This window comes from Capra hircus, chromosome 25 (genome assembly GCF_001704415.2).
Source record: "Capra hircus breed San Clemente chromosome 25, ASM170441v1, whole genome shotgun sequence".
NCBI lineage: Eukaryota > Metazoa > Chordata > Mammalia > Artiodactyla > Bovidae > Capra > Capra hircus.
The window spans coordinates 35,316,382-35,438,132 of NC_030832.1; the positions used below are offsets into that span (position 1 = coordinate 35,316,382).

General features: G+C 53.6%; 5 protein-coding genes and 1 non-coding gene across 9 annotated transcripts; 5 read left to right on the forward strand and 1 right to left on the reverse strand.

The window, feature by feature from the left end:
• Window positions 2,701-2,773, forward strand: TRNAG-CCC. The gene has a single exon. It is a non-coding gene; the product is annotated as a tRNA-Gly (tRNA).
• SSC4D (scavenger receptor cysteine rich family member with 4 domains) lies at window positions 17,221-31,168 on the reverse strand. Its single transcript, XM_018041041.1, has 11 exons — window positions 30,848-31,168; window positions 28,608-28,805; window positions 26,984-27,019; window positions 26,426-26,731; window positions 25,424-25,501; window positions 24,240-24,554; window positions 20,912-20,989; window positions 20,270-20,341; window positions 19,843-20,154; window positions 18,863-18,931; window positions 17,221-18,237 (listed from the first exon to the last, which is right to left on the reverse strand). Exons 2-11 carry the CDS (start codon window positions 28,771-28,773, stop codon window positions 17,921-17,923), a joined length of 1,749 nt encoding a protein of 582 aa, XP_017896530.1. The 5' UTR covers window positions 28,774-28,805; window positions 30,848-31,168; the 3' UTR covers window positions 17,221-17,920.
• ZP3 (zona pellucida glycoprotein 3) lies at window positions 45,369-53,132 on the forward strand. The gene is made up of 8 exons (XM_018041042.1): window positions 45,369-45,700; window positions 47,641-47,759; window positions 48,600-48,703; window positions 48,782-48,959; window positions 49,052-49,169; window positions 51,822-51,913; window positions 52,044-52,174; window positions 52,901-53,132. The coding sequence occupies exons 1-8, from the start codon at window positions 45,392-45,394 to the stop codon at window positions 53,116-53,118; spliced, it is 1,269 nt and encodes a 422-aa protein (XP_017896531.1). The 5' UTR covers window positions 45,369-45,391; the 3' UTR covers window positions 53,119-53,132.
• Window positions 63,708-98,231, forward strand: DTX2 (deltex E3 ubiquitin ligase 2). Of its 4 annotated transcripts, none has more exons than XM_018040689.1 (11): window positions 63,708-63,889; window positions 65,042-65,206; window positions 75,320-75,674; window positions 78,210-78,846; window positions 84,729-84,829; window positions 90,035-90,175; window positions 92,723-92,796; window positions 94,015-94,173; window positions 95,134-95,295; window positions 96,511-96,600; window positions 97,680-98,231. In XM_018040689.1, exons 3-11 carry the CDS (start codon window positions 75,407-75,409, stop codon window positions 97,905-97,907), a joined length of 1,860 nt encoding a protein of 619 aa, XP_017896178.1. In that variant the 5' UTR covers window positions 63,708-63,889; window positions 65,042-65,206; window positions 75,320-75,406; the 3' UTR covers window positions 97,908-98,231. The 4 variants fall into 4 exon arrangements, with proteins under 4 accessions (XP_017896178.1, XP_017896176.1, XP_017896177.1 ...); XM_018040688.1 differs by having other exon boundaries at window positions 63,732-63,889; window positions 65,120-65,206; XM_018040687.1 differs by lacking the exon at window positions 65,042-65,206 and having other exon boundaries at window positions 63,713-63,889.
• Window positions 100,741-106,250, forward strand: LOC102183754 (uroplakin-3b). The gene is made up of 6 exons (XM_018040691.1): window positions 100,741-101,352; window positions 101,513-101,662; window positions 101,919-102,156; window positions 103,327-103,406; window positions 104,190-104,319; window positions 104,780-106,250. Exons 1-6 carry the CDS (start codon window positions 100,788-100,790, stop codon window positions 104,937-104,939), a joined length of 1,323 nt encoding a protein of 440 aa, XP_017896180.1. The 5' UTR covers window positions 100,741-100,787; the 3' UTR covers window positions 104,940-106,250.
• LOC102175082 (uroplakin-3b-like protein) lies at window positions 116,127-120,841 on the forward strand. The gene is made up of 6 exons (XM_005697803.3): window positions 116,127-116,593; window positions 118,215-118,367; window positions 118,485-118,704; window positions 119,236-119,312; window positions 119,560-119,680; window positions 120,560-120,841. Exons 1-6 carry the CDS (start codon window positions 116,314-116,316, stop codon window positions 120,666-120,668), a joined length of 960 nt encoding a protein of 319 aa, XP_005697860.3. The 5' UTR covers window positions 116,127-116,313; the 3' UTR covers window positions 120,669-120,841.

Here is a 121,751-nt window from a genome sequence, read left to right on the forward strand (position 1 = left end):
TACATGTTGAACTGACCACTCCCCTAGGAGCTCCCTCCAGCTCCCAGCACTGGCTCTAGACCTTGTCACTGCACTTGTAGGTATGGGACTTTGTCTTCCCCTGTGGTCTTACAAGTGGATTTCTCAGAGACTGATCCATCTGAGTCTGGCATGGAGCAGATGCTCGGGGAAGCTTTGTTCAATGAAAAAGGCTCTGCTTCAAGAATGAATCACCTGGCGATGGTCTTATCTCTTGAAGAGGACTTAAAAGGTTTTGCCTCCAAACAAATGGCCATGATCAAATTGTGGCCAAAACTCAGGAAGGCAGAACTGTAGACAAATCCAGGAGCAGATAGGGCCACAGCCAGACAGGATGGACTTGAAGAAGATCCAGACAGAGGATTTCAAAGACAGCCTGTTGACATGGGGCTGACAACCACAGAAATTCTCTGTTCCATGTGTCTGACCACTGCTCACCAAACCAGCTTCCCTAAATCTAAGGTCTCTCAGATCCCCTAAAACTGACTGGGCTGAAAGGAGGGAGAGATTGAAAAGTCTGATACATCTTTCCATTTTAAGTTTTGCATTCCCCTAAAGAGGCCCACTTCAAAGTTTACCACACCAAGGGAATGTTCATCTCCATTAAAAAAAAAAAAAAATAGGCCTTTGTTGGATTTCCCTGGTAGCCCAGTGGTTAAGATTTCATGCTTCCACTGCAAGGGGCACGAGCTGGATCCCTAGTCGGGGAAGTTCCTGTGCTGTGTGGTCTGTCTCCATTCACAAGAGATGGATTTTCCAGGGCAGAGGAGCCTAGGCTAGAATCTTCTCCTCAAACTCATCTGTGTGAACTTAGGCCAAGTTCTTCTCCAATATAGACCTCCCACTACACCCCCCAAATCTCAAAGGGAACTCTCCATCATGCCCTCTGAATGTATTCTTGACTCTGAATGTGTTCATGCCCTCTGAATGAGTAGAGGGGTCTGAAGTCAAGGTCTTGATGCTTGACTCCAACAAAGAGCAAATGACTCAGCAGGGAGCCACAGTGATGGGGCTGGTGGCAACCTACCTACCACAGGGAATGAGGCAGGGGCTTTCTTTTTTAGAAGATGCCAAGCTTCCCTGGTGGCTCAGACAGTAAAGAATCTGCCTACAATACAGGAGACCCGGGTTTGATCCCTGGGTGGGGAAGACCCCTGGAGAAGGAAATGGACACCCACTCCAGTATTCTTGTCTGGGAAACCCCATGGACGGAGGAGCCTGGCTGGCTACAGTCCATGGGGTTGCGAAGCGTCAGACATGACTGAATGACTAACAAGCTGAAGAGAGCCCATCAGTTTCGGTTCATTTCCAGGAGGCAATTTCTCCACCAGCTGGAGCTGTCCAGTGATGGCCTGGGCTGAGTCTGGGCAGGGTGGGACTGGAATCAGGGGTGAGGGGCCAGTAGAGAAGCAAGGCCAGAAGACTGGCCACTCAGAAGCAATGCCCAGCAGTGGTTCTCAACTTGGCTGTGCATCGCAGTACCCCAACATTCAAGGGAGGAGAAATAAAAACAGTTCTGAGAAAGCCCTGAGGCTGGGAATCTCAGAACGGATCAGCTTCTGCCCTTTGGATTCTCCAGCCAGAGCAGATGTCAAGCAAGGGAGAGATGGGGTACAACTTGCATTTCAGAATGGCTGCTCTGCCAATACCTAGACAAGGGAAACTTGTCTAGAATCCAGAGTCCCAGGTCCAATAGAGTGGATCAAAATCTCCAACCGTGGGGTCTGGGAACCTGTAGCTCTCTGGGGGATTCTGCCACCATCAGTGGTCTGCCAGAGTGACCTCGAAAAACCCTGGGAACCCTGATGAAGGCCAGGCTAGGCTGCTCAAAGAGGAAGTGGCGTGGCCATGAGGCCTCAGAGAGCTGGCTGAAGAGGTACGGAACTGGCATTTTCTTGCATTGGCCACTCTGCCGAGTCAGCCCAGCACTAATGCTTCCAGACTGCAAACCCCACTTGATCATGTAATAGGAAAGCGGGTGCTGACGCAGCGGGCAGACTGGAGCCCAGGCTGCTCCAGGGGACGGGAGGTAGGCACAGACACTCAGCACCAACTCCATGCTCTGAGCCTGGGGACAGACAGGAGCAAAAGGCACTCCCTCCGCAGCAAGCCTGAAGCGAATTGAGATGACTCAGGAGCATGGGGCTTGCCCTGTCTTCTAGGTTTCAGAACCAACCAGGTTTCCTCCCTGACTTCCCAGACAGATTGGTAAACCAGAAGGGACAGCAGGAGGACCTTGGTTCATCCAATAGAGAAATCCCTTATATAGCACCCCACTTGCTGTGTGTCAGCCCTTGCGAGCACACCTCTGGCCACAGGCAGTTTACCGTTTCCTGAAGCCCCTCTTCCTCTGTGGGACAACACTCAGTTTCCTAGATCCTTTTCCCCATTGATCCTTATTCTACCTTCGGATGTCATAAGAAAAAGGAGAGCCCTTCTTCTCCCCCAAAGCCTTTTACATTTAAGGCCAGAACAGGTAAAGCCCTTTTGTCTCCACACTGAACAAATTTCTCCAGGAACAAAGAGTAGATTTTAGCACGTTCCTTCCCCCCCGCCCCATCTATAATGCCTGGTGCATGACGGGAATGGAGAGATGGCCAAAGAGATGGATAACCAAGATATATGGTACTGAGCTCCTGACCTCCCTCCTCGTCCAAGTCAAGAAACCTGTGCCCAGGGACTTCCCTGGTGGTCCAGTGGTTAAGACTCTGCACTCCCAATGCAGGGGGCCCAGGTTTGATCCCTGGCCGGGGAGCTAGATCCCATATATTGCAACTAGAAAAAAAAAAGAGAGTGAGAGAGAAGAAAGAAATGTGTGCCCAGAGGGTTATATAAGGCCTGAGAGCACTTTATGACAAGTGGAGATTGGGCCTCCAAACCCAGGCAGGGCAGACACACCAACTTGGGGTGAGCCAGGTGCCTGTATCAGAGGCTGCCTCAAAGTCTATAATCTCTCCCCCTAAGTCTTCATCTTGTTTCTAACACTCAGATGGCAAGGAAAGGCCACTAAGTGAGAAAACACAGGAGCGCACATGCATTTACCCCCATTCTTCCACACTATAGATGAGGGGTCCACGGCACAGAGAGGTTAAGTAACCTGTCTAGGTCACACAGCTAGTAAATGGAAGGGCTGAGTCATGAAGGAAGTTCACATATCTCCTGTTCTTCACTGGCGGGGTGAAGGCAGGCCCGACTCCCTGCACACAGCTGGGTTTAATTCTAACCACTCCCATGGGAGGAGGCAGATAAAGCTGGGTAGGAGGAGGAGCCTGACAGAGGACGTGAATGACCTGCTCTCTCATGAGAGTGGGAAGGAGTGTATTCCCCAGGAGGATGAGTCAAAGCCAAGGCCCTCCTGGAGAAGCTGGAGGGACAGCAGTTTCCAGGCATCCTGCCCAAGGCAGTGGCTGTCCATGCTGGATTCAGGGACCTGGGGCTGCAAACAGAACACTGGAGACCGGCCAAACCAATGATGGGCTAAATAACCTTAAACAAATCACTCATCTTCTCTGGATCTCTGTTAATTCTGGAACGCAGAACTAATGATCCATCAGCACAGAAAAAGCCACTTGGGTTAAAAACTAAAACTTTGACACTTTCTGCTCTTTGTTGAAATGATCTGAACTCTAGTCACCCGGTGCAAATCAGAAGGCTTCAAAGAAAACTTTGGGGATTTCCTGGGTTTGGGGGTGTCAGGGAGGGGAGGATAAATAAAACCAGTCCCGAGAAAGTCCTGAGGTTGGGAATCTGAGACTGGATTGGATCAGATTGGACCAGATTCTGCCCTTTGGATTTTTCAGCCAGGGGAGATTTCATGCAAGGGAGAGGAGGAATCAGGTTTGCATTTTAGAATGGTCACTCTGGAAGCTGGAGTAGAGGGTAGACTGGATGGGGAGACCAGAGGAAGGGAGACCACTGGGGTAGGGGTGTTCCTATAACAGCCACTGTGAGAGGTATGGGAGTGAGGGTAGGGCAGCAGTGGTGAGCAGAGGAGATGCCCAGCGTGACTCCTAGACAAGTGGGTGGACAGGGAGAGTCCCATTCTCCTCGACAGAGCAGGGTTAAGGGAAAGATGACAAGTTCAGTTTGGGAGGTGAGATGCCCAGATTGGGTCCCGACATAGAAATTTGAGTTTGCAGTGGGTGGTGGACCCAAGGGCCTTTAAAGAATAAAAATGGGGGACTTCCCTGGTGGTCCAGTGGCTAAGACTCTGCACTCCCAATGTAAGGGAGCCTGGGTTCAATCCCTGGTCAGGGAACTAGATCCAGTATGCTGCCACTAAAGATCCCAAGGGCCGCAACTAAGACTTGGAGCAGCCAAATAAATAAATTAAATATATATTTTTTAATGAAGAGTATAAATGAGCAGGGAGTGAGGTATGGGATTGAGGCAGAAGGCAGATGGGCCCTGCCCACCCCCTCCTCCCAGAGTAAAGCTATCGGAGATTCATTCCCTATGGACTGAAACTCCAAGAATAGCAGGACAACTAAGGGAGGAGGCTGGGCCCTGCCCAGACCACATATTTCATTTCTCAAAGTCAGGAGACCTCCCTAACCACACGTGTGCAGAAAAGGTTCCTTGGAGGTCAAGGGGGAGTCATGTCAAGGGATGTTTCTTACCCAGACGCCTTTTCAGTAAAATCCATCTTGGCTAAGAGACGTGTGCGCACACATGGGAGGATCCTGAGATGGACCAAATATAGACTGAGAACCGGGCAAGTCAAAATGATTGGCCAAAGGAAACCCAGAACAAATGCCCCACAAAAGTAATTCTAACTGCCACGAGGGCGCGATTCAAGAACTCTCCCTCTGAGTCTGTCCATGTGCATATCTATCCACATGTACTGCACCGTTTCCTCTTAATAAATGCTTTCCTTGCTTCACTGCTTTCCGTTTTTATGGGAATTCTTTTCTGCAAAGCTGAAGGGCCAGGGCCCTTGTCACTGGTCGTGGGTCTAGTAGCTCGGGTCTGATGCTTTCTCCGTCGTGACGCAGCTTCAGTCTCTAGCTGGGAACCCAAGCCTCGCTCCAAGCCAGTGCAGGCCGAGGCCACCCGAGATCAGGGTGGGTCAGTGAACACGAGCTCAGGAGACCTGGAGGGATCACCAGGAAGCACGAGATGTGACCTCACAGTGTCCAGAAAACTGGAAGGACACAGAAGCAGGCCTTTGCTGAGCTATGGCATCTTTGTCAACCTCGGCAAGTGCAATTTTAGTGGAGTTGAGCTGTAGTGGCTCAGAATGGCAGGGGTTAGCAAGGTGGTGAATCAGAATTTGGAAATGACTGTTGTCTCTCTCTTTTTTCAATTTAATTTTAATTTTATTCTAGAGTACAGTTGACTTGCAATACTGTGTCACAGAAATGACTATCTTCATCAGTTATTTAACAGTCAGATGAAGGAGGGAGAAGCTGATATTGCTGGTGGCTCAGGACCGAGGGAGGGTTTTCTTTGTCTGCAAAAGGCTGGGGGTTGTTTAAAAGCCTGGGGAGAGTCTGGAGAGAGAGAGGCTGGAAGGATGGGGGTGAGGTGGGAGGAGCAGGTAGATGAATTGATGTGGGAGAAGTATGGAGCCCTGGAGGAGGGGTCAGCGGGGAAGGAAGGCAGGTGGAGACTTTCAAGTGGAGAGCAGGGAGGTTCCTGGGAAACTTCTTCTCCAAGAAGAAGCTGAAGTCATCTGCTGAGTCATGGGAGGAGGAGGGGAAGAGGCTGGTGAACAGGCTGAAGGTTTGAGGGAGCCTCTGGGGAGGGTGGGGGAGTGAGCTGGGAGAAGAACCAGCTGGGCCTGGAGGCCGCGTGCACCGGGCCCCCATCTGCTAGGCCCTGTGGTTTTCTTTAGCAGTTCTCACTCAGCACTGCGGGTCAGGAGCTGTGAAGGTGGAGGTCAGATCACCCAGAGCAGGCAGTGGTCGGCTGTGGCCAAGAGACTGGGGGTCAAGAGGGCTCAATATATCAAAGGAGTGGGTGCTAGGACTGGCCAAGGACATGGACGGGGCAAGGTGGGGAAATCAAGGCAGGAGGAGGTCAGAGGCTGGAGGGCTCAGGAACAGGGAAGAGCAGGCAGAGGGAGCAGTGAAGTGGAGGACCCAGGAGAGTGGGAAGCCCCTCAAGAGCAGCAGAAAACTCGGGGGTGGACAGGCGCTACGGCAAAGACTCCCTTGAGAGGCTCCGGTTGAAGACACTATGTCCTGTGGATGCTGGAAGTTCCCAGGATGAGGCAGGGCCTGGGGAAGGAGGAAAATGACCACTAGGGGTCAAAGGCTCAGGAAGGCCACCCAGGACCAGGCTTTGAGGGCACAGGGATAGTTCACAGAGCTACAAGCTTTGGCCCCAAGGAAGGGGGTCTGCCCAGGGGGTTTGGAAGAAGCAGTGTGGCACATGGGGCAGCTAGTGGCTTGAACCTTCATGTCTTTCCATTCTGCCAGGCACAGGGCCCTGCCACCCTTGTATCTTGCTCCTGTAACTCTGATCTCTGGGCCAGCACTTCTACCTCGGGAGGAAGACGGGATGATTTGGGCCTCCTGAGCTTCACAACCAGAGAAGAGGAAGCCAAGGGCTTGAGCAAAGGGGAGTGTGGCCACGGTATTCCCCTGCTGTGTGCTTGCTTTGTCCACTGGGTCGTGCAGGTGGCTGAGGACAGGCAGCAGGCAGAGTAGGGGCTGCCGTAATTCCCCAGGTGCTGAATGTCCTGGGGCAGGGAAAGATCAAGGAGGAGGCTGCTAGGCAGGCAATAAACAAAAAAAAAAAAAAAGAGAGAGAAAAGAGAAATAAACAGAGACAGAGGGACAAGGATCCGACAGGACAGAGAGACAGACAGGAAAGCAGGATGGCTAAGACAGAATCGTGGAGAGAAGGTGCTGAGCTCACTGGCTACGTGCCCATGGCTCATTCCGGAAGCCACTGGGATGGACCCAATCAGTGCAAGACGGATGGCTGTTCTGGGAAGGCAGAGGCCGCCAGGCCAGGCAGCCACAGCATCCCTTCCATCTGCACCACCTGCTGCAGGAAGCCCAGTCAGGTGACTCTTGCTAAAGACTGAAGAGTGCCCCCAGGGTTTCCTCAAGGGCAGCAGGAAGTGGGAGAAGAAGGGGTCTGCTTTGGACACAGCACTCCCCGCCCCCCAACCCCAGTCTGCCTCTCACTAACTGTGAGGTCTGGCAGCCATTAACCTCCCTGCAGTCTTCATCGCCATCAGTAAGATGGAAACGGCCACCCAATGCTCAGAGGTTGTGACATGTCTTCACCTGCCCCACCGGAGACCTGAGTAACCTGGGCGTCAAGGCTGTCCTTCAGGTCTCACAAGAACTTGGAGGCAACTGATGTCTCTGTTCCTGGCATCGTTTGAGGAGAGTTCCAAAAATCTGGCCAAGCCGTTTGGGGCAGAGGTAGGGAGTCAGAAGATTAGGTTGTGACCCCAGTTCCCAGAGCTGCACCACTGCTAAAAGTCAAAGTCGCTCAGTCGTGCCTGGCTCTTTGCGACCCCATGGACTATACAGTCCATGGAATTCTCCAGGCCAGAATATTGGAGTGGGTAGCCTTTACCTTCTCCAGGGGATCTTCCCAATCCATATCCAGGTCTCCCATATTGCAGGCAGATTCTTTACCAACTGAGCCACAGGGGAAGCTGAACAATACTGGAGTGGGTAGCCTATCTCTTCTCCAGTAGATCTTCCCAACCCAGGAAATCACTGATATAGATCTCACCAATTAAAACCTCCTACCCACCTCCCTAGGCTTTCCAGGTGGCTCAGTGGTAAAGAATCCGCCTGCCAATAAGGAGACTTGGGTTCTATCCCTGGGTTGGAAAGATCCCCAGGAGAAGGAAATGGCAACCCACTCCAGTATTCTGGCCTGGAGAATCCCATGGACAGAGAAGCCTGGCGGACTACATCTATAGTGTTGCAAAAGAGTCAGACACAACTGGAAGACTAAACAACAACCCACTTCCCCTCACTCCCAAACCCCAGCACTTATGCTGGCTGCCAAGCCCCAACGACACAGGGATGAAAGGACACGTATCATCGCTCTGTCCCACCCACCTAAGAGCTCTTCCCCAGATGGCAGCCCTCCACAACTGGGCCGGAGGAGACCCTCCTGATCATCAGTGTTGCCTCCACACTGGCCTCATTCTGCCTCTCCACCATTTACTTGTCCCTCCCTTGATTCAAATGTTGGGTACTTATTAGGTGCATCATATGTGGCGGGTGAGACAAATAAAGACACATGATGAGAAGACGAGCCCAGGATGCTGGGAAGGGACATCAAGGGGACCCTAGTTTCATCTATTCAAGTCCTTGGCCTCCAACTCCAGCTTAAGTGCTTCCTCTTCCAGAAGGCTTCCCAGAACTTCTAGAAGTGACTTCTTTAAAAAAAAAAAAATTATTTATTTAATTTGGCTGCGCCAGGTCTTAGTTGCAGTATGAGGGCTCTTCGATCTTCCTTGCGCCACGGCAGCATGCAAACTCTTAGTTGCGGCATGTGGAACCCAGTTCCCTGACTAGGCATCGAACCCAGGCCCCCTGTATTGGGAATACAGAACTGGCCCCTGAACCACCAGGGAAATCCCTAGGAGTGACTCCTTCTGCTTCTGAGCCCACATTTCTCCAAAGCTGCATACACCAGGGTCTTACTCAAGGGCCAGGAATGCATATGCACAGTATCCTTGCAGATTGTCTCCTCTTTGGGGTCAGAGTCCAGATCCTATTCACCTTTGCATTCTATGGAACCCAGCACAGTTGCAGGGGATCAGAGGTCAATGGATACAAATGTTTTTGAACCTCAGTGGAGTTCATCAGATGCATAATAGTTTCTGTCTTTAAGCCTTAGCCTCTTCACTTGTTAAGTGGGGATAATAATTTTCACTTCCTGGCGAGGCCAGATGGATCAAATGAGATATTGCATGTGAAGTCCCTTGGCAAGCTGGAGGCTGCACAGCTCTGCGTAGTCGTGGGTTGTTGCTAATAATACTGCAATCTCGGGGCCGGAGTTGGACGCAGAGAGGCAGGGAGCAGGCGCCCCTCTGTCTGCAGCTTCTCCTGTCTGACAGTGGTGGAGAGGCTCTCGGAGCCTAAAACAACCCAAATGTGGGCAGCCAGACTGCGGTGGTAAGAGAAGCCAGTGGAAGCCTGGATACTCAGGTTCCAAGTCTGCCTCTAGCTCAGGGTGGTGACCTTGGACAGGTCAGTCCCTTCTCTGAGCATCAATTTCTTCATCAGCCAAGTAGGAATTGAATTCACTGGCTGGCTGGCAGCATAGATGAGGTGAGGCTCTGGTAGGAGCTGGAATGCAGAGGAACACCACACCAATGTCCTAGTATGTGGGGTCCCAGTGAGGTCTGCACCAACCCATCTGTAGACATTACCCCTTCCCTTCCAGCCCAACTGGGTCAGATGGCAGCTTCTCTCCCTGGGAAACCAGGCATAATTTCTGGCCAGAGTGGTGCTCAAATATTTGTTGAATGGAAGAATAAATGAATGAATAAAGGGGACCCCACAGAGGAAGTGCCACTGTTAGGTTCCCAGAGCGTTACAGCCCCTCTTGGACAGGTTAGCAGTTCATCCCTCTGCTCACGGTCTGCTTCTACCCGAGTTTGAACCATCATCACGGCTCCCCTGCATTAATGCAGCTGGTTTTCCTGTTTCCATCTTCTTCCCCGACTATCTACCCCTTCTCCACAGGATGCTTACAGTGATCTTTTTAAAACTCAAATCCTATTATGTCTCTCTTCTGCTTAAAATCCTCTGGTTAGCTTCCTAGTGCCATCAGGATAATCTTCCTAACCATTAATGAGCCTACAAAGGCTCTCCTTCCGTCTCAATCCACCATCTCCCTTGAGCCTCTGTTTCAGCTTCTTTTCCATTCCTCCAAGAAGTCCAGGCTCCCTTTCATCTGGTTAAAAGCTTTTTTCTTTCAAAAGCTTTCCCTGGTCCCTCCTTCTAGACTCAGTTGTTTTTGTTCAGTTGCTAAGTATCTTTCGACTCTTTACGACCCCATGGACTGCAGCATGCCACGATCCTCTGTCCTCTACAATCTCTCAGAGTTTGCTCAAATTCATGTCCATTGAGTCAGTAATGCTATCTAACCATCTCATCCTCTGCAGCCCCCTTCTCCTTTTGCCTTCAATCTTTCCCAGCATCAGGGTCTTTTCCAATGAGTCAGCTCTTCGCATCTGATAGCCAAGGTATTGGAGCTTCAACTTCAGTCCTTCCAGTGGATATTCATGGTCCGTTTTCTTTAGGATTTACTGGTTTGATCTCCCGGCTGTCCAAGGGGCTCTCAAGTCTCCACGGAGTACTCATCTAGTTTTAGTGTTACACTGCTCGGTCATGTCTGACTCTTTGTGACCCCATGGACTGTATAGCCTGCCAGGCTCCTCTGTCCATGGAATTATCCAGGCAAGAATGCCCTGAAAACTGCCCCAGACTTAGCACTCTATTCTTCTCCCATCCAACTCTCGCCAGTATTTCATGCAATCACTGGTCTATCTCCTGCCTAGATTGTAAACTCTACAGGAGCAGAGACCTGGTTGGATGCACTGTGTTCATTTGACACAAGGAAGGGATCAACTATTAATATTTGCTGAGTAGCTGAGTGAGGCTGAAAGAAAGGCTGCTAGCAGTCTTTGAGAGTAAGATAAGCTTAAGCAGACAAAGACCAAGGGCAGAGGCCAGAGAGGTGCAGAGCGGTGAAGGGGAGGGGGCAGGGTGGGAATAGGGAGAGACAGGGCCTAGACTATGAGTTTGATGAACAAACTGCTGAGATCCAGAGACCACCCTTCCTGCCCCTTGTCTACATCTCAAAGAACCTGAGGGCCAACCTTGCACGCCCAGGCCTTTGTCGGGGGCCCCCCTAAGCGGCTGGTCGTGAAACTCTCAGCCTAGTACGCATGTCTGCAGGTACCTGGGCCCGCCCCTTCCAAATGCCAGTTTTCATGAAAACTGGCCTTATAATTTTAATAGTCCTCTGCAGGGTAATCCTTCCCTAAAACAACAATAAAGACCCCAGCCTGGCCCGATTGGGGCCGGGTGGAGTGTCAAATGCTCTTTGTAAACTGAGAATGGCCCCACAGACTAGAAAAACTCGCCTTCACCCCAGGTTCTTAGGCGCTCTTCCCGACCCCGCATAGGTGGCACCAGGCTTCCACCCCAGTACTAGGCACACCCGCCTCTACAGTAGCGGAGCCCAGCAGGCTCCCCAACGCTCCGAGGGGCGCGCCCGGAAAGGGCAGATTTTCAGATAGGAAGGGAGGTGGTGCCTTTGCCTTTGGCTCCGCCCCACTCGCACGCCGCAGCTTTCTGTGATTGGCTATGTCAGTCCATGGCTCTCCAATCAGGAGGCTACCCCGGAGCCAGAGGTGGGGCTTCGGGTCTTACGCAGGGCGGCTCCTGTTCTCTCTCCTCTTGGGCCGTCCACCCCGCCCTGCCCGTCCGCCGTGACTCAGCAGGAAGGCGCGACCCAACTGGGCCGGAAGGGCCGAGCCAAGTCACCCCCTCCAGGTCCACGCCACTGAGCGTGTGGGACTGGGAGGAGGATTTGGGGGCAGAGGTGAGAATCCCTAGACCTGATCCCTGATCTTTGTGACCCAGAAAAACGGATCCTTCTCTGACCCTGCGTTTCGCTTTTGTACAGTAGCGATAAACACGTCCAGGAGAAGTCAGGAGACACGGTCCTACTAGTTAGTAGGAAAAGCATGGGGCTTTTCTGGAGTTTTGACAGTTCAGGGAGCGAATCTCACCCTCTTAATTATCTACCTGTGTGATCCTAGCCTGTCCCTAAATCCTCCTGTGTAAAATCATAGAAAGATTTTTATTTCCATCACTTAGGTTGAGACAGTGAAATGAGACAATGAATAAAATGTATATGAAACCACTTAGTTTCATAGGTGGCTGCAGAATTAAATTAGAACCAGCTCTGATTAGCGAAACAAAAGGGACAGTTTTGGAAAGCTGGTCCTGGAGGCTAGGCAGTAGACAAAATAAACAGTTCTGCCTAAGAAATGGGCAAGAACCCAAGCGAAAAATGGGCAAAGGACTTGATAGACATTTCTCCAAAGATACACAAATTGTCAATAAGAACAACAACAACAAAAGACACTTGACATAATTAGTCTTTAGGGAAATACAAACCCAAACCAGGAGATAACACTTCACAGTCACTCGGATGGCTAGAATTTTTTTAAGGGGATGGGGATAACAAGAGTTAACAAAAATGTGGAGAATTGGAACCCCTGTGCAGTGCACATGGGAATGTAAAATGGCCCATCCACGGTGCAAAACAATTTAGTAATCCCTAAAAATGTTAAACATTGAATTATCATTTTTGCTATTGTTTAGTTGCTAAGTCGTGTCTGACTGTGCAATCCTATGGATTGTAGCCCACCAGGCTCCTCTGTCCATTGGATTTCCCAGGCAAGAATACTGGAGTGGGTTGCCATTTCCTTCTGCAGGGATCTTCCCAACCCAGGGATCAAACCTGGGCCTCCCATATTGCCTGATTGTATGTCTACAAAATGTCTAGAAGCAATCGGGACAGAAAGTGAGGCTGCCAGAGGCCCCAGGGGTGGGGAAATGGCGAGTGACTGCTAATGGGTATGAAGTTTTTTTGGTGGGGTGATGAAATGTACTGGAATTAGATAGTGGTGATGGTTGCACAACCTTGCAAATAGCTAACGGACCACTGAATTATACACTTTAAAAGGGTGAATGTTATGATATGTGAATTATATCTCAGTAATGCTGTTGTTTAAGAAAAGGCAAAAATGTAGGAGTCAGAGGGCTTGCAAACGTTGGGGTAGGAGACAGGGAGGGTCTCATTAGGGGTAGGCTGTTAGGGCTAGAGTAGAGAAAATCAAAATAAAAATGATGTGGGAATGTGCCTGTGTGTGCAGTGGTGGTGATGGTGGCCCTGTGTGTTCATGTACAAAAGGGCTCTTTAAAAACAGGATATATAGGGACTTCTTGGTGTTCCAGTGGTTAGGACTCTGAGCTTCCACAGCAGGGAACCTGGGTTCCATCCCTGGTTAGAGAATTTGTATCCCACAGGCTGTGTAGCATGGCCAAAATAATAATAATGGACATGAGTTAAAAAAAAAACAACAGGGTATCTAATTTTTAATTTTCAGTTGTTTGGTTCTTTAATGTTGTTCTTTATATTTATTTATTTGGCTGTGCTGGGTCTTAGTTTCGGCACACGGGGATCTTCGATCTTTGTTGTGGCATGCTGGATCTTTATTTTTTAACATTTATTTATCTATCTATGGCTGTGTCAGGTCTTAGTTGTGGCATGTGGGATCTTCCGTTGCTGTACGCGGACTTCTCTAGAGTTGTGTCACTGCATGGGTTCCAGAGCCCACGGGCATGAGGGCTTAGTTCCCCCAAGGTGTGTGGGATCTTAGTTCCCAACTACAGATCAATTCTGAGTCCCTTGCATTGGAAGGTGGAGTCTTAAGCGCTGGACCACCAGGGCAGTCCCTCAGCTGCTTGTTGAATGCTTGCTCCAGTCAGTGGCCGGGCGTGCACCATGCGCAGCCTGGAATCGGGGCAACTTTGGGGGTGAAGGGCTTAGTCAGTGGACAGGTAAAGGGGGAGTCACAAAGGAGGTAAAAGCAGATGCTGCTGCTGCTGCTGCTAAGTTGCTTCGTGTCCGACTGTGCGACCCCATAGACGGCAGCCCACCAGGCTCCCCCGTCCCTGGAATTTTCCAGGCAAGAACACTGGGGTAGGTTGCCGTTTCCTTCTCCAACGCATGAAAGGGAAAAGGGAAAGTGAAGTTGCTCAGTCGTGTCCGACTCTTAGCGACCCCATGGACTGCAGCCCACCAGGATCCCCTGTCCATGGGATTTTCCAGGCAAGAGTACTGGAGTGGGTCACCAGTGCCTTCTCCAAAAGCAGATGGGAGATTCAGAAAACAGTAAAAGTCAGGGGGACTTAGCAGGACCTAACCTCCATAAGGGGCTTCCCTCATAGCTCATTTGGTAAAGAATCTGCCTGCAATGCAGAAGACCCCGGTTCAATTCCTGGGTTGGGAAGATCTGCTGGAGAAAGAATAGGCTACCCACTCCAGTATTCTTGGGCTTCCTTTGTGGCTCAGCTGGTGAAAGAATCTGCCTGCAGTGCAAAAGACTTGGGTTCAATACCCGGATTGGGAAGATCCCCTGGAAAAGGGAAAGGCTACCCACTCCAGTATTCTGGCCTGGAGAATTCCATGGGCTGTGTAGTCTATGGGGTCGCAAAATGTTGGACACGACTGAGCGACTTTCACTCACTTCGCTAACCTCCATAAGAATTCCTGAGATTTTTGGTAGGGATCCTTGGTATCCTATTTTAATGGGCCCTTTTAATTAATCTTAAGAGGCAAGGTGCAGTCAGGAAGTTGAAAGAAGCAGGAGATGGCCAAGAGGCTCATTACCCTTACAGTAAAACTCCTTCCTGTGGCCCAGAAAGCCTTGAGTGGTCTGACCCTTACCAGCTTTTACCTGACTTGTCTCTTGGCACTTTGCTCCAGTCACATTGCCCTTCTTGCTGGTGCTTCTGCAGGCCAGGCTAAATCCCTAGTGAAGGACCTGGAATGGTCTACCCTAAACCTTTTCATGGTCAACAAAAGGCTCATGGCTGGTTCCCACCCAGGCCCAGCTCGTCTCACCTCCTCAGAGGCTTTCCCTCACCATCCATTCCCTCCTAAAACACCCTGCTTCATGTTCTTTCTAGCACGAATCACCGCTCCAAATCTCTTGGCTGTTGATTTGTTCAGTGGCTTATCACGGGACTTGCCTTGAAGGTAACCTCTAGGCCCTGCAAACAGAAACGGGTCTAGATCTTTCTGGGGCTCTGCAGCCCCAGAGTCCAGCCCAGTGCGCAGACTAGCACACGGGTACTCCAGAAATATTTGCTCAGGTCCTCTGTTCACTGGCCAACTATTATTTGAGCACCTGCCCTGTATGAGGTCTTGCACACAAAGTTGAACACAACAGCCCCAGCCCCAGGAGGACACAGCCAAGTCAGAGCAGTCTGCTGAGATGCGGGGGTTGGTGCTGTCCCTGGGCAAGTACACGGTGAGATGGGGGCTCCTAGTCCTGACTGGATGCGGTGGTGGGGGGTACCCATGAAGGCCTTCTGGAGAAAAGGAAAGCTGAGCCATGAGGCTAAATAAGAGTTGACTAAGGGGGAAGGAGGGGAGAGGGTGACGTGTATTCCAGGCAGAGAGAACAGCATGTGCAGAGGCCCGGTGGGAAGAAAGCCCAGACATTAGAGGAACTGAAAGTAGTTCAGCCTGGCGAGATCCTGGCACCAAGTGGTGATGGATGATGTCAAAAACACAAGCAGGGCCAGTCTGTGCAGGAGACTTTGTAGACTGAACTAAGGAGTTGAGCAAATGGCCTTTCCTGGAGGTCCAGTGCTAAGACTCCATACTCCCAATGCAGGGGGCATGGGTTCGATCCCTGGTCAGGGAATTAAGATCCTGCATGCCATGTGGTGCAGCCAAGAAAAAAAAGAATCTTAACTTCCAGTCCTACATCTCTCTCCAAACCTGGATAAATCATTTCCCATCTTTGAGCCTCAGTTTTCCCTGTTTGTAAAAAGGGATGCTAATACTTCCCTTGAGTTGAGCACCGATGAAAGCACTTTGTTAGATGGGGAAGGGGTGTCCAGGGGTGGGAAGCTGTGATACACCTCAAGATACTGAATGTGGGTGTACCTCCAGTCAGTCAGTCAGTTCAGTTGCTCAGTCGTGTCCGACTCTTTGCAACCTCATGGACTGCGACACGCCAGGCTTCCAACTCCCGGAGCTTGCTCAAACTCGTGTCTTATCGAGTCGGTGATATACCTGGAGAGGTAATAACCATGGGCTGTGCAAAATGATAGCGTGCTAGACTCAGGTCTGAGGCTCTGGGTGGCTAGAACATCCCTGTTTCTCTGCCTGACTCCCTCCGTTCTTTGGTGCTCTCACAGGAGATGAGCCCATGTCCTTCTCCACCATCCAGAACCAGAAGCCCTGAATTCTTCCTGAATTCTTCAGCATTGTCATTCCTTTCCCTCCTCCAGCCCTCATCCCTCCAATGACACAGTGGGTTGCAGGGCGCTCCCTGACAAATGGAGACAAAACCAGTACTGCCAAGAGCTGATGGAGTTTGGAGCTTAAGTGTCTGCCTTCCTGTTCGGCTGGTAGCCAGGACTTGGGTTTGGAGCCTGTGGGAAGAAGAATAATGCCTTCCCCCCAAAGATGTCCATGTCCTAATCCCTGGAGCTGGTGAAAATGTGACTTTACATGGTTAAAAAGATTGTGCAGATGTGGTTAAATTAAGGACCTTGAGATGGGGAGATTATCTTGGATTATCCAGGTGGGCCTGATATAATCATAAAAGACCTTTAAGGATGGAAGAGAGAGGCGGGAGAGTCAGAAAAAGAGATGAGATGATGGAAGCTGGTGTCGGAGTGATGCAATTGCTGACTGGAAGGAGGTCTTGAGCAGGCATGGGATGCAGGCAGCCTCTAAAAGCTGCTAAAGGTGAGGAAATGGATTCTCCTCTGGATCTTCTAGAAAGAATATCGCCCTGCCAACACTTGAATTTAGACCAGGGAAACCCATTTCCAACTCGTGACCTCAGGAACTGTAAGATGATAAATTTATGTTGTTTAAAGTTACTAAATTTGTGATAATTTGTTACAGCAATGAGAGAAAACTCATACAGAGCCTGCAGGCTAATGTGGAAGGCAGGATTTTTTTGGTCAGACAGTTGCTATTAGCAAGTCATGCACCCTGGGGCTGAGAGAGGCTCTGGCAGGATCCCCCACTTCTCTGTGGCCCTGGGGCTCCAGGTGAGGTACCCCAAGAGCAGCCCTTGGGGAAGCCCCAGTGCTGCGTCCTTTTCCCCATCATTCTTTCTGCCTCCTGTCAATTTTTTTTCTCTTTTAGTCACTCCACTGCCGTGACCGCCGTGTTTCGTGACCTTGAGTAGACCCCGTTGAGGACCCAGATTTCTGGGAACGTGAGGATGGCCCAGGGGACCTTCTAGGGGCCTTCCTGGCGGCCTGACACTGTGAGTCAGCGTCTCCAGGATGCGATGGGCCTGCGGAAAGCTCTCTGATGATGCTTTTGACCCGCCCTCCATCCCCCAGCAGGTTTCCTCCAGAGTCCTAACCAGAGTCTTTCCTGCTGCCACAAACAGTGCACTTACGCCCCAACATTGACCTTGGTTAAAAGACGAGGGGCGGGGAAACAATGCTTTATTGACTTGGCACCTATGAACGGGTGGCTACAGCCCCCAGGGTTCTTTGCATCTGCAAAATGGAGGCTGTGTCATGGGGGCAGCAGAAATCAGAGTTGCTGGTTCCAGCTGCAGGTTGGGGCCACTGTCATTGCTTTGGCCCCTTCCAGTCCCCTTGTCCAGCCAAGCACCATCTGGCCCTCTTTAGCAGGCCAGAGCAATGACCCCAGTTCTTCTGCAGCCCTTGGCAGTCTAAGGTCACAACTGTAGGCCTCTCCTGCCTTCCCTCTTCTTGAGGATTCCAAGATGAGTAGAGGCGGGAGGGAAGGGATATACCCCATTTACAGCTGAACCTTCTGGAGCACAGACCAGGAAGGCTGGGTCAGGGTTCCCGTAACGGGACCCCTGCCAAAGAGGACAGTTAGGAGTTATTCACTTCCCACCACTTTCTGTTTGAGCTGAGCAGACAGTGGGAGCTTTCATTGAACTGGGCCCACCATAGGTGATGACAGTGAGGTCACATACTAAGTTGATGGGCTATGCTCCCCTAGGCAGGACCACACCATTTGGGCAGGCTCGCTCCCAGGCAAGGGGAGGGCAGGGCAGAGTGAACCGCTGCTGTCACAGGAGGAGGACTTCCTGGAGGAAGAGGGGCAGGCCGCAGTAGGCTCCCAGAAGAGGTGGTCTGCAGAGCAAGCTGGGTCACGCCGGCTGGCACAGGACACTGGCATCCTCGCTGTGGTCACAGTTGTGGGCATCCCAGCGGATGTGAGAGCACAGCAGCAGGGCACTCTCGTCCCCACGGCACTTGACATTGTCCAGGAGAATAGGGCCTCGGCCTGGGCCAAAGCGGGCCTCACCAGGGGCTGCCAGGGCCTGGCCACAGCCCAGCTGGCGACACAAGACGCCAGCTGCCCGCAGGTCCCAAGCATCATCACAGACAGTGCCCCACTGCTGCCCTAGGAAGAGCTCCACACGCCCCTCACATCGGTGGGCTCCGTTGGCCAGACGTAGGTGTCCTGTGGGGGGACAAGGCCTGGGGCTGGAAGGGGCCGGCCCAGGCCAGACCACGCCACTCCCAAGCTACGCCAGGGGAGGGGTAGTTAAGGGGAGACAAAGGGTGGTGGTTTGGGACACCTCACTGCCCTGGGAGCCACTGGATGAGGGCAGACAAATGAGATAAAATAAGATGGGCATCAGGAGAGTGTGTACAAGCCCTTGTGGGGCGCTCTGTGCATGCTGTGAGCTCCATGTCTGCTCTCTCCTTAGTTGTTTACAATCCCAATACCTCAGCCCTATGGCTGTTGTCAAGTGAGATTGTGTCCCCGAAGGTCACCATTTCCCCTCCCCTCTGGACTCCCCAAATTAAAGCCTGAATTCTTTTCATTGATCTCCTCAGGACAGGAACCCCGTCCCTTTATGGTCTTAATTCTAGAAATCTCTCAATTGCTCTAGCTTAAAACCCCCCTCTCTCTTTCCAGACATCATATCTCTATTGATGAGGCCTGAGACTAATAGGAAAGGACAAGAGTTCTAGGACCTGGTGCAAACCTGCTGTGTAACCTGGGGCTGTGACTTCCCTCCAGATCTGGTCCCTCCTACTCTGATGTCTCCACCTCACTCTTAGGGACTGTGAACACCTACCGTCCCTGGGCCGAGGAGTGGGCACCCGGGTGGTCTCAGCACCCTCCTGCTGGACTAGCTCCTCTGGACCTGGCTCAGCAAGGACAGAGAAAGAGGTGGCTGTGATACTAGGGAACCAGTCCCTTGAGACCAGGTCACCTCTTACTCTCCAAGGGAAGCCTGATCTAGGATCAGAAAGGGCTTCATAAGCCCCCACTCCTTGGAACAGAAACGGGGGTTGTGTTTCTCACTCGGCCCAAAGCAGAGCCCTCTGTGGCCAAAGCTACCTACCACCAGGGCACCAAACAAGGGCGAAAATATCAATTCCCACATCCGTCAATAAAGAGACGCATTTTTAAATGTGTCGGACTCTGCAACTATCCCTTTTCCAGTGACTTCCCAAGGGACAAACGTATGCGCCCCGAAAGCTGATCAACTCTCACTGCTAACTAGAGCCTTTCGGATCCTTGACGCAGCACAGCAAAAGCTCCCCGACCACGCCCTTAACTGACTCTCCCACACTGTGCTCCGGGACTTCGAACTCAGCTCGGGCCCCGCCCCGCACTGCCGCAGAGGGCGCTCTCTTCCCGGCCCCGCCCATGCCGCGCAGCCGCAGAGCGAGTGGGCTCCACCCGATGGTGGGCTCCACCTCTTACTGCGGAGCGTGAGCACTCTCCCGCCGCGCTCACGCTGCAGTGCCGAGGTGAGCGCTCACGCGCGACCCCGCCCATTTCCCAACGAACCCCGCCCTGCCCTCGCCGCAGAGCGTGCCTCCGCGAGGCCCCGCCCATCCCCAGAGCCTGCCTCCGCGAGGCCCCGCCCGTTCCTCAGCCTGTTCGTCCCGCCGGCACCACGGTACGCGCCCGCGCGCGGCCCCGCCTACTTCACAGCAGGCACCGCCGATGCCTAAGTAAGCGCCTGCGCGCGGCCCCGCCCTCTTCTCAGACGGCGCTCCGCGTCGCCTTTGCTGCAGTGCACATGTGGTCCTGCTGCGGCCTCACCTGAGCAGAGCGCGCCCGCATCCTCATGGTGGCCGCAGTTGTGCTGGCCCCAGCCCAGGTGGAAGCAGTCGCTGAGGCGGGCCTCCGTACCGGCGCAGCCCACGTTGTCCAGCAGCACGGGGCCGCGGCCGTAGCCGAAGTGGCCGAGGCCCGTGGCCCCCAGCGCCGGCCCGCAGCCCGCCTCGCGGCAGGCCACGCGCGCGTCCGCGAAGTCCCAGTCATCGTCGCACACGGTCCCCCAGCCCCCGGCGTACAGCACCTCCACGCGGCCGCGGCACGGGCCTGGGCCACCCACCAGCCGCAGCCGCCCGCCTGCAGGGCGCACAGGCCCGCGGCCAGAGGGGCTGGGCTGGGGCCGCCGGCTCCCTGGCAGAGCCCCGGCCCCACCCTCTCCCACCCGCAACGGAACCCTTGCCCTGCCACTTACTTTTCCCTGCCGCCCAGGCAGCAGTGGTGAGCCGTGCGGGCTCCCTGGAAGGTAGGGCACCGACTCCTGTAGCTGCAGAGACAAGGCATCTAGAGCGTTTGAATGGGACAAAGGGGACTTCTGGCCTGCAGCAGGGCACAGGGCGCGCCTACGGAAATGTATGACCTCTACCACGCTTTCACCCTACTCAGCCTCAATTCTAGAGTTACCATGTTGTCTGCTGTGGTGGGGTCCTCAGGAAGCTTGAAGCGAATGAATCAAATCCTACTTACAGATTTCAGTGCCAATGATAGTTCCAGCCCTCATTCCAAAAGTACTTCTATCCTTCATTCAGCTTGTATCTCAATTTTCACAAGTCTCCTCGATTTCCAACCTCAGCACCCCACTCCACCCAGCCCCTGCCAAATTTTATTTCAGAGCTTCGAAGAAGTGCCTCCTCCCACCCTGCTGAACTTTTCAGAGCTCTGGATTTCATCCTTGCTCCATCTGCTCATCCGTTCTCTCACCCACCTCTTTACCATCTGGTCAAAAGCCCTGGCCTGCTAGCCCAGGCCCCCTCCCCATGGATCCAGACAGTCTTTCCAATTCCCAGTCCTACCCACCTCACCCCTATTATTCCGGCTGGAGGGCAGGGCTCCTTACCCTCTGGCTCTGTGTGCCAGGCCCAGTCCACTCTTGTGGCCAACGGTGGCAGTGCTGTGAGAGTCGGGTGGCCCAGGACTAGAGTAGGAGAGAAGGGAGTGGGGTCAGAGGCCAAGGTTCTGGTTCCTGGAGAGGATGAGAGGGTTTCCCTGGAGAAAACAAACAGATTTTACTTCCAGAGCTGGAGGCTCAGCCTCAGCTGGGGTCCAAGGAAGTCTGCCCCGCTTTGCCAATTCTGGTCAAATATTTATTTGTGCTACCTAGGCGTACACTCTACAGTTTATACAACACATTCACAGGCGTGTTTTCATTTCTTTCCAGGGTTCTCAGAAGCCCAATGTGTGTCCAAGTCGGGGAGATAAAGAAGGCCTTGCCCACCAGGGAGGGCCATGTACAGTCCTGAGGGGCTTGCAGAACAAAACTCACTATCCCCATCTTACAGATAAATAAGATTAGAAGGGGCAAGGGGCATGCTCAAGATTAGGCAGCAAGGTTAGCTGAGGCTTTGCCAGGACTCACTCTGCCTCACTGGGCCTCAGCTTTCCCATCTGTAAATTGGGATTGATGGCTCCTGGTTTGCCGTGAGGCATGGGCAAGCACTCTATATCTGGCAGAGTGGAGTCCATCTGTAAAGTGCCATTAACAGCCCTATTATTTCTATTTGTTCAGAACACCTTTCACTGCGGAAGAAAGACCAGATGAGGGGAAATACTATCATAAGAGAATCAGGATTGAAAGAGATAGGGAATTCTGGGGACACTGGCGTCGCAAAGAGTCGGACACGACTGAGTGACTGAACTGAAGTGAACTGAACCTGAGTTTCAGTGAAAGAATTCTAGAGTATCTCTAGAGCTATCTTAAAGTACTATTACTTTACTCTGAAGTATTTCACAAAGAGTGCTTTGTAATCAACAAGTGTAATCAACAAGAACCTACTGTATAGCACTCAACATACTGTAATAACATATATGGGAAAAGAAGAAAATCCATGTATATACATGTATATACTTATAAGTATAGTCTAAGGGTTCAAAGAGTCAGACGTGACTGAGCACGCACATACATGTATAACTAAATCAGCGTGCTGTACACTGAAAAGAATTACAACATTGTGAATAGACTATATTCCAATATAAAATAAAAATTAAACTTAAAAAGAAAATACCAACAATTTAAAAAAAAAAGACTACTTAGAGCTAGAAACTCAGCAGTGGCCACAGGACTGGAAAAGGTCAGTTTTCATTCCAATTCCAAAGAAAGGCAATGCCAAAGAATGCTCAAACTACCACACAGTTGCACTCATCTCACATGCTAGTAGAGTAATGCTCAAAATTCTCCAAGTCAGGCTTTAATAGTATGTGAATCGTGAACTTCCAGATGTTCAAGCTAGTTTTAGAAAAGGCAGAGGAACCAGAGATCACATTGCCAGCATCCATTGGATTATCGAAAAAGCAAGAGAGTTCCATAAAAACATCTGCTTTCTTGACTATGCCAAAGCCTTTGACTGTGTGGATCACAATAAACTGGAAAATTCTGAAAGAGATGGGAACACCAGACCACCTGACCTGCCTCTTGAGAAATCTGTATGCATGTCAGGAAGCAACAGTTAGAAATGGACATGGAACAACAGACTGGTTCCAAATAGGAAAAGGAGGATGTCAAGGCTGTATATTGTCACTGTGCTTATTTAACTCACATGCAGAGTACATCATGAGAAACACTGGGCTGGATGAAGTACAATCTGGAATCAAGATTGCCAGGAGAAATATCAATAACCTCAGATACGCAGATGACACCACACTTATGGCAGAAAGCGAAAGAGAACTAAAGAGCCTCTTGATGAAAGTGAAAGAGGAGAGTGAAAAAGTTGGCTTAAAATTCAACATTCAGAAAACTAAGATCATGGCATCTGGTCCCATCACTTCATGGCAAATAGATGGGGAAACAGTGGAAACAGTGACTGACTTTATTTTCTTGGGCTCCCAAATAATTGCAGATGGTGATTGCAGCCATGAAATTAAAAGACGCTTGCTCCTTGGAAGAAAAGTTATGACCAACCTAGACAGCATATTGGAGAAGGTAATGGCACCCCACTCTAGTACTCTTGCCTGGAAAATCTCATGGATGGAGAAGCCTGGTAGGCTGCAGTGCATGCGGTCGCTAAGAATCAGACATGACTGAGCGACTTCACTTTCCCTTTTCACTTTCATGCATTGGAGAAGGAAATGGCAACCCACTCCAATGTTCGTGCATGGAGAATCCCAGGGACGGGGGAGCCTGGTGGGCTGCCATCTGTGAGGTCGCACAGAGTCGGACACGACCGAAGCGACTTAGTAGCAGCAGCAGCAGACAGCATATTAAAAAGCAGAGACGTTACTTTGCCAACAAAGGTCCATCTAGTCAAAGCTATGGTTTTTCCAGTAGTCATGTATGGATGTGAGAGTTGGACTGTAAAGAAAGCTGAGTGTTGAAGAATTGATGCTTATGAACTGTGGTATTGGAGAAGACTTGAGAGTCCTTTGGACAGCAAGGAGATCAAACTAATCAATCCTAAAGGAAATCAACTCAGAATATTGATTGGAAGGACTGATGCTGAAGCTCTAATACTTTGGCCACCTGATGCAAAGAGCCAACTCGTTTGAAAAGGCCCTGATCCTGGGAAAACTTGAAGGCAGAAGAAGGGGATGACAGGATGAGATGGCTGGATGGCATCACCGACTCGATGGACATGAGTTTGAGTCAACTCTGGGAGTTGGTGAAGGACAGGGAAGCCTGGTGTGCTGCACTCCATGGGGTCGCAAAGAGTCGGACACGACTGAGTGAACTGAACTGAGTGCCATAAAACTCTGGAGACATATTTGGAGTACTGTTAGACAACTCTGGAGCATTGGTGGGGTGAAGTCACTCAGTCGTGATCGACTCTTTGCGACCCCATGGACTGTAGCCCACCAGGCTCCTCCATCCATGGAGTTTTCTAGGCAAGAGTACTGGAGTGGGTTGCCATTTTCTTCTCTAGGGGATCTTCCCAACCCAGGGATCGAGCCCGGGTCTCCCGCATGGCTGGCAGACACTTTACCGTCTGAGCCACCAGGGAATCTCAACTGGTGGGGTAATACTGCAGTATTACATAGTCGTGGAGTCTACTAGAATTTTATGAGGCACTTCTAAAGCCGTACTGAAAAATAAAAAATTAACTTGGGGGCCTTTTTGAAAGAGCTCAGGGAAACATCAAGCCACTCAACATCCCGCTCCAGTCCAAGGCCCCGCTTCCGGTCTCCTGCTTCAGAATACGGCCCCGCCCCGCCCCGCCCCGCCCCCAAGCCCGCACCTGCGCAGAGCGCGCCGGCGTCCTCGTGGTGGCCGCAGTTGTGCACGCCCCAGCCCAGACTCAGGCAGGCTGCTAGACGGGGCTCGCCGCCTTCACAGTGCACGTTGTCCAGCAGGATGTGCCCCGTGCCGTAGCCGAAGAAGGCGTTGGTAGTGGCTGCCAGGGCCGCCCCGCAGCCCAGCTGGCGGCACACCACGGCCGCGTCTGGCAGCCCCCAGTCGTCGTCACACACGGTGCCCCACAGGCCACCGTGCAGGATCTCCACTCGGCCTTGGCACGGGCCTGCGCCCCCCACCAGGCGCACGCTGCCCTCACCTGGTGATGAGGGCGGGAACCAGGAGCATCTCCTGCAGGGCTTTGCTGCCCATCCCAATCCAGTGGTCTTTCTGTTGCCCCAGGCCCTCTGCATACCCACAATACATGGTGTCCCAGGACCTAACACCCAGGAAGACCTGCTCACCCGCTTACCCCCAAAGCACTGCCTCTTCACAGTCTAGATTAGGGGCGATTTGGGGATCTGAGGATAGAATCCTATGACTCTGTCACTTTCTGCCTACCCTTGTCCACGCTCTCCTAAACCGTATAGAATGTGCTGATTCCTTACTTCACAAACAACTCTGCCTCCAGGAAGCCCTCCCTAATCTCTGATGAATGGGATCCTCTTCCTCCTCTGGATTGCCTTGCCTTTTTATCTGTCCTTTAAGAGAATTTTTCATTTTTCATTTTCTTGCTCTAAGATCATTCATTATCAGCATTTCTATATATAGTATATCTGACTCTCCCATTGGATTAGGCTTCAGCCCCCACCTCTTTTGGAGAAGGAAATGATAATCCACTCCAGTATTCTTGCCTAGAGAATTCCATGAACAGAGGAGGCTCGAAGGCTACAGTCCATGGGGCCACAAAGTGTTGGACACAACTGAATGACTAACACTAGCCCACCTCTTTTATTTTCTCCAACCTTGTGCTATTTTTATCATGTCACTAGAATGAATCCTCTTTCCCTACCCAGATAGTGAGCAGCCTGTGGGGTGGGGGTGCAGGGGGCAGAGCAGGGGTGAAGGAGTGACCAAACTCACCCATCAGTAATCCCTCTCTTCCCACTGCCTAGGGTAGGATTTGGGAGATTCCTCCTGGATCCCTCTCCTAAGACCCAGGTGGTCCCCCACATTGCTTTTACTTACCTTTTCCATTCTGGGGCGTTGTAGGGGGTGCCCTGCTGGTTAACACTCTCCTTGTTAGGGTCTGCGTGGGCAAGAATTCTGGAAAAGAAGCAGGGTGGCAGAGAGGAAGATGTGGATATTTCTGTTCTCCATCCTCACACACACAGATATGTGAGGGGCAGGGTATGGACCCCTAAGTTTCCTGATCTCTGGGCTTCTGGCCACACAAAGGGTCAAAGCTGGGGACTCTGGGTAAGCGAGGAGAAAGGGCCGCCTGAGTCCTGAAAGCAGTAGCTTTAGAAGAATTTACTTTAGAGGATTTCTTTCAGTTCTTGGTTTCCTTAGTTTTTAAAGCAGCATCACATCACCTGAGAATTTGTTAGAAATGCAACATGCAAATTCTCAGGCTCCATCCCAAATCTGCAGAATCAGAAATTCTGGGATGGGGCTAACATCATTGTGTGTGTGTGTGTGTGTGTGTGTGTGTTTCCTGTGTCCTGCAACATGCAGGGATCTTAGTTCCCTGACCAGGGGCTGAGCCTGTGCCTCCTGCAATTGGAGTGCAGAGTCTTAACCACTGGACCGCCCGGGAAGTCCCACCATCTGGGTTTTATATTGAGCCCTCCAGCTGATTTTCTTAAAAACCAGAACTACTGCTTTCGAGGTCAAAGCCTCCCAGAGATTTGTGGCAGGTCTATGGCAAATGGGCCTTAAACCACCAGACCCCAGCGGTCTGGATATAAAACTGGGAAGGGGGCTCTCTGCTGGGACGACTGAAGCCCTCTGTGGAAGCAGTGTTGCTGGTTTTCAGCAGAGGTCATACCATAAGCCGGAGTATGGCAGGGCCCAGGCTCCTGCCTGCCAGGCTGGGGGTCTTCCCCAGGACTATGTACACACTGCAGCTGCTGGCTTGGTCTTCACTGGAACATTCTTACCTCTGGGAAGTCCCTTCACGTGTCTAGCCCACAGCCCTGCTGCCCGGCAGTTTGTCTGCCCTTCTAGGTCACAGGCTGTCCTGCTCACCATCACACAAGACCGCCACGTCCTCATAGTGGAAGCAGTTGTGCACGCCCCAGCCTCGACTGCCGCACTCACTCAGGGCGGCTTCCTGCCCGCGGCACTCCACGTTGTCCAGCAGGATGGGGCCTCGGCCCTGGCCGAAGGCGAGGGGCCGGGGCACAGGCAGCGCCAGGCCGCAGCCCAGCTGACGACACACCACATTGGCGTCCACCACGTCCCAGTCGTCGTCGCAGACGCTGCCCCAGGAGCCCCCGTGTAGGACCTCCAGGCGGCCCCGGCAGCGGCTCGGGCCCCCCACCAGCCTGAGTTCTGTGGAGAGAGTTGATCTGGCACGGGGTGGTGGTGGGGGTCACTTGGGCCCTACCTAGAGGATGCCCACCTTGCCAAAAGCCGTGGGGACCTTGGGCTCAGTCCCTCCTGGGTCTTATTTTGCCCTTTCTGTAAAATGGGGACACTGGAGCTGTTCCTTTGCATCTTGAGTAACAGAGGTCTTCTGAGCACCTGAGTGCTTTGGGAGTGAGAGTTAGGGGGAAGGGTGGGGGGAGAGGCAGGGGCACCTACCTGGAAAGGGCAGTGAGGTGGGCTGTAGGGCACCAGCTGGAACAGAGTGAGGAAGAGCATTGGCCCCTCAGCCCCCTCCCTTGGCCCCAGGAACACAGCCTCCCCTCCAACCGTCCCCTCCAGTCCTCAGCATCACCCCCTTCCTCATCACTATCCCTGCTTTGCCAAAGCCCCTGACTGCCCCAGTTGGCCTCCTAGCTTCATCCCTCTCCCACTGGTCCATGGGCCGCCCCAGAGAGATCTGCCTGAGACCCAGACAGGCTGATCACATTCCACTGCTGAATTCCTCAAAGCTTCCCCTTTTCCTGCAGAAGTCCTGGACCGTAAACTTTCTCTGCAAAGCCTTCTAGAATCTTCTGAGCAGCCTCACCTTCCTTCTTAATCTTGCATCAGTCTCGTCCCCAGGTCTGTAATCTTGCCGTCTCCTCTGCTCACCCTGCTCATTACAGCCCTGCAGATGGAGCCCCCTCCTACGGTAAGCCTTCCTGGAGCTCTCAGCTAAAAGGGCTTTCTTTTTCCACTGAATCTCTGGGTGTTGTATATATACCCCTTTCCAGGCCTTCTGCCCAGTGATGTGGCCAGGTCTATGTCATCTTGGTTTTCCCCAGAGCTCCCTGCCCAGAATCTATTACTCCCCAGATATTTAGTAGCTTTGCCTTAAGGGTGTAAATTAACTTTGGGTTTCATTCTGATTTCCCACTAAAGAGTTTACCTATGTAAGTCTTTCTGTTTCCTTTGGGTTTCTTTTTTTTTTTTTGGTTCTGGTTTTTTGGTCATGCTTTGTGGCATGTGGGGTCTTAGTTCCCTGACCAGGGATAGAACCCACACCACCTGCATTGGAGGCACAGAGTCTTAACCACCGGACCACCGGGGAAGTCCCTATCAGTCCTTCTGCTTCAGCTCTCACATATGTATATGTCAGCACTGTGCTCATTGCTTTATGTGGCCTGGCTCACTTATCATTAGGACAACTTATGGGGCAGCTTAGATTTTGCAGAAGGGAAGACTTCAGGTTTAGTGAGGTCAGGCCACTTGCTCAAGGCCAATAGCAAATAAAGGGTGGAGGAGGGATTCTAACCCAGATAGCCACACTCCTCTTCACCAGACAATTCTGAGCACATGGCCTAAGAAGGAAACTGGCCTGGCATGAGAAGTTAATACCCCATAGTAGCCCTTCATTTGTGCATAGGCTTGTCAGACATGGCCACATACCTTACCTTACAACCTCTGAGGCATGTACTAGTGTACCCATTTTACAGAGGAAGAAACTGAGAGTCAGTTTCTTTTTTCCTAAGTTAGGTTAGTCCCGAGGTTGTTTGATTCCATCTGTTCTACCAGCTGGTTTTCCAACAGCGGTTGGTGAGCCTATGCCCTTTCCCTCCTTCCCTATTTCTAGTATCCTCACTGCCTAGACTCTGTGCATCGAGCTCTCGCCTTTAACACTGAGCCTTCACTCTCCAAACTCAGACCTTAGCTTTCATCAACCTGGGGCAAATGTCAGAGCTGGAAAGAATGTTGGAAAACACCTTGTTTACAGGCCATGTCCCACCGTAATTTCACAACTGGGAAAGCTGAGAGTCAGAAAAGGGAAGGGGAAGGGTCAGGGGAGTTGGGGGGCACTCACCCAGTGGCAATAGGAGGATGAAGGACAGGGCTGGGGGGAGAGGGGAAGGGGCAGCGCTCCTGTCTCTGGAACCCCATCCCCTGCTCCTCTCATCAGGCTGGGGACCAGTGTGCATCTCTGCTTCCTTGTGTGTCCAGCCAATGGGTGGTCCTTCCAATGGTCCCATCAAGATGCGGTGAGAAGTCACAGCTGGAACATCTGGAATTAAAGGTTCCAGGTCTCTTCTTCCAGCTGGAAGGGCCCAGGGAGAGCTTTGTGTGTGTGTGGTGGGGGAGTTGGGGGGGAGATAGATGGACATTTACTGTTGCGTTAATTTTTTCCTTTTGCAGTGCATTCTGTTTATGACAAAGGATCCTGGCTTTCCATTGATCTGGAACAATATCAGGTTTCCCTTGAAAGTTCATTAAATTTTAAAATAATTATTTATTTATTTTTTGCTGCTTCGTGGCTTGTGAGATCTTAGTTCCCCAACCAGGGATTGAACCCGGGTCCCAGCAGTGAATGCGTCAAGTCCTAACTGCTGGACTGCCAGGGAATTCCCTACAGTTAATTTAAATCAGAAAAAAAAAAAAAAAAAAAGAGTCAATGTAAAGAAAAAAACATCAAAGAGACATGGTTCCTATGAGTCACAAATATGCAAAAATGGCGTAGGACTGGAAGTTTAAATGCCATTTGGGATGCTCTGCCCTTTCGAGGTAGGAAGCCCTGGGAGATTATTTTGTTTAATTTTGGATTGAAGTTTACAAGCCAAGAGGAGCATAAATCCTAAGTGTAGAGCTCAGTGAACATTCACACCATGTCACCAGCATCCCAGTGTGTGGATAATGATTGGATGGTTGTGGTGGGGGCGGTGAGGGATGGCTGGTTTAGAAGATGGTTCTGTTTGAGGGACTTTCCTGGTGGTCCAGTGGCTAAGACTCCATTCTCCTGATGCTGGGGGCCCAAGTTTGATCCCTGGTCAAGGAACTAGTTAGATCCCACATGCTGCAGCTAAGACCCAGGGCAAATAAAATTTTTTTTTTTTTTTAGAGAGAAGATGATTCTGTTTGGGATACACAGAGACTGCGGTGCCCAGGGACGTGGATGCCCCTCTCAGCAGGAACACCGCCCCCGGCCCCATCTTTCCTTGGCTCTGCCTCCATCCTGGCGGACAAACAGGCTGGTTGGGAAGAGGATGAAAATCTATCTGGATGTGGACACAGGGTTTTCAATACTCCATTCATGGGGCCCAGTACAGCCCCCAGTGGAATAATCAGCTTTTGTCCTTCTGGGGACAGATGGGAGATGGGAGTTGAGAACTGTGAGGAGGGGAAAACTGTGGTCCAGGCTTTGCTGAGGGGAATCCACAGTGACCTGGGCCTGCCCCTGCCTCCCAGGCCTGGGGGCCACCCACCTCTTAGGCTGCTGAGACACTAGCCCCCAGGTCAAGGAAGCCCCCGCTCTGTAAGTGTGGGGACAGACAGCTCCCAGGGAAGCTGGAGGGGAATCCTGAAGTCCTCCTGCTCTACCCGCCGTCACCCCAGCCCCCGGAATGAGAGAGGGGGACCCCTGATCTGGACCATCACTGACCTCAAGTCCCAGATGACCCAAGAGCTCTCAGTGGGCCTCATGGAGGCTGCCTCATCTCCAGCTCTGAGCTTGGTCCTGCCTTACACTCTGGAGACCTTGGTCAAAATGAGGCTTCACCATTGCCAGCCCCCCAGATCATGGCTCCCTCCCTACGCTGGAGTGGTGCTCCTGTTGCCTGAATTGTCTCTTTACGGTGCAGGCAGGCTGCATCCACGGTGGTTCCAAGCATTGGTTCCACAATCTACCAGCTGTGTGACCTCATCTCACTGAGCCTCACTGGTCTCACCTGTAAAATGGGGCTAGGAATACACTTAACCTCTTCCAGTTTTTGCTAGGATACATGAGCTAAAGTTGATACAAAGTTTAGCCCAGTGCCTGACCCGCTGTAAGTGTGGTTGCTGTTACAAAAGAAAACAATTACTGTTTCCCCATCCAGACTGGGGACCGTTGAGGGCAGGGATCAGGGCTTATCTAGTGGCAGCACCTGCCACAGGATGGGTACTAAGGAAACGTTGAACAACTGAATGAAAGTTAGGGCTGCAGAATCACAGCACCAAAGCGATCAGAAAGGGCCTGGGAGATCATTACGGACAACTTCATCTCTGACCAATGGAAAACCTGTCACACACACTCATACTCACACATGCCAGCTAAAGTGAAGAAATTCATACCTGTGGGAAGGTTCTAGGCTCTCTCTGTTCCTTTCTTTATAGTCAATCCGAGGTCAAGTCCCTTTTTCCTGCCTCCAGAAGTTTAGGACGGGGAAGGATCTCCCAGATGCAAAGCAACGCAGACCTTTCTTCTTTTCTTTCCAAAGCTGGGAGGTGAGCAGAGGTGAAGTCCCCCGTCCATGGAGCTGGCTGGTGGCCCCAGCCTGTCCCCACTCGAACTTGTGGGGAGAGGGAGGCAAAGAGAGAGCGGAGGTGGCCTGCAGGGTCTGGAGCAGCCCCCAGAAGGGGGACCGGGCCGAGGAGGAGCTCTGGGGTGGAGGGGGTCAGACGTGGACTCTCAGGGCCGGGCAGCCCCTCCTCCCCCCTCCCCCACCCCAGGGTTCAGGTTTCTGAAAGGCCTGGCTAGGTCTCCACCCCTTTGTAGAGATGCCAAAAGCATGCCTGTCTCCAGTTCCTGGGACTGCCCTTGACCACGTCCCACCAGGGGGGGTTGGAAACATCGATCGATCCTAGGAGCCTGAGTGGGCTTCCCACCCAGGCAGAACCTCTGATTTTGCTTCCAGGCTTTTTGCCTTGTTATGGTTCTTTTGAGTCTGGTACCTTTGGGACTTTGTGTTAGTCACTCAGTTGTGTCCAGCTCTTTGCGACTCCATGGACTGTAGCTCACCAGGTCCCTCTGTCCATGGAATTCTCCAGTCCAGAGTACTGGAGTGGGTAGCCATTCACTTCTCCAGGGGATCTTCCCAGCCCAGGGATTGAACCTGTGTTTCCTGCATTGCAGGCAGATTCTTTACTGTCTGAACCACCAGAGAAGCCCTTTGGGGCTTTTTAAATTCCTGGTAACAGACAGTGGCATGTGGCTTACTCTGTAGCTCATAGCTTCAGTCAAATGCTGTGCCAGAATTCTGCACCATCCTGGGGATGGGGTGGGACTACAAACTCTCAGAGCTGGAGGGGTCCTGAGAAGCCCAGTAGGGTGGTTCCCAGACCTGGATGTGCCTTCACATCATCCCCGGCCATACTTTAAATATATATACAGGGACTTCCCTGTGGTCCAGTGGCTAAGACTCTCTGCTCCCAAGGCAGGGGGCCGGGTTGGATCCCTGGTCAGGGAACTAGATCACATGAGCCACGCCTAAGAGTTCACAAAGCCACAACTAAAGATCTGTGTGCTGCAATGAAGACCCAGTGTAGCTAAATAAATAGGTAATAAATATTTTAAAAAGTACGTGTATATACATATATACACGCACACACAGATTCTTGCCCTTACCACTTTTACCCCAGAGATTCTGATCCAGCAGCTGAGGGTGGGGGGTCCCCCAAAAGTGTATTTTTGAAGTTCCATCGAGGCTTAAACAGGTTGGGGGAGCAGGGTTCTAACCCAAGCTGTTTATTGTGCAGGTGGTAAAACAGATACCAAGAAAAGAATACAGAAGCACGTGGCTTTGGAGCCTGGCCTTGCTTCCCGCTTCTCAGGAGAAGAAATTTCTCTGGCAGGAGGTCTGCCATCACCCTGTTCCCAAACCTGTACCCCCTCACATGTCCACCCTCGGTCCTCCCGTCCTCCTGCCTCCTTCCTCCTCCCCGGGCCTGAGGACCTGTTCCCCCACAGTCCAGACTCCATCTTCTGCTTTCCCAGGGACCTCTCTCTCTCCATCTGTGCGTCTTCTCTCGTCCGTGTTCGGCTGCTCTTTCCCAACTAGACTCTAAGCAAACTCTGGGACTTCTAAGCAAACTCTGGTCTCTGTCATTTAAAACGAACAACAGAAAACCCTTTCCATCTATGTTGGTTGGGTCCTCAGGGTAGCAGTGGCCCGGCCCGGTATCCCCACCCTGCTTTGTCACTGGTGGGGGACGCCCAGGAAGAGTGTATCCCCGGCTCCAAGGTGCTACAGATGGAGGCTGTCGGCTGATTGCACTCCATGGGGCTCATCAGCTCCTCTCTTGCAGGGAGATCCGAGCAGAGCCTTGGCATGGCTGCCCCCAGCCTCCACGTCCCCTCCAGCTGCTGCCCCTCCCTCTGCTCCCCATCACAGCCAAATCTCCCCCCAAAGCCATCTGCTTACCCACCTTCATTTTTTTTTTTTTTTAACCTCTCACTCAGTTGGCTTCAGTCTGCTTTTGGTCCTTAGCACGCCAAGCACCAAATCCTTCCTTAGGTTAACAATGAAGGCATGCTTCTCCCCTTAAGGGGCACGACCGTGTCCCTTCTGCTCTCTCAGGACTGGAACATCTTCTCATGGCCCTAGCCCAGCTAAGAATTCTATTACTGTGTAACGGGGCCAGGGGGCGTGGTGGGGGGGCAGTGCCAATGATCGTTTCTGCTCTAGTCATTGTGTTACCTGATACTGCAGAAGTGTTTTTTGGTTTTCATTTTAATTGAAGCATGGTTGCTTTACAATGCTGTGTTAGTTTCGGGTGTAGAGCAAGGTGACTCAGGTATATATGTTCTTTTGTTTTTGGCTGCACTGGGTTTTCATTGCAGTGAGAGCTTTTCTCTAGTTTGCAGAGAGCAGGGGCCACTCTCTAGCTGTGGTGTGTGGGCTCCTCATTGCGGTGGTTTCTCTTGATGCGCACGCTCCAGTCGTTGCAGCTCCCGGGCTCCGGGGCACAGGCTCAATTGTTGCGGCCCGTGGGCTTGGTTTCCCCATGGCATAGGCAATCTTCCCAGACCAGGAATTGAACCTGTGCCCCCTGCAGGTGGGACGGGTGGATTCTTGATCACTGGCCCACTTGGGAAGTCCTATATATATAAGATTCTTTTCTTCTACAGGTTATTACAAACTATTGAGTACGTTTCCTCAGAGGTGTCTGACACTGTATTGGTTAGATTGTTTTGGCTGTAATGGAAGATGCAAATCAAAGTTACTCAAAAAGAGGAGGTTTTTTTGTGTCACTTAGGAAGAAAGTGAAAGTGTTAGTCACTCAATCGTGTCCCCCTCTTTTCGACCCCAGAGACTCTAACCCGCCAGGCTCCTTGCCATTTCCTCCTCCAGGGGATCTTCCCGACCCAGGGATCAAACTGAGGTCTCCTGCACTGCAGGCAGATTCTTTACTGTCTGAGCCACCAGGGAAGAGGGAAGGCCATTTCAGGACTGGCTAATTCAGTGGACGGACATCATCAGGGACCCAGGTCTATTCTGCCGTCTTCAGCGAGTTGCTCCTCCCTTTGGCTGGTTTCCCTTAAGACTCAAGATGGTGGCCTCGGTTCTGAGTAGCTCATGCATATGACAATGTTCAAAGCCAGAAAAGAGGAAACATCCCCACCTCGTGTCCTATCTTAAAAGCTTAGAAGACTTTCCCAGAAAACCCAGAAGAGAAATCCCCTCACGTCTCACTGGCCAGATCCAGTAACTTGCCCGTCGCAAAGCAGGATTGGCAAGTAGATGGGAGCCCTCGGCTCGGTGCTAGCCTTTTCCTCCATTCATACTCCTTGTCTAGGAAACTTTGAACAAGCTCTGGGTGTGCAATTTATTGGTTTTGAGTATATTCAGAGAGTTGTACAATATCACTATTATCCAATTACAGAACATATTCACTACCCCCAACGAAACCCTGTGCGCATTGTCAGTCAATCCCTTCTCACCCTCCTCCAGCCCTTGGCAGCTGCTCATCTATATTCTATCCCTACAGATTTGCCCATTCAGGGACATTTCCGGGAAGTGAAGTCCTCTAATATGGGGTCTTCTGTGTTCTGCTCCTTTCACCTAGTATAGTCTTCAAAAGTCATTCGTGTCATAGCATGTATCTGTATTTTATCCCTTTTTATGGCTCAGTAATATTCCACTGTATGGGTATACCACCTAAATGAATAGAGATATTCCTATCTAAAATATGCAAGGAACTCTCAGAACTCAACATTAAACAAACTGAACACACACACAAACCCAATAATCCAATTAGATGATGGGCAAACCACAAAGAGACATTTCACCAAAGGAAGTATATGGGTGGCAAGGAGCACATGAAAGGTGTTTAACATCACCAGCCATTAGGGAGATGCAAATTAAGCCTGGGATAAGCCATCACCACACACGTTTCAGAGCTGCTAAAATAAATAGTGACAGTACCAAATGCTAACAAGGACGTGGAGAAATTGGATCCTTCATACATTGCTGGTGGGTACATAAAATGGTCCAGCCCTCTGCAAAATAGTTTAGCAGTTGCTTTAAAAACTGAACATACACTTAACGTACAGCTTAGGTAAGAAGAAAGTGAAAGTGTTAATCGCTCAGTCATGTCCAACTCTTTGCAGCCCCATGGACTGTAGCCCACCAGGCTGCTCTGTCCATGGGATTTCTTCAGGCAAGAATACTGGAGTGGGTTGCCATGCCCTCCTCCAGGGGATCTTTCCAACCCAGGGATCGAACCCAGGTCTCCCACATTGCAGGCGGATTCCTTACCGTCTGTGCCACTAGGGAAGCCCAAGAATACTGTAATGGGTAGCCTGTCCCTTCTCCAGGGAATCTTCCCGACCCAGGAATCCAACCGGGGTCTCCTGCACTGCAGGTGGATTCTTCACCATCTGAGCTACCAGGGAAGCCAGGAGGGTTTCATGGGGCTTCCCTGTACATTTCTATTCTTTTTCAAAAAATTTATTTATCTGGGTCTTAGTTGTGGTATGTGGGGTCTAGTTCCCTTGCCAGGGATTGAACCTGTGTCCCCTGCCCTGGGAACACAAAGTCTTAGCTGTTGGATTACCAGTCCTTCCCTATACATTTCTTTGTAATTTCCTGTGAATCTATAATTAGTATTTCAACATAAGACATTTTTTAAAAAGTCTTAGGTGACTTACAAAAACAATACAGATTACCCTTGCAAAATAAAAAAGTTTTTAGCACTTCTCAAAATGTGTGTGAAAATGGATTCTGACAAGGGGTATTCCCTGGTGTGAGAAACGCCAGGTGCCCAGGGGGTTGATTCACCGATTTACCTTCTCAAAGATCCTATGGAGGAGACTTACCTGACCGTCCAGTGGTTAGGAACTCCGAGCTTCCAATGCAGGGGGCACGGGTTTGATCCCTAGTTGGGAAACTAAGATCCTGCATGCCAAAAAAAAAAAAAAAAAAAAGAAAAGAAAAGATCCTTTGGAAGCAGCCGGGCTTGGCTGAATAGTAGGAAAACCTGGTGTAAGATGTGTGAGTAGATCTCCACGAGGGCCCCAAATTCTGGACTGCCTTTCCCGAGTGGAGCAGCTCTTCTGCCCCCTGGGAGGGTGGTGGCATCCCAAAACTTTGATGACTCCGTTTAGGATAGTCATGACAAGAACTCCTAATTCGTTTCTTCTCTGTTTTTGGCTTGAGTGGCCTGTGGACCTTAGTTCCCAGACCGGGGATCAAACTCAGGCCCATGGCGTTGAAAGGGCGCAGACCCTGAACGAACCACTGGCTGTTGCTGCTTGGTCGCTCTATGAGACCCTGTTGACTGTAGCCCACCAGGCTCCTCCGTCCTTGGGATTCTCCAGGCAAGAACACTGGAGTGGGTTGCCCTTTCGTCCTCCAGGGACTCTTCCCAACCCAGGGATTGAACTCACATCGCCTGCACTGGCAGTCAGATTCTTTATCACTGAGCCACCTGGGAAGTCCCTTGACTACTAGACCACCAAGGAATTCCCCTGAGCACCTCCAACAGCCCCGCCTATTCGGAGGAAACCTGCCGCGTTAAATCATCCAATGGTCTACATCACCCTTCCTTCTTGGTGTGTTTTTCTAGGCTGAAGTGGGAGTCCGTTGCAACACGTTGTTGGGAAATGAAAGTCCCACTGTGAGATACGTTTGCCCAGTGACAAAATGCAGTTTCCACAGAATACCCAAAAGTGAAATCAGAGAATAGAAGAGATATGCCCTGTATCGCCCCCTTGAGTCACTGAAAGTTCATTCTTTGATCTTTCCGTGGACTTCGGCCGGGAGTGTGTTTGGGGCAGCACTGGTGCTGATGGAGAGTTTGGAATGACCAGAAGTGGAGGCCATTATGTTTATCCAGCCCTTTGTTTCAGAAGCAGCCTAAGGATTGCCACGGCAAAAAGATCCCGAGGGATGTGCCTTGTGTTGGGCAACCAATGGTGCAGAGGAAACTTCTGGCAGCAGCTGCCGCATTCTGAGAATCAAGCAGGCCCTCTTGGCTAGAACCTGGATTTTTTTTTTAATGAAATATTTTAAAACTATTTTATTTTATTTTTAAGCAGAAAAATATATTTAACAAAAAACTTACCATCTTAACTAGGTTTTTTTTTTTTTTTTTTCCTGGCTGTACCATGTGTGGTGCAGGATGTGGGAATCCAATCTTGGTTGCCCAACCAGGGCTCGAACTCATGTCCCCTGCAGTGGAGGTGCACAGTCTTAACCACTGGACCACCAGGGAAGTCCCATCATATATACCTTTTGACCCAAAAATCCACTTCTCAGAGTTGATCCTAAAGAAATATCTAAGCAGATATGGAAAGATAGATGGACAAGGAAGTTCTAGTGTAACAGCAGAAAAAGTTACAACCATCCACATGTTCAGCATGAGGACATTGGTGGATAAATTGTGGTTACCTCTGTACAGTGCTGTTCTAGACAGCCATCAAAAAGAATGGAGTGATTTTCAGCATGAAAAATGTCCTCCACATCTTATAAGAAAAAGCGGATTGTGGAACAGTGTAGAATATAATCCCCATTTAAAGTGCATGTTTAAAATAATCTTTTAGAATAATTTTAGGTTTACAGAGAAATTGCCAAAATAGTACACAGATTCCTATAAATTCTTCACCTAGTTTCCCATAATGTTAAGAATCTTACACAACCACAACAGATTTGTCAAAACCAAGAAATTAACATCGGTGCGTTAATATTAACCAGTCTTTATTTGAATATACCACGTTTCCCACTAATGTCTTTTTTTTTCTGTTCCAGGATCCAATCTAGGACACAACATTGCATATAGTAAGTGTATTTTTAAGTGATTTTTATACGCATAGAAAAATTGTCTGGAAGGATTCATTACAAACTGGTAACAATAGTTGGGGGTGGGAGAGGTATTTCATTTTCCCTTTAGACACGTTTTTTTTCCACACCAAGAGGCTTGTGGGATCTTAGTTCTATGACCAGTCCTTAGCAGTTAGAGTCCTAACCACTAGACCACCAAGGAATTTCCAACACTATTTTTAAAGGTAATTTTTAACACTGTAATTGAAAGCCAAAACATTGTACAAAAATCCATTTTTCTTAGCTGTGATCAAGGTGACACACTCAGGGACTTCCCTGGTGGTCCGATGGCTAGGATTCCACGCTCCTGATGCAAGAGGCCCAGGTTCGAACCCTGGTCAGGGGTCTAGATTCCATATTCTGCAACTAAGAGTTCATATGCTGCAACTAAAGATCCTGCATCCCTCATGCCACTGAAGAATAAATAAAGATCCTGCATGCCCCGACAAAGACTGACGATCCCACATGCCGCAATTAAGACGCAGTACAGCCAAATATATATGTGTGTGCGTACACACACACTACAAAGGTCACTCACTCAGTCAACTGGGCTGTAAATGTTGTACACAATTTGACATTTAATAACGAAATAGTGAAAAGTTTTCCCGATCGGCTTGCTCTTTATACCCCTAAATCTCTCTCCACTTCTCCCAATGCACAAAAAAATGTGCCAAATCTCAGCCCGTCAGGGTCTCTCCAGCTTAAGTCTGGCTACAGAGTTCATGCAATGGCAGTAGTATCAGTGTTGCATGTGTGTGTGTGTGTGTGTGTGTGTGTGTGTGGCAAATTTCAGCTGCCCCACAGTTCTCACTATTCTCAATCACACATCGGTTAGCTTGTCTTCCCAGGGTGACAGGTAGAAAGTCCTATATTTTAAAGCACCTATTGAGTATCTACTATGAATAGTTGGGGGAGACAGGCACATATCCATAAATCCCAACCCTTGTTTGTATTGGAGTTATTTATCTGGGCATGTCTACCTCCAGCCCATAACACAATTGTGTGGTATTGACTGAACTGACTTTATTGTAAAGTGTCAGAGAGACAGTAAAGGTTAGAGATAGAAGAACAGGAACTGGAGTCCGATTAATCTACAATCAAATCTTTGGCTGTTCCCTGGCTGTGTGACCTTGGGTACCACTTGTCTGAGTCTTAGTTTGCACATCTGTGAAACGGGGCCAATGACGCTTCCCTAGATGGGTATAAGGATTAGGGTACTCAGCCTAGTCCCCGTGTATTATGAATACATGGTGAGTGGTAATTATTTTTATTATAGATATTTTATTATTATTTATGAAAGTGCCCTAAAAATGTCACCTTTCTCTTACAATTTGTGCTTTTTTGTGGAGGGAGGGCATGGGGTCATATTTAGGAAATACCCTTTACCTCACTCTGCCCTGTGAGGTTGTATTTCCTTCTAAATGTCTTAATTTTTGTTCTTTCACATTCGGCTTTTTAATTTCTCTAGGATTCATTTTTATGTATGAGATAGAAATCCAATTTTCCCCCCATATGGATAATACTTGCCACAGCTCCTATCACTGAGCGGCCCATCTGTTCCCCTTGTCGTGCATCATATTTCCACATATGCAAGTGGCTGTTTGGGGCTCTCTTGTCTATTCCACTGTACTCTTTTTTTGTCCTAGCAGCACCCTGCCTTCGTTACCACGGCTCTATAATACGTCTTTGAATCTGTTAGGGTGTGTCTCTCACATTGTTCTTTTTCTTCAAAAGTCTTGCTTTACGGCCAAGTAAAGGGCCAACTCAGCCTTTCTATGTAAATTTTAGATTAGTTTTGTTAAGTCACACACACACACTCATGCACACACATGCACTCACACACACAACCTGTTGGGATTTTGATAGAGCTTACAAATTAATTTTGGGAGAACTGATATCTTTGAGATTGCATTTCCCATCCATGAATATGGAATCTCTAATTAGATTATATTCTTTGATGATTTTCATAAATTATTCCTCAAAAATCTTACACATCTTTTTGTTGTCTTCATATTTTGTTTCAGGCATTGCTTTTGGAAACTGGTTAACAGCCTTCTTCTGAAAACAGATCCCGATTGTCCTCTCTTTCACTTGAATCTGACCTAGAAAGGGTTTATTTTTAATCTTATTTTGAAATCCTCTTTACCCTTTACCCATATAGAGCAAATATGAACATTTTGCTATATACGCTTTCTTTCTGTATATATGTAATATGTGTATATATGTAATTTGCTATATATTACATATTTATCCATATACATGCACACGTATGTGTACATGTACATGTGTTTTCACATACACACATATCTATTTACACATACATAACCTTTTCCTAAACACTGGGCATCAGGACTTCCCTGGCAGTCCAGTCAGTGGTTAAGACTCCATGCTTCCAACGCAGGGGGCTTGGGTTTGATTCCTTGTCTTGGAAATAAGATCACACATGACTTGGGGCAAAAGAAAAGAAAAAAAACCCACTGGGCATCATCTCTTCTCATGAGGAGGCACATGATGTCCTTTTATCCCACTAAATATAGTGTTCATTCGACTAATGGTTAACTCTGACAACGTGGCTACAGTGCTATTTGCCAGATGTATCCACTGTAAAGGGGCTTCCCAGGTGGCTAAGTGATAAAGGATCTGCCTGCCCATGCAGGAGACCCTGGTTTGATTCCAGGATCGGGAAGATCCCCTGGAGAAGGGAAAGGCTACCCACTCCAATATTCTGGCCTGGAGAATTCCATGGACTGAGTAGTCCACGGGGTCACAAAGAGTCGGGCACGACGGAGCGACTTTCACTGAATGTTTTAGAAGAATTAACTTTGGCCTCCCCATGGGGCATGTGGGATCCTAGTTCCCTGACCAGGGATTAAACCCCAGCCCTCAGCAGTGAGAGGCTGAGTCCTAACCACTAAGCTACCAGTGAATCTGTCTCATAGGATATTTTTAAAGTATTATTTATTTAGCTCTGTCAGGTGTTAGTTGTGGGGCACATGCTCAGTAGTTGCAGCACATGGGCTTAGCTTCCCTGAGACATGTGGGATCTTAGTTCCTTGACCAGGGATCGAACCCATGTCCTTTGCTTTGCAGGGCAGAGTCTTAATCACTGGACCACCAGGCAAGTGCCCTATCGCAGGATACTGAATGCAGCTCCCTGTGCTTACAATAGGGCCTTGTTGCTTCCCATTTCTTTGTTTGTGTTTGTCGATCCATGTGGCCTGCGGGATCTTAGTTCTCTGACTGGAGACTGAACAGTGGGCCCACAGTAATGAAAGTGCCAAGTCCTAACCCCTGGACTGCCAGGGAATTCCCTGTTTCCCATTCTGTATGTCATCATTTGCATCTGCTAATCCCAAGCTCCTAATCCATCCCTTCCCCACCCACCATCAGCTGATTGTTAACCTGCACTAATACTTCTTGCCTGCATCTGTTACTACTGTGATGATTGCAAATGGTTATTTTCTGAATCTGTTTCTCCTTCTACAATCATTAGTCTGCATTGTACTATAAGGAAGTCTCCCTTTTTATGGAAAAAGCTTACTCATTTATGTGTTTTTAGCTTCTGCACGGACACTCATGAATTCTTATTTTTTTCAATGTGCTGTCTTATTGTCTTCATTCATTCTGGTGGACAGTTGTCCCCAGGTGGGCCAGTTCCCACAGCCCTACCCCATTCATTTGGCTCCTATGTTCTTCTGACACATCCTTATCATTTTGTGAGGGTTTTGTTTTTGTTTTTGTTTTTTTTTGCATAACAAGATGTTCCAGATTCACCCTGTACTTTCCCGGCCCCAGTCCTGGAATCAGCCATTTCTCCAAGGAGACTTGAGTCCTGCATTTAAAGAGGAATAGTATTTTAGAAACCACTATGGGCTTTGGGCTTCCCAGGTGGCTCAGCAGTAAAGAATCCAGCTGCAATGCAGGAGACGTGGGTTCCATCCATGGATCGAGACGATCCCCTGAGCAACCGACTCTAGTATTCTTGCCTGCTAAAGCCCATGGACAGAGGAGCCTGGCAGGCTACAGCCCATGAGGGTCCCAAAAGAATCAGACACGACTTAGCGACTAAAGCAACATTACGACATCCGGGCTTTAAAAAGTTTTAAGTAAGGGAAAATGCTCTGAGCTGGTGGCGCCGCTTTGGTGCATTCTGGCCGCCAGGGGGCAGCACTTCTCAGAAAAAATATAAAAGGTCCAGAATCTGGTCTGGTTGGTATGGTGGGGCTGGACTGGCCATGCTCCCAGGGGTGCTGTCTCTGGTCCTTGTTCTGAAAAACAAGAATACACATGCTCACCACCACCCGTCTGCATATAGTCTCTCACCCAGACTCCCCCTACGCTCACCAATTCTTATCTATTTTTCCCCTGAAGCCCTCCATGCTATGATATGCTTAGTTGCTCAGTCACGTCCGACTCTGCGACCCCATGGACTGTAGCCCTCCAAGCTCCTCTGTCCATGGGGATTCTCCAGGCAAGAATACTGGAGTGGGTTGCCATGCCCTCCTCCAGGGGATCTTCCAGACCCAGGCATCGAATCCAGGTCTCCCGCATTGCAGAAGGATTCTTTACCATCTGAGCCACCAAGGAAGCCCTCTAAGAGGGGTTAACTCCAAGGTGGAGAGGGGCTGATGGCTTCAGGGATGCCCTCCCTGGTCGCTCATCCCGTCAACTCCACCCTACTCCCAGCACAGTCTGAGAACACAGCTGTAGGACTGAGGGGTCCCTTTCCCAGCAGAGGACACAGTCTCTCCGGCTAGCTGTCCCTCGGGGGCCTCAGGCCACAGCTGGCTCTCTGCCTGTGGGCCTGCTAGGCAGGAAACCCAGGTGGTTTCTGCTGTGGTGGGCAGGCCGCCCAGGCAAGCTTGGAGCTTGAACTCTCATCTGCTTCTCTACCACCACAGCCCCACCTGTGTTGATCAAGTCAGAGGAAGTGGTGGGGGTAATCTCTCCCCTTCATTTATTTTCCCACAAGTTTATTAACAAAAACACACACGTTTATTAACAAAATAACAAGTTTATTAACACAAAAACAAAAAACACCTAGGAAGTATATACTTAAGCAACTTACAAGTATGGTTCAATCCCTTCAGTTAGTGTTAGTTGCTTGGTCCGACTTTTTGCAGCCCTGTGGACTGTAGCTCAGATTCTTTACTATCTGAGCCACTAGGGAATTAGAAGCAAGCATTTACAAGAGCACACACTTCCGGTGGTAGAGAAACCACCTGCCAATGCAGAGACATGAGACTGTGGCTGGTTGCATCCCTGGGTCGGGAAGATCCCCTGAAGGAGGGCACAGCAACCCACTCCAGTATTCTCACCTGGAGAATCCCCTGGACAGAGGAGCCTTGCGGGCTACAGCCCATGGGGTTGCAAAGAGTCGGACTGAAGCAACTTAGCAAGCACGCCTGTACTTCTGGTGCCAAAAGCTCAGCTTCTCTCTACACCAGTGCTGGATCAGATCGCAGAGACAGAGTTCTGGGTGAGGGAGAACAGGATAACTTTGTTACTTTTCCAGACAAAGGGGGACACAGTGGGCTAATACCCTCAAAACCGTGTGTCCCCCCTCTTGGAGAAGACAGTGAAAAGTTCTATAGTAATTGTTCAGAGCAGGCATGATCAGCTCGTGGACATTCTTCTTGGGTTGGTGAGGCACGTAGGAGTCAGCATCATCAACCTTCAGGTCCAAATGGTCTGGGGTCTATGTGCTTGAGGGCAGCACACCGTTGGTAATCGTTAACTTCTCCCACCTGGAGGGGCTTTCAGTATCTGCAAAATAGCTCAAAGATACTGTTGTGTGTACCCATTCATGGGGAAAGGGCACCTTGCCCCAAGGCTGCTCTTGACTGTTTCTCCCTGGTCTCAAATCCCCTCCCTTCCCTAATTAACAAGTGCTTGAATCTGCCCATTGGAACCCAGGGAAGGGCATGGGGGCTGAATGAAGTCCGTCTCCTGAAATCAAAGAAATGGGGGATACAGAAAGCCTTTTTGTCCAGGAGCCCCACAGCGCCCTGCTTGGTATCACTTCTGCCCCTAGGAATTTAACGCCGTGACTATTTTGAGTTCTTTCTCTCCTCTTGAAGGAATCTCACCCACACCCGGCAAGGAGTGGGCCGTGAGGAAGGGCTCACCCTGTCTGTCAGCCCTTCTCCACCTCCCCGACCAGGACCGGCGCAGTAGCCCCCCTGACTCTTGTCTTCAGACCTACCCTTCCCCAACTAGAGCTGGCCAGCTCACTCGTCTTCCCCACCCTACCTCTCTCACCAAGAATAAAGTCCAGCATCTCAGCCTAGCACCTTTAGGATCCTGCCCCAATTTACTTCCCCAGCCCCCTAAACTGTCACTCTGGCCCCTAGGGACCTGAGGCTCCAGCAGCTCTGAGTTCCTGAGGTTTTCCCTCGTCTACCCAGTGCCCTGTCTACACCTCTGTTCACACAGATCCCTCGGCCTGAACTGCCCTTCCCCGCTACCTCCTATGCGGTTGAGCAGCAAGGGCTTCCCTGGTGGTCCAGCGGCTAAGACGCCATGCTCCCAATACAGGGGGCCCAGGTTCGATCCCTGGTCAGGGAACTAGATCCTGTATGCCACAACTAAAGATCCCACGTGCCACAACCAAGACCTGGTGCAGCCAAATAAATAAATTTTGAAAAATGCAATCTTATAAAAAAAAAATAAAGTTGAGCAGCAGCCCACAACATTCCCTGGCCTCCTAATGATACCATGGTTTCTCTGCTTGGAAAGAGCTCCCATCTCTGATAAAATTCTCCTCATCCTTAATCAATCCTTAGTCAAGGGCTTTCTCCTGGTCTCCCCCAATAATCCAGGCTTCCCAGGTGGCACAGTGGGAAAGAATACGCATCCAATGCAGGAGACGTGAGAGACGTGGGTTCGATCCCTGAGTCGAGACGATCCCCTGGAGAAGGAAATGGCAACCCACTCCAGTCTTCTTGCCTGGAGAATCCCACGGACAGAGGAGCCTGGTGGGCTACAGTCCATGGGGTTGAAAAGAGTCAGACATGACTGAGCAACCAACACACCCCCTTCTAAGGATCCAGGGTAGCTCTTAGCTCCCTCTCTAGGTGATGAGGGAAAGGCCAGCAAAGGGTGGAAGGAGGGAAGGGGTGAGAAGCTATGCCTGACCAGGCTACCAGCTGATGCTTCTCAAAGCTTAATATGAATACAGATCACCTGGGGACGGAGAGGGAGACCGGTCCTGATTTAGGCGGCCTGGGCTGTGTCAGAGAGTCTGCGCTTCTCTCTTTCTTTGGCCTGCCCGCGGTGCCTGAGGGATCTTAGCTCCCCTATCTGGGGTTGAAGCCATCCCCCCTCAGTGAAAGCATGCCTTCCTGACCACTGGCCACCAGAGAAGTCCCAGAGTCTGCCTTTGAACAAGCTCCCAGGTGAGGCCGGTGCTGCGGGCCCGGGGGCCACTTTGAGCATCAGGGGCTTGGCCCACTTGATTGGCTGGGGAAGAGGGGCAGTTGGGAGCCCAGGTGTGAGTGGCCATCATCAGGGGTATAAGACGGTGGGTGGCGCCTGCCCAGGAGTCGCAGTAGGTGGGAGTGGCTTCGTGGGCACCATGGGGCCGCGCTCTAGGCTGTTCCTCTGCTTTCTGTTCTGGGGAAGCACGGAGCTCTGCAGCCCCCAGCCCTTCTGGGATGATGAAACTGAGCGCTTCAGGCCATCGAAGCCGCCCACCGTGATGGTGGAGTGTCAGGAGGCCCAGCTGGTGGTCACGGTCGACAAAGACCTTTTCGGCACCGGGAAGCTCATCCGGCCTGCGGACCTCACCCTGGGCCCCGACAACTGTGAGCCGCTGGCATTCGCGGACACGGATGGTGTGGTTAGGTTTGTGGTCGGGCTGCACGAGTGTGGCAACATCTTGCAGGTGAGGCTTGGCACCCCCTCGGCAGCCCCGGCTTTGGTGGGATGACACGGGAGGGGGCCGGTGATGTAGAGTGTGGGTGCAAGGTGGGGCTGGGGTGGATCCCTTTCATGCGGGGGAGCTGGGTGGGTGGAGCCGCTGAGACCTGAAGCGGGGCCTTGGTGGCACTGGGGTGGGGGAGTTCTGCCTCTAGGTGCCAAAATTGGGGAGGTGGGTGGAGACCAGGGGTGGCAGTGCATTTTGCGCCAGACCAGGCACCCCCCACTCTGATTCCTGATGACTTCTAACCCCTAGGGGGCAACCAGAAGACATATAGTCAATATGGGTGCGGGGGCGTGCGTGATGGGATACTCTGCAGGTAACCCAGTGCTTTCATGGGGCCCTAGAAAGTTGTATGGAAGAGGTGAATTTTGAAACCTCAGAAAAGCCCAGAAGTCATCACAGGGGAAAAAAAAACCTATTTTGGTGTCCCTTATTCATGTTAATGGCTTTGAAGCCTTGTGTTGAAAGTTGTTTGAGGGCAGGGTCAAAGGGCATTGTGGTTGAAGAGGTTCAAAGTGTGTGTCCCGTGGGGGCAGTCTCAAATGGGGGTGTGTGTGTGCAGGGGGAAAGCTGAGTAATTCAGGCCAGACAGCCCCCCCAAGGAGAGGGGGAGGGGCAGACCCTGGGTAGGAGGGCCCTCCTAGCATGGGCCGGGTGCACTGGCCAGCGGGTGCACAATTCCTGGATCAGCTTCCTGCTGCCCCTCGGAGGGTCTGTCCTGCCCTCCCTTACGCCCCTGACCCAGCTGGCCCTTGGACTCTGGTCTCAGTTTGGCTAGGGGCAGGGCAAGTTCAGCCCCCGGGGTCCTCCTCGGGAGCTCTGGTCTCAGGGTGGTCCCCAGGGCTGGACGTGAAGCCACCTGGACCTCATTTTCCTGGGGAGAGCTTAGGCAAGCCTGAGCTGCTCAGAGTTAAGGAATTATCCTAACCTAGTAGCTCCCAGTCTTAGGGCATCAGAGTCACCTGGGGAGTGGTTAGAACTCCTGGTTCCCATATTCCATCTGAAATTGGGATGGAAGTGGGGGCAGATGTCAGTATCTGTAAGATTCCCCCATGCCTCCACCGTGGAGCACAGCTGGGCAGCTTGCCCGGTCTCCCAGATGAGAATCACGTGGGAAAAATCACGTGGGGTTCCAGGGGCTTGCGGGGAACACCCCCTGTGCTGACGCTGGGGACCCTGCTTGCTTTAATGCTGCTCCACTGTCCTGACTTCTTTCCTGTTGGACAAGGAGCCCCACATTTTCCCTTTGCACAGAGTCCCACAAATATGCAGCTTCTCCACCTGGGGACTTGCTAATGGACAGCTAGGACTCACCCTTGAAGTTTGAGCGGTGAGGGCGGGCTGGGCAGCTGCTTATTGGGAGGGGGTTGTTGGGAGAGGATGCAAATTGCCCAGCAGCACCTGCTGGTGCTCTTCCGGCCTCGGGCAGCCACCAAACCAGCTTCCCCCTCTGCAAGATGAGCGTGAGAATAAGTCAGAAGAAGGAGGGTGAGTTAGGTGGTAACCTCTGTGGCAGTGAGTTGAAATTCCTGGAACTTTCTAGCCTCTTCCTGGGGGTCTTCTTGGGCCCCTGGCATTCCCTGGAAAAGGAAATGGTGTATGTGTCTTGGGGTGGGGGGCAGCAGCTTGAGACGGGTGCCCACACCCAAGGCCTCTGGTCACAGGGTGCTGCTTGCTGGTGACAGGAGCTGGTCCAGACCCCCAGGGAAGTGTCACTGTTTTGCGGTGAAACGAGGTGCAAAGCGGGGTGCTTGTGCAGGCCCTCCCACGGGTCAGCGAAGTGGGCTCTGAGCCCAGGGCCTGTGTTCTCTCCACCTCCAGCAGCCCTGGCCCCCCAACCCCTTGCCGGGCACATGGGGGGCAGGTGATGCTGGTAGAGTTAACCCCTTCCTTTCCCTCAGGTGACCGACGATGCGCTGGTGTACAGTACCTTCCTGCTCCACAGCCCCCGCCCTGCAGGAAACCTGTCCATCCTGAGGACTAACCGCGTGGAGGTCCCAATTGAGTGCCACTACCCCAGGTCTGTGTGGCCGCCCCTGGCCCAGAGGCTCCTTGGCAAGCATGTCAGCCTCCTGGCAGCACCGGGCAGCGAGGCTGTGAGGACGGGGGAGGGGCTGAGGCTGGGGCTGTGGTCGCCGCCCTCAGTCCTGGTAGGGGTGGCCTTGCGGCCTCTGCTCGGAGCCCCTGAAACTGGCCGGGGCCACAGCTGCCTCCTGGGGGAAGCTGCAGGGCTGCCCTGCCCCCTCAGTTCAGAAAGGGTCGCTTGGTAGAACAGAGGTGGGTTCCAAGCTCTGACCTTGACCATCACAACCTGCACTCTGTAGCTGAGTGAGGGTCGAGGAGGCCCCAGCATGAAGCACGTGCCTGTGACCTTGGAGCATTAGGCTTGGGGACCAGGTGACTGGCTTATAACTACAAGGCCTGGCCCTGTGTGCTGGGTTGAGTGCAGAGTAAGTAAAAGTCGCTCAGTTGTGTCCAACTCTATGCGACGCCATGAACTGTAGCCTGCCAGGCTCCTCTGTCCATGGAGTTCTCCAGGCGAGACTACTGGAGTGGGTTGCCATTTCCTTCAAGAGATCTTCCCAACCCAGTGATCAAACCCAGGTCTCCCACATTGCAGGCAGATTCTTTGAGCCACCAGGGACACCTAGAAAGGCTTTGAACTTGACTGTGATCTGGGAGGGAAGTGGAGTTGATTCAGTGAAGGCACAAGGAACAAGGCATGTGTGGAAGGGCCTCCCCGGACAAGATCCGGGGGGGCGGTGCTCAGGCAGGTGGGCAGACACACCCCAGAGGAGAGTGTCTCTAGTAGGGCCCAGAGCCGCATGCCAGGTGTGGGCAGCTGCTCGTTTCTTCCTAGGCACGGCAATGTGAGTAGCTGGGCCATCCAGCCCACCTGGGTGCCATTCAGGACCACGGTGTTCTCGGAGGAGAAGCTGGTTTTCTCTCTGCGCCTGATGGAGGGTGAGCAAAGTGGGCTGGGAGGGGGCAACTGTTGGGATGGGGTGCTCCGGCAGGCTCTCACCCCGGCGTGCCTTGCAGAGAACTGGAGCGCCGAGAAGATGACACCCACCTTCCAGCTGGGAGATAGAGCCCACCTCCAGGCCCAAGTCCACACCGGCAGCCACGTGCCCCTGCGACTGTTCGTGGACCACTGCGTGGCCACACTGACGCCGGACTGGAGCACCTCGCCTTACCACACCATCGTGGACTTCCACGGGTGAGGCTGGCCTGCCTCTCCGGGGACCCTTCTGGGATGTGACTTGTGTCACCTTCTCCGTCTCTAACTGGGTTCACTTGCTCTCTTCAAAGCTGTCTCGTCGATGGTCTCACTGATGCCTCGTCTGCTTTCAAAGCACCTAGACCCAGACCAGAGATCCTCCAGTTCACAGTGGATGTGTTCCATTTTGCTAATGACTCCAGAAACATGGTAATGGCTTAATAGCCTGGAATAAGCCTGAATTCTTAGGGTTGGGCTGACCAGGCTTCCTAAGCTGATGCTGTCACTCATGAGCTGTTCCCTTAAGCAGTGATCTGATAGTTCTGACCTAGCCTAGTAACTTAGCAAATAGATAAAGCCATGATCTCCAGTGAGATCTTTGGGAAAGCATAGGCCTTAAGAGACTGGTAGAAAATCCATGTGGGATGGAGTGAGAAAATCCACGAAGGATGGAATGAGTCAGGGATCCTGGAAACAGAACAAGGTAGAGGGGACCCAGGGGACTCAGCTGACAGGTCACATCAGATGACACTGCATCAGCAATGCAGTATCTGGTGACCAGGTCACTGACATCATCCCCACCAAGGTCAGCAGGACTGGAACCCAGATGGGCTGAGTAAAGGAGTTCATCAGAGCAGGTGCCAGCTTTTCTGGAGGATTTCTAGAAGGGGCAAGGGAAGCAGGTGTGAACTTCTCATACTAGTTAGCTTCTCAAACTCGAATGTAGGCTAGATCAGTGACTTCTTGAACCCTGAGTTCATCAGCATCACCTGGAGGGTTTGAACTAGACCGCTGAGCCCATACCCTCCAGGGTTTGGTTCAATAGACTTGGAGTGGAGCCTGGCACCTGCATTCCTAACAAGTCTTCAGGTGCCATTGATGAACCACTAAGCTAGGAAGCTCAGCTTGACACTAAGGCGGGAGTGAGCTAGAATTCGGACCACATGTGATGACTGTGACAGGAAGAATAGGTAGGACTGGCAGCTAGCCAGAAAGTGCTGGTAGAATCTTACAAACCAAGATGCTTTCATTTTTCGAATATTCACTTTTGGCTGTGCTGGGTCTTCGTGTGGGCTCGTGGGCTCTAGAGTAGGGGGCACGGTAGTTGCGGCACACTGGCTTAGTTGCCCCGCAGCGTGTGGGACCTTCCCCGACCAGGGATCAGACCTGTGTCCCCTGCATTAGCAGGCAGATTCTTAACCGCTGCACCACCAGGGAAGCCCTCAAGTAGCTCTTAAGTGCGTTTTCCTGAGATAGGAGCGGAAGGATGGGAATTCGGGATAGCTGGTCAAGAAGGAACAGTGATTAAAGCAAGGATTTCCAGCTCTATCTCTTGTACTAACCACCTGGAAAGATCATCAAAATACTGATATTTAATCATCCCATATATTTTCACTTAACTGGGGTGGGGTCTGACATGAACTTTCCCATTCCATTAAAATCTAAAAAATGTGAAGGAGAAAGGATTTCAAAGCGAAGAGCTATGTACCTACCATCTAGGTTCTGTTAGTGTTTTATGCCATGCCTAGTCGCTAGCGTCTATTTACAAATGCATCAAAAGCCATTTAAGTTCTCTAACAAGCAGCTAGGTTTACAGAGCACTGAGCCAGAGGCTCACGTGGCTGGGTGGCATTGAGAGGCGAGCAGTGGGAAATTTGTAGATGAGCACACAGGTGCTACTTCCTCACCTGAGAACAGAAGTTGTTTGCTACAGACAGTGATGAAAGATGCAACTGAAGCTACTGGGCGTTGTCCTGAAGCTTTGTAATGGCAGGTCATGTGTTTGAATGGGGCTGGGGAGAAAGACGAGACGAGGGAAGGGTCCTGGTCCCCAGATCGATGACCTTGTGGGTCTTAGGGCAGAAGATCCTGGTTGGGGTAGGGTGTTGACCTCACAGGTGGTCCAGGGGAAGGAGGAGATGAGGCTTCACACAGGCGCTAGCCATCACAGCCGACACCTGAGCCAGCATCTGCATATCTGAAGATGGGGTGGTATCTAAGACCACAGGAGGATCTTGATCAAGGGAAGGCAGCCTGACCTCTGGGAAGGCTCTCCCTCAAAGGTGGGCAGGTGGCTGGGCCAACTGTGGCTAGAGTACAGGGGAGATGGACTCTTACTCAACCAGCTAATGAGGAACCACTCAGGGGGATCTGCGGCCCCAGTTAACATCATCTGGGAAGAAGCTGAGGCTCAAGGCAATTCCTTTCCTGGAATAGGGATGCTAAAGGACCAGGAAGTGCTGCTCTGGGTTGTGAGAAGCGGAGTCAGATAGACAATCGGGAGTGCAGCCTGGCTGATTCAAGTTTCTGAAATAGTTTCCCTGCTGGTGCATTCAGCCACTAGGTGGTGACCACAGCTTGTGGTTCTGTATGTTGAAGGCTTCAGGATAGGTAGGTGGCGTTCAAGTGCCTTGGCAGGGTGTGTGCGTGGGGGGTGTGGGACCCCTAGAGTATGAGGGGGACCTCTGGTTGTGGATGCCTCTACCAAGAGGCCCTGGGCTGACCTGAGCTCTGGTCTTGTCAAAATTCCTCCCATTCCAGCAGCCAAGTTGGATTCTGTTCCCACTGGGCTTGATTCCCTGTTCCTAAGGTTTTGATTTAATGAGGCCCTGGGAGTGAGACATGGCTGAGAGATTGGAGAAGTGTGAAAGAGACTAGGAATAAAGCTGATGGGTTGGGTTCTGATTCAGAATCCAATGTGCAACTTGCTCTGGACTTGTAGGCAAGTTGGTCTTTGAAGCTGCCTCCTTCTGTCTCTAAAGCGGGCTTCCGTCCTCAAAGGCTAAGGGTTATTGAAGAACTGGCTTACCAGTCACTGAGCTGCCTAGAACTTTGCCTGGTAATAGCTGCTCTTATTTCCAGATATATATCACCTGTCACCTGAAGGTCACTCCGGTTGACCGAGTCCCGGACCAACTAAACAAAGCATGTTCCTTCAGCAAGTCCTCCAACCGGTAAAGACACCAGACTGGGGTGGAAGACCAGCCACCCTTGCTCATGTTGATTTCTCCCAGTGTGCCCACTGTTAGACAGCTGTGCCGCCTGCAGGAAGCAGTTTGCTAACTTCCTGTATTTCACTCTTAGGTGGTCCCCGGTTGAAGGCCCCACTGACATCTGTCGATGCTGTAGCAAGGGGCGCTGCGGCATTTCAGGCCGTTCCATGAGGCTGTCCCACCGGGAGGGCCAGCCTGTTCCCCGAAGAAGTCGCAGGCAAGGTAGGTCTCGGGAGGCCCCTCCTCTCAGAGGCACCAGCTGTTGCCTTAGGGTGACAGTCCTTTTCTTGTTCCCCATTTAAAGCTGCTTACCCCTAGGGGATGGCTTCCTGGGTGGCACTAATGGTAAAGAACCTGCCTGCCAGTGCAAGAGACATAGACATGGATTCGATCCCTGGGTCGGGAAGATCCCCTGGAGGAGGGCATGGCAAGCCACTCCAGTATTGCCTGGAGAACCCATGGACAGAGGAACTTGGCAGGCTAGTCCATGGGGTCCCAAATGGTCAAACCCTACTGAAGGGACTTAATATGTATTTCTAGGGGATACCATCTCAGAGCTAAGCGGGAGAGGCTCCAAGCCCCCACCTGATGTTGGCCAGGGCCATTCTGCAGTCATCCTGGAGTCCTGACACACAGAGGGTTATTAAGTTGCTCAGTCGGGTCCAACTCTTTGCAACCCCATGGACTATAACCCGCCAGGCTTCTCTGTCCGTGGGATTTCCCAGGCAAGAATACTGGAGTGGGGAACCATGCCTTAACCCATGTCTCCTGCGTTGGCTAGAGATTCTTCACTGCTGAGCCACCAGGGCAGCCCATAATCTCGGGTCTGGGAGACTAATGCAGCTGCTAGAACTAAACCTACTGGTTCAGCCCGTTGAGCAGAACAAAACCCCTCACCTGATTCCTGGCTCGGGGACTCGGTTAACCCTCGGATGTCTTGTCTTTCAGTGACGGAGGAAGCAGACGTCACAGTGGGGCCGTTGATCTTCCTGGGGAAGGTGAATGACCGTGGCGTGGAAGGGCCCACCTCCTCTCCCCCTCTGCTGATGCTGGGCTTAGGCCTGGCTACTGTGATGACCTTGACTCTGGCTGCTGTTGTCCTGGGTCTCACTGGGAGGCGTCGGGCTGCTTCTCACCCAGTGTGCCCTGTGTCTGCTTCCCAATAAAAGAAGAAAGTGAACTTGGTGTGGAGCAGTGACTAGATGGGGGTGAATTGGGAGTGGCTGTGTAGGGGCGGAGGGCAGATAATAACAGAGTCATGGGTTCAAACAGTGAAATCGAAGTACCACTGTCTTTATGAGGCTATATGGGCTTGTCTGGTGGCTCAGTGGTAAAGACTCCGCCTGCCAATGCATCCATCAATCCCTGGGTTGGGAAGATCTCCTGGAGGGGAAGCTATGGCTGTCCACTCCAGTATTCTTGCCGGGAGAATCCCATAGACAAAGCCTGGCAGGCTACAGTTCATGGGGTTGCAAAAGAGTCTATAACACAACTTGGCAAGTAAACAAAGAGGAGAGAGGCCAGGATTGGTGAAGACAAGCCTGTGTTTTCCTGGCTTTGGGCAACTCGTCCTTCCTCAGTCCAAGGCTTGCTTGTTCAGGGGCAACTATAACCCTATGTCTCCAGTGGGTCCAAAATGAGAGAGGTTGGAGGCTGAAGTGGGGTGGGCCCTGCCCCACTTCTAGGCTGGCAGGGGGTCCTGGCTCTGGGCCCCATGGATCTGGTGCAAGGAGTAGGGGCAAGGAGGAAAGGACTTCTAGTCTTTCTCTAGTGGCAGCTGGCAGAAAGCCACATGTCTGTGGGCTAGAAGCTCGAAGGCCATAGGTGATGGCCGTGGGCAGCGCTCATCTTGAGAGCTGAAGCTGCTGTAGAGGAGCCCCTCTGGGGTGTGGGGGTGCTGTGGTCTCGGCTCACTTCCGTCACTCAGTTGTGTGAACTCTTTGTGATCCCATGGACTGCAGCACACCAGGCCTCCTTGTCCATCACCAACTCCCAGAGCTTGCTCAAACTCATGTCCATTGAGTCGGTGATACCATCCAACCATCTCATCTTCTGTCGTCCCCTTCTCCTCCTGCCTTCAATCCTTCCCAGCATTAGGGTCTTTTCAAATGAGCCAGTTCCTTGCATCAGGTGGCCAAAGTATTGGAGCTTCAGCATCAGTCCTTCCAATGAGTATACAGGATGGATCTCCTTTAGGATGGACTGGTTGGATCTCCTTGCAGTCCAAGGGACTCTCAAGAGTCTTCTCCAACACCACAGTTCAAAAGCATCAATTCTTCAGTGCTTAGCTTTCTTTATAGTCTAACTCTCACATCCATACATGACTACTGGAAAAACCAAAGCTTTCACTAGATGGAGATTTGTTGGCAAAATAATGTCTCTGCTTTTTAATATGCTGTCTAGGTTGGTCACAGCTTTCCTTCCAAGGAGCAGGCGTCTAGTCACTAGCTATGGATGCTTCAGGGCTTCCTGTGATGGACAGGAGCTGCTTCTCCACCTCCCCTGCTTTCCCCACTCCCTTCGCAGAGGCTTCTGTGCTCTCAGCCAGGCCACAGCTCCTAGGGCTGCTCAGCAAGGGAAGGGCGCCCAGGAAGTTTGCAGCCCCTCTCCAGGGGAGGTGGCCGTGCTCTTTCTCCCATCAAGGGAGGGCTGTGATGTCCCTACCTTGGGCTAGCCCTTTGCTGCCTCCAACCTCGCCCCCAGCTGTGACTCCTCACTGGGTGAAGATCACTGTGGAATCCCAGCTTTGCTAGTCACCTGCTGTGAGCCCTGAGCACCCTTGGGGGCCAAATGGGGCTGGTTCCAGCTGGGCAGGGCTATTGAGGCATAAACTGATTGGAGCCAATGGCACTGAAAAACATTCAGGGCAAGAGCTGATTATTCAGGGTCTCAGAAGTAGAGGAAGGCCTCGATCCTTGCCCTTCTGTTGTTGGTTTTCTTTCAAGGTTTTAAAAATTTGTTTTTGGTTGCACTGGGTCTTCATTGCTGCACACAGGCTTTCTCTAGCTGTGCCAGCGGAGGGCTACTCTCTAGTTGGAATTCATGGGCTACTCATTGCAGTGGCTTCTCTTTTTGTGGAGCACGGGCTTCAGTAGTTGCAGCATGAAGGCTCAGTAGTTAGGGGACATGGGCTTAGCTGTTCCACAGCATGTGGAATCTTCTGGACCCGGGATCGAGCCCGTGTTCCCTGCACGGACACACAGATTCTTAATGACTGTACCGCCAATGAAGTCCATGTTTTTTTGTTTTGTTTTTTTTTTATAAACACCACTGGGCATCACCTGGGGATTGTGGGAAAGGCAGAGTTTGGGGCCCAATTCCAGATCTAAGACTCTGTGTCTCAACAAAATCCCTGGCTGATTCTGGGCCAAGAGGTTTACCTCAAGAAGGAATCTGCCTCCCTTTCTATCAGGTATGCTATATAAGGGGAAAAGAGACATGAGGTAGGAAGGGTGGGCTTCCTGGAGGTGGTGATCCTGGAGTAAACCCTCAAAGATCAAGCAGGTCCTAGCTGGGCAAAATGGGGGTGGTGGGTATGAAGGGAAGAGAGGACAGGGAGAACATGGGCTCTGATGGATTGAAGGGCCTGGATGTCCAGTAAGAGGGAAAGTAGAGAGGGAGGCCATGTAGGGCTGATGACAAGAAGAGCCACTGAAGGGCTGAGTGCCACGGATGGACCAGCCCTGTTGGGGAGATCAACCAAATAGCGGAGTACAGTCCGGGGGCCAACAGAAAGCGGGCCACGGTCAGGTCGGCAGTTCCCTTCATCTGTAAGATGACACTGTCTGCAGATTAACAGAGCATTGCCGGAATCCTGGTTAGGACCCCTGGGCCAGGTGACCGGTCTCACATTCCACCTAGCTCTACCCCTCTGAGCCCGCTTCCTCCTGCTAAGCTTTATCCTGTTTCAGGTAGGGGAGCTCTCAACTTCAGGGTTATGGGAAGGATTCATGTGACGCTTGGGACGCAGTGTGCATTCAGAGCTGCTCTCCAGAAAGATTACTCCCAGGACCCCAGGGGGGCTGTCCCTGCTGCAGACACCTACGGGTTACTTGTCCTCATGGTCCCAGGTGTTGCAACATCTCAGGAACGTGTCTCTCATTCAACTTCTGTTGTCCTCAGAGGAAGTGGCTGGGTCTGGTGTGGGGAGGAAGCGTGCTGAGGATGTGACCCCGAGTGTCAGCCCCAGGCAGTTCCCGGGGGGCCTCAGCTCAGTGAGCGGAGACACTGGCCTCCGGCAGTAACGTCAGAGGACCCTGTCTGCCTGCCTCAAGGTGGAGCTTCCTTGGGAAACGGAGGAAAGTGGCAGGCACACAGTTCCCTGGTGTTTGTTTGGGGAAGCATCCTATTATATGCTAGGAATCCCTGGGTGAATCAACACTTTGAAGGTTTAAAACTTCACCCAAAGTCACATAGCACATCCTGGGGGCTCCAGCTGCCCCTTGCTGGCCCTTCAGGGAAATCCCACACACTGTTGCTTGGACCAGGCTGCAGCCCCAGCCCACAGGCATTCCCTGCTGGTAAAACATTTAGAAAAATAAGACAACTTAATCTTAAATTTTTGCCTTCGTGATAGCCAGGGGGAAAAGGGAGATATGAAGTATGTTAAAGAACAATGAAGAAAAAATCATGATCCCACAAATATAAAATACAAAAGTGTCGAAGATCTTGTTTTAACTCATTCATTGAGGGTAAGTGCAAGACGTAAAAAAGTGGTTCAAAAGAGAATCAGGAAAAAAAGAAAAAGAAAACAAAGGAGACTTAAAACAAAAACAAAAACAAAAACAACCAACCAACAGATTTACAAAGGCAGGCAGGAACGCAGACATGAATTTGCTGATAGAGGCAAAAATGGCTTGCGCAGACAGAAGTCAATAGCATCCCTCTGGATAAGAGTTATTTGTATTACTATCGGTTTTGTAAAAGGAAAGGCACAGATTCAAAGAATCAGGTAACTGGGCGTTTTCTAACACCCTTTCAGATTAACTTTCTGCCTATTTCAAGGTCTTTTGGGGGCTTCCCTGGTGGCTCAGACGGCAAAGAATCTGCCTACAATACAGAAGACCCAGGTTCAATCCCTGGGTCAGGGAAGATCTCCTGGAGAAGGGAATGATTACTCACTCCAGTATTCTTCTCTGAAGAATCCCATGGAGAGAGGAGCCTGGCGGGCTACAGTTCATGGGGTCACACAGAGTGGGACACAATTGAGTGACTTTCATTTCACTTTCAAGGTCTTTTACAATTTTTCCTGACAGGTGTGAGATTTATCAGGTATTTTTTTTCCAGTAGATTCTGAGCAACTCCTAAGGGCTAATGGAAATTTTCAGGAGGAGGTTGGATATCACCAGAAAGATAACCCACTGTCTACCAAGGGACCACCTGCCCTCAGCCTTCAGGTTAGGACACCTAAGTTTGTCCACACACCACAGTGGATCCCTTCTCTTTATCTTTTTTCCCTTTGGCTGCACGGCATGGCATGTGGAGTCTTAAGTTCCCTGACCAGGGATTGAACCCACGCCCACTGAAATGGAAGCTCAGAGTCTTAACCACTGGACTGCCAGAGAAGTCCCTGATCCCTTCTCTCAGGTAACTTAAGATCCCAAATGAATGTAAAAAACAAAATTCAACTGATTAAATCTAAAGCCCTTATTGGCTTCATTCAACAAGTCATGAGTTAGGCAGCACTCCGTCTAGCAAATAGAAAGGACCTCCAACCAGCTGTACAAAATGAAAGGCTTTTATAGGCAGAAGTGGGTGGGAAGAGGAAGTTTTGAGCAGAGTGGGTTATTTCAGGGAAAGTTACCCTCCTACTATGGGGCGCGAAGTGTCTATGGGCAAATCACTTCACTGATACGTGCGTGTTAGTCATTCAGTCGTGTCCAACTCTTTGGGACCCCAAGGACTGTAGCCCACCAGGTTCCTCTGTTCATGGGATTCTCCAGGCAAGAATACTCGAATCAGTAGCCAGTACTCTGGAGATGAATGGGAAGCCTGATCTTGCCATTTCCTTCTCCAGGGGATCTTCCCTTCTCCAGGGATTGAACCAGGGTCTCCTGCATTGCAGGCAGATTCTTTACCATCTGAACCACCACTGGTACTTGCTAGGTAATTCCAGATTGACTGGTTAAAGGATTATTTTCCTGGGAGAGGCTAAAACTGCAATTAGGTATTAAGTCTTGGTTAGCTGTTGTGGGGCTTAGCACAAGTGAGTCCATTTTGGGCCTGTTCGATCTCTCTCTCTCTCTTTTTCTTTCTTTTCTCTTTTTCTCTTTCTGACACCAGGGTGCCGGAGCATTACTTTACAATCAAAACAATAACTGTGGCGTGGGGGCCAGAGGTCAAGTGTGATTGCTTAGATTTAAAACAAATGTCTCCAATGTATTAACTCTGAGTACACATTAGTTATTTCAGACTGGCAGCAAGGGAACTAGTGAGGACAAAGCAATTCATCAAGTCGTGTTCCAAGCGACTGGGACTTACATAAGACAATGCTCTCGGTGGGGACAGCTTCCCACCTCAGGGCTGCAAAGCCATCATGCTCTTGTGGGCTGTGTAGATCACACCTGGATCCTGAGCCAGCACCGTTGCCCAGAGATGCCAAGTGCTGCCTATTAATCAGAAATAATGAGCAAGGCAGCTGTGGCTTCTAATCACACAAGCCCTCCGGAGTATCAGATGCAGGCCAATTAGCTGAGGCACCAGGCAACAAAATTCTGCCTTCCCAAGCAAAACATCAGAAAAGGCTTGATCCCCTCAGCGGCATCCCTGGGCTCCAGTGTCTTGCCTTTTCCCAGGTTTACGTTGATCTTTTCTTGCTCCAGGGTGAGCTGGAGGCTGGTTCCAGGGTTGGAGCTTTCGGAAGCAGTAAACGCTGACACCTGGAGTGGGGTTGAAGGACTTTATATTTTTTGGCCACGTCACGTGACATGTGAGATCTTAGTTCCCTGCCAGGGGTTGAACCTGGTTGCCTCCTGGAGTAGACGGTCAGAGTCTTAATGACTGCACCACAAGGAAAGTCCGACCATTAATTAATTTATTTTTAGGCTATTTTATTTCTTTTGGCCACACCCCACGGCATGTGGGCTCTCAGTTCCCCAAGCAGGGATCGAACCTGCACCCCCTCCATTGGAAGCGCAAAGTCTTAACCACTGGACCATCAGGAACGGTCCCCTTATCCCGACTTTATTTTTCAATCTAAGTTCCTTTGGCCACCACCACTCCCCCGTCTATGGGCACCTCTTTCTCGGACCACATCATTTGTTCTCAGTTGCTTGTGTGCGTGTGTGCTAAGTTGCTTTGATCATGTCCGACTCTGTGCGACCCCGTGGACTGCAGCCGATCTCCTCTGTCGATGGGATTCCCCAGGCAAGAATAATGGAGTGGGGTGCCACGCCTTCCTCCAGGGGATCTTCTTGACCCAGGGATCGAACCTGCATTTCTTATGTCTCCTGCACTGGCAGGCGAGTTCTTTACCACTAGTACCACCTGGGAAACCCCTCCGTTGCTTAGGAATCCTCAAAGGTCCGTAGGTGGCACAAATGCCAGTCTTTGAGACATTAGAAAAAAAAAAAGTCTTTCCTTCTGGGCAGATGATTAAGGACAGAGCCTCTGCCAGGAATGTTTCAGCTCCCACAGGGCATACCTAACCTACCCTACTGTGTGTGTGTGTGGGGGGGGCAGTCTCATATTTTTGTGATAGAAAAATTAGCATTGAATATTGCCATTTCCACTTCCAGGGGATATTCCTAACCCAGGGATCGAACCGTGTCTCCTGTGTCTCCTGCATTACAGGCAGATTCTTTAGCGCTGAACTATCAGGGAAGCCCAACTATATAGTAAATAAAATAAAAATCTTCAGCTCATCTGTTACCTTCTTAGAGCATCTTAGGTTTCCTCCCAGAAAAATCTCTGCTGACAGGCCTGTGTGTGCATTTTAAATACACACACACCCCAGTATTCACTGCAGCACTGTCTACAGTAGCCAGGACAGAGAAGCAACCTAGCTGTCCGTCCACTGACAGAGGAATGGATAACGATGTGGTTCCCATTTACGGTGGAATAGTGTGCTCCGTGCTCAGGCATTCAGTTGTGTCCTAACTTTTGGAGCCCTTTGGACTGTAGCCTGCCAGGCTCCTCTGTCCATGGGATTTTTCGGGTAAGAATACTGGAGTGGGTTGCCATTTTCTCCTCCAGGGGATCTTCCCAACCGAGGGATCAAACCGGCATTGCTTGCATCTCCTGCAATGCAGGCAGATTCTTTACCCACCAAGCCATTAGGAAAGCCCAGTTGAATATTACTCAGCCATAAAAAGAACGAAATAATGCCATTTGCAACATGGATGGATCCAGAGATTGTCAGACTGAGTGAGGTAGGTCAGACAAAGACAAATATATGATATAGCTTACATGTAGAATCTAAAAAATGGCACTAAGGAACTTATTTATAAAACAAAAATAGAGTCACAGATGTAGAAAACAAACATGGTTATATGGGGAGGGGGTGGAGGGGGGCGTAAATTGGGAGATTGGGATTGACATATACACACTAGCATATGTAAAATAGATAGCTAATAACCTACTGCATAGCACAGGGAACTCAATACTCTGTAATGACCTGTATGGGAAAAGAATCTGAAAAGAATGAATATAGGTATACGAATAGCTGATTCACTTTGGTGTGTACCTGCGACTAACAAGACATTGTAAATCAACTCCACACCAAAAAACACACACACACACACACAAATAAGTACCTACTCTACTATAACCCTCTGCTCTGAAAGTTCCTTTTTTTTTTTTTACATTTGAATAGAAAATGTATCATTTTCTTTTTCCAAGTGTTTTCTTTTCCTACCAGGGGGAAAAAAGAGAAATCTTAAGGACAGTTGTCACTTGCTGCCAAATTGAGGGTAGTCTTTCTCTGGTGGTTTAGTCTCTTAAGTTGCATCTGACTCTTGTAACCCCATGGACTGTAGCCTGCCAGGCTCCTCTGTCCATGGGAATTCTTCGGGCAAGAATACTGGAGTAGGTTGCCATTTCCTTCTCCATGAAGCTCCTTTTTTACTTGACATTAGATCTCAGCTACCAGCTCCGTCAGCACCTGTGAGTCTTCCTCATCCTTTCTACCTAGCATCCCAGGGTCATTTAACCAGCTTCCTTCTGCTGCGTGTATTGGTTTCAAGTTCAGTTTGCAAGTGGTGCATCCAGTTTCCCTCATTTCCAGCTTCTCGAGGGACATCTTGCTGTGACCTCAGGACACAGCACACTCACTTTTTCCTGCCTAAAATCTCAGAGTCCCTGTCCCCTCTTCTCCCTCTTGCTGCTGCCCTATTTTGCCTCTTTTCACAACTGGAACTCTTCATTTTTCCCCAAATAAAAATAGTCTTTCCTTTCAGGCTATAAAAATGGAAACTATTCACTGGGACACACTCAAATGCTACAGGAAAAGTACAAAGAAAGTGACTATCACCTGCCATTCCCGCCTTTCAGAGGTCACTGGGTTGGCCCGCGTCCTCCAAAGTGCACGCGGCCACGGGCATCCTTATGTAAGTGGCGTCATCCCCGCTGTGGGGCTTTATCCTCGACGGTCCTCTCAATCCCCCCTCCCATGTGTGGAACACAAAGATGGCTCTTGGAAGAGCCGCCTGTACACCCAGGCGTTCCTAACCTCCATGACCTCAGATCCTGTCTCTCAGTAGAAACCGCTGTGCAGTCACCAATGGCCTTTCTGTGCTAAGTCAGAAGTTTGGGACTTTTCTGGAATGTCAGCCGGTTGACTGAAAAATGAGGGAGCCCCAGATAGGGAAGCAGGAGCCCTGGGTTCTGGATAGGCTCCCCTCCCAGGGACCAGCAGGTTGTGCCTCTCAAAACTGCCATCACTGAGCACCCCCTTCATGGGACCCTTCTCTTGGATCTAAGCCATCATGCTCACCCCATGTCCCCAGGTCCAGCCTCTTCCCCAGACATTTCTGCCTCTCATCTGTTCTTCAGGAGTCAGCATTCCTCAGGGAATACCCTGGCAGTCCAGTGGCTAGGACCCCACAGTCCTGCAAGCTGTGGGACGAGGTCCCAAAAAATGGGAATAACATCCATCTCGTTGAGAGGATTCACGGAGGTGACGCATCTCCAGTGCTCAGCACCTGCTAGGTGCCTTAGACGTCCTGCGGATGATTATGGCTGAGGTGACCGAGGCTCTGAGAAGGGAAGGGAAGCGTCCTATTCTAATCTGTAGCCACTTCAGGCATCTAGTATAAATCGCAGGTAAAACGCTACCCTTCATTCCTCTATGGAGAGCTGGCTCTGGGCATAACTGGCTCATTCCCAGGCTCAAGACTGGTGTCCTCTAAGTCAGCTCCCGGGCGATAAGTCACTGGGTCCTGGCCTAGAGTACCAGAAACTAGGCCTGCTGCAGGCACTCCTTCCTTCACTAGCTTTTGATTAGATTATGTAAAGATATTCAATTAGAGTCCAAGATTTAAAGGACTCTGAACCCCCTGGAACTGTATGTAAAAATATCTGTGTGTATACGTATGAATACATCTGAGCATTTTTCTGGGAACAACTTTCTTTAGCTTTGTAAAGGAAGTCTGTGATCCGAAAGATTAGTCATTAGCCTGGTTTAAGCCTCATCACTTTTGACCTGGACTATAGCCTAAGCCTCCAAACTGGTCTCCCCACTCCTTTCTCAATCCTCCACCCACCACAAGGGTACACTTCCAAAGTGCAATGCTGCTTCTCTTTCCCCTGCTTAAATCCTTCCATTGACTCCAGTGGACTAAATTTCTTGCGTGATATTTAGTGTCCTTCATAATCTCACCCGGCCATTTCCCCATATCCTGCCACACCCTAATCCATTTTCTCTGTCCTCACCCCGTCCATGTACCTATTCTCTGCCTTGGCTACACAGAATATTTCATTGCTTTCTGAATGCATCAGGCACTTTCTCATCTCTCATCCTTTGCAAAGGTTTCCCTGTATTCCATTTGACAAACCCATATTCAGGCTTCAAAATCCAATTCTAGGGTCACCTCCTTTGCAATGTCTTCCTGACCCCTCTTCCTGCAATTAGGCACCCCTTCTATGCTCTTACTCCTTTATCACATTTATCGCACTAGATTGCAGTTGCGTGTTTAAGTGTTTGTCACCCAAGTAGGTACAAAGCTCTTTTTTTTTTCTTGGAAGAAAACCTATGACCAACCTAGGCAGCATATTAAAAAGGAAAGACATTACTTTGCCGACAAAGGTCGGTCTAGTCAAAGCTATGGTTTTTCCAGTAGTCACGTATGGATGTGAGAATTGGACTATAAACAAAGCTGAGCGCTGAAGAATTGATGCTTTCGAACTGTGGTGTTGGAGAAGACTCTTGAGAGTCCCTTGGGCAGCAAGGAGATCAAACTAGTCAATCCTAAAGGAAATCAGTCCTGAATATTCATTGGAGGGACTGATGCTGAAGCTGAAGCTTCAATACTTTGGCCACCTGATGCGAAGAGCTGACTCATTGAAAAGACCCTGATGCTGGAAAGATTGAAGGCGGGAGGAGAAGGGGGACAGAGGATGAGATGGTTGGATGACATCACTGACTCAATGAACATGAGTTTGAGTAAACTCCGGGAGTTGGTGATGGACAGGGAAGCCTGGCATGCTGCAGTCCATGAGATCACCAAGAGTCGGACACGACTGAGCAACTGAACTGAACTGAACAGGTGCACATTGGGCTCGGCCCCGCCCCTGCTGCCCCGCCGGAACTACGTTTCCCAGAAGGCCCAGCGTCTTGGGCATGCGTACTGGAACCCGAGGAAGCTGCGACGCCGAGTTTCACTCAGGCTGCCTCCTCGTTAGAGTGGGAGCTCCGGCCGGAGCAGTGCCCAGGCCGAAGTGGAGCTTCAGTCTGAGCGCGGCGGTGTCCTCCACCCGCCTGCCTCGCTCTCTTCAGTCTCGGTGAGAGGGGCGGCCCGGGCCACCTGCTCGTCGCCTAGGGCTGGGGTCCCGGGGACGCGGGGGAGACCGAGCCGAGCTGGGGCCGGAAGGGGGCGGGCGTGGGCGTGAGGGACGGTTGGGCCGGGCTGGAGAGGCGCTCCGGGGTGAGGTCCCAGGGGGCTTGCGGGGACCGGCCTCCGGGTGGAGGTCCCCGAGGGCGGGAGTTGAGGGGATTGAGAGACGCTCGCAGAGCTTTAGGACCGGTCGGGGTGGGGAGCGGGAACGCCGAAGGGCTGGCGAGGGGAGCGGCGCAGACCCTGCGAGTTTGGCCCGTCGGGAGGAGAGTACCCTTTCCCACAGGATCCGGAGGAGGCGGCGGCGGGGCCACCGGGCTGCCCTAGTGAGGGTGTGGGTCCTGCTGGGATCTGCTTCCCGGTGGGCGGCTCGCTGGAGCCGGGGGCTGTACTTCTGAGGAGTTCGCTTAACTAACTCCGCTTTCTTCTTCTCAAGTAAGGTCCGCCTTCCAGGAAGTGCCTCTTTTGTGGGACCCTGGCTCACTTTTGCGGGGTGCCAGTAGCTTACGCTGTGAAGAGGACTTAGACTTCCCTCCCCCTTTGCCCCCGAAACTACCCTTTCTCAAGTCAGCTACTGTCCTCCACACTGGTTCCTCTTCCCTCCCTAAGTGCCAGTAGCAGTGGAAATAGTGTGTGCATAGACGCTTGGCCGCTTAAGAAACTCAAAATATTTCTGCATGCCATGTAACTCGTCTAAAGTTGTAGAAGGTGGTCCTTCTGGTAATCAGGCTTTACTTAAACCATCAGGGTAACTATAGCTAGGCTTCTTGTTCATTTACTGTGTGACCTTGGCAAACTTTTACGTTCTGTAGTTTGTTGATTTCTTGGATGCTCACAAAGCAAACTGGCTTACAAAATCCTTTCAGGCCTTTCTATGGAAGGGCTTTTTTTTTTTTTTTCTTCCCCTAACTAGCCCCTTGATTATTGAGTGGGCAGAGGGAGACTACTGTACCTTCTGCTGTGCCCAGGCTGTTGGAAAATAAATCTGGTGGTTTCCAGTCCCCAGCCACAGCACACAGACCCAACATCTGTGCATTCGTTTTCACTAACTGCTGTTTCCCAATTTAAAACTCGATCGTCTTCTTCCTTGTTGGCAAAGGTGCCTTGGAATTTGTGTCGCTGAGTCAGCAAGCCTTTCAGATTTGCCCGGTTTTTGTTGTTTGTGTTTTCTATCAAGATGGGAATCCACACAAGTCATTCCTCCTAAGGATCTGGTATCTTCATCAAGAAGGCACGCTTTGTGCCAGCTCTCCACAGAGAAAAGGTGAGAGCCACGGGGACTTCACGTCGCTGCCTTTCCAATCTGGTTTTCAGTAGAGAAAGTGCGGACTGGGGAGGGGAAAATTTGAGGTCCCCAAGATGAAAGTGAGCCCTGGGAGTGGATTGTTGATTGCCTCTTGTCTCAGATATATTCAGGTGGCTTCTTGCCAACAGCTTCTCCTGTTTAACCAGTCTTAGAAGCTACTTTCTGTTTTCACACATGCATTATGAGATGAAGGACACGAGTCAGGATTTCTGCATTAGAAATTTTAATTTCCTTGGTCACTTGAACCTTTACTGGGTGCTTCCTTTTTGTCAGGCCCCCTGCTTGGTGCTGAGGGTGCAGTGACCAGCCACAAAAACTCTGTCTTCCAGGAGCTCATTGTTTGGTGGGAAAGATAAAGAAACGATAGACAGCGACAAGGTGTTGTCGGTGTGATACATATGGAGGAGTGGGTAATCACAGGGCAGAGCCCTCCCCCATCCCACCCCTACCCTTGCCCAGGAGGGAAGGTCCAGAAGGCTTCAAGAACGTGAGAGCCAAAGTGAATTGTGAAGGAGTAGGACCCAGGAAGTAGGGGACGAAGCCAGGCAGAGGAGTCAGTAAATGCAAAGTTGTGAAGAGACCCGGCATATCTGGGTCATTGTAAGTGTGACTCCAGTGTGGCTGGGGCAACAGGATGGGTACATGGCCGAGAAGCCTGAAAAGGTGGGCAGAAGGTTGAGTGTGGGGGCTTTTGCATGTCATGCCAAGACTTGGGGGATTTTAGCAGGAGAATTCCAGGAAGGGCCTTGCTAAATGAGCACCCTGGCTAGAAAGCATGGAATGGATTGGATTGGATCGTTCTCCTTGTGACTGTTTCCTTACATCACGCCAGCTTCTAGTAGAGGGAGGTAGACAGGGAAGTTTGTGCTCTGGCTGTTCCTGGGCTTGTCGAAGAGAGAGAACGGCCGGAGAGAACTGTGGAGGACAGATGCAATGCTGTAGAAGTTGATGAGAGGGGATTTTCCCGCAAGAGGGCACATCACGGCATCCTGGAGGTGTTTAACTGGGTGGCCAAGTGGGTAGGGTGCCGGGTAAAGTTGAAGCACAGAGTTGGGGAAACTGGATGTATATGGGGTAGCGGGTCATTACTTAAACTTTCTGGAAGGAGCTGGGGAGGGGGAAGTGTAGATGGAAGAGGGGGTACTGAAGGGAGGTGTGCCAGCAGATAGTGTTGACAGGGAGGGACTGGGCTGATGGACTTTCCCCGTGAGCCACGGAATGTGAACGTTGTTTCTAGACCTCGAAGGGAGGTGTGGAAGAGAGGGGCAAGACTGTACTTCAGGAAGCTCCGCCTCGCCCCTGTCTCTGAGGTGGTCGAGAAGGAGAGACAAGTGTGAGAAGCCAGATGAGAGCGAGTGCTCATCAAGGTGAGAGTCTGACAGGTCCCAGCCAAGTGCTCACAGTGGGGGCTGAGGAGGCAAGAGCAAGCCAGGGCAGCTGCTGGGCTGTGGGGAGAAGCTGGAGGAGGGGCAGCCCAGAGCCAAGGAATCCAGGAGGAAAGAGAGAGAAGCAAGGAAGGTGAGTTTGGCTTCAGACATATTGGAGGTACCTAAGAGACAGCAGGAATGGAGCCACGGATGAAGCGTCTGTCATTCATTCCACGTGTGCCCAGGAAGTTGCGTGCCAGGGTTTGTGCTCAGCACCTGGAGATGAATTAAACAGTCACCTCTGTGGGTTTGTTTTAATATTCACCTCAGATAAACAGAAAACTGGATTGCTCCACACTGATCACCCGTTCACACATGGCCTACTTTTATTTATTTCCTAAGTTTTTTTTTAATGAGTGTTGTAAGTTCCTGCATTTCATCCATCCACAACAAAAGCTGGGATCTTGAGACAGAATACATATCCAGTGTTTGATCTTTCTTCCCATTCCCATCCTGAGATATCCATTATCCCTTTGCTTTCATTTTTATCTAGTTTTATGGTACCTGGGTATTCCTAAGGAACCTAAAAACATATTGCTACAATTTGTCCGTAGTATTGCATATCACTTGGTTCATTTGTCTTGAATATTGAATAATAGTCCATGGTGTGAACAAACCAGTTTCTGTATCTGATCTTCCATTGATGAGTGCCTGGTCGTTTCCAGGTTTTTGCTGCTGAGAGAGAGCTGTTCTGAACACTTCTATACATGTTCCCTGTTGCACCTACTCAAGAGGTTTTCTTGGGTGTGAACTGAGGGGTGGTGCTTTGCTGGATCATAGGGTAAATAAATATTCAACTTCCATAGCTGTTGCCAGACTCTTTTCTGAAGTGGTTGTATGAGTTTGCCCTTGTACACTTCCACACTTGCTCCACACTCTTGCCAACACTTGATATAGGCTGATTTTTTTTTTTTGCCAATGGAATGGATGTAAAATGGGGTTTTTGGGATCATGGTTTCTATGTCACCAAACCCTAATGTCAAGCATCTCTACATGAGTTTATTGGCATGTGTGTTTCTGTAAATTATATCTTCTGCCAATTTTTCTGCGGGGTTCTTGGCATTAGAAAAAAATGATTTGTAAGAGTTTATGTATGCTTGATTTTAATCTTTTGTGCTTATTGCACATACCTTTTTCCAGCTTGTAACTTTGTTTTTAAGGCACGTTTTGTTGAACAACCATTCTTGATTGTAACACAGTGAAATGTATTTTTTCATTTATAGTCAGCGTTCTGTGTCTGCTTTGAAAAATCTTTTCCTAACCGTAATCCTTGCCTGTAAAGAGCCCATGCCCCACTGGAGGGGACAAATAGATAATTGCACTCAGATGTCACATGGACATTGGCGGTTAGATGTGGCCACTTCTCCCTGCAGGGCAGGAGTGGGTATAGGAAAGATTTCACAGGGAATTAAGAGATGAGTGAATGGACAGGTAGAGTGGACACTGTGGGTGGGAGAGGGGCGGGCATGAAACAGCCTGATCAGTTCTGGGCTGTCCTTGGGGTTGCTGATGGCTGGACCAGGGATGCGGGCAGGGTATCTGAAGAAAGATCTGGACGATCAGCGTGCGTGGGATTACTGAAGCGGTGCGAACAGATAAGAGAGTCACGGGGGAGTGCAGAGAGGAGAGGCAGACCAGGGCCTGATTGCCCGATGCAAGAAAGGTGTGGCTCTGGGAAGCAGTTGGGCTTTCCCCAGGAGGCCCGGGCCACATGCCACCATCGTGCTCTCAGGTGCTGTGTTTCACCCTCGGGTGTTGGGCGAAGCCCTACGTGTCTGCAGAGCGCAGGCGTGCCACAGGGGAGGCTCGCCAGAGCCATAAGCATTCTCCCAGTTTTTAAAAGAGAAACGGGTTCCGAGAAGTACTTCTCAACTATCCGGATGGTGAGAGCACAGCTTGGCTGGCAAACCATAGCTCACGGGCCAAGTCAGCCCACAGCCTGTTTTTGTAAATAAAGTTTTATTGGGACACAACCACATGAGTTAGTTTACACGTGGCCCATTACTGTTTTCACAGTGCAGAGTTGAGTAGTTGCAACACACACCCTATGTTCTGCCAAGCCTACAATAGGTACCTTCTGGCCCTTTACAGAAAAGGTTTGCTGGCCCCGCCCTGGGGAGTCATAGTAACTGGTAACCTTGAGAGCGGTACCGGCCACCACAGCAGTACAGCTTGTTGCTAGCTGGATAATGAATCTGGGTCAGCCCTGCAAACGTTGCCAGGTTTTCTGGTTTTCAAGAGAAGCTGGAAATCTGGATTGATTGACTGATTTATCCTAATTTTAAAACATTGGCTCAATCTGTAAAATTTACAAACTGTAGTAGGCTGAGCAGACACATCTGGCAGGCTGATTTGCCCACATCAACTTCTCCCTCTGCAAACTGATTTGGGAAACCTGTGACTGGGTTTCCCACGTAGCTCAGCTGGTAAAGAATCCTCCTACAATGCAGGAGACCCCGGTTCAATTCCTGAGTTGGGAAGTTCCCCTGGAGAAGGGATCAGCTACCCACTCTAGTATTCTTGGGCTTCCCTGGTGGCTCAGATGGTAAAGAATCCACCTGCAATGCGGGAGACCTGGGATCGATCACTGTGTTGGGAAGATCCCCTGGAGGAGGGCATGGCAACCCAGTCCAGTGCTCTTGCCTGGAGAATCCCCAGGGATGGAGGAGCCTTGTGGGCTACAGTCCACGGGGTCACAAAGAGTCGGTCGCGACTGAGCTGCTGAACACAGCACAGCACGTACCTGTGACTTCTCAGGCAACTTGCTTATCTTTTGCCTCAGTTTTCTCATTTATAAAACAGAGATAATACCCTGTCCAGTATTGTAAAGATTAAGTGAGAACACTTAGAAGATACTTAGCCAGCACTGGCCTGGTATACATAGTAAGCTCTTGTTGCTGGCCACTGTGCCTGCCATTGCTTCCTCGGCTCCCACATTCTGGCCTCAGGGTAGGCCTGGGAACCAGGGCTCAGCCCTCTGATGACCTGTGGGTGGTCAGTTTGCTCCTGGCCAAAGAAGGGGCAGCGGGTTCTTGGTGCTGGTGGAGGAGGTTGTCCATGGAGCAACTGTCGGTCACCAGGGCTCACCCTCTGGATACTGTGTGGCTTTCTGAACCCCATTTGGGATAGTCTGCTCAGACCTGCCTTTGGAGGCCCAGACAGGCACAAGCCAGGAGAGGAGTTGTCAATTCCGTCTTGCAGCCCCAGCGTGCAAGGGACAACTCAAGTGTTAGTCCTTCCATCCTTCAGGAGCCTAGTAAGGTCTGAGTGGCACTTGATGGAGCCATCCCTTGTCTAAACCAAAGCCCTACCTTGCAGTGCTCCTGTTGTAATAATCCAGGTCCTTGGATGGTGTGTTTTTTGCACTTTCTGGGAACTCAGGGGTGGGGTGTGTGTCTCTTGGCAAGGAGGCACCATGGTGCTTTGACAGGCCTGTTAATGAAACCCCATTGGGACGGGAGTGGCCGTCTAAAGTCAGGATGGTAGGTTAACAGCGGTGGAGGTTTAGTTCCTATTTATGATCTTTTGAAAGTTGTGGGCATTGTAGAGGTTTGTTTCTGATAACAGAAGTAAAACTTTCCCACTTTAAAAAATGGGAAAAGTTCAGAAGTTAAACAGAAGGTCTCCTGCAGTTTCTCCACTCAAAGGCAGTGGTTGTTAGCATTTGGGTACATTTCTACTGAGTTTTCTCTCTGCTTCTCTTTACCAAGTTAAAGTAGTGCTGTGGAGAATAGCTTTATGTTGACGTTTTCCTCTAATCTCCTTAGATAGATTTCTTAATGATTGGGTCAAAGCAAGTGATGGCCTCACCATGGGGCATGCAGGATCTTAGTTTCCTGACCAGGGATTGAACTTGCGCCCTCTGCAGTGGAAGCATGGAGTCTTAACCACTGGACCGCCAAGGAAGTCCCCTGAGTGAACATTTTTAAACCTCTTGATACATATTACCAGACTGTTTTCTGGAAGGGGTTTATCCTTCCCAGCAGTCTGACTTCTCCGTGTACTCTTGTAGGACTGTGTATTGAAATTAAGTTATTTTTATGGCTTTGAGAGGCAGAAAAATAATACTCCATTGTGTTAAAAACAACACGTCTAGCAAAGGAGAACATTTCTTTGATATGTCTTTGCACAGGATTCGACTTTCCCAGGTCCATGGGAATGCTTTCTGACAGTGCCCGGGTGGCCAGCTGCCCATAACAGGTCTTTCAAGGTCATGCTCTGGTTACTGGTCATGCTTACTGTGTCAGCTGGTGGAGTGTGGAGTTGCAGGCCCGTGCTTCTGGGAAAGCACCCGAAAGAGAGGCAGCTTAGAAAATAGGGCTTAAGGTCACCCAGTCTCACTGGTCTCCAACCCGTGCCCCTCAGACGCCTCTGTCCTGCACAGCAGCTTCCTGGGCCTCTCGGAGTCGGAAATAGAGGGCACCTTCTGTGGTAGAGCACCCCACGTTTTTACATTTTGTGTTATTGATGGGAGGTGTACGGTCACATTTGGAAAAGGGTACTGCTGTTTATAAAAGGCTCGAAAACCCATCTAACCCCCTGAGCAGTTGAGCCCAGGAGAGGGGCTGTGACTGTCCCAGGATCATTGCGTGTGCCCATTCAGGCTTGGGCTAGGCCGCTTCGTATTTCAGTGGGACTCAAGGGGGAGGAAATGGGTCGTCACATGTTGGCACATTGATAATCCCTCAGTCTGGGCACCAGTTTAAAACCACGCTTGGGGCCTTCTTCCTGGAGGCCTCAACTGTAAGGGGATCCACTCGTGTGGCTCCCCGACTTGGAGCCCCACAATTAGGCGGGATGAGTTTCACTCGGATTCCTGTGTCAGCTCAGATCTTGTTCTAAAGCTTTCCTAAATCCCCTAGGAATAGAAGGACTCTCAGACACACGTAACTCTTCTCTTTTGTGTCAAACACCTCTCTGGTAGAACAGCAGGGTCCTGCTGTGCCTTGGGACCAGGGGCCGGGAAGGGGTTGGTTGTGGCTAAATCTGAGGGAAGAATGCAAGGGAAGGCAGGATGGTTTTTCTTGTGGTCAAGTTGTTAATACATTTTTTAAAGATAATTCTGGTCCAATCATCGTAAGTAATATGATCGTTGTAGAACATCTGCCAGTATAGAGAGAAGTAAAGAACATATATCCCATACTCAACTCCATCGCCCCTAGTAACATGTCAAGATTTGTTCCTTCCAACCTTTTGAAAATTCACTTATATAAGGTAGAAAGAACATGGGCTTCATGGTGTCACAGACTGGCCACCTGACCTTGAATACATTTTTTATTTCTTTTGGCCTCAGTTCCTGCGTCTGTAAAATGGGGATAATTTCTACCTTCAGGGGCGATTGAGGGTTGAGAGAGCAGGATGACAGGACACTGGGCAGAGTGCCTGCCTTGCAGTAGACGTTCAGTAAACGGTGCACCTGCCTACATGAGAGCACAGTGTGCGTGCTTACATACCCTGTGTTTTTATTTGTCAGGAGAGTTATCCTAGGTCTGAAAGCCTTTTAAAGACTCACATTCCATCATTGGGATGTACCATAATTTATTTCAGAATTCCCTTACTCCATTATTGTAAAGTATTTAGGTGGCCCCCAGACTGAGGCTTTTTTTCCCATGGCCAATTAGAATAATAGTTTTCATAATTAAGAGCACCCTAAATAGCCCCATCATTAAGAGCCAAAACAAATTAGGTTTTTGAACTGCGGCTTGGGGGTGGTTGAGGCTGTAACAGAGAATGGGTGCCTTGACTGGCTGCTGTGTGTGTGTAACTGCTGCCTTTGAGGGGGAACAGCAGTGGGCATCCTGGGCCTTGCCCCAGGCCCGCCCCAGGCCCCTGGAGTGAAAGGTGCTCCTCCCTTGTTGTGTGTGTTTCAGCCCCTCTAGGATTTGGGGTGTTTGAAGAACCGCAGCTCCAGCTTTGGGTCAGCCTCGGCTCTGCCCTCTGGGAGTTCGCATTAGGATGGTGTGGGAGGGGGGCCAGACGCTGAAACCAATCAGTGTGGTCCGGTTCAGATAAGCAGGATATGCGGTGAGGACGCACAGGAGGGTGGAGTCAGCATTTTCTGGCAAGCACCTGGTCGGAGGGCTCGGAAAGGGGCTCTGGCTGAGCCTGGAAAAATGGGCAAGTTTGCTGGGGGCTCAGATGCGGAGAGGATGGGACTCGGGACACGGGCAGCAGGGTCCACGGCTGGGAGGTGGGAATCGGCTCCAGATATTTTGGGACTTGCTGGGATTTGATGCAGCTGGACAAAAAGTGGAGGCCTTGTATTAGTGGGGACAGCGGCCGGTCACGGAGGGGCCGTGTGCTGGGTCTTTCTCATCTCTGGGTCTCCAGGACCCTGCCAGCCTGGACTGTGGTGTGCCTGCAGTCTGCAGCTCTAGCTGAGGTTCTCAAGCAGAATTCTCAGGCTGTTTGGCAGACTTCTCCAAGTCGGTTCACCTGGGGATGTGTGGACATGCTGGAGCATACCGCGTGTGCTGGTAACTGGGAGGCTCCCCCTCTGGCTGAAAAATGAGTGATGCCTGTCAGGAGGTGCTGGGGGAAAGTCTGGGCTCAGGAGTAATTGGCCCCGAAACCAGACCTGTGATTTGTACCTGGATGTCGTTCCAGGGACCTCTAATTGCAGGCGCTGAGCTAATAAACCCTCCAGCCATCTCAAGGGCATCCCGGGTCTGGTTCTTCAGGGTGGGAGGTGTGCATCTGTTGAAGCGGTTGCAGCTCAGGGGCAGGCCTGGCTCCCCCAGGTGTGCTCAGAGTTATCTCTGGCCTGACTCACCGCCTGTGCTCTCAGGTAGCACGGAGCCGCCCTGGGCCACCGCTCCTCCCCCAGACTCGAGGGGGAGGCAGGGATGGGATGGAGGGGTCAGGGAAAGGGAGGGAGGCCCAGGCCTGTTGATACCTGCTGGTGCCTTAGCACACCTGTCCGTCTGAGTCCCTGAGGAGTGCACTTAGAGTAGAGGGTGGTGTGGCCGTGTCCACGGGAAGTCAGGCTGGGAGGGGCTGGCCACCTTCATCAAAAGACAAGTGGAGCACCGCGAGTAAGCGGTGTGTGGGCGCCAGAGCCCATGCCCCTTCCTTTCCACGTGCTGCCCCAGGTCTGCCTTCCTTGTGGGGCAGATGGTCTCAGCCTTCTTACGGAAACCCTGCTGGAGCGCAGTCTCGGGGACAGGGTTGTGTGGGAACTGGAGCAGATCCCGTAACTGGGACCCTCTTGGCACCAGGGCCCTCCGTGGACGTCACAGCTGAAGGTGCTCACGGCTTGAGACTCAGGATCCTCTTTCCCTCCCCTTCTTGCCCCCTCCTCTCCTCCCTAAGTGGGGCCTGAAAGTGGAGCTCGATGTAGAGCCCAGACTGAGCTTTCCCTGCTGAGAGAAAGGGCATGAGCTCGGGTTGATCTGGGTCTGCACTCTGCTGTCACTCAGCACTGTATGTGTGGCCTTCAGTAATGCCTTGACTTCTTGGAGCCTTAGTTTCCTGTCCATAAAGTGGGAGAAATACCGCCTTGACAGTGTTCCACTTAACTGAGATGAGTCCCTTTGGTGTTTGTCACTGAACGTCGGCCCAGTTCCCCTCGCACCCCTGGAGCTGGTGCTCTGGGCACTGCCACCCTGTGTGTCCACAGCCCCCCTCTCCTTCAGACACTTGCAGGCACAGGAATTGTCATCTGCTCCTGAATTCAGCTGTGCTTGGAGCTAATCCCTGTCAAACTCATGCTGCGTGACATGGCCCGTGCTGGGGCTGGTGATGGGGCTGTCGACAAGGCCGACTCGTGAGGTGTCTGCCATCTGAGGGGGACAGAAAGACCGGGACTGCCATTACCCCAGTATATATTCCATGGTGCCGTGGAGGAGAAGTTCATGCGACGGGTGGCCTGGGAAAACCCCGAATGATGCAGCTAGGCGGGGGTGACTGGGAGGAGGCCTTGGGAGATGGGTGTAAAGTCTCTGGAACTGGCCGCTGGTCAGCGAGGCCCAGGACCCGGGGGTGGGGCTCAGAGAGGCCGGGGAAGGAGGACCTCGGCGCCCAGGGATTTGTATGTCCGTCTTGGGCTTCACGGTTAATGGTGCGGGAGCCCAGGGGGCCCTGGAGGCCTGGGTGGGGCTGGTACCCACCCCAGCTTTGAGTCCCTGCTCTGCCATTGACCCTGGGCTGCCCTTGAGCCCCTGGTCCTTTCTGAGACTCTGTTTTTTTTTTTTTTCTGATTTGTAACACAGCAGGTATTGTTTTGTGTCTTAACAAACCTACTTTGGAAACTGTGGCATCCCCACACAGGTGTAAAGCGTCCTCATGGCTCCAGTCCACGAAGGATTTGAGGCAACTCGTGAAAATATGCTGTCAAAAGATACACTTAGTAGCTGGGCCAGAGGGAAAGTATTGGTAAAAGGACAGAAGCAGGGCTGATGGTTAGCACCGAGAATTCAGTCACTGTGTCTTCCCGGACATTTGTAGAGGCAAGAGCCCTGCTAGGTTGATACTGAATTCTTACTGGCTGCCTGAGCAGAGAGACAGGGTGAGGTATTTGGTTCACGAAGCTTTTAAGGTATTAGGGAAAAAGTGACTGGAAAAGCACGATCTTTTCCCTTCACCCAGACTGACCCGGGCAGTGCCACCGTGAGTGTGGGTAACCGCTTGTCTGTCTTTTTTACAGGTCTCCTGGCAGCACTGGGCAATGAACCCAAGACTCCAGCCCAGTGTGGTCTGAACCCATTGGGAAAGTCGGGGAGTCCTGGGGAAGATGGCCATGGCCCCAAGCCCTTCCCTGGCTCAGGTGTACACCAGCCCGGTGGCAGTGGCCGTGTGGGAATGGCAGGACGGGCTGGGCACCTGGCACCCCTACAGCGCCGCCGTCTGCAGCTACATCGAGCAGCAGTTTGTGCAGCAGAAGGGCCAGCGCTTCGGACTGGGGAGCCTGGCCCACAGCATCCCCTTAGGCCAAGCCGACCCCTCGCTGGCTCCCTACATCATCGACCTCCCCAGCTGGACGCAGTTCCGCCAGGACACTGGTAAGACCCTTCCTGCCTCTAGCGTGTGTCTAGGTGTCTACTTCGGGCCGGGCATTGTGCTCTGTGTTCGGGTCACAGAGTTGACTCAGCGTCATCCTGCCTCTGAAATGCACAGGGTCAGGAGGCGATGCTGAGTGATAGCAGGTTCCACACAGTGTGTGAGGTACCGCGTTGTGGTACAGGGTGCCTTGAAACAGTGCAGAGGCCGTCCCAGCCCCTTGCCCTTGTCTCCCAAAGCAGAACTGCCTATAGAGATTCCAAGGTCTAGCAAGCAGCAGGCAAGCAGGCCAGCCAGCATGGGGGTGGCACACCGTGCTAGGGAAGAGGGCCTGGTGATGAATTCTGGCTCTTGAAGGACAGCTGTGTCTCCTGGGTGGTTAGTCCACTCTCCTGTGCACTCATGTTTCTTTCCTATGTGAATATTAATAGTAGGGGCTTCCCTGGTGGCTCAGTGGTAAAGAATCCACCTGCAATGCAGGAGACCTGGGTTCAATCCCTGGGTCGGGAAGATCCCCGGGAGGAGGGCATGGCAACCCACTCCAGTGTCCTTGCGTGGAGAATTCTACGAATAGAGGAGCCTGGCAGGCTACGGTCCATGGGGTTGCAAAGAGTTGGACGCGACTGAAGCAGCTGAGCAGCTGCAGCAGCAGTGATCAGCATTACCGAGAATGGGGCCGCCAGCTTCTTCCCAGAGCTGTGCCTGTCCCTCTAAATTAGTGGTTCTCAGCTGAGGGTGACTTTGTCTCCTGGTACACTGGGCAACGTGTGGGGACGTTTTTGACTGTCAGGACTGTGGGGTGGGTAATACCAGCATCTAGTAAGTAGAGGCCTGCTGCTGCTAAGTTGCTTCAGTCGTGTCCGACTCTGCGTGACCCCAGAGACAGCAGCCCACGAGGCTCCCCCATCCCTGGGATTCTCCAGGCAAGAACACTGGAGTGGGTTGCCATTTCCTTCTCCAGTGCATGAAAGTGAAAAGTGAAAATGAAGTCGCTCAGTCGTGTCCGACTCAGCAACCCCATGGACTGCAGCCTACCAGGCTCCTCCGTCCATGGGATTTTCCAGGCAAGAGTACTGGAGTGGGGGGCCATTGCCTTCTCCGAGAGGCCTGGGATGCTACAAAATAAACACCCTACAGCATTCAGGACTGGCCCCACGACAAGGAACTGTCGGCCCAAAATGCACTGGTGCACAGCCTGAAGAATCCAGCTCTGATCCCATAGCAGCCTTCTCGGGGGTGTGAGGACTCGGGCTTCCAGGCAGCGGATGCAGATATAAGTCCCAGCCCTCATGACATTTGCAGTCACCAAGAAAGACAGCGAGCAAGATAAATAATTCGTGACCCATGTATGGTTGGGTCAGTGAGTGTTTCTGTTTTTGAGGGTGTGTAAAGTGTAGAGAGAGGTTATTCTGAGCTTGCGTGGCCTGGTCACCAGGAAGAGCCAGGCACAGGCCAGGGGGAAGGGCAGCTTGTGCAGGGCTTTCTGTCCCTTGAAGGGACTTCAGCTTTTCTTCTGAAAGGAGGAGGCCAGGAAGGACTTGGGCAGAAGAGTGACATCATCTGATTTGGGGGTTAAATGTATCGCTCTGGCTGCTGAGGTCAGGAGACCAGGTAGAGGGTAATCCCAGTGGTCATCTTTCAGCAAGTACTGTTGCATGCTGTTGGAAGCATGGCCCAAATTGATTTTTCCCTTTTCTCCTTTCCGTAATCATGCAATTTGGTTTATTCATATAAGCTAACCACAGGTGTCTCCTAATAGTTGCCACCTGAGAAGTCCAAGGGAATCCACGTATATCCATGTAAGAAAAGTCTGTAAAAGTTAATGAGTTTCTGGGACTTCTCTGGCTGTCCAGTGGTTAAGACTCTGCGCTTCCACTTTGCAAGGGGTCACAGGTTTCATCCCTGGTGGGAGAACTAAGATCCCACATGCCATGGAGCCCAAAAAAAAAATTACAAAAAAAGTAAATGAGTTTCACACAGTCTTGGAGACCTAAGAACTACTTACGGCATAGTACATGGAAATAGGAAAGGTTTTCACTGATTGTCAGCTGCACCTAAATGTATGTGCTTAGAAGACTAGATGGGTAGGAATATATTGCAATATATGAAGTGTGCTTTCCACTCGGTGGTTGGATTATAGATGGTTTCATCTTCTTCAGACATTTTTGTTCCGGTTTCTTCAGTCAGCCCACACAGGTTTCACCTTTAGGAATGTTTTGAGAAGCCTCGTCAAGCCTGAGCCACAGCTGGTCTTTAAGCGTCCAGCGTCCCCTAGTCCCGCTGAGGAAGGCCAGTTCATCCCTTTGGTCCGCAGTTTCTTTGCACAGAGAGTGCTCTCTACCTTTCATCCCAAATTTGGAGAGAGTCATCAGTGTCAGCCTTTAGACCAGACAGCAGCATGACCCATGTATATAGACTGTGACCACATTATCTTATGTTGGCTGTAGAGAACAAAGAGAATTTTAAACCCCCCTGGTTTGAGGGTGGTGAGGGGCCGACAGATGAGCTGTTGACGTGCGTCCCTCCGTTTAACGCAGGCACCATGCGGGCCGTGCGGAGGCACCTGTTCCCGCAGCACTCGGCCCCCGGCCGGGGCGTCATCTGGGAGTGGCTGGGTGACGACAACTCCTGGACGGCCTACGAGGCCAGCGTCTGCGACTACCTGGAGCAGCAGGTGGCCCAGGGCAACCAGCTCGTGGACTTGGCGCCCCTGGGGTACAACTACACCGTCAACTATGCCACCCACACGCAGACCAACAAGACTTCCAGCTTCTGCCGGAGTGTGCGGCGCCAGGCGGGGCCCCCGTACCCGGTGACCACCATCATCGCCCCGCCAGGCCACACAGGCGTCGCCTGCTCTTGCCAACAGTGCCTCAGCGGTGGTACCACTGGCCCCGTGTCAGGCCGCTACCGCCACTCCATGACCAACCTCCCCGCCTACCCCGTCCCCCAGCCCCCCCACAGGACCGCCATTGTTTGGGGGACCCACCAGACCTTTGCTCCGTACAACAAGCCCTCCCTCTCCGGGGCCAGGTCTGCGCCCAGGCTAAACACCACCAACCCCTGGGCCGGGGCGCCGTCCTCCCTGGGGAGCACGCCCCTCTGCCGCTCCAGCCTCTCCCACCTGGCATTGCAGCACCAGCCCTCAGGACCGTCCGCCACCCGCGCAGCCAGGTATCTTGTGTTCCTGATGGCTGTTGTGTCCAGCCATGTGCTTTGTCAGGGCCTTGGGTTTCCGCCCTTGTTTAGCTGGGAAGGCTCCCCCAGTGCCGGGAAGATCTGGCGCCTGCCTCCTTGGTGGTCCCCACTACTTCCTCATGTCCTCTGCGTGTGTCACATGGTGCCAGGGGACCATGGCCATCCACAGCCTTGTGTCCCCCCCGACCTCCACGACCTCTGGCGCGTGAGTGCTGATAGTTGCCACGTGGGTTAACACCCAGTGATCTGTTCATTGGCGGAGGAGAATTGGGCTCTCTGAGCAGTTAGATCCTTTGGCTGTGTGTGTGTGCCCCAGCTGGGTACACGAGGACGTTTCACTGACTCCCGCTGTGTGCCCGGCCCTGAAATCACAGACACAGAAGGGCCAGTCCTCTCCCCGAGCCCAGTTTTGGTGTTTAACAATTGGTTGAGGAAAGAGCAAAAAGCTGAGTGTGTGGGGTGGCAGCAGGTGATATAGGCTGGCTGCTGTACTGGCCCCTGGGGTACAGTCGGGTCCCTAGGGCACCCTGAGAAAGTGAGGAAATGGCCCCATCTAAGTTAGGTGACACTTCAAAGTGGGAAAACCCTGGAGTGGCCAGTGGTGGATGCTTCTGGGAAGTTCAGACACCTGTCCCTGACCAAGGGCCTCAGCGTTGATCATTATTGAGAGTCTGGGGCCTGCAGAACGTTTTGAGGATTCACAGTGGTGGGCGGGATGGGGGCAGATTTCTGAGAGAGGGTGGCCTCAGCAGGCGGTGACTGGACATGGGGACCTGTGGCTGCCCCGTTCCCCGGAAAGTCAGCATCTTGGTGCCACCTCGCTCACCCATCCCAGCCCTCCTGACCATGAGGAGGGCCAAAGCTTCCCAGTGTGAGACCTCCTTGGCAGCTTCTGGGGCCTCTAGTGTTTTTTTCCAGAGGACCCGTCCGGCTTTGATAAGACAGTGACAGCTTCGCTCACCGAGCACCCATTATAGCCAGGCTCGGTTTCCCCGGATCCTCCCAACGGCCTGTGGTAGGTGATGTCCCTAGATTCCAGGGGAGCATGTTGAGGCTGGCGGGGTTGGCAGCATAGCCAGGACGTGGCAGAGCTGGGCTCAAACCCAGGCCCCTTGCGGGACACGTGGGGCATGTGGAACTCTGAAAGCCATTTGAAAGACGGAGTGAGAGAAAGACAGGGCGTCCTGATGGGTGCGTGCAGAGGCTGCCGGAGCAGAGAAGAGGGTGGGCCGACTGGGTCCCGGTGTCTTCCTGCACGTCTTTTCCTTTCTGAAGTTGGGGCTCGTGGATCTGAGGTCTTTCTGGGAATTGGAAGCATGGGTAAGGCTTGGGCCTTCTCCAGAGACATAAGCATGCTGGGCTCTGTGCCAACCCAGTCCTTCCCAGTGCCCTGTGAGGCCCCTTCCAGTACATGGGTCAGTCTATTTTAGAGAAAAACACGTCATATCTGCCAGCCCAGAAGGGTTATCACTAAGGGTGAAGCCACTCTTACGACTCTGTCAGCTTTGCGCAGCCTCCTGGGGCTTGTGTGCTGACGCATTAACTGAGGCAGGTTTCTAGAAGGTTCTAGAGCTGGGATTCTGGGAGGAGCCAGGCGACCACTTGGGCTTTGTTGCTTTCTTCTGGCACGGGGCTCCCATTGGTCTCCCCTGAGATTTCTCTGGAGTCTCCCCTCCCCAGCCTGAGGGCCCCGTCCAGGCAGGTTGCAGAAGGGAAGGCTGCGGGGCCAGGTAGCCTCACCTCTGCTGCTTGGTCGTGCGTGTTGCTGCTTGCCTTGCCACCCTGCCTTGTAAACCAGGTGGGAACTGGGCCAACCAGCTCTGGTAGGGGAAGCAGGGTCAGAGGGGCCTGCCTCCTGATGGGGGGTTCACTTTGACCTCCTGGACCATCCCTTCAGGAGCGGGGAGGGGTGTCTTTCACTGGCAGGGGTCAGTCTTCCCACGTCTAACTTGTGTGGCCCTCTATAGTCTGCCATCTCGAACAGCTGTTGTAGAGCCAGAGGGGGTCTGATTAATCCCTGACCTCTTCACCCAGCCGGGCTAGGAGGATTTGAAAACACTTGGCACCTCAGTTCTCCAGCGGCTGTGGTGCAGCTTCTCCAGGCCAGGTGAACATCAGCAGCATCAGGTTAAAGTCACCAGGTGTGAGGAGGGGAAGGCGATGGGGTGGGCAGCGCCATGGACTGGGGAAACCTGGGGACCAGCAGCGTTTACTGGTAGCCCCTGGGAAGGACCTGTGAGTGAGCGAAATGAAAATTTGTGGAGCCCCTGTGGGTTCTCTTTTTGGAACCCATGTAGTTTCAAATCCCTTCCTGCTCAATCTGGGTAAACCCTCAGCTGACGGACCCGCCTCGTGCCCCAGGAGCCTTTCTCTGAGTGAGTAATCCATCGGGAAGACACGTGCCGCCGGGTTTAAGTAAATTTCCTGGTAGCTGAAGTTTATCCCTTTAAGCACCAAGACTTGTGTTTCAGTGATGTTGGATGGAAGACTTTCCAAAATGTGTCACGCACACGTTGTTTAATAGCGGGTGTGCCGTTGTTTAATAGAGGTGTTAGCTCTCTGCTGACTCGGGGCGGTGATTACGAGCAGCCCTCTGTTGCAGCTTCACTGTAGCGAGGCCTCGGGGGTCTTTGCCCCTTCACCCGGCCTAGGAAAATGGCTCTCATTTTCGTCCATCTGCTCTATTCTTGTCGCTGCTGTTCTCCCAGCCTGGGAAAGTTGTGCCCTGCTCCCTCCTGCTGTCAGTCAGGCTCTTTAAACTTGTGGGATTGGGGTCCTGGACTCCAGCGGGACCTGACTCCTGACTCGCTCACTGTGAGCCCTCGGCTCAGCTCTGTTCTCTCTCTACGTCTCTCTTTTCCCCTTTTAAAATTACCAGGTTGGCCAGGGCAGTTGCAGAAGTTTCCCTTTGCTCTGACAGGGCTGTGTTGGTTAGGATTTGGTGAGGGCCCCACAACTCTCCAGAACCGCCTCACTCCACTGGGACCTAGGACACAGTGGGCGTTTGGATCGTACTGCACACTGAGCCTGGCAGCCACCCAGGGGGCCTTAGGGGATTATTCTCATGTTACAGAGAGAGAAAGTAAAGCTTGAAAAGGGGACTCGACGTGTCCCGCAGTGGCTGCTGGCAGTGGGGTCCCCAGGCTCTGTCTGCACCTTAAGCACCTTGTACCGCACATGCTCAGAGGGTCCCCCGTGGGGAGCTGGAGGGAGGCTTTGCATGCCTTGCTCTCCTGCCTCCTAGCTCTGCCCCTTGTCCAGGACTGTCCAATCCTGTCTGAGTAGAAGATGAGAATCTGTCTGTGTTCTCACCTCCACTTGGAAGCTCCTGGAGATGGTTTCTCAGAAGGGAAAGGCAGGGAGGGCTTAATAGGTAGACCCAGGAACCCAATAGGCAGGCAGGAGGCTGACAGGAAGGAATTCTCAGAAGGGCACTTCATGGGCAAACGATGCCCACAGCAGAGAACATTCTCTCAGTCTGAGCTCTTAGCAGACAGTGCGGGGGGATCCGTGACCTCCGAGGCTCTGTCTGCCCCTCAGAGTCCCCATCGTGGGAACCGCTGGGTCCTTTCTCTGTCCCTTCTGATCACAGCAGAGAAACGTATGGGGGAGGAGCTGGGGAAAGCCACAGGGGCAGTGACACTGGGAAACCCCTAGGCAGATGGAACTTTGACGGTTCCTGGTCCCACTTCCCTGGTGAGCTGCCTGTTGGAAGCCTTACTGCCTGTCTGCTTTCTGCTCTCATTCTTGTGGTAGAAGCTGAGCCTCGGCCTTCTCTCTCAGATATGGGCCCCTCACCGGCAAGGGGAGACCCCGCTGCCCTGGCCATGCTGGGCCTGTGGTGCCCAGCCCGCTGGGTTGCCCCTTGGAGCAGCAGAGCCAGGCTTTGGCTTTCCCGCTTCCTGGCTCCTTGCTCCCTGTTGAGTTGGCTTAGGAAGTGAAGGACGCCTCCAAGGACTGTATCTTCTCCAAGTCGTTCACTTCTAGAGCCTGAGAATTGAAGAAACACACTCAGGAAGGGGGTGGGGTGTGGCTTCAAATTAAACAGCTTAGTGGGGCCAAAGCCTTAGCCAGGTGTGCTGCACGCCCAGCTCTTCCCCCACCACTTTAGCAGAGCATCCAGGCCCGGTTCCATTGTCCCCCTGGGGCTGACGGTAGACATGGGCGGCAGGAAGCGTAAAGTCCAGAAGTGAAAACCAGTACCAGCCAGTTTGAGATTTTCTGATGTGGACCAGAACCAGCCAGCTCCCTGTTGCGTCCACCAGCGGCATCTGTGCCCCGAGGCTGGCGATAGGCAGGGGGCTGGAGGAGCTCCCAGAAGCATTTGCCACAAGCAGGTGGCTGCTGGGCTGTTGGCCGTTGCTAGGGTAGCACAGCAGGCTGGAGGCGTCCATCGTTTCCTGAGCACCTTTCCAGCTTCTTGCTGTGTCCTGAGCCCAGTGAACCCAGGCCCTGTCCTGGGGGAGCTCCAGTTAGGGACTGCGGACCCTTCGTCTTGTATTATCTTGAACATGAGCAGGGCTGGAGGACACAGTCACTGGGACAAGGAGGGAGTAGCAGGCATCTTGGGCCATCTGCATCAGCCATCTCCAGTATGGGGCTCCCCACAACCCTTACTGGCATGGATTTATTACCATTTAAAAATATAATGGCTTCTGGTCTAGTGGCTGAGACCCTGAGCCCCCAGTGCAAGGGTCCCTGGTTCAATCCCTGGTCAGGGAGCTAGATCCCACATGCTGCAACTAAGACCTAGTACAGTCAAATCAATCAACAAATATTTAAAAAATGAAACAATAGAAATATAATCACACACACACATATACACATATATATATAATGGCTTAAAGCCAAGTGAGAGAGTTGGAATTAGTCACTGTGGGAAGCAAGACCTTCATTAAAAAAATTTTTTTTCCTTTATTTTAAACTAATTTTGGATTTACAGGAAAGTTACAAAAATAGTGGAGTTTCCACCTCTCTGTCACTTGACTTCTTTTGTTAACACCTTTCATGATAACCGTAGTGCAGTTGCCAGAACCAAAGACTTGTCACTGGTGTGGGACTATTAGCTAAGGACTTTTCCGATTTTCATCAGTTTTTTCTGTGGTGTTCTCTTCTTGGTCCATGAACCCACTCTCCATCCAGTTGTCATTCCTCCTCTCCTCCCCTGGATAAAACCGCTCCTCAGTCTTACTTCATCTTCCGTAACCTTGACACTTTGAAAGAGTCACTTTTGTCAAATGGTCTTAATTTGGTTTCATCAAATGTTTTCTCATGATTAGACTGAGGTTATGCTCTTTTGGCAGAAACCACAAAAAGGGTGTTAATTTCTTTCTCAGAACATCTTTTCTTGGAGTTCCTGATGATGTTTGGCCTGTTACTGTACTGGTGGTGTTGGTCTTGACCACTAGGAGTGGTTTCTGTTGGACTTCCGCTCTGGGTACCGCAGAGTCCTTATTTCGGTGATTTGTCTTCAGAGTCTTGTCCAGGAGAGCACTTTGCGGCAGCCAGCGCTTCGTTCTCCATACCGCGTGAGAAGACGAGTCTTGTCCCCAGCCGTGCTCTTCCCTGCCCAGTGTCCTGCCCCTGCCCAGTGCCCCACCTGGAGTCTGACTTTTATTGGTTGATTTTCACGGAGGAAGTGCTTTCGAGAGTCATGACCATCAGACCTCTTCGCCCGTCCTTTGAGATATTCTTCGTCGGGATCTTTCCTCTTAAAAACCAGAAGCCCTCAGCGCACAGAGGCCGCTGTGGGGAAGTGAGACCGCAAAGGGGCCTTAGCAGCACCAGTGTCTTCCTCACTGGCTGTTTCTGCAAAGTCAGCTCCTCACATTGAGCTCTGTCCCCTTCTTCTCCCCAAGTGCCTCCCTGCCCAGCGGTCCAGCGAGCAGCCCCCAGAGCGTCCCCGCCACGGTGCCCATGAAGATGCCGAAGCCCAGCCGGGTCCAGCAAGCCCTCGCAGGTAGGCAGGTGGTCTCCGGTCCAGACATGTCTGCCAGGGGTGGGACTTGGGGGCGGGGAATGTGTGGGGAAGGGGGAGGAGATTGTGGGGAGGGGGTCTTCTGACCCTCTGTGTTCTTGTGGAAACCCACAGGGGCTCCTTGGGGGGCAGCGCCTTTTTCATTGATGTTGACCCGCCCCCTGTGAGTGAGCCTGGGTGCCCCCTCATTTGTCTCAGTGTTGAGGGGATCGTACCTGATGATGGTGGGTGCCCAGTGCCGACTTTCTCCATCTTTTACGTTTTCACATCACCTTGGGTTATGGTTCAGGAGTCGCTTTTCTGTTCCGACATGCTTTAGGCATTTCCCTACAGGGCCCCTTGGGGGAGTTCCTCCAACTTTTTTGGTTGGAGTTCATGTTTTGAGCAAGTGGCTTTTGTGTCTCACTAGGTCGTTTGTTAACCCTGCCCCTTTGAACTGTTTTCAGAATTCCTTCTGTGGGTGATGGGAAGCCACTGAGAGTTGTTTTTTAACTTAGGGGGAATGTAAACTATGGCAAGGTACACCGAGGCGTCTGGTGAACCGCCATCATTTAGAGGCGGAGGCCGGTGGGGGAGCTAGGCAGTCCGAGTGCTGGGTGAGTCACTGTGATAGCACAGGCGGGTTGGAGGGGCCCAGGCTGGAGGCGGAGCGGCCCTCTGGACCCAGGCTTCGCGCCCCAGGCCAGCTGACCACTGACTAGGGCTGCGGCAGTGGATGGTGGTAAGGGTTTCTGACTCAGTGATTGCACTGGTTGTGAGATGGAAGGAATAGAATGAGGCCTGATGTGTGCTGCTGACAGAGAAGTCCTTGTGACTAAGGAGGCGACTCATTTCATCCCAATAGCAGCTCTGTGGGGGAGGAACTTTGATTCTCATTTTACATTTGAGGAAACTGATGCACTAAGAATTCCAGAAACCTCCCAAGGCCAGGCAGCCTGTCCTGGACAGAGTGGGATTCAGCCCCAGGCGTTCTTGGCCTCAGAATCTGGGCTCTTTGCTATGACACTGTGCTGCTCCCAAGTCTGGTGGTTTAATGGCTGTGGCTGTGGCCGGTGGAGCTGTCCTGGAGGCGGGGGGATTTGGATGGGCAGCTCAGAAGAGCAGTGTGAGGTGGAGTAGGGGGGTGTCTGCCCGCCCAGGAGTGTGCGAGCTTACAGAGACTGGGTGGGCCACCAGGAAGAAGAGCACTTGAAGGACATGGAAGGACCAGTCAGAGATGTAGTGGAGATAAGAGAGTAGGGCCAGGAAGGACCCAGGAGGGGACATGCTGCCCAGCAAGCCCTCTGGAACATACTTACCTGCTCAGCCATCAGCCCTCTGGTGGGGCAGAGAGAACAGTGAGCAAAGATGACTAGATAGTTCCTGCCCAGTTTAGGTCTTCTTGTGGCATCACATAGCCCAGGCACTACAGATGGGTGTGTGTGTGTGTGTGTGTGCGCGCGTGTGTGCGTGCGCACGTGCATACACATAACTGCTGGAGAAAGGTTGCGGGAGCAAGCCCGGCTTGCAGGTGCCCAGCCCCGTGTGTGTGTGTGTGTGTGTGTGTGTGTGTGTGTGTGTGCGTGCATGCGTGCGCACACGCACATACATGTACTGTTGGAGAGAGGTTGCGGGAGCAAGCCCGGCCCGCAGGGGCCCAGCCCCGGGTGTGTGTGTGCGCGCCCACACGCACATACACGTACTGTTGGAGAGAGGTTGCGGGAGTAAGCCCGGCCTGCACGTGCCCAGCCCCGTGTGTGTGTGTGTGTGTGTGCGTGCACACGCACATACATGTACTGCTGGAGAGAGGTTGCGGGAGCAAGCCTGGCCTGCAGGTGCCCAGCCCCGTGTGTGTGTGTGTGCGCGCGCGCACACACACGCATACACATACTGCTGGAGAGAGGTTGTGGGAACAAGCCCGGCGTGCAGGTGCCCAGCCCCGTGTGTGTGTGTGTGTGTGTGTGTGTATGTGCACACGCACATACATGTACTGTTGGAGAGAGGTTGTGGGAGCAAGCCCAGCCTGCAGGTGCCCAGCCCCGTGTGTGTGTGTGTGTGTGTGTGTGTGTGTGTGTGTGTGTGTGTGTGCGTGCGCATGCACATACACGTACTGCTGGAGAGAGGTTGTGGGAGCAAGTGCCCAGCCCCGTGTGTGTGTGTGTGTGTGTGCGCGCACGCACATACACGTACTGCTGGAGAGAGGTTGTGGGAGCAAGCCCAGCCTGCAGGTGCCCAGCCCCATTCAGCTCTGCGGTCGCTGAGGGCCTAATGCCAGCACGGTTGCCTCTGCCTGCAGCTTGGCAGTGGCCGGGGTGCTGAGGAGCTCTCGAGGCCGGGGCCCTCTCTCGGCCTTGTTCTCTGTATCCCCACCACCTTTGCACTCAGAGCCATCCTGGAGGTGTTTCAACCTCCCATTTGCTTGTCAGGGAGACAGACCCCGAAGCCCAGGAGTGGCTCCTGGCGAGGAAAGAGTAGACAAATCTGGCCGAACGCCGCCTGCCCTGAACGCAGGGCTCTGGCTCGCGCTGTGGCTGGGGCGGCTGTGTGGGGCGCCAGGGGACCAGGGACCCCAGCCCACCCCCAGGAAGCGGGGGCTGGAGAGACGTCTCAGCTGGGCAGTGGTTGTGGATTTGGTCATGGATCTGGGAGCGCTCATGCCGCACTGAGGTGAGCACCTGGGCGCGGGGTTTCTCAGGCAGGCTCCTGGCCAGCAGCCGTGCTGCCAAAGGGCTGCGTGTGCCCTGCACTGGAGGAGCGGCTGCCTCCCCGTCTGCCAGGTGCCTCGGGAGATGGCTTCACTGCCTGCCGCCTGACCAGGGCCCCTTCCTCAGGACCGTGGGGAGGAGTGGGCCCCTCAGGCCGGGGCCAGGCTCCCAACCAGCAAGGGAGGAGGAGTGTCTGCATTTTACACTGCCAGGACCTGCCAAGGCCTGTCAGCCCCGGGGGAGGGGTAACAGCCTCAAAGCCAGGTTAGTAAGGCCAGGGCAGGAGGAGGGTAGGCTGGCACCTTAGCCTAGTCACTAGACGAAAGGCCAACGCTGAGCGTCAGAAAGGGGGTGTTCACACGTCTGACCCGGTGTGGGACCTGCGGGGGGCTCTGGCAGACGAAGATGAGAGCAGGAAAAGCTGTGCTTGTTCGCCCTGTTACAGTTGTTTGGGGATGTTAGGAGTTTGGGGGGCTGCATCCCTGAGCCCCGGCTCTTGGGGAAGTTGTGATGGCCCCTTGTGGCCCTCCCCCCATCCTCTCCACTGGATGCCGCATTTGTGATGTGTTGGCTGCAGGATGACCCTCACACTTTTTCACAAGAAGGCAGACCGGCAGAGCCAGGGCTGCTTCTCTGCAGGCGTGTGAACTGAGACTCACTGTCTGTGGCTGGAATGAGGAAGAGCGAGTCCTTCGTTAGAAACAGCAGCAGCGCTGTCCACGCTGGCCTCTCGCGGGGCTGATGGCGTGGCCTCAGGGATGTCTGCTCCCTAGCAGGCAGAGGCTGGGTCTCCCCTGTGACCAGGGAAGACAGTCACGAAGACAGAAGCCCTCGTTACGTCTGGTGCTGAGAATGGAGCGGAGTGGAGGAGATGAGCTGGAGGGGAACATGGCCGTTCTAGATGGGTGGTCAAGGAGGGGCAGCTGGGAGAGGGGTCTGGTTGATGGCAGGGTCTGGTGGCTTCTGGGGGAATAAACCACAGTCAGCACACACAACTCCTGGGTTCCCGCCAGGAACTGCTCTCTTTCGGTCTGTCTGCACCCCGTGCCTGCTGGTCATCCAGGCCACCCAATGTTTAGCTCCCAAGGGAGCCGCATTGGAGCCCAGGAACAACCTTGAGATGCTGTGGCATCGCACTGCCTGCTGAACAAGTGCCCAGCGTCCAGACTCGGTGTTCTGATGGGCACTCTGGTGTCTCCTGTGGAGCCGCCAGCACAGTGCGCCCAGCGCTGCCTGGGCCGCCAGCCTCTGCTGCTGTCCTGTGCTGGGCGCGTGGGCTGTGCTGAGAACCTCTGTTCTCTAGCGGGGGCCACGGTGGGGCCTGATGGAGCCCTGGGCCAGCTCTCCTCTGGCTACTCTGGATCGCCCCTGGAGCGGGCAGTGGGCCCGCCTTCCCTGTCCATGGTGCCTAGACCGTAGGCCAGATTCTGAACACCTGTTAGCTCCCTAAGGGGGTGGCGGGGGGAAGCCCAGAGCCCCTCTCCGGGGCAGGAGGTGCTCCAGGGATGGGGAGGGGAGGGTGGAGGCTGCTGTGGACCGCAGGGCAGCCGAGAGCGTGGCAGGAGTGGTGCCTCCAGCAGGAGGACGTGTCCGGTTCCAGGTCCTCAGGGAGCATGGGGCAGGGTCAGCTAGGGTGCGGGTGGAGCACCAGGCTGAGGAGTGGGGCGTCTGCCCTGCAGGCACCGGGGAAGGAGTGACAAGATTGGATAGTCCATTAGGGGTGGCCGCCTGCTGCCGCTTCTCCCGCTGTGGGCCGCCCCTGTGCTCCCGCCACAGCCAGAGGAGCTGTCTGAGCCTCGGCTGAGGGGACCGGAGAAGGGAGCTCTGGCCTGGGGCCGTAGCTGCTCCCAAGGAGCCGTCCCAGGGGCCATGGGGACACCTCGGTGAGGAGGCAGGCCCTGGGGCAAGATTCCTGCCTGTTTCCCCCAGTGATGGCTCTGAAGGCACCTAGACAGGCCGGGTGGTGCATGGAGAATAGGCAGCACCCCATGGGGGGCCAGGCGACCAGGGGCTGCGGGGGCTCGGCCGAGGGGGCACAGAGGGAGGCCCGCAAGCTCCGGACCATCCGCGTTTCCATGGCTTGGCTGCACCCTGCTGTGTTGCCCTCTGCTCTCCTTCCTTGCACTGGCATGGAGAGGCGCCCTCCCTGCAGAACCGCTCTGGACGTGTCTTGGGGTGGCGTTCTGCCCTCTGCCCTCCTGAAGCCACGGCCTCCCCACCTGCATGCTCCGAGCACAGGCTGATGGGGTGCTTGTTCAGACCTTCCTGGAACTTGGGGCCGGGGCTCTCACGAGCTGGCATTTCACTGATTGCTGAGCTCAGCCCTGCTGGTCTGGGTGGGCCCTGGCAGCCTCGAGCAGCTGGATTCCCCAGGGAGATGGGCGAGTCCTGATGGCCATCGACAGTGCCACCTGGGCGCAGCCGGGGTTTGTGGCGGTCATGAGCCGGACGGCTCCTTCTAACGTTTCTCCCCTCTGCATGTCTGATCTCGCACCCCGTGTAGGCATGACGAGTATTCTGATGTCAGCCATTGGACTCCCTGTGTGTCTTAGCTGCGCACCCCAGCCCGCCAGCCCTCCCGCCTCCTGTCTGGCCTCTAAAAGTCACAGCTCAGTTAAGAGATTGAGGAAAATGTCCATGAAAGGTAGTTCCTGCTCACAAATAACTCTCTGGCCTCTGCTCAGCCTCCTCCGAGTCTCACTACCTCTGATTCTTCCCGTACCCGCCGCTCTCCTCTGACCACCTCGGCCCTTCGCCCTCCCCTCGCCTGCGGGTGGTGATGGGCTCAGTGGCCCGCCCTGCCGTTGGCAGCAAGCCTGGCCCCTGGGAATCCACTCCCCTCTGAGACCCAGAGTTCAGTGCTGCAGTGGAAGTGTGAGGGGCCTGTGCTTGAAGACTCAGTGACTGTAAACACAAGTTCGAGGCAAGACGAGGCTCAGGAGGGGGGACAGCTCTGTCCCTTCCACTGGGGCCACTGTGTGTCTCAGGAGGGGTCAGCCCACGTGGGGCTGCTTCAGAGGGGTCCCCAACGACCATGCCATTCCTGTCACATGGCTAGGGGAGAAGGGGTTTCAGAACTGTTACAGGTGCTGTGTGAGTCAGACGAGAATTCAAGAGGAGGGGCTGCTGCATAGTAAGTTCTGCGCTTGTCGTTTCTAAACTGTGGCTCTGCTGCCATCACTGGGCCAGACAAGTGACTGCTTCGGGGACCTTCCGGATGGCGTGAGCAGGGCTTTGGCCCCGCCAGTCCTGGGTTTGCAGCGCTCGCTCACCAGCTTTGTGATATCATGCCAGCTTCCCCATTCATGAGCAGTGGGCCTCCTACCCGGCAGACCGGTTGTGGGAGGAAGAGGAAATAAACGCACAGGGGCAGTGCCTGGCACATGGTGACGGTTGCTCTGATCGAGTTCACTGCCTGTCTGACCATCGGGAGGAGTAGGGGAAAGGAAGCCAGGAAAGGGCTCCCTAAGCGCCCAGCTGCCATCACCACCGCTAGCCTTGCTCCCTCTTTTTACTCTGCCTCAGGGCTGGATCTGTGGGCAGGGCCGCTTCCTGAGACACTTGGGGTTTGCTCTGAAAACACATGGTGTGCAAAGCAGACCCTCTGGCCTTCCTGGGCTCAGATGTCCTTTCGTGGGGTAGGCGGTCACCTGGCTGGCCCTCTTTTGAGAAAAGTGGATCATGGAGAGTTACCGTCAGTTCTGAAAGGCTACCTGGGTGCGGGGAGGCTGGAGAGGACGGGGTGCTGAGACAGGCCTTGCTGGAGGGGTTCTGGGGTTCAGCTGGAGACTGGCCTGTCACCAAAGTGGCCTTTTAGACCAGGCTTTTCTGGAAGGTCTCTCCCCTCAGAGTTGAGTTCCAGTTACTAGGCTGGCCACCTGGTGCTGGTGGGGATTGTGCTTTGGTCTGGCTTTCTCTCCAGTGAGCAGTCAGGGTCCTCGGGGTCTGTGTCTGGGGATGTGTGTGCGTGTGCTTGGGGGTGCCTGGTCTCCCTAGGCTTCTGGCTGCCTCTCAGGTCCTAGCAGCTAATGCCTTTTCAGTGCTCACCCCTAGGGCTGGCGTCAGGTCCACTGTTTAGATGAGTGACCTGAGACTCAGAGGTGACCTGATTTGGTCCCAGCCCAAGAGCCAGACTCCATCCTGCCCTCACCCAGCCCCGACCCCTCCGCTCCCTCCTGCCTGTCACCGGGCCTCCTCTGGTCTAGAGGGGGGCTCCTGCTGTTGAGCCCTCAGACTTGTAAGTCTCTGTAGCCACAGGCTGATAGCTGGGAGCTTGGGCTTACGCCAGAGCCCCTCTGGTCTTAGAGGCTGGGACCAGGAGCTCCCCCGGACTTGAGGCAGGCAGGCCTCCCGGCGTCGCCCTCCCAGACTGGGCCAGTCTCCCCGTCCCTCCCTCTGCTCCTGTTTTACCACCACTCTGTGACTCTGCTGATTGACTCTCGAGCTGCAGAGGGGAGGTGGGGAGGGGGTGCTTGTCCTTGGGGTGGGGCCTGTTCGGTGCAGGGCCTTCCCCTCCCAGCTTCATGCCCAGGTGCACACAGAGGGGTAGGAGGTTTTGAGAGGAGGAGGCGAGGAGGTGGAGCCGTGGGCAGCTGAGGAATCGAGGAGGCGGGTCACTGGCACTCCAGTCCAGGGACAAGCCCAAGAGCACAGTGGTTGGCCGTGGCCTTGTGGCTGTTCCCTGCGGCCAGTGTGCACACAGATGTCCCCGCAGGGTGGGCGTGCACTGTACATGTGACTCAGAACACTTACTTCTCTTACCCAGACTTTCTTCTGAGAATATTGAAAGTTGAGTAAAATCACCTGGCCAGAACACACTCCAGAGCATTTGTTTAGAAGCTGCTCTTTGACCCTCCTGCATGTCCTCTGAAGCCTGGGTCTGGGTTCCTGAGTGAAGGTGCGCGGGGCCATGGCTGAGGCCCCGCCTGTGGCTCCTGAAGGCCATGGCCAGCTGCTGTCTCTGCTTCTCTTCCTCCAGGGCTCCTGGGGCTGCCCCTCGCCCGCCCTGCCCCCGGTGGAGCTCTGGACTGTTCTGCGGCTGGCCTGTTCTCTCCTCTCCTGCACACTAACCTTCCTGTCTGAGCCATCCTAACCTCCCTCCTGGTAGCTTGGACCGCTCCCTGTCCTCCTCTCTCCCAGCGTCTCCAGTTCATTCTCCTCAGGACACCATTTATGTTCTTCTCTCTCCTAGGAGGGTCCCCAAAGCCAGAGCCAGAGCAGGTAATCAGAAACTACACCGAAGAGCTGAAGACGGCCCCGGAGGAGGTGCGTGTCGCGGGGGTTGCACTGCTTTTGCCTTTGTTTGGTAACGGGGTGGCTCAGACGAGGCCCCCAGCCTGTCCTCTGCTGGAAGGTGCCTTGTCCAGAGACCAGTCCTGCCCCCCGGCTTTGGGGAGGGCCAGCCAGGGTTCCTGCGTTTAACCCCGTCACAGCTTCACCTGACCCATGTCTGCTGAGTCTCATTTCGGGGCTGTGATGCCACTGTTCTCCAGCTTGAATGGAGAGCCCTGGAGAGTCCTAGGGGTGGGTTCAAGGTCATGCATGCCGGTTCAGAGCTGGGGACTCTCTGGCCGCCTTCTGCAAGTCAAGAACACAGGAAGCATCTGGTTGGTAAAGGTTTGGACAGAAACTTGGAAGGCCTCTCCTCGGGCCTCCCCTCCTGCCCGCCCCCTTTCACAGGAGTCTGTCTGTCCATCTCTCTGCTCTTGTGCTTACCTGACAGAGCTGTGCTGTTTGGCCCCAGCTGCCTCCCCGCCAGCTGCTGATCACATAGCCAGTGTGTGGCTGTGATGGTTTAATATCCGCTGCTCATGCCATCTGCCTGTTGCCATGTTGCTGTGCTTATGGAAGCAAAGAGATGGCCCCAGCCTTTTCTTGAACCAGGGAGGGCTTGCTGGAGGTGGAGGCATCTTATACTGGGCAGAATGCCCACAGGAGTCTAAGCAGGAGGAATGCTTCTGCTTACTCTGATGTGTAAGACAAAGCCCCAGGCCCCAGTCATGGCCTTCAGGGCCTACTGGGACCTGGTCCCCTCCGCTTTGGTCACCCCTGCCCTGCAGGTGCACCAGCCCCCAACAGAAACGCCGGCTCCTGCTTCAGTACACTCTCCTCTCTCCTGCCTGCCTGTTGCTGTGCTTGTGCTTCTGACAGGTTCCCTTTCCCTCGGAAAGCCCAGCGCTGCGGGCCCCTCCCGTCCTTTCCTCTCTGCTGGGCTCTTCTGCCACCTTCTCAGCCTGGGCTCCAGGCGTCACAGCAGCCCCCAGGCTCGGTGCCGCCTGCCATCCCCTCCACCGCGGTGACAGTGACTGCTCTGAGGCCGTAGACACCAGTGACCCCTTGGTGCTCCCAGCCTCCAGAACAGAGAGCTGTGGGGTTGACTTAGATTGGGGCCCAGCATTTCCGCAGATGGCGGCTGGTCCTCAGGACTCGCCCCTGTGGCACGGGGGCTGGGGGTGAGCCTGCCCCGTGTGGGTCCCCCTCCAGGACTGCACCATCTGTATGGAGAAGCTGTCCGTGGCGTCTGGGTACAGCGACGTGACCGACAGCAAGACCATCGGGCCCATGGCCGTGGGCTGCTTGGCCAAGTGCGGCCACACCTTCCACCTGCTCTGCCTGCTGGCCATGTACTGCAATGGGAACAAGGTACCCATGGCCGCCCAGCCGGGGGAGGGGGGTCGGGGTCACCTGCCCGTCCCGGTTGTGCTGCAGCTGAGCAGGCGACTGGGGCTGCCCTGTGAGGAGCCTGGGGCCCGCCCAGAGACCACCCTGAGATGTCCGCAGTCCTGGCCCTGCAGCGGGAAGGGGGCTGGGGGTGGCAGGTGACGCCAGGCTGCCCTGCCTTTGGTGTAATTTAGCCAGAGTAGACAGAGGTCGGGGAGCAGAGAAAGCCAAGGCCCGTGGGGGGTTCGTGCCTGGGCTGTCCCCTGTGCAGCGTCCTCATGCCACGCGTACTGGCCAGGGCGCCAGCCTCAGCAGTCCTTCCGAAACGGTTTTCTGTTCCATTTTAAATATGACTCAACTGTGTAGCAGAGAAGGCGATGGCACCCCTCTCCAGTACTCTTGCCTGGAAAATCCCATGGACGGAGGAGCCTGGTGGGCTGCAGTCCATGGGGTCACGAAGAGTCGGACACGACTGAGCGACTTCACTTTCACTTTTCACTTTCATGCATTGAAGAAGGCAGTGGCAACCCACTCCAGTGTTCTTGCCTGGAGAATCCCAGGGACGGGGGAGCCTGGTGGGCTGCCATCTATGGGGTCACACAGAGTCAGACGTGACTGAAGTGACTTAGCAGTAGCAGCAGCAACTGTGTAGACTTTGGTTTATAAACCTAATTTTTCTACCTGATCCCCTTTGTCCCTTTAACGAAAATTGCATAATGAGTTTCTGGGGTAAAACTTGTCTTTCTAAGGAAATTGCCAAAATTGAATTTATTTGCAAGGAGTCTGCCAGGGAGCTGGGCGACTGGCCCAGGACCTGCTGGGTGACCAGGGAACCAAACTCGTGTCCCTGCAGGTCTCTTTCCCATCTAGTCAGTGGGGTGGCTGGCCTGGGTGCCCTCTCGGGGCCACCGGCTCAGTCCACGACTTTCTGCCCTGTCCCAGGATGGAAGCTTGCAGTGTCCCTCCTGCAAAACGATCTACGGGGAGAAGACTGGGACCCAGCCCCGGGGGAAGATGGAGGTGTTCACGTTTCAGATGTCCCTCCCTGGCCACGAGGACTGTGGGACGATTCTCATAGTCTACAACATTCCCCACGGCATTCAGGTGAGGGGCACGGCACGAGAGGAGCCTCCTTGGCTCTTCCTGGAATCGGCCCCTCTCCGGGGCTCTTCCTGTCCCACTCTGTCCCCCGGGGTCACTGAGGGTGCCCGGCTGCCCAGTCAGACTCCCAGCAATCAGGAGGCACTCGTGCTGGGGGCTCCAGCCAGCCCTTAGGGTTGTGGAAGCAAAGAGATGCCCCCTGCCTTTTCTTGAACCAGGGGGGTGCTTCCTGGAGGCAGAGGCATCTTAGCTGGACTTGTACTGGGCAGAAGGCCCACAGGAGTCTAAGCAGGAGGAACAAGCGTTTCTGTTGGGCTAGCTGGTTGGCTGGGGAGCCCACAAGCAGGAACCCTCCCACGGGGCAGAGTGCAGGGCAGAGAGGTGCCTGCAGTGAGGCCTGACCACTCTTGAGGGACCGGCTCAGTGGCCTGATCCAGACCTGTGTGGGGTGTGGAGGAGCAGGGACCTCAGCTGCAGGTCCCAGTGGAGACCCAGACAAGAGTCTGGGCTCCTCAGGTTTCTGCCTTGGACCGGGGGATCTCAGTGTCCCCCAGAGCCTCGTTGGCTTGGGAAGATAAAGGAGGACAGGATGTCCCTTGGTTTTGTCCAATTATGTGCTTTCCCCTGGTTGTCCTCCAAAGTGACATTGTGCTCAAAGTGAAACTGGAAAAGTTAGAAACATTCTAGACAGCAGTAGAGCCACAAAGCAGGAGAGGAATTTGGAGTTGTACATGGTGTGTCTCCATGGGCTGAGAGCAGGGCAAGGGCCGAGCGTGGTTCCAGCCCTCACCCTCTGTCTAGCCTGCTGCCATGGTCTCGGGGCCCTGCTCCATCCGGAGAGAGCAGTGGAGGTGCTGTGCGCCCCAGTGATGGTGAAGCAGGCCCTGCCATCCAGTCCAGAGAGCCCTGTGCCCAGAGGGTTGCCAGCGAGGCCTGGCCTCTGAGAGGTCTAGTTTCCTCAGGGGGGTGGAGGCTGTTAGGGGGTGTGGTGCCCAGCAGAGCAGCATGGGTTCAGGGAGGGCAGGTGTGGGCAGGCCGTGTGCATGCTGGGTCTTTAGAGCAAGATATGAGACAGCAGTTGATTTGGTTACTTGCGTGCAGGAGGAGCCCCGCCTGGAAGGTGGCGGGGTGAGGCTGGGGAGAGGGGCCCTGTCCCAGCAGCTCTGCGGCCCGCCAGCCCCTTGGCTCCCACTCTCACCGTCTGTGTTCCTCCTGTAGGGCCCTGAACACCCCAACCCTGGAAAGCCCTTCACTGCCAGAGGGTTTCCCCGCCAGTGCTACCTTCCCAACAACGCCCAGGGCCGCAAGGTAAAGGCCCGGCTGCCACCCCTGGGAGCAGCCTCCATGCCCCTCCCCCGCCACTGGCAAGTCCAGCCTGGCTGCCCCTGAGCAGCAGGTGGCTGTTGGGTTGGGAGAGCTGGCTCGGTGGCCGCACCAGCTCTGCCTATGCCCACCGTACTGCGACAGGAGGAGGAGATGAAGCCTGCGGGCTGGCTGGGGTGTGGGCTGCCCCTTCCTGGGGGCCTGCTCCAGGTTAGGCGTCTGGGTATGGGGCATCCAGGCAGAGACGACCTGACCGCAGGTGCGCTGGGGGGAGGACAGGGGTCTTCCTGCGGCCTAGTGTGATGGGATGCGGTGGAACTGGGGCCGCTTCACCCTAGGTGATGGGGGTGGTCTGCGGAGCTGCCTTTGCACTGAGTCCTGACTTGGGGCTTCCCAGCTCAGAGGAGGGGCTTCCCAGGTAGCTCAGCGGTAGGAACCTGCCTGCTAATGCAGGAGACATGGGTTCAATCCCTGGGTCAGGAAGGTCTCCTGGAAAAGGAAGTGGCGCCCCACTCCAGTATTCTTGCCTAGGAAATCTCATGGACAGAGGGGCCTGGGGGCTACAGTCTATGGGTTCGCAAAGAGTTGGACACGACTAAACAGCTGTGAGAAGGCTGGGAAAGAGCATTCCAAGCAGACAGAACAGCCAGGGTGGTGGCTTTGGGGTGGGGACAGCCCCAAGGGCACGAAGAGGCTAAGGGAGGTGAGGGGGTTGTCAGGAGTGTCTGCCCTCCAGGCCAGCCCCTGCAGCCAGGGTTTGTTCAGAGCACTTCTTCACAGCCTTCTGCTCCTTCCCTGCCGCCCCTTCCCCCACACCTCCCCCACATCATCCCCTCCCCTTCCCCCTCCCCATCCCTTTCCCCCCCATCCCCTTCCCTCCCCCCTCCTCCATGCCCTACCCCCATCATCTCCTTCCCCTCCTTCCCCTCCCCCTCCATCCCCTCCCCTCCCCCCTCCATCCCCTCCCCTCCTCCTCCATCCCCTCCCCTCCCCCCTCCATCCCCTCCCCTCCCCCCTCCATCCCATCCCCTCCCCTTCCCCCTCCATCCCCTCCCCTTGGGCAGGTCCTGGAGCTGCTGAAGGTGGCCTGGAAGAGGCGCCTTATCTTCACAGTAGGAACATCCAGCACCACCGGAGAGACGGATACAGTGGTGTGGAACGAGATCCACCACAAGACCGAGATGGACCGCAACGTGACAGGCCACGGCTACCCCGACCCCAACTACCTGCAGAACGTGCTGGCCGAGCTGGCCGCCCAGGGGGTGACCGAGGACTGCCTGGAGCAGCAGTGACCCGCGGCCTGGCTGGCCCGGTTCGCCCACCACGACGGCAGGCTCCCTGTGGAGCACGGGCTCCCCATGCCCGCCCGTCCCCCTCCCTGTGCCCGCCGGGCCTGGGTCTCTGTGGAAACCGGGCGAGCCTGGGAGTCGTGTGGGGCCTTCGGCTGCTGCTACCTCAGTGTGTGGGCCCCTCCATCCTCGGTGGGCTGTGTGGGGCCCTCAGTGTCCGGGGTGAGGAGAGGCTGCCTGCCGTGTGCGCCGCGGGGGCAGGCCTCCGTCTGGGTCAGCTGCTCATACCTCATATGTTCTGTTTGCAATAAATGCTCTAAAGCCAAAGACCGTGGGCCCTGTGGGTTTGCCATTGGAGAGGCTGCGTGTGTACATGTGTGTGTATGTATGAAGATTGGATGTATGAAGGCCAGCCCACACATGTCTTGCTGCATCAGAGAAGGAATGGACCTGACAGGCTTCCTGTCCAACCTTTGTTTCTTCCTAAAGGAGACACAGGCTGCGGGGAGGCCAGGAGCCGGGCACTGACCCGAGCGGCTCCCCTGCCCCACCCCAGTTCTCCTTGCAGTGGGCCTTCAGCAGCTCTGCCAGGGAGACCCCCCCCCCCAGCTCCTCCCGTTTACTTCCTTGGGTTCTGACTTCCTAAGCGGGTTCTGACTCTCTAAGTGCTGCTCATATCGGGGCGGGTACTGCTGTGTCCACTTTCCAGATGAGGAAACAGAGGTTTAAGGGCACAGTAGTAGAGCTGGGACTAAATCCCAGCCAGGCCTGGTCTGACCCCCACCCTCAAGGTTCCAATCCTTCCCAGTCTTCTTAGAAAGAGGATCCAATACTCCTAGGCTTCCTGAGGGCAAGGAGGGGTGGGGGGGTGTGCTTGTGGCCTTCACAAGCCCTTTTCTCCCTAAGAAAGAAACTTAAATTCTGTTTTATGATTTATTGTTAAAAAGATCAGTGTATGTTAGAGTATTTACTTTCACCTAGAAGTTACTTTTTTTCCTCTTCTGATTGTGAAAAGAAAGTAAGGCAGCTTTGTGAGCCCCTGGCATCGTGCCCCCTGCCCTGTGGAGAAGCTGGTTTGGGGAGGGCCAGGAGGCCCTGATAGAGAAGCTGGACCCCAACTCTGTTAGGTTCCACAGTGAGACTCGCTCCAGGGCTCACAGGGCAGAGGGGTTGTGTGGGTCCCTGAGTGCCCCGCCCCCACCCTCGGCTCCCACACCACAGCGCAGTGAGAGAGCGGGAGCAGTGTTTGCACGTCGTATGCCTGATCAGACTCTCGTGTTCACAGTGTATCAAGAACTGTCACAACTCAACGATAAAAAAATCTTCAATTTTAACGGGCAAAGGACTTGAACACACACTTCTCTGAAAAAGCTATACAGATGGCGGACAAGCAACGTCATTAGGGAAGTGCAAATCAAAACCGCAAAGTGGTACCACTTCATACCCACTAGGGTGGGTATGATAAATATATATAGGAAATAAATATTGGTGAGAATGTGGAGAGATTGGAACCCTCGTCCACTGCTTGTGGGAATGTAAAATGCAGCTGCTTTGGAAAGCTGGCGACCAGAGCCCCAAAAAGCAGTTCCCATATGACTCAGCAGTTAAACTGCTAGATAAATATCCAAGAACTGGAAACACGGTCCCGGTAGCGTTCATAACAGCCAAGAAGTGGGGATGACCCAAATAGCCATCGGCCGAAGAATGAACAAAATACGATCTGTCCGTGTAATGGGATGCTATCCAGCCAGGAAAACGAATAAAATGCTAACACATACGACATGGATGAGCCTTAACACTGTATCAAATGAAAGAAGCCAGGCAGAAAATGACACATTGTGTGTTTCTGTCTATATGAAACATCCGGAAGAGGCGAATCCACTGAGACAGAATGGACATCAGTGGTTGTCAGTGGGGGAAGGGGAATGGGAAGTGACTGTTTTAATGGGTACAGTGTTTCTTTTTGGGGTGATAAAGTTCTAGAATCTGGTGATTTATGGCAATGAAGTTTAAAAGGAAGTCTACAGGGCTTATGTTATATGGAAAGCATAAGGTTTTCTGATAAAAGTGTTTGAGCAACACCTCTCTGCCCCTCCCTTCTTCCTACCTTGAGTGAGAACATGATGCCTGGAGCCACAGCAGCCATCTTGCTGCAATGAAAAAAAATACCAAGAGAGGGAGTTCCCTGGTTGCCTAGTGGTTAGGACTCTGCTTTCACTGCCCTGGCCTGGGTTCAGTCCCTGGCTGGGAACAAGAATCCTGCAAGCTGTAAGGTATGGCAGAAAAAAAAAAAAAGGTCAAGACAATTTCAGAGACATGGACCCTAATGTCATTTGACCAAACCCATACCAGCAGCCATCTTTCTCCAGAATTCCTGTAAATAAAAAACCCTTTTTGTTTAAAACAAAAGCAACCTCCCCAAAAAGCAACCCCACCAAAACAAAACCCCCTAAACTGTACATTTTAAAGGGACATCTTAGGTTATGTGAATAATATCTTAATTTAAAAAATACATATAGGGAATTATCTGGAGAAGGAAATGGCAACCCACTCCAGTGTTCTTGCCTGGAGAATTCCATGGATGGAGGAGCCTGGTGGGCTGTGGTCCATGGGGTCGCAAAGAGTTGGACATGACTGAGCGACTAACCCACTATAGGGAATTCCCTGGCGGTCCAGTGGTTAGGACTTGGCGCTTTCACTGCCAGGGCCTGGGTTCAATACCTGATCAGGGAACTAAAATTCCTCAAGCTGAGTAGTGTGGCCAAAAAAATTAATGAAAAATTTAAAAGAATTCTAAAAAGTAAAAATATATATATATATACATATATAGTGAGAACCCAAGGGAGTAATGTAAGCAGGGCACTGGCCAGCCACCCTGGCTCTATGATCAAAGGATATAAGGGAGGATGTGGCCTTGTGAAGGGAGGGCAGGACCACTGGGCCCTGAGGGAGCTAGAGCTGCCCCCTTCCTCCCCTGGGTGGGGATGGAAGGCCAGAGGGAGGCTCCTGGTACGTGGGGTGCAGGAATCTCTGGCATGTGGCCCTCCTCCCCAAGGCTGGGGGTCTGGGTGGGACCCAAACTCAGACACAGGCCGCTGGGGTGACCTGGCCGGCACCCGGGGACCAGGGGCCTCTCTCAGCCCTGGCCTGCCCCTGCCCAGCCCCCTCCCCGGGGTGGGCTGGGCTGGGAGGCGGAGTGGGGTGCTTTTATGTTTTCAGGTCTTTCCAGCCCTTGGCCAGCGGGGCAGCTTGACTAACCAGCTCCTCCAGGCCCACGGTGTGTGGGGAGGGGCGCCGCCCAAGGCAGCCAGACTGGCCCCAGCCTGTGGGTGTGGAAGCAGGCCGGTGGGTGCGCTGCAGGCTGTCATGGGGCTCCCCTCCAGGCAGCCTTGCCCCTGGCTGCTGCTCTTGGTGGTGCTGGGCTGGCCCCAGCCCTGCCTCAGCCTGGGTAAGTGGGGGTCCCTGGAGGGGTGCACCCGACCAGACCCTAGGGGCTGGGGCACCTGCTGGAGCGATTAGACCCTGGGACCCCCTGCCCCCACCAACCAGGAGAGGCAGCCCCAGGGGCAGTGGGCCCTGGACCCTCACACCTGTCTCCATGGCCCCAGAGCTCATCCCCTACACGCCGCGGATAACCGCCTGGGACCTGGAAGGAAAGGTCACGGCCACCACGTTCTCCTTGGAGCAGCCGCGCTGTGTCCTGGATGGGCACTCCAGCGCTGCCGACACTGTCTGGCTGGTGGTGGCCTTCAACAACGGTAGGTTCCGGTGCAGGTCTGGGGCCTGGGGTGACGAGTGGGTCTGAGGACAGCTCCAGGGCCCTGGGAGCCCCTCTCAACTGGGTGTGAATGGGGAGTTCGGGCTTTATTCTGCAGGGGATCTGAGAGGTGATGTCTGATTTGTGTCTGGAGGGGCACTCTGGGCTCTGAGGTGTGGAGGGCGCTGGGCTATGGGAGTGGACTGCCTGTCTCCTCCTGCCCTGCGGCCCCAGCTGCCTGTGTCTCCCTCCTGCAGCCTCTAGGGTCTTTCAGAACCCCCAGACACTGGCTGAGATCCCAGCCTCCCCAAGGCTGCTGACCGATGGCCACTACATGACGCTGCCCCTGACCATGGACCAGCTGCCCTGTGAGGACCCGGCGGGTGGCAGCGGGCGCGCCCCCGTGCTTAGGGTGGGCAATGACGCCGGCTGCCTTGCTGACCTCCATCAACCTCGCTACTGCAATGCCCCCCTCCCGGGCCCGGGGCCTTACAGGTGAGTCGCCTGACCTGAAACCTGGAAGGGAGCTGTACTGGGAGATGGAGGGGTGGGGGTCGGGTTCTGTGACCAGAGCTGCCCCCCACCCCACCCCACCTCACCCCTGCCCCAGTCTCTGCCCAGGCCTCTGTCCTGGCCCCGCTCCTTCCTGGCTGCAGGCCGAGCAAGCCCCTCCCATTCTCCAGCCTTGGTTTCTTCCTGTGTGGGGTCACGGATCTCCTGGAGAGGCAGGTGGCCTCCAGGAGGAGGTGGGAATCACAGAGCTGGTGGGGGATGGGAAGGGGTCTGCAGGCCCTATCTGGTGGGGGATGGGAAGGGGTCTGCAGGCCCCAGCATAGGGGGAGGAGAATGCTGGAGACCGCCCCTCCCACAGGTAGGTCTGGCAGGAAAGTCAGCCTGGTGCTGAGGGTGGAAGCGGGGTGGGAGAGCAGGGGTCCAGCGAGCAAGGGGACAAAACCAGACAAACTCAGGGTGACTTAGTGCGGCTGGGGGAACCGGCAGGGGCCACAGAGACGGCGGGGCAGAACGTAGCCGCCTTCTACCCCGGCGCCCCTCACCCTCTCACCCAGTGGCCACTCCCTGACTCAGCCTCCCACCCCGTCCCTAGCGGCCACCAGAGCCAGCTCCCGTCAATGGCAGGTGCCAGCCTGCCTGGATCCCAGAGCCCCCACCCCAAACAGAGATACAACTCAAGTTCTGGGCAGTGCCCCCGGAGCTCAGCCTGCCCGCTCCCCTGATCCTGGTCTCTGAGCACGCCCTGAGCACACCTCTCCCTCCTGGCCTTTGCCTGGGGTGCCCGCTCCTATTGGGGGGCCTTCCAAGGCCTCACAGACTCCACACAGCCAGCAGTTTTCCTCTGGAGAACAGGGGCTGGGGCCTCACACACCTTTGTGAGCCACCCTGAGGCCCCCTGTACGTGGCATTTAGTCATGGGACCCCTGAACCAGAGAGGGTGTCTGAAGAGTGGCGGTTCAGATGGTTGAGGGCTGGTGGCAGAGGTTGCTGTGGCCAGAGAGGTCTCGGGGTGCTTAGCACAGGGCGCCCCCCTGCCCTGAACATGACAGGCCCACAGCCTAGCCATCATGAGCTGCCTGGGGCCTGGCCAAGGTGGGGGCCTTGCCCAGAGCAGTCGAGGCGCGGAGCCTCATCCCTGGTCCTCTCCCTCAGGGTGAAGTTCCTGCTGATGAACTCCAGGGGCTCACCCCAGGCCGAGACGAGGTGGTCCGACCCCATCGCTCTCCACCAAGGTAGCTCAGAGGGCTGGGTGCTCCGACTCCAGTGTGCCCTGTGGACCAGCCAACATCGGCACCCCGGTTGTGCTCAGCTGGCCCCTCCCTCAGCTACCGTGGGACTGGGGCCCCCAAGTCAGAATCCAAGTCCAGACCACCCCCTAAACAGAACCTCCCACTAGAGGATGGGGTACTGGGTCAGCCCCATGGGCAGAGACACCAGCTCTGTCCACCCTAAAATGTTTGCCAACCCTTGGGTGCCCTAGGCTGAAGCCCCATCATGGACAGAAATAGTTTGCCCCTCCTTCAGGGAGCCAACCCTGTGCTGGGCCAGGGCAAGAAAGAGGCTGGAGCCGTGGTCCTGGGAAGCCTGCTCTCAGCAGAGCGCCAAGGAGCAGCGGTTCAGCAGACCAAGAAAACTGCACGTCAAAGGCTGAGTGTCCCATGAGGGGGTGTCTAGGAGACAGGCTGCAGAGGCTGGGGTCGGGGAGGGGAGGGGGCGTGGATCTTGTCACGTGAAGCCCTTGAATGCCAGACTCCAGGGAACAGGGCAGCACCCGGTTGGTCCTGAGCTCCGCTGCCTCTCTGCCTGCCATGGGTGGTGGGAACAGTCTGGCAGGTTAGACCAAGGCAGAGGCTGGCGTGACAGGTGGTCCAGGCTGGCAGAGCGCAAGTGCCCCAGCAGAGAGGGACAGATGAGCGGGCTCAGGAGGCCAGCTGGGGACGTGCGGCAGTCAGCATGGCGGGGAGGTGACCGCCCTGGGGTCTGAGGGCAGCCTCTGAAAGCCGTTGTGTGTGCAGGGAAGTCCCCAGGCTCCATTGACACGTGGCCCGGGCGGCGGAGTGGAGACATGATCGTCATCACCTCCATCCTGTCTTCCCTGGGCGGCCTCCTGCTCCTGGCCTTCCTGGCAGCCTCCAGCGTGCGCTTGTGAGTGGCGACCCCCGGAGGGCCCCTCGCCTCCCCAGAACCTCTCTTCTCTGTCTGGCCCAGCACCTTCTGGGAGCCCTTCCGGAGCCCTGTAGTTTTGAGTTGGTTGGTGCCCCTTTCAGCAATGTGCAGGGAATTTCCACCCTGAGTGTCTCATCTAGGAGCTCAGGAAGGTGGTCCAGCAGGTCCTCTGATGACGGGTTCATAGATGGGGCCACCTTGCTCTGCCTGGGCCCTTCTCCCTGACCGTGCTTTCTCTCCAGTGAGCCCTCAGTTGTTTCAATGAACTGATATCTAGGGAGCCAGGGTGGCCACCTGGAGGAGGCAGGCCTCCAGCTGGTCCTCCCAGGGAGGAAAGGGACATCAGAGGCTACAGGAGGAGGGCTGTGGGAGCTCAGCAGCCCGCTCCACCCAGCAGGGAGACACTCCACCCACAGCCTGTCTCCCTGTCCCCATCCAGCTCCAGCCTGTGGTGGCCGGAGGAGGCCCCAGAGCAGCTGCGGATCGGCTCCTTCATGGGAAAGCGCTACATGACCCACCACATCCCGCCCAGTGAGGCGGCCACCCTGCCGGTGGGCTGCGAGCCTGGCCTGGAACGCTTCCCCAGCCTCAGCCCCTAGCTTGGCCCACCTGGCTGGGGCTGGGGCGGTGGGGGCCGGGGGGTGAGTGCACAGTGCACGTATGTGTGTGTGTGTGCGTGTGTGTTCCGCATCGCACCTCCCGCCCTGCCTGAAATCCCACTGCTAGCAGCCCTGCCTTGGGCTTTCTCATTTCCCCCGCCTCCAGGAAGTTGTGGGAGGGCCGCGGTCAGGCCAGGCATCCAGCCCCCAATGCCATCTGCCTCTGATCTGCCTACCTCAAGCAAGGCTGGAGGTCATGTGGACACACTGCCCGAAAGGAGGCTTCCAGGCCCCAGGAGGAGGCCTGCGGTGGGCTGGGCTGGGCCGGGCCCATCTTGGGGTACATGAGGCCCCCATCTGTCCCTCTGTCCCTCCGTCTGTCCCTCACTGGCGGCCGGGGCTGCAGTGAGGCTTTCAGAGGTGCCTCCATCTTCCCTGGACATGGGCCCTTTCTGAGGGTAGCCCTCACTGGCTGGAAGGTCAGACAGTGTAGATTGCTGTGATGATCCGGCTACCACTTCCTACCTCCTTGCACATGCAGATGGCACACACACTCCTGCGCTCACTCCCATTCCACAAGCATTTATTGAGCGGCTGCTATATGCCACACACACAGTGTTAGGCATGGGCCCTCACGCAGGGCTTGCTGCTGTTCTTGGGGTGCTCACTCACTGCTCTGGGCCTCAGATGACCACGTGTCCTGATGCGACCTGTTACTGTTGGGGGGGCTATCACCCCCTCGGACTGTCACGCACCCTCGAGCTTACACTCCTGAGACGATCTGCCCCCGATGGACTCTCCTGTCCAGTAGCCAGCGCCCGCATCACCCAGCCGGAGCCGCTTGACTCTCCAGCGTCCGTCCGCCTGCAAGACCGGTGATTCCCACCGTGGACACAAGGGGGCGCCGTGGCGCCGCGGTTGCCGAGTCCCACGCATGCGCACGTCTGTGCACAGCTGAGCGTCCCGCCGCTGGACCCGATGTCTCAGTGGCCGCCACGCACCTGGGTCTCTGGAGGTCACGGCTCCAGTTTCCACCTCGGCCAAGCCAGAGGATGAGCAGTCACTCTCGTCTGAGGATCAGCGGTGTGTCGTCCCACTGCACAGCTGTCACTGTTTTCTGGATGGAAAAACAGGCTCAGTGATCTGCCCACGATCCACTGTCCCTGCATCCCGTGTCCCCTGGCCGCTCCCAGGCCCTTCTAAGCATAACTGCGGCTCCCAGCATACAGGCCAACCCGAGGAGGGCGCCGGGCAGAGAAATCTACCCCCTTCCCCTGACTCTGGAGATGAATAAATGCAATCTTGCTCCTCTATCCGGGTGGTGCCTGCACTGGCTCTGCAAGAGGGGCAGTTACACGTGTTGCTCAGCCTGGCTCCGCCCTGTGCAGCCTGCCCCTGCCACCAGCCCGGGCCCTGCCCCAAGCCTGTCCCCTAGATTGCTAGCCCTAGCTATGCATTGGGGTACCCTCATCTCCTGCTGGCCCCAGGGAAACCCACCCCCAGTGGGGTGGAGGGCAGGGCCAGGAAGCCCAGCACTAATGCAGGTGGATTTAGCAGTGCTCCTTCCCAGGTAAACGCTTCATGGGAGTCTGCTTTCAAAACCCATGCACCCCGGTCCCTGTGGTCTCTCTCCCACCCTGCCTGCATCCTCACCAGCCACAAGACCTGCTCTTGGTGCAGTTGGGAGCTCAGGCCCTGGTGTCCTGGGTGACACCTGGCCATGAGAACCAGGCCTGTCAGACTGCCACTTTTGGAATTCCACTGCCCTAGAGCCCAGGATCCTCTTGGATTCTTGGAATTGTTTAGTCGCTCAGTTGTGTCTGACTCTTTGCAACTCTATGGACTATAGTCCGCCAGGCTCCTCCGTCCATGGGATTCTCCAGGCAAGAATACTGGAGTGGGTTGCCGTTTCCCTCTCCAGGGGATCTTCCTGGCCCAGGGATCGAACCTGTGTCTGCTGCTTTGGCAGCCAATTCTTCACTTCTGAGCCATCTGAGAGGCTCATTCTTAGAATTGGAGGAGGGTTAAAAGTTGGCCCTGCGCTATGCCAGCTACCACCAGTGGAGCCCGGCCCACGCTGTCCCTCCCAGGCCTGGCCCCAATACCAGACAACAAGGCCCTTAAGACCCAGGATGCCTGGCTTGGGGCCTGCCCAGGAAGGAAATGATAGTGACAAATAGGGATCCATTGGTGTTTGCTGAGTGAAGAGATGAAAGAACCTGCCCAAAGATGGAGGATCAGCCAGGAGCAGGAATTGCCCCTGGCTCTGGCATGTCCCGGCGTCCTTTGGTGGCTTGTTAGTGCCAGAGTCTTTGTGGATTCTGAGTCCTGTGATGTCTTGTGCGTCCCTGGGGCCGCCCCTCACTTCCAAACAGCATCTTCAAGCCCCTCTGAGGAGCTGCTCTCATCGAGGCCACCTGGGCCTTGACCGTGGAGATGAGCTCTAAACAGACATTGCAACAAGGTGAGTGAAGCCTGGGCAGGGGAGGCAACTGACCCCACCTGACGGTCAAGAGGATTAACTAGGGGTGAGATGTGTCTCAGGAGGCAAATGTAAGTCAGGTCAGAGGAAAGGAGGAGGGAAGGAGAAAGAGGGACTCGGGGGCCGGGAGCCCAGTAAGAGCGAGGGTGACCTGGTCTTCCAGGCACATGGAATCAGCCCTGAGCCAGGGCAGACGAAGCACATTGGGGAGGAAGAGGTGGATTCTAGAAATATTGGGGAGGTGATTGGAGGAATCCGGCACTTCTTAGACATGAGAGACAAGCCAAAAGGGAGAGGCTGTGCTTGGGTATCTTTCCTTCATTAAAATAAAAAATGTATTTATTTATTGGCTGTGTCAGATCTTAGCTGTGCCGTAGTTGCCCGGTGGTATGTGAAATCTTAGTTCCTCAGCTAGGGTTCAAACCCATGTCCCCTGCATTAGAAGGCAGATTGGTTTTTTTTAATCTTTCTTTTTTAATTTTTAAATTATGAAAACATAGTAACACATTTACAGGAAGCATGGAAAATACAGGACAGAGTTACATGTAGTTCCACTTAGTTACGGTTGTTTTAGGGAGATAAATTAAGATATTTAGTTAGAATATCAAACTCTCAGAAATTAATAGAATGAATGTACAGAGAAGCAGAAGCATATAGTAGACCTGAAAAGTGCTGTGAACCAATTCAACATAATTAAGATTTATACAAGAAGGCGGATTCTCAACCACTGGACCACCAGGGAGGTCCCTCCTGTGCCCAGGTTTCTGATGTGGGGATGGGTAGGAATGCAAAACGGGGCCCCTTATGTTCTGAAAGTGGTCCTGTCGCCTCAGCCTTAGAGCCGATCCCCAGAAAAAGTGGGTTCTGGGAACGTCATTGTAGGTGAGTGAATCCACACAAACACTAACAAATTGTTAGTATTTTACAAAGATAGACAGCCCTGGTCAGCGGAAGGCTGACACAGTTGGGGCGGTGGGCCCGGTCATCACCAGCCCAGGCACCGCCATGCTGGACTCTGGGGAGCTGTGCTGGGGCCTTCTGCCTCAGAGTCACGCTCGAGAGGGTCACCAGCTAGACCCAAGCCCCGCGAGGGCCAGCTCGTGACAGCCTGGAGCAGGGCGCCTAGTGAGAACCACATTGCAGAGAACCTCTTTATTAAATGATGTTTTCCATTTTCTCCAGGGCTGTCCTTGGGGAAGTACCTCCAAACCCATTGGCCCATCACATCATGGCTCAGTGGTTAAAAACAAGTTCACTGTGAAGAAGGAAAAAAACAGCAGTGATTGTGGGGGCGATGACTCACAGATGACTCATTGGGCCAAAAATCAAAGGCAGCAGAATGACAGCAGGTAGAAACCGGCCAGCACCCCTCCCTCCCTCTCAGCCTCAGAGTCACTTTATTCCTCTTATCTCTGAAGCATCCCTTTCTCTCCATCTTCCCTGCAGTCCCCCGGCCCGCCACCCCGGTTTCTCGATGGGGTGTCAGCAGTCGCCCCTTTGCTGGTCTCCCCGCGTCTGCATCCCTGCTCCCCACCCCCATTCTCCTCCTGGCATCCAGAGGAACTCGATGACACACCTCATGTGTCTCACCTTTGCTTCCCCCTCAGAGGTTTCCTCCCCGTGAGAGCAGGTCTTCTCATTTGCAAGGCGCCGGGATCCATCCCTTGCTCCCTGAATTCATGCCTCTGTTAGCCCCTCCACCCCATCCTGCCACTGGGCCTTTGCACCTGCTTCTCTTTTGATAGAGACCCCCCTCCATGCCCCTTCCTCTAGATCGCTCCTCAGCTCCTCACACTTCTTCAGGGAAGCCCTTCCTGACCCCTCAGCTCTCCTGGAGCCGTGTTATTTTCCTCCTCGGCACCTTTTCTTTCCATGTTGTGATCAGACATTTAAAACAACGAGCTTCTGCATCTCCTCCGCTAAACCCTCAACTCCAGGGGGCCAGGGACCACGTGTGCTTTCCTCACCAGAGCGCCCCCTAGAGGTAGCACAGTGCCTAGCTCCCAGTAGGTGTTTAATACATATTTGTTGCTTGAATGTTTTATAAAAGAAAGATACCTCTTCACACTGGCCAGAATGGGCTGAGGTAGGTGCCTTGGGAGCCTGGCACGTCCCACCCTCTGGGTGATGCAGGGGGAGGTGCAGATACAGGCTCCGCCCCCCGGACCCCACCATGGTTGGGGGGGTCCTGGGTGGGGGTGAGGGGACTGAGTCCGAGCAGAGACATCATTTGGGTGGGGGCACATAGCAGTCGGAAAGCCGTGTCCCGGATGTAAGAAGAGCGTTGCAGGAGGCAGTCAGAAGAGCAACCATCTGCCACGCCTGGGAAGGTGGCCAGGCCCCAGGCGCGGGGGGAACACGAGGAGCTCCTGTTTGGCTTTGTGGTTGCGCGTGTGCTAAATCGCTTCACTTCTGTCCGACTCTTTGTGACCCCATGGACTGTAGCCCGCCAGGCTCCTCTGTCCATGGGGATTCTCCAGGCAAGAATGCTGGAGTCGGTTACCATGCCCTCCTCCAGGGGATCTTCCCGATCCAGGAATCAAACCCATGTCTCCAGCGGCTCCTGCATTGCAGGAGGATTCTTTACCACTGAGCCACCGGGGAAGCACCTTCCTGTTTGGCTTTGTGCTCACGGAAAGAATTTCCTTTCCTGTTGGAGTTCCTCAGAGCCTTGTTGGGGTTTGTGACTCTCTGCCTCCTAGGAAGGGACCCCAGGGCTGGTGTCCCAGCCTGAGGGGCAGTTCATTGGTGCCTCCGCAGGATGGCGACTCAAGCACTTTCTGCAGAGCGCTGCTGTCCTTAGGAGGAAGCTGGAAGGCAGGGAGGGACCGTCCAGCTCCTGGCCCGCCCAGCCCACTGCCTCCTGGGTTCCCTGGGGCCCCTCCCGTACTGCTCACAGAACCTGGGGAGCTGCCAGGCCCTTGGCGGAGGGTGGGGCGGGCACCACCTTCTCGGGAGGGGCCAACGTGAAACAGGAGCAGATGGACAGAGCCACACCCCGCTGCTCACTCTGCAGCCTGGCCACCCCACCCACCCCCACCCGTCCCCTCAGAAGGGGGGAGGGGCAGCTGCTGGGCAGGACAACAGGTCCAGGGACCCAGCCCAGAGACCCTCCAGGCCACGCAGAGGGAGGGTCAGATCCAGTCCCACCCACGGAGGGGACCGGGGAGCGGACTGCTACAGATGGAACCATGTTCCTCCAAATTCCTATGTTGAAGCCTCAGCGTGTGACTATTTAGTTAGTTCCCTCGAGGCATGGAACCTGTGCCCCTTGCAGTAAAAGTGCCCAGTCCTAACCGCTGGGCCTCCAGGGGGCTTCCAGAGTGTGGCAGTATTTGGAGAGAGGGTCTTTAAAGAGATAATGATGTTAAGAGGTAATTAAGTCCTTGAGGGTGGGGATGTGACCCCATCGGACTGATGCCCTTATAAGAAGAGATTAGGATGCAGAGACACTGGGGTGCTGCAGGGGACAGACCAGGTGAAGAGGCAGGAAGGGGACGATCCAAGGAGAGAGGTCCAGAAGACACCAGCCCCGCCCACGTGATCTTGGCCTTCCGGCCTCCAGAACTGGGAGAATGTAAAGGTCTGCTGTTAAGCTGCCTGGTCTGGGGCGTTCTGCCCTGGTGGGTGGAGCAGACTGATTCACCCACCCTCACAGTGTTGGGGACGTGAGCGGGGACGGTGGGGGGGTGGGCGGAGTATGCAGGGCAGTGGTGAGAGCTGCAGGAACAATGCGTGCAGAGGCTTGGAGGCAGGAAGGGCTGGGCTCACGCTGGCCCCTTGACCCAGCTTTCCCTGCCTCCTCTCCTCCCCAGGGCCCACTGCAGCCGTGTCCTGGCCCTCTCCCCACCAACCACCGCTGCTCCCAGCCTGGACCTCTAGGGACAGGAGCCCAGGGGTCGCCCTTGATTCCTCCTCCTCTGGGTGAGCCCCGCAGGCAGCCCTGCCCTCTTCTGCTGGCCTCAGTCTCCCCTCCCCTGTCAGATGAGTCCCCACCTCCCCGAAACCCCACTCCCTGTGGGGTGACGCAGGCTGGAGTTATCCCCAGGAAGAATGTGTCGCCCTTGACAACCATTCTTCTCCCTGACTTCGACCTCTCCCCGCTGAGGGACAGACAGGAATGCCCCATTAATCATCCTGGCCTCTCTCTCCAAGTCCTCAGCCCCCCTTCCTCCGCTCCCCAGTGGAGGTGGTGTTTCATGGAAGTGTCAGGCTCACCTTCGCCCTCCAGTCCCTGTGCCCTGAATATAGGCACCTAGGGCAGTGGGAGAGCCCTCGGGGCAGGGGTGGGGAATGGGCTGAGAGTGGGCTCGGGTCATCAGACATCTCTGGGTGCCCCACCCTGTCCCATGAGTCACCCCAGGTACATGGCCAGGTAGGTCCTCGGGAATAGACTATTCCCCAGGGCTAGGTGTGTCCCACCTCCCCAGCAGCCCTCCCTGGCTCCCCCAGGCATTCTGGTCCCCATCCCCTTCACACCGGCTTGCCTGCAGAAGCCCCGGTTTGAATGCAGGACCAGGGGTACTCCTCAGGCCCTGTGGGTCTGGGAAGGAGCACTGGGCCTGGGGGGACAGATGGAGCAGGCTGGTGCCCCGGGGTGGGCTGTGGGGAGGATCGCCCTGGGGACATATGGAAACTTGACCTGGATCAAGTGAAAAGGGCACTGAGGGTTGCCCACGCCTGTGGCTTGTGATTAAAAATAGAACATTTCAGGGACTTCCCTGGTGGGTCAGGGGTGAAGAATCTGCCTTGCAATGCAGGAGCCGTGGGTTTGATCCCTGGTTGGAAAACTAAAGTCCCAGATGCTGTGGAGCAGCTAAGCCCACATGCTGCAACTAAGACCCGTGTGTCTCAGCCGCAGCTAGAGAGTCTCTGGGATGCAATGGAAGATCCCGCATGAGTCAATGAAGACCCGACACAGCTAAACAGAGAAGATTTTTTGAAAATAGCATTTCAAATCAGTAGAAATAGGGCTGATTTTTCAGTATTTTGGTTTTTTTCAATATTTGCGATTTTTTTTTGAGGTTTCATTACATAGGCATGATTGATTAAACCATTGACAGTTGATGATTAATCTAACCTCCAGCCCCTCTCCCCTCTCCAGAGGTCGGGGGATGAAGCTGCAAATTCTTAATCATGTGGCTGGTTCCCTTGGCAACCAGCCCCCAACCTGTGATTATCTAGGGGCTTTCCAAAATCATAGCAACATAAACTCAGGTGTGGTTGAAAGGGGCTTGTTACAGAAAACAAAACAAAACATGCATTTCACCTTTATCACTCCGGCGCTATTTCAGGGAACCAAGGATGCTCCTTGTGAGCTGCATGCTGGGGACCACAGACAAAGACCTTCATGCACATCAGTGCAGCCGTAGGCAACTGACGCAGAGGCACGCACCAAATGGGGAGAGTCGATGCCTTGGGGAGCGCAGAAATAGGATAGGGAAGGGCCGGGAGAGACTAGGAAAAGAGCAAGACCTTGTGCAGAGCAGTAATGAGGGGGTCACGGACCCAGAGAGATGCATGGTCCTTTGCTCCTACGGCCCCTGGGTTAAACACGGATGAAAAGGGGGCCGGTTTCCAACCCCACCACTGACTGTCCACAGGGCCGAGAAGGCTCCTCTGCCTGGGGCCCCGGTGTTCTCATCTGTATGATGAGATTAATAATCAGGCCTGCCTGCCTGCTTCTGGGATCTGAGAAGATGAGTCGATGGGCAAGAATGTACTTTCGAAAGGTTAAAGCCGGCTCCTCCCATGTTCTGATGGCCGCTTTCAGCTGCCTTTCAGAAGAGTAAAAGAAGAGGAAAAAAGTAAATCTGTATACCTTTATATACATTATATTAAAATATATTACATGTAAGTGTAATATATACAGTATAAACATATATTTACACATACTTTTTGTAAGTATACATATATATGTTTTATATACATGTAGGTATCTAGATTCCCCTGGTGGCTCAGATGGTAAAGCGTCTGCCTACAGTACGGGAGACCCGGGTTCGATCCCTGGGTTGGGAAGATCCCCTGGAGAAGGAAATGGCAATTCACTCCAGTACTCTTGCCTGAAGAATCCCATGGATGGAGGAGCCTGGCAGGCTACAGTCCATGGGGTTGCAAAGAGTCGGACATGACTGAGTGACTTCACTTTCACATGTAGGTATATATTGATGTATAGAGAGTAACTTAGTGTATATATATATATATATATACTGTGCTTAGTCGCTTTCGTTGTGTCTGACTCTTTTGTGACCCATGGACTGTAGCCCCCAGGCTCCTCTATCTACGGGGATTCTCCAGGCAAGAATGCTGGAGTGGGTTGCCAGTTCCTCCTCCAGGGGATCTTCCCAACCCAGGGATCAAACCCGAATCTCCTGCACCTCCTACATTGCAGGCGGATTCTTTACCGCTGAGCCACCGGGGAAGCATAAGTGTGTATACTATACACACATATATACTATACTCTTGCATAGTGTGTATACACACACACACAGGAGAGGCTTGAGAACAAGTATAGCAAAATGTTAACCATTGTTGAATCTGGGTGGGGACTGTATGTAAGAGCATTCTTTGTTCTATATACTTCCAACTTTCCCAGGTGTGACCATTTCTGTAATAACAGGCTGGAGAAATAGAGAAGCTTTTCCGGGATTGGGTCTGCCCGGGACTTGCCGGCTCGTGTCCTCCTCTCTTCTGCCTCTGGGCCCAGCAGCACTGGTCATGTCCTCTGAGAGGCCCACACCTCTGCTTCAAAGTCTATGCACGACCTCCGTGTCCCATGGCTGAACGTCGAGCACAGGATGACCTGCATCTGAAGACCATCCATGTAAAGGGCAGGGCGCTGAAGTGGCTGCTCTGTGGAGGCGTCCCCCGCAACCCGTGCCAGACCTGAGAGCCCACCCCCTCCGCACAGCCATCCTGTGGGGAGGGAGGGGGATTCCTGCCTCCAGGAGCTTCCAGCGGGAGGAGGGCCAGGTGTGTCCAGAGATGCACTTGATAAAACAATACATTTTATTGCAACAAGTATATAATAAGATGGAGGTACATGTCAGGTGCTGTGGAAGGCATTAAGAGGAGGCACCAAGGCCAATCAGGGGAGTTTTTGGTGACGCCAGACAAGGGTAGGTAGGGCCGAAGGACAAGAGCTCGCTGGGAACGCAAGGCAGTGAGGGCCCTCCAGGGAGAGCCTGGCCTGAGCCAAGACACAGAGGCCAGAGGCCTTGGGAGAGGGTGTCTCAGCACCTTTTGGTTGAGGCTCCCCATGAACACCAGAACCTTGTCTGCCTCCCCCCACCCTTTAAATACTTTTTAAAAAATATTTATTCATTTATTTGGCTGTGCCAGGTCTTACTTGTAGCATTCAGGATCTTTAGTTGCAGCGTATGGGACCTAGCTCCCCGAGCAGAGATCCAACCCAGGCCCCTGCATTGGGAGCAGCGTCCTACACACTGGACCACCTGGGAAATCCTGTTCCCTGAGTTTTCCCCTCTGGTTTTGGCCCCCAGTTCCCTGGGGGCTAGGCTTCCCTGGTGGTTGAGATGGTAAAGAATCTGCCTGCTAATGCAGGAGACCCAGGTTCAATCCCTGGGTCGGGAAGATTCCCTGGAGGACGAAATGGCAACCCACTCCAGTATTCTTGCCTGGAGAATCCCATGGACAGAGGCACCTGGTGGGCTACGGACCATGGGGTCACGAAGAGTCAGACACGACGGAGAGACTAACACTCCCTTGAGGCTGAGTCAGTCACTGGTGAAATACAGAAGTGTTAAATCCTGCAAAGTCTGCAACCATTTGCTAGCAAGTCCAGGTAAACAGCTGGTCGAAAAAAGTCTACTAGGTAATAATAGTGTGGGTAGGAATATTTTCCTTTTTTCAAGTTCACTGCAATAAACAATTTGCACATTTTAAGTATTTTGGGAAATAAAGATAGTTCAGGTGGGCTGGCAATCAACTAGATTATATATTTGATTATATAGAGATATAAATCGAATGCATTATAATGACTAAAGAATATAATTGTATTTTAAAAATTTAAGTATCCCCCAAAGGAGTTTGAGTTTTAAGAGGGTGGCTCTGGTCAAGTGTGGAGCTAGGCCGAGTGGGGTCCCTGTGCTTGGAGCAGAGAACCCCATGAGGGGCTGCTGCTCCAGTCCAGGTGAGAGGTGCTTGGTACATGCTCCGCCCACCAGCCCTGGGCCCCAACTGAGAACCTTCTGTCTGGAAGAGGGATTGTCCTGCTCTGGCAGTGGCCAGAGATGGAGGAAGGAGAGAGGAGGTCACCTGGATAAGGAGAGGAGGGAGGGTGATGTGGGGGAGCCTCCTCCCAGGGCGAGGCTGCAGGAGGGCAGCAGGGAGTCACCCCAGGCTTGCCTTGCGGGGGAGATCTTCCAATTCTGGAGTCTGCCCCAGCAATCTTGGACAAGCCCCCTTCCTTTTTCTGTACCTCATCCCGGAAATGAAGATTACTGCCTTCTGCACAGTGGGGCCATGGGGAGCCCCCTCCCAGGGCCAGGCAGCAGGGGCGCAGCAGTGAGTCCCCTAAGTGCCCCCAGGCTTGCCTTGGGGGTGATCCTCCAATTCTGGGGTCTGCCCGGCTGGCTGGGTGATCTTAGACAAGCCCCTCTTTCCCCTTTCTGTGCCTCATCCAGGAAATGAGGATTACTCCCTTCCGCACAGGGTGCCCAAGGGGAGCCCTGGGTGCCAGGTTGGAGGACTGTTTGGATGAGGAGATTCCTCAGGGCCTGGCAGGACCGCCACTGGGGCTGCCTGGACCCCAGGGCTGCCGCCCCCTCCTGGGGCCCCTCCCTGGCCAGGCCCTCCTGGAGTGGGGGTGGGGTGTCCGGGCTGGTCTGGCAGCACAGCAGCTAATTATTCTATTCAGACCCCTCCCTGGAGATGTCAAATCCTTGGGGCCAACAGATTCAGCCCCTAAACCCGTCCGACCAGTTGTCTGGGAGAAGGGGGCGCCTGGGAGGGGCAGCAGGAGATGCCAGAAGCGGCGCCCCATCCCAGCCCAGGGAGCGGAGCCTCTGGGGCTCTGGATGCTGTGGACAGACCCTCGGACAGACAAACGGTTGGACGCTTGTTCTGCCCATGGGGCTTGGCAGGGGACAGTCTCCGCTGCTGATGGCACTGTTGCTGCTGCTGGCCTGCCTCCAGACGGGGATGAGCCTGGGTGAGTGAGGGTCAGGGCAGGGCGGGTGGGGTGGGGAGGGGGTGGTGCCCACCACACTTCAGGCTTCAGACAGAGCCCACCTCCTCCAGCTGCCTCCTGAGTCTGAGTTCTGAGTCTGGGGCTGGGTCCCAGGTGGGTCAGGGGAGACAGCCCACCAGAACAGGACACAAGGCAGACACCTGTGCCCCCGCCCCCCAAGACAGGGGAGCAAGGAATGCTTCCTCCCTCTCTGGGCTTCTCATCCCCCTGTCTCCTGAGCCCAGTTGTCACAAGTGGCTTCCCTCCTTCCCCTCCTCCCTGTCCCCGGGAGAGGTTTAAAGAGGACTTCAGGGGACTTCCCTGCCGGTCCCGTGGTTAAGACTGTGCTTCCACTGCAGGGGTGCAGTTTGGCCCCTGGGTGGGGAACTAAGATCCTGCAAGCGTGGCCCAAAACAAATAAGAAGTCTTTAAGGATAACACTCCAAAAGGAAGCTCTGCAAGGGAGCGACAAGCATTGTTCACTGTCAGGCTCTTAAAGTGGAAGAGCTCACAGACGCAGCCCCCGACTCCCGTTGCTGCTGCTCTGCGCCTTTCCCCTGTTAAGCAAGAACATTAAGTACCTGCTGTATGCAGGGTGCCCTGGGCCTCAGTGTTAGAGCCGGGAACTCTGAGAGGGGAAGGTTCTAGCCCTGAACCTTTGGGGCTGAGTTGAATTTAATAGAAATGAATCATATTGAACTGAACTGAACTGAACCAAAAGAGAAAGAGGGTTCTGGAAACTTCCCTAGCCCATCTCGTCTTTCTACAGCTCTCCAGCATCTGGGGCTGGAGGGAGGGGGTGCTCTGACCTCAGGGGGCCCGGAGAGGAATTAGGGGTTCTGAGCTCTCTAAGCAGAGACTGAAGGCTGGACAGGGCTGTGGGAGGCTGAGAAAAGGACGGGTTCCCGAAGGAGAGGGAGTCTTGGGGGGCAGGAGGTGCAGAGCTCTAGGTGAGGAGAGGTCACCCTGCGCTCTGAGCCAGGACCCGTCCCCACGTCTGGGCCTGGGGTCTTCCTGTGTCACCACCCCCCTCCCCCCACACCAAGCCATTCACTCCTCGCATCAAACAAACCAACCTGAACCATGTGGGTGGAGCTGGGGAGACTCGAGAGGTAGGTAAACTGAGGCCCAGAGAGTGTCAGAGCTCAAGGTCACTGGGCTCTGCCAGAGTCCAGCCTAGGGTTCAGGCCCGGGCTCAGGCTCCCCCAAATCTGAGTCTCACCCCAGCAAGACCCAAGATGCCTCTCCCAGAACTGACTATGCAGCTTGGGGAGGGGCCTCCGGAGCCTCCATCTGCCCTGTACTTCCCTGAGACCCTGGTGACTCAAGGGGGCAAGGCTTCCCCCGACCTCCCATGGTGCCAACCCCTAATAGGCTCCCAAGGCAGGGGCCAGGGGCTGGACGCAGAGTTGCCAAGAAGCCCTCCTGATTAACGCCTGATTAGAACTCCCAGGAAAAGCCCTAACTCCTCCCTCAGACTGGGGCTTCCAGGACCTTGCCTCCCGCCTCAGACTGGGGCTTCCCAGACCTTGAGCCTCCAGACTAGACTGTGGGGAGTTGGTCATCGTGTTGAGCCTCTTTTCTCTGCCCCCGCCCGGCGCAGAGCGCATCAGCTACGTGCCCCAGCTCTCGAGCGCCACCCTGGCAGGGAGGCTCACCCAGTCCACCTTCACGCTGGAGCAGCCGCGGGGCCAGTTCAGCCACCCCAGCATCTCCGACTCTGACGCCATCTGGCTGGTGGTGGCCCACAGTAACGGTGGGTGCTGCCGGGGCCTTGCTTGTCCCTCTGTGAAGTGGGCGGCCAGGCCTGGGGGGAGCAGGGGGTAAGTGGATGTGGCCGCCCCCACTGGCTGACCCTCGGTGCCACCCTCAGCCACGCAGAAGTTCACGGCCCCACAGAAGGTGGAGGACACCCCGGTTCCTGCCGACTTCCCCCAGGGGGGCTACTACCTCACGCTGAGGGCCAGCCGGGCTCTCTACCCTGGCGGCCCGCCCAGCAACCAGCTCCGGGTCCTGCGCGTCGGCAATGATACCCACTGCTCCCCGAGGACAAGAGGCTGCAACCGCCCGCTGCCAGGCCCCGGCCCCTACCGGTGAGCGCCGGGCCGGGGCGGGGGTGGATGGCTCCTGCCTGTGTCCAGACCTTCACCTGGTTGCCTGGGAGCCTGGCTCCAGTTCTGCCAATGGCAGGAGGGGACCAGGGAGGCCGCGGTGAATTGTCCAGTCTTCTTGAGCAGAGCCTCCCCCCAACTTGAGCCCCCACCCCATAGGCCACCTGGACCACTTGGGAGGGGTCTCCTCATCCAGTCAGAGTGGGCCCCATCTCATCTCACTCAGGACTTGATTCACTGATGTTCTGTGCTGGGGGACCTAGCCCACTCCACACTGTCCTAAGTGAGGACACTGAGGGTCCCAGAAAGGGCAGGCCATGCACCCAAGGCCGCACAGCGGAGACAGTCACAACTGGGATCAGAGCCCCTTCCGGCGGACTCTAAGGCCGTGCTTTTAGCTCCAGGCTGTTCCCCCCAGGTCCTGGGAGTCAGGGAGACAGACTGACAGGCACCAGGGTGGGAGGGTTTCAGGTCCTGGGGACTCCCACCCCCAATGGTGGATCTCCTGTTCAGAGTGAAGTTCCTGGTGATGAGTGACAGGGGACCCATGGCTGAGACAGAGTGGTCCAGTGAGACCCGCCTGCAGCAAGGTATGCGGCCAGGTGTGCAGGTCCAACACTAGGCCTGGCGGCTCTTGCGGACTGGGGGTGGGCTGGGAGGAATGGGCCAGCCCCTAGTCCGTCAGAGCCCCTATCCCAGCCTGTGCCCCGCCCCATTCTTTCCCGGCTGGGCTGGGAGGCTGTTGGTCTGGGGGCTGTTCCAGGCCCCTCTTCTCAGGCCGGATCTTTTTCCTCCCTTCCTGCCCTACCCGCCTGTGGCACCCCCTGGCGCCCTCAGCCGAGGTGCTGCAGGCTGCCCCAGGGCCCCAGACCGCGGGCACTGTGGTCATCATTGCCATCCTTTCCGTCCTGCTGGCCGTCCTCCTCGCTGCCCTCCTCACTCTGCTCATCTTCACCTGGTACGTGGACAGGGTCGAGACTCCCCTGGGAGGGTGGGGGGAGGGTGGGATCCCTGACCTGGGCCGCCTCTTCCCTTTCCCTCGATCCAGACCTCCAACCCTGCTCCCCATTGCTAGCTCTGCGGGAGAGGTTTTCCCTGAAGGCCAAAGAGGGGTAACATTTATTGATCAAGGGATCCCCAGCGTTCTAGAGCCAGTGTGTGTGCTTGTGGGCGCATTGACCCCTGCTTCCCTCGTCCCTCTGCCTGCCAGACACCCGCTGATGGGTGGAGCCGGTGGGTGGGGCCAAATTTTCTGAACGGACACCATCTGCCCCCTGGTGGCAAGAGCTGGGATTGCACGTCGGGTGGGGGCGGGTGGGGGACGACAGGGCAGGCGGTACAGATGGATGGAGGTGAAGTGCTTTTAGTCTAAGCGCTGAGATTTGACTTGAGCGCTCAAGGCTTTATTCCGAACTCAGATGCTGGGGCCTGGTGGGGAAAGCGGTGTCCACAAGGCTTCCTAGAGGAAAGGAACCTGGTCCCTAAAGAGAATTTGGAGAGGAGGGGAAGGGAAGCAGATGGGAAGGGTCTGGGGGCAGAAGAGTTGCCACCAAGGCCTGGGCCTTGATTCAAGGCTGAGCTGTATCCTGAAGGCGGGAGAGAGCCAGTGGCCGGTTTTGATCAGGGGAAACGCAGATGCTGTTGTGGAGGCGTCCTGGGTGTGGGGAGTGGAGGAGACCATGGGGGCGGGGTCGTGACAAAGAGCGGGGAGAAGGAGCTGCCTTTTCTCAGATTTAGGGACACAGCGCTCTAGGCTCTAAGCCATGGCCATCAGATTTCAATCGGGCTGTCCGTTCACCATCCTCTCCCTCTCTCCTCTCCCCTCCACGCCCCCCAGGTACGACACCTGCGGGAGCACGCCCATCTCCGGCCCAGGGGAGCTGGTGTTCGTCAGACAATATGACACCCACCACATGTCGAGGCCTTCAGCTGTGGGGGGCTCCTGAGGGCCTCCAGGGGGCCCCTGGTGCAGGCTGGGGGCCCACCCTGCTGCTTCAGAGCCCGAGGAGAGAGTGTTTCTAACTAAGGGGGAGGGGAGGGGAGGGTATCCTTAGCCCAAAGCTTGGGCCTGCTGCTTTGAGGAATAAATGTCCCCTGAGTGGCTGGGTCATGATACATCTGTTGGTCTCCCTGCGTGCCTGTCCCAGCCCCTCTCAGGAGGACACAGCACCAGGGGGGAACCCAGGGGTTCTAGGCCAGCCGAGCCACCCGGACAGTGAGGATGAGTCCAGTGACCCCGATAGGTCTAGTGAGGCCCACCTGGCCTGTGGGCACGTGCCGTCCCTCCCCCCAGCCTCCTCTCTGTGGCCTCTCCTCCTGGCTGGAGGACTTAGAGCTTCCAGGCTTCACCCCCACTCCTGTGCTCTCTCTGGGTGGGGGCGTGGAAGTGTGTGAGAAGCTGTAACTCCTTGGAGATGCCTGGGTTCAGACTGGGGGCCCAGACCCCATGCAGGACGCGGAGCGTCTGTCATCATCCACTCCACCCTGGGCCGAGATGACCCAGGCGGGGCTCTGTCCTTACTTTGCTCAGCACTGTGGGGGACAGTGTTGTAGCCACGCGTTCTGGGAAACAAAGTCACTCAGAAGGACAATGCGGAGTGCAGTTTATTACGCTGGCGGGCCCAAGGCAGAGTCTCCTTTTAGCCAAGGACCCTGACCAGTTTTTCTGAAAACCTTATATACCCTAAATGTACGTGCCCAAACCCACCTCCCCAAATTCCCTGAAACTAGTCTGAACAAAGGAAAGGAAAGATACAAAGTTAACCCGTGATTCATATGCCTTAAGCCTAGGTAGTTAACAGTGGACAATTATCAATAGGCTGGTGGTCATACCCCAATAACCATAATATAATTTATGATTCTATTCAGTTACACAGATAATTAAGGTATTCTTTTAGGCAACAGAGCCTAGGTACGAGCCCTGGGGTCTTCCATCCAGGGTGCCTGGTTTTCCAGTTGGTATGTCGTTTCCATAGATACTGGGCATAGAGCTCAAAGTCCACAGTCTGGCCCAAGATGGAGTCCTGCTT

Excerpts from the sequence above, each read along its gene's own strand:
- SSC4D (XM_018041041.1), bottom strand. The coding sequence starts at position 28,773 with ATGGGACCATTGGAAGGACCACCCATTGGCTGGACACACAAGGAAGCA. Across the intron at positions 18,932-19,842 it reads TGCGGGCGCGCTCTGCTCAG|GTCCAGAGGAGCTAGTCCAG; the intron begins GTGAGGCCGCAG and ends TTGCTGAGCCAG. Across the intron at positions 18,238-18,862 it reads CACTCCTCGGCCCAGGGACG|GACACCTACGTCTGGCCAAC; the intron begins GTAGGTGTTCAC and ends GTCCCCCCACAG.
- ZP3 (XM_018041042.1), top strand. The coding sequence starts at position 45,392 with ATGGGGCCGCGCTCTAGGCTGTTCCTCTGCTTTCTGTTCTGGGGAAGC. Across the intron at positions 47,760-48,599 it reads ATTGAGTGCCACTACCCCAG|GCACGGCAATGTGAGTAGCT; the intron begins GTCTGTGTGGCC and ends GTTTCTTCCTAG. Across the intron at positions 48,960-49,051 it reads ACCATCGTGGACTTCCACGG|CTGTCTCGTCGATGGTCTCA; the intron begins GTGAGGCTGGCC and ends CTCTCTTCAAAG.
- DTX2 (XM_018040689.1), top strand. The coding sequence starts at position 75,407 with ATGGCCATGGCCCCAAGCCCTTCCCTGGCTCAGGTGTACACCAGCCCG. Across the intron at positions 75,675-78,209 it reads GCAGTTCCGCCAGGACACTG|GCACCATGCGGGCCGTGCGG; the intron begins GTAAGACCCTTC and ends CGTTTAACGCAG. Across the intron at positions 84,830-90,034 it reads GGTCCAGCAAGCCCTCGCAG|GCATGACGAGTATTCTGATG; the intron begins GTAGGCAGGTGG and ends CACCCCGTGTAG.
- LOC102183754 (XM_018040691.1), top strand. The coding sequence starts at position 100,788 with ATGATCAAAGGATATAAGGGAGGATGTGGCCTTGTGAAGGGAGGGCAG. Across the intron at positions 101,353-101,512 it reads CCAGCCCTGCCTCAGCCTGG|AGCTCATCCCCTACACGCCG; the intron begins GTAAGTGGGGGT and ends CCATGGCCCCAG. Across the intron at positions 104,320-104,779 it reads GCAGCCTCCAGCGTGCGCTT|CTCCAGCCTGTGGTGGCCGG; the intron begins GTGAGTGGCGAC and ends GTCCCCATCCAG.
- LOC102175082 (XM_005697803.3), top strand. The coding sequence starts at position 116,314 with ATGTCAAATCCTTGGGGCCAACAGATTCAGCCCCTAAACCCGTCCGAC. Across the intron at positions 116,594-118,214 it reads CCAGACGGGGATGAGCCTGG|AGCGCATCAGCTACGTGCCC; the intron begins GTGAGTGAGGGT and ends CGCCCGGCGCAG. Across the intron at positions 118,705-119,235 it reads CCAGGCCCCGGCCCCTACCG|AGTGAAGTTCCTGGTGATGA; the intron begins GTGAGCGCCGGG and ends TCTCCTGTTCAG.